This window comes from Phocoena phocoena, chromosome 6 (assembly GCF_963924675.1).
Source record: "Phocoena phocoena chromosome 6, mPhoPho1.1, whole genome shotgun sequence".
Taxonomy (NCBI): domain Eukaryota; kingdom Metazoa; phylum Chordata; class Mammalia; order Artiodactyla; family Phocoenidae; genus Phocoena; species Phocoena phocoena.
In genome coordinates, this window is record NC_089224.1 from 63837818 (window position 1) to 63981996 (window position 144179).

At 45.2% G+C, this 144179-nt stretch overlaps 2 protein-coding genes across 3 annotated transcripts in view; both read right to left on the bottom strand.

Moving 5' to 3' along the window:
• Nucleotides 1–2732, bottom strand: part of DMRT3 (doublesex and mab-3 related transcription factor 3) — a 13551-nt gene extending 10819 nt beyond the window's left edge. Inside the window, exon 1 of the mRNA XM_065879702.1 lies at nt 2273–2732. Coding sequence (XP_065735774.1) covers nt 2273–2732 — 460 coding nt within the window. The remainder of the gene's footprint in view (nt 1–2272) is intronic.
• Nucleotides 2733–11198: 8466 nt separating this feature from the next.
• On the bottom strand, nt 11199–116215 carry DMRT1 (doublesex and mab-3 related transcription factor 1). Of its 2 annotated transcripts, XM_065879377.1 has the most exons (6): nt 115868–116215; nt 112352–112507; nt 107063–107104; nt 71638–71922; nt 52211–52355; nt 11199–11353 (listed from the first exon to the last, which is right to left on the bottom strand). In XM_065879377.1, the coding sequence occupies exons 1-6, from the start codon at nt 116213–116215 to the stop codon at nt 11199–11201; spliced, it is 1131 nt and encodes a 376-aa protein (XP_065735449.1). The 2 variants fall into 2 exon arrangements, with proteins under 2 accessions (XP_065735449.1, XP_065735450.1); XM_065879378.1 differs by lacking the exon at nt 107063–107104 and having other exon boundaries at nt 71638–71924; nt 112318–112507.
• Between the last annotated feature and the right edge of the window lie 27964 nt (nt 116216–144179).

A 144179-nucleotide genomic window follows, 5' to 3' on the forward strand; every position in this document is an offset into this window, starting at 1 on the left:
CCTAATGGAAAACAATTATCTATTCCTTTCCTGCCCTCTCTCGCCATCATCGGATTGGTGACTGGCTTTTTGTTGGTGTTGAATGGAATTATGGGGCCCGAACCAATCGAAAGCAGAAAACAAAAGTTACATAATAAACGTGCAAGGTATGCATTAGGACCTGAGCATTTGATCCCTGATAGTTTAGGCCCCCAAAGCCATCACTCTGACCTTTTCTAGTGGTAAATCCTATTCTCCTTTGCAATTACTTGTTTTCATTTTGAAAGGCTCAGGTCATCCCAGAACACTTAGTTCTGAGTAAAAGAGAGAGCACCAGGTCTGGTTTGTCCAGTTGCCGTCTCCCTCTCCTATTCTCCCCAAGCATGTATCCTTCTGCTACCGAGGCTGCTGCTTGGCCTTTCTGCCTGCCCCTCCCTCCCCGCCTCCCAGGGTTATTTTTGGTTTTGTGACTCTATAGAAAGCATGAACTCTGGCTATCCCAAAGAATGGTTAGAACAGCACACAATGTGAAAGGAATCCCCTCTTGGACAGGGACCCCCAGAACCCAAAGCACTATTACACGGGTGCTGCTTGGGCAGGTGGCCACTGCAAGATGCTACCACTGTCACAAACTCAAAACTCCCGACCTAGTGTTGGGGGAAATGGAGACACAGAAACTGGAAATGGAAAGGTTAAGGAAAGTTACTGGCATGGAGAACTGAGACAAAACTCTCCTAGTTACCTGCTCTAACTTAAAGGAGAAAAACAAAAAGAATGTCCTTTCCCCGCCCCCCTCCTATTCCTCTGTGACAAACCTATAAGTATGAAGAGATCACACTGACAAACGAGAGTCAACTGGGAGTGGGCGGACATTACTCAGAGAAATGCTTATATTCTACCTTGGATTAAACATCCACAAAATCCATGTCCAGTAAACTCACTTCTGTCCTTAAAACACCCAGTTCTGCTCTTCCCATAAGATGTTCTCAGAGCTTCAGGTCTGGAGAGCATAACGGAGCAACAGGGCAGCAGGACTGCACCTGCCAGGCTGCCTACCAGCTCACCCTAAATGTTTCCCTGGCTCCACACAGCAGTACAGTGCTGCTGAAAGCCTCTCTCCAAGAGCCAGAGGTACAGTCTTTTTCGGGGTGGGGGGAGACTGGGGGAAGGCAGAAGCTGTACCATTAGTTCTGCCCACAGAAGGGCTTTGGGCCTTCCAGGGCCTTCCATCTCTGAATTCCAGCATACCCCTCAACCCCCTCCCTGAGAAGATGGGCTTTTTTCCTTTGTACATCTGCCCCAGTGAAAGGGAAAGACCAAACACCTGTCCACAGAATTCTACGAGCTTAAAATCAAAGGAGCACTTGGGCTGGGCAGGATGGTAAACTAGACGTTCTCCAGGAGGAAAGGCTCCACTGGGGTTTGCAAGGCTTTGGAGGCCTGAAGGAGGGAACCGGATGGAGAGGTGAGGGGAGGAATCTGCCCACAGCAGAGGAGGAGAGGGGAGAGGAGAGGAGAGGACAGGATGAGGCGCAGGCCCACCTAGAACTGGGGAAAGGACTCTCCAGGGCTGGCCTTCCTCACTGTAGGTCGTTTTGTTTGTTTCTTTAAGACCACGGTGACTGCTGAGGGCTGCCTGCGGAATGGTGTTAAAGGACCTGAGCAATTCTGCAAAAGGAGTTGGTTGACTCTGGGCGCACTAGATTCTGAGTCCCCGCTATCAGTGCGGGGGCCTTTCTGGGCCTTGTTTACTACTGCTTCTAAATAGGGCTTCTTTCAACAGACTGCAAGAGGCTGGAGGCCACAGTAGGCTACTTGAAAGGCTTCGGGTTCGCTCAAATTCCCCGGGGGCCGAGAAAAACACCCAGAGTCATCCAAGCCTTGGGCCTTGGCTCCTTCCTTGCACCTACCCATCCCAACCTGCAAATGCGAGGCCCTCTAAAGCCTGCGGCAAGAAAGCCTGGCCGCACGATGGTGTGTGCCCACGCGGATTTTAATTTGGTCCTGCCTCGACCTCTTTATTTACCCGTCCCCCTTTAACCTGGGGAAGGCAATTGGCGAGCCCGAGGCGCCTTTCCCGTGGGCGCCTGGGTTCACCTCCTACCTCGCCGGGTCCAGACCGAAGATCGCTTCTGCCGAGAGAGTAAGGACCGGCTCGGCTGGAGTTGGGGCGGAAGGCCGGGCCATCTTCCCAAAAATTCGCCTCCGAGCCTCCCAGCCAAAGCAGCAATAGCCGCTTGGAAGTGTTTTCGCCCACGCGCAGGGCCCAGTCCGGCCCCGCGGCTGCTCTTACCTGGCTTGGCGAGCTGCGCCTGCAGCGCCCCAAGCTGGGGCTCCGCGGCCCAGCGCAGCGCGGCGGCAGCAGCCAACTCCACAGCGGGGCGCGGCGGCGGCGGCGGCGGCGGCTGAGACGGCTGCGAGGCCGGCGGCGGCGGGGCAGAGGTGGCGTCTCCCGGCGGCGGGGGTCCCGGCAGGGAGCGCAGCGAGTCGGGGATGAGGCTCTCGAGGCTCTCGTTGGCCTGCTGCCTGCGCAGCGCCACCTGCGCCGCCATAACCCGCTGCCGCTCGATGATAAGGATGCACTTCTCACAGGTGCAGTCTTTGAAGCGGCAGTAGCGTTTGTGGCCCTTGAGCCAGGACAGCACGCCGTGGTTGCGGCAGCGCGCGCACTTGGGCGTGCGCTGCAAGGGCGCCCGCGACGGCTGCGACACGGGGCCGCCCATGTACAGGTAGGGAGAGCCGTAGCCGTTCATGCCCCGGGCTCCCGGAAGAGCTGGCGGGCTGGCGGCGAGAGCGAGTCAGGGGGCGCTGGACGACGGGTTGGGAGGCCCGCTCAGGGGCGGCCTCCGGGCGGCGCAGTCTTTGGTCCAGCAGTCCCCGCGGCCGCGTGCGCTCCGGGATGGCCGGAGGGGCTGCAGCCGTGTTTACGGCTCCCGCGGCGCTCACAGCCTCAGCCACCGGACTGGCGCCCCACCAATCTCACGCCGGTCGCGTCTCCGCCTGCCGCTGCTTTGGCCAGCACGTCCTCCCTCGCCGAGGCGCTGCGGCGGCTGCCAGGGGCCGGCGAGAGCTCTGATTATGGTCTGAGCCAGCTCGTCTGCAGCTCCCGCGCGCGCAGGCCGGGCCCGGCACTTCCTCCGCCGCCCTCCCCCTACTCCTCCTCCCTCCCACCGCCACCCCCACCCCCACCCTCGAGGTCCAGGTCTCCTTGCACTCCCCACCCCACTCCACGCCTGCCTCCTTCCTTTCCGCTCGGGCCCTTCGAGTCCCTGCACTTCACCTTCCTTGCCATCCGCCGTCGGGCCACTCTCACGGGGGCGCTCAAGGCCCCCTCCTCCAAGCTCTCTGCGCTTTCCCTGCCCGCGGCGGGCGGGACTGCGGCGCTCCGGGACGCGGCGGTGCACGCGGGGCGGGGAAGGGAGGACCAGCGCGGGTGAGGGTGGAGGTGCCCTTCGCTCTCTTCCCTTCCCTCCAGGCCTGATTTGGCGGTACCGAGACCAAGGCCGCTTTCATTCCCACCCTTGGCCACAGAAACACAGCTCCGCGAGAACCGGAGCCTACCAGAGCCCTGCGGGTGCACTTGGTTGCCGGAGTGAGCCGAGAGGGTTTTAAGTTGGGGGGAGCCAGGCCCCGCGGCCACTGGCGGGAGGAGTTGGGGGCAGGGCATTGGAATTGGTTCGAGAAATGGCTTTATTTCCTTTTGCAACATTTTTTTCTTTTGCTGCTATAGAAGAAAATGATTGATTTTGAAAACCTGCTGGCCCAAGGATGACGACCCATTTTGCAGGCTATTTCAAAGGAAAAAACTGTCCTCTCTCTCTGGTGCAGAGTTTATTTCTCTACCCTCCTCCCCACGTTTTAATTTTAAAAAGTCTCTGTCCTGAAAAGCCGGGAAGCGCTCTTATGGGGGATTTGCTTAAGTATTGGGTCTATAAACTTTCAGAGAGCGGACGCAGGAATCACGCTAGCGCCCCCAAAGTTACCGCATATGATCTCCTCCCTGCCCAACGGCATTTGAGCGATAAACGGAGGTCTCGCGTGCCCCAATTCAAATGCCCACGGACTCAGCAATCTAGTTATGGAAAGGGATGGGGCCACACACACACCCCCCCCCAGTGTCTTTGGGTAGGGGTGGGGGAGAGCCCTTGCACAAGATGACAGCATAAAACTTTGTTGAAACAGTTATTTGCGTGTTTCTAGACCCCTAAGAGTACCGATTTGGCCTAAGGCAGACTACCACCACAAATGCACGGAGTCTCTCCTGCAATGCAAGAAAACAAAAATAAAAAGCAGGTGGTTACAGCGACGCAGGGTAGCACAATGGCTCAGTGCGAAGCGGGGTAGAATGCAGTCCCGGAGCCGTCTGCCGGCAAGCTCCAGACAGCGCACTCTGAACTCAGCTCTTGGCGGTCTGGGCGAATCGAATGCGAAACCGGGGCGTATACGAGTTTGCTGCAATGACCAACCGTTTGGCGGCACAGCTGCCCATGTCCTCTCAGCTTTTCTCTGCACTGCCCTGGAAGCAAACAAGCAACCCGAAAACGTCCCACTGTGTTTGCTGTGAATTCAAGTAGCACCAGGCGTTCTAGCAGCCAACCCTCCGTTTAGAAGGGTGATTCCGGGAGGGGAGCAGGTTAAAAAGGGAACCGGCTTGTGTGTGTTTCCCTTGAAGCCCTTGACTGCCCCCCACCTCCCCCGTTTCAGACCTGCGGACCTGGTAGGGCGCGATAAGGAAACCCTAGCCCGAGAGGGCTAACCCTGGGAGGCCTGCCTCCAAAGCTGCTTCGGGAACAGACCCCTTAGTCTTGCCCCTAACCCACCGCCTCATGGATCTCTCCTCCCAAGCGTCAAGAAGAAAACAAGCCTTAAAAACACTACAACTGTGAGGAACTTCATAAACTCTCCAAACTGGAGGCCCAGGTGACCTGCAGCCCCGCGGGCCAGAGGCCCTGAAGTGGGGAGTTGACAGCGAGTCACTTCACTTGAGAGACTTAGAGGGCCTAGAAAGACACTGAATCTGGGAACTTTCGCGCTGAAATCTCCAGGTCTCTTGGGAATGCGGGGACCACAGACTGTTTTCAAAGCCAAATTTCTCCCGATTTTCTCCAAATGGTCAGGGAAACCGGGGAGTATAAGGAACTTGGGAGTAAAGAATTTTTTTAAAGGAAAGCAGCAGAGCTCTGCACCAGGTTTGGGGGATATTTCCACTACCAAGGCGACCCACTCTCCTCCCTCAGTCACCTAGCCACCCTATCCCTTTGCCACTCAAGCAGTCTTGCATTATTTGGTCCCAGGGCCCCGTTTCAGTCCAGTGCACATTGGGGGCTGAGATCTAAATATTCATTTGATATAGCGTAATAATCCTTTTCTCATATTTGATGGGAATGTTTTCCATAACCCAGTATTTGACAACATCTCCCTATAGGGACAGGTTTGTATTTATGTTGGTAAAATGTCCCCTGCCTCAAAGTCTATTGTAACCCAACACCTGACAACCCAGAGTCCCATTTCTGTTTGCAGAAAGGGTTTATTCAAGCACATAATGGGATCCCAGCAGAAAGCCTTTCAGAACAAGGGGCTATGGTAAACTTCACCACATGAACTCCGTTTCCAGGGCTATTAAGCTTTTAATTGGAAAATAGCAGAGGAAATTTCAAGGTGACTATAACGTGTTAGCAGTTAGTGCGGAGAAGAAAAGCCGGAGCGGGGATGAATGTAGAAAGCATATGGTCCGAATCACATTTAGGAGGAACAGCCTGCTTCTACTAAGTCCCAGCGGCTTGTACACTTATGGGAAAAATCATCAAAGAAACTGGAAAGGGAGGGGGGAGGATTACAAGTAAGTGTAACCTCACTAGACCGGATCCACTCTCTCGTTCTGCTCTGGGTGGGGTGTGTGTGTCTGTATGTGCACGTGTGTGTTCAAACCACAATTAACTGGATAGAATTGTGATAGGTATTAACAGCGAAAGGGTGAAAGATAGTGTGCATGTGTGGTTCTCTTTCTCTTGACGCACACACAATCTATATATGTACGTACGTATAAGTCGGAGTGCAGGTGCCGGTGCTGAGAAACCGAAGATGTCCTGACTGGACGCTCATGACCGCAATCAACACTTAATCAAAAGGACAGTTTCATATTGTCCCGGATGTATAATACATCAGGAAAATTTCTGCTTTGCTGGATTCTCATGGAGGGGAGGTCAAGGTTCCTATTCTGCTGTTTAAAACGCGACCACGGTGACATGGGAGGCCGGGGCATGCAGAAAGCCCTTTTATTTTACTTATTTTTTAGAAAGCCCTTTTAAAGCAGGAAAACGAGCTCCCTCTCCCCACGCATGAATTTTTCAGCTGTTACCCTGTCCGTGCCTCTTCGGCATCACTCATTGTCCAACTTCACATCGAAAGGGGGGAACAAATGTCTAGCGAGGCGTTGGGGCCACCAGAAATCGATTTTTTGGGGTGACAATAATGCCCTTCCACATTTGGGAGAGACTCGTGTGCACCCCCATGGCATCCCCGAAGCCGCCCTCTGGGGCTCAGGACAGAGGGTAGAGACCTTGCGACCGGGGAGTTACTGAACCTGCGTCTGGCGGCCGGGGGGACGGTCACGTCCCCACACCATTTTGGCATCGGGGCCGAGGCTTTTCGGAGCAAACGGGACCTAAAACGGCCTTCGACCCCGGCGGCCCCCTGCAGACGCGGCTGCGCGGTCGCTCATATTCTAGAACTCTCGAGACCAGCAACAGCTCACCCTGAAGGTAGGCACTCCCACGGGTGCAGATTACTCAGACCTAGACTAGACACAAGGTCGCGCCCGCCCCCATCCTTTGCTGTGGCTGCACGGGTGTCGCTCCCGCACTGCAACATCTGAGGGGGCCCCTGAACGGCGACCTCCGCCCCGCGCTGTCGAAGGGAGGGACTGGGAAAGGGCGCCCTCGGAGCGCTCCCACTGGGCCAGGGCCGCGGGGCCCGCAAGCGCCCGGGGCTTCCTGGGCCAAGTCGCGCACACCCCGCCGGGCATGGGGGACTGCAGGCGGCGGGCAAGTCCCTACACGGTTTTAGAAGAGGGTCGCCTGGGCGGCCTGCAGACCCCGTCTACCTTCGGTGCCAAAGGAAAAAGTAAAACATGTACCCTCCGAGATGAAATGAGAGCAGCGCTGCCTTTAAAATAGTTTTAACGTAATCTTTCTCCTGTGACTTTAAAAACCAAAAAAGGCCGAGGAAATAATTCCAGGTAATTTAGAGAAACATTCTAGAAACAAGAGTTTCTGTTCCCCAAAGTGTTTGCTCTGGGGGCGCTGGTGCAGTTCGCAGGACAAGCCCCCTTTCCGGAACTCTCTTCCGCCTCCCCGCTCCTCTGCAGTCCCGGAAAAAAGCTCTGCTGGGGAGAATGTGGGCGGAGGTGGGGACTTCCAAGGAAGAAGTCCCTTCTCGATTCGACGGGCCCGGGAATGAAGGCGGGAAACGGCCAGCGCTGCCCACACCCCAGGGAAAGTTGGGTGCGAACTCCTTGTACCGAGACCAGACCGGCAAGACAGTGACGCAACAACGCCAAGGCGCTGCGCGGGCACTCTAAAGCACCCCACCCCGGGGAGCCAGGCCAAGACTCAGCTCACTACGCCCAAGCCAGAGCCTCCCGGGCGGGGCGACTTCCGGAGCAGTTAGGCCGCGCCCACTCTGCGCCCCGCCCCCCAAGCCCTGCTCGCCCCGCCCCTTCGCCCACGACCCGCCCCTTCGCCCACGACCCTCCCCAGCTGTCCCGACCGCAGCTTAGGGCTGCTGAAAAGTTTGCAGGCTCTTTTGCGGAGGGTGGGGGAAGGTACTCAACGAACAACTGGCTGACTAAAGGCCGTTTGCGTTTTTTGAGGGGTACGGGGGAAAGGCGTCTTCTAAAGGCGAGAATCAAGAGTGGCGACTGAACTTACGGGAGTCCGGCGAGCAGCACAGGTCTCAGGCCTCCTCCGCGTGCGTATGCGCGGAGGGAGAAAGGAGGCCGAGGCCCCGTGCAAGTTGCCGGAGCAAACCTCCCAAAGGGGCGGCGGCGGCGCGTAGGCAGGCAGTGGCGGCCCCAGCCGGCGGGACGGACAGGGCCAAGTCCGGGAGCCGAGGAAAATCCCCTGCCTTCCACGGGCTGCCCTCTGTATTTCTTTGTGACACGAAGCGCGTTCTGTAAAGCGCTTTTACCACCACTTGGTGCCAAGTGTCAGGTGCGGTGCAGTTTGTGTGCACGTGAAGCCAGTTCAGCACTGCGGTTACCGTGAAGCGAGGGGCGGGAGCTCGATTTCTACACGTGGGCGAGAGTTTAATTTGCACGAGGTGCCCGGGAGACGGCAGTGCCGGCTCCCGCCCCTGCCCGGAATGGCGGTTCCCTGCGTGGGCTCTGGGGGTAAGCGAGTGTCACCAAGAGCGCCCTGGGCCCCGCAGGCGGCTTTCCCCGAGACCCTAGTTACGCAGCGCAGGGTCTGCAGCACACTAGTGGGGTGAAGGGGACACCCGAGTGAGCGCAGGTCCCGGGAGCTGCGTCCGCTGGAAGCGGGGAAAACTCGCCCTCACCCCCAGCCACTGCGGGAGTCGCAGGCGGTCTTGGGGAGCTTCGTCTGCCCACAGCTCCAAGTCGCGTGGCGGAAGTTTGCCCGGAGTCCGGGAGAAGACCCGGCGAGCCCGCCTCGGTCTCTCGCACGGCGCCCGCAAGAGACGAGCACTGGGCGCCCGACACGCCCACACCTGCACACACTTGTGGTGCGCATTCCACATTACACACACTGCGGGTGCCGCCCGCAGGGGGACGCGGCCTTGTTACAGGTGTCCGTTCAAAGGCGCAGAGCTGAGAAACTTATAGCCCCTCAAACGCGGGTGTTAACATTCAGCAGACAAGACTTGCTGTCTGTGCTCTTCCTTGTGTTCAGAATTTTAAGTTCCTTACGCAGTCCGCTTGGGCCTGGCCTGCCTGGCGCTCTCCTCCCTAGCGGTCAAGAATAAGCCTCCTGTTGGAAACCTGAGCGTCGCAGGGCCACTCCACCCCACCAGGCGCGGCCTCGAGGAAGACCGCAGGTCCCTCTTTAACGGAGCCATTCGGCGGAGAAGAGAGAAGCAGCCGAAGCTTCCCTCAACTCCGCCTGGGCCCGTTGAAGTCCTGGGGTCTGTGTCCTCGCGCTGGGAGTAGCCCTTCTTGGGCAGAATCTTCGATAAGAGTCCCCGCGCGGCGGGCGCCCGAATTCAGAACCAAACTCGGCGTCAGGAGAAGCAGTGGACCCTCGGGGCGTAGGAGGCCCACTAAACAAGCCTGGTTCCCAGGGCTCCGACGGCCCACAGTGGAGCTCCGGGCCGCAGTAGGAGGCCGGGAGGCGCAGGGCCTTCGAAACTGGAGCCCGGGCTCACCAGGGACCCAGGGGGTGCTCGGTCAGGGCTCTGAGAGCACACACGGGCGCTTTTCCGGGCTCCGCCTGGCTTTCCAGAAACGCAGGGGCACTGAAGGGAGCTGTGCTGGGGGAGGGCACACACGCACACACACCCGTTGAAGGGGCGTGCCGAGCTTCTCCATCAAACACACCCGGCAAAATTTGTGTGTTGGGGTCATCTTGGAACAGTAGGAACTGGAAGGCTCCTGGATCCGCAGAAGCCAGGATTATTCAAAGAAATAGAGGGGGCCTGGGCAGTGGGCAGCGAGTGCGCAGGTGAGCAAGGAATCTTCATCTCCAAAAAGCCACCACTGACGCCTTGAAGGTGGCGAGTCTGCGGCCCAGTCCTTCCTGGCGCGCCCGGCAGCCTCCGGAGTCGCCGTCACAATACCTACAGCTACAGCCGCCCCGAAGGGCACACGGCTGCAGTAGCAGCAGCCTGACAAGTGTGATAAAATGATCTTCCTTAACTAAACTCGTAAAGCACTGGGCAATAAAACTCAATCTTCTGTAAAATCCAATTAAGTCATTATCTGACTGATTGTATCTTTAATTGAAAACAGAAGTGACAGTAAATTTCTGTGATATATCAGGATCAATCGATACCGCTATACGATTCAGCCCCAAGAAGTGATTTATAATGTCAAACCTATATAGGTAACTCCACATTATTCTCTCTAAAACCACTGGTGGATGAAATTAAGAGTAAGTGCATTTAATAAAAAACAAGATGGTCAGGTTATTGATTACAACAGATGGGGGTGAAATCAAATAGATGTTTTCAAAGCACAGAGCGAAGAAAATACAAGTAATTTCTTTTTTCCTGTTTAATACCGCTCATCAAATATACACACAAGAAAATTCAGTCATCAATAACATTTTTATTTCAGGTACAGCCGCAACTACACAGAACAATGAATTTTTTTAGACTAGTTTTATTTCAGGATGGCTTCTGTTACATAAGGAGTACAGCACTAGCAATTTTTAACAAAAAATGAACTCAGAAATCTATAGTAACTTTTAAAGATGTACTTATCTTCAAATCAGATTACAACCTAAGGTTACAAAATAATCTAGATTGCATCCATTTTTTTAAATAGTAGAATGTGCATCATAAACTCTTATATTTTTCTAGAAACAACACTCAGGAACTCTGCATTACCAGGGTTACTTTAAATTGTATTGTTTTCAAACTACCCTTTAGAAAAGGTAGCAATTCTTAAAGTCATTAATTTTTTTCTTCTGACTGTTTCAGTCACGTTTTGGATTTGAGGGGATGGGGTCGGGGCTAGGCTTTTCTAACAGCAACACAAACACACACACTATTTCTATTTAACCTTCTGCAGATTTCTAACATAATCACTAACTCTATTCTTCTCACCAGTCAGGAACGTGGCTAAATTTATGGTTTAGCACTTTTATTAAAATACTAAAATTCAAAAAAAGATCTGAGGCACCTAAGATTTCATTTTAAAACTGAAAGTAGTTGACACATTTAGGTGCAAATGTACTGCTTTACTTGAGTGAATTATTGTATTTCTTGAAAACTACATGTAAACCAGTGTCATAAAAAAAATGAGGGACACTAATATTTAACTTTGTGAGCAAAGCACTTAATTGGTGCAGACGGTAGACACAGATAGTAAACTATTCCAAATGTCTTCTAGCCTCTGGGCTAAGCTCTAAGGCGATAAACCAAACATCTTCTCAACAGTTAAGTTGGTGTGAGTCAAGGCAAAATGTTAACAACAAACCCTGTGTATAAACGGAATAAACCTGCCACTCCAGGTGAATGGCCAAAGGCATCAGGGTGCCGGATTATTCGTCGTCCTCGATGACGGGAGTGACCGCAAAACTGCTGGGCTCCGAGGCAGACTCACATTCGAGCACTCCCTTTGAGCTGTCGTTACTAACAGAAGAGCTGGTGGAGAGGGAAACCAAGCCACAATCCTGACTGCTGGGTGGCGAGAATACTGGGAAGTGGGGAGAGACGGAGAAGAGTGCGTTAAAAGTGGCTAGTCTTTCTACATTCACCGTGCAATTAGGTTCCAACAAAGAAAAAGGCGCTCTGCAATTTCTATTCGGAGTTGAAAGTGTTTTCATAGACACTCATTAAAATCCCCAGTGCTTCTTTAGAATAAAAAATAGTATTTCTGCACAGTATTATTTAATTGAAGAGGCAAGTTAAGTAGCAGAGTTTCAATTTTATGTTCATTAAAAACAAAAAACAGTCTTCTCCCCCCTCTTTGGGGATACTATTTCCACCCTTCACTGAGCCCCACCCCTTTATGTAAACGAAGCTAATAGTTTGACGAGTCTTGTCAAATGATCCATCTGACAAATTACCCCAAGCAAGACCCCACCCCTGTATTTCCACCATTTGACAGGTAACCTTAGTTTCTCAGTAGCTAGCAAGTGAAAGCGATAGCTTATCAATTTTCCTGTTAGTTCTCTTGGACAGAGGGAAACAAACACTTGGGGGAAGGTGTACATACCTTTTAAAAAGCATACCTAACTTTTAAAAAGTCAAAAGCAGTAAATGGGAAGGAAACTTTAAAAAATCCAAAAATTAAAAGAAACTGAATTATACAACACTAAAACAGAAGTCAGGTAAAGGTTTTAACAGCAAACCTATAAACATAAAACTCCACTAGGAATCTGACATTAAATATGAAGGATGCAAAAGTAATAATGTGTTGAACAATTTTTGCAAGCTTACAAGCCACAGTAGATACAAAATTTAAGCAAAAGGGTCTCTGACCTTCTTAACCTTAGCTGAGTTTAGATCCACCCCCAGAACTCCCTTCCTGCCTAGTGTGAATGTAATTAAGGGGAAGCTGCAGTGGTAATTTCTCTCCTCATTAACTTCCTGATTGGTTTCAGCCTCAGGATTCCGCAGGGCAGTAGTTTGTCACCAATTCCAAATGGCCAATCGTTAATACTAATGTTTGTGTAACTAACTGCCAGCATCTGCCACGGCTTCTTGTACAACAATAATGGTGAAAGGGTACATTAGTGCCCCTGTGTTAATTCAGCTTGTGTTCATCAATAGGGAAATCTATGATGTAATTAGCAAAATGCATTGGGAGCTGAGTGCTGAAGTCATTTGTAGAGAACTAAATCATAGTAGAAGCTGTACTGGGTCCTGATGTGTTTGCCATCAATACTTATTATGTTTGGAATTTAATAAGGTATATTACCATGCTGAAAAGAGACCTTTTTACAACACAACACTATTTACGCTTGTTATGGGTTTCGAGGTTTGCTGCAGCTAGTGGAACCACACAGAAATAAAAGAACAGAGCTGGGATTTAAGAAGCGGATCTTTAACCACTCCACTGGACCAAATTATCTGAGAAAGCCCCGTTCTTCTAATGTGACATATGGACAGACAGATGGACAGTTTGGGATACCTACCTCAATATCCAATTAGGAAAGGAATGTTCTGAAAACTTAGTAAGTTAAAAAATTTGGAAAACAGTGTAGGTAATTTCCTGACAAGCAATTTACTTTTTTTTTTTTTTGCGGTACGCGGGCCTCTCACTGCTGTGGCCTCTCCTGTTGCGGAGCACAGGCTCCAGACGCGCAGGCTCAGCGGCCATGGCTCACGGGCCCAGCCGCTCCGCGGCATGTGGGATCTTCCCCGACCGGGGCACGAACCCGTGTCCCCTGCATCGGCAGGCGGACGCCCAACCACTGCGCCACCAGGGAAGCCCACAATTTACTTTTGATATTGGCAATATGTGTTTAGATTTACTAAGTTAAACAAAAAGAGTACTAATTTGAACCTAGAAAACCTGAAGCTTTCATTTTCTCACTGTTCATTAAGGCTTCTTACTAAATTTGAGCTGTTATATGGATTTAAATTTCCCTGCAAATCCAAGATAATTTATGAACTGTGTTACATGCCCAAGGATGTTGTATCTACACAGACAGCAGACTCTGCTCTGACATCTTGTGACTATACAAGGATATGGAGAGCCAACTAAGGGCCAACCAGAGTCTGAGTTCATCTGCCCACCCTCATCCCCATCTCAAGCCAGTGACAGAAGGTTCTCTGTACAGAAGAGATGGAGAAGGGAGTGAACATTTACTACTTCTTGTATGTCACCTACTTTAATGCGTATGTAAATTTAACCCTCAAACCATTCACTGAGAGAATTGTTCTCCCGTTTTTTACAAAGGAGGCCCTGTGGAAGCTGCCAAGGGCAGTGCAACATTGGTCAGCCCCACCTCCTGGCTTGTTCTCACCCCTGCACCATCCCCACCCTTGGGTGTCACATTTAGTCACTGGCCACTGAACCGTCCTAATCTCTGTGTTAGTTTGAGGAGGTAAAATAACTGACCCTTGTCAACTTCATGCAGAGGCTATAAAGGAATAGGCAAAGCGTTCTCCAGACATGTTCTGAGCTTCTGCCTACAGTTAACAGCTGACCTAGGGATGCTCCCAGCCCAGCCACAAACACCCTGCCTCCCCCATTCGGCCAGACTTGTGACTGAAAAAGCAAGGGGTGGGAATTCTGCAAAAGAAAGGACTTGGGGAGAGCCCCCCTTCTGCTCTCACTTGCCTTGTGGGTACTTTCTTGGAAAATATTCCTCTGACCTGAGGGTGTGAAGATGTGCAGAGGGTGTCACCTGCATAGACTAGGGAGGCTCCAAGCATACTTAATGCATGACTGCACTCCAGAGAAGATCCAAATAAATGAACTCAACCTGTTTTGCAAAATACCTGTATTTCTTAAAGCTTTTCTCCACTCAAAGTTTAAATCCATGTTCATTTCACTTTTGTTAAAGGCTTAGCATTGTCTCTGAATGTTGAAGTTAGGGACAGTATCTGTTTAACTCATTTTGTGTAGCACCTCATAAAAGTAGTTCCAAGTGCATCAAAGATTTAGTGTTTATCTTAGTGACTAATGTCCAAAATTTATTTTACTATCATCCTTAAAGATGAAGGTACCCTCTTCATTTAAATGCAGTTTCATTAAACTTTACTGGGGGGAAGAATAACAACCGATCATTTTAAATCACTTTATACCAATAAAAATTAAAAAGCCAAAATTCTCTTTTTTTGCGTGTTGATTCTAATGAGCTCTGCAGAAGGGCTAATTTCAACTCAAAAGGTTCCTCTTCATTATTTTGTAAAAATGCTAATGCCTACTGTCCACGGGACTGTGGGGAAAGATACGCTGTTGGTAGCACTAGAAATTGGTTCAATCTTTCTGGACAGCAGCCTAGTGACATGTAATAAGAACCGTAAAACTGTTCATACCCTCTGACCTGGTAATTCCACTCTGGGGAATAAACCCAAAGAAAGAAAGAATAATTGGCCGGGCGATGCTCAGCACACCACTATTTGCATGAGCGAAGACGTGAGTGCTTTGCTCCGGCGCTGGGGGGTGGGGTTTGGGGACGGGGGACAGGAAGCTTTCACAGGCAACAGACAATTCAGGATTATGCTACCCTGTAATCATCACTAGGCTCCCAGCATTTACAGAAATGGAAGAAATGACTCCTGGAGACCGAAGTAGAGATTTAAAAGCAAGAAAATGAAAAAAAAAAAGGAAAAAGTGCCCATCTGATCTTTTTTCTTGTTACAACGAAAGGTGGGTAAACCTCTGAGGCTGACCCTGGTTTGAACCAGCAGACCCTGTTATCTGTTTTCTCTCTACTAGCCTATTTGTCTACAGCAGCTAAACGGTCTTTCATTATTATTTTAAAACAAACAAAGAAACCTTACACATAATCACTCTTACCAGTGCTGAGGGGGAAAAAAAGATGATTTCAGTGATGCCATCTAACCACCAATATTCTTTTTGGAAAATATTATAGACTGCGCCCACCCCCCAAACCCACCTCTCTAAAAAACAAAACAAAGCCCAATCTAACTGCTAAATCTTTTGACACTGCAAAGACCCCTGACTTTTAACTTGAATGATCTGTTGGGAGTCGGTGGACCGGAACGAACAATTCTCTTCCAGTGATGTGAGAAACAGGATATTCGTGCTTGAGAAAAAATTGTTCTTCCTCTAGATGTTAAACACTATTAAGCTCCCACTAAGAAACCATTTTAAAAATAAAAAATGCAAGTGGCATTCTTCAACTGTTAGCAACTCTTCACCTAGACACTGACAGGTCTCTTTGGTTTCCTCGAGTTTGCAAGCCTAAGAGTCTGATGAAAAGCTGATGAAAATGTCTTAAACAATGAATTCTTCCGCTTCATGATAACCATAGTGTTTGGAAATAAAATCATGTCCAATCAATACCACTTAGCAGATATTTGATGTTTCACAATAGGACTCTTTTCCAGAGTAGAACTGCTACTCTTCTCACTAACATTTAAAATAACTAGGATTATCTTAGCTGTCCGAAGCTTGGCAGGTTCAGCTTGTACTTTCAAACAGCATTAATTCTTGGCACTCAGAAGAAGGGATAAAAGGTAAAGATATGAATGGAGATCTTTATTCCACCTGATCTATCAAGGATTAGCTCATTCTTTTCCAGTCCATGCCTGCACGCTAGTGAAGAGGAAGGCTAAGCTGTAACTGATGTAATTAGAAACCACAAGCTGAGAATAAAATAGCCCTTTATTAATCGCCCCCATTTACTATAAATTTACCAAAAATATAATAATCTTTGAAACAATTAAATGTGTTTTTTTCCACCTGTGTGTAATCAAAAGAGTAGTGGCTAGAGAGAGAGTCTGGTTAGGATTACGCTTTCCCTGAAAACATTACCTTAATTGCCAGTCTGAAATCTAACAGCAGTTTTGAGAGGGGCCAGCTCAGCCCTGTGCACAGTGTAGGGAGAAGTGGCCAAGCCATCGTAAAGGAGAGTTCCTGTGGATGGAAAGAGGCGCGTGATCGGTGCTTCCTCCTTGATCCTGCTGCCACAGCCTTGGCAAGCTCTAGGAAAAGCCATCTTACAGACAAGGTGAACCGATAACAGAAAGCACATATTTAACCACTATCAACACTGCCTCATTCTCTCTAAATTTCATGTGTAACACGGATGCAACACAAGATAACACTAGAACTTCTTAATTCTCAAAACAAACAGCAGCCTATCAAGCTTCCTTTGGCAGCCCCTGGGAGACAGTGTGAGGACCGGGGCTCACAGGCTGGCCCTGCTGGCACTGCAGACTGCTACCCTGCTGCTCAAGGAACGAGGGAATAACGCACCCCACCTACCACCTTACCACCTACGGAGTTCAACGGACACACGAAGGGAAGAATGCACACAAAAAGGGAAAAGAGAAGGGACCCCGTTCAGCCTTCCACCTCACCTGGGACGCGGGCAGGATTACCTCGGGTGCAGGCATTCCTCCTCTTCCCCCCACCCCCACCCTCCACGACAGATTCTTCTGGACCACGGCAGGGCAGCTGCTGGGATCCCACACTCCCTGTTTATTCCATGGGGGGCGGGGGCGGGTCCCCAAAACTACTCGAGTCTCAAAGCAAGCACGTGAATAAGTGATGTGCCTGTGACAGCGGCCCTACCCTGGCAGGGACTCACACCCTGAGCATGTCGTCAATCCTCACCTCCCCAGAACCCTCTTGTCTACTGGCAGTGGTAATGCTCCTGGGTGCTCCCTCACGCCCAAAGTGGCACCGTGAGCTGTGGAGCCTTTTCTCACTGATATTTCTTCTTGCACTCCTTCTGAACTGAGCAAGTGCGTATGTGACGGGTAATTCATTATGACCGGCTCAGCTGACGTGTGTCATCCATGAAGGCAGCACTGGATGAAACACACAATCCACAGATTCAAAGATCCTCTAATTCACTGTGTTTTAACCAAAATATACTCAGTAACAAAACCTAAACAGAGTGTGGCCTTTTCTTCGCTTTCATGACAACATTCTGAGATAAATCCTCACACTGACTAATTCTGCTCTATTTTCCTCATCACTGAAATAACCACAACACCGACCTTGAAGAAATCCCCTAAACTACCTGGGCAATGAACTTAAACACCAGTTTCCTCATCTGTAAAATGAGGCTAACAACAGGTCACTGTGATCATCACTGAGTACATAGTAGTTTCTTTACTTCCTTTGTCTTCAATTTCAGTGTCTTCACGTTAGAAGATCCTTGCCTTTGAAGGTGCCAGAATCCAATCGGTATTTAGTACAAGATCTGTTCCCTCCAGGCCACACATAATGTGCCTTGAGAGAGCCAGGAACCAGGGATACACATTTTACTTCACTTGGGGCTTACATGACAGCCAGAGTGTCAAATCTAGGAGGCAAATGACCTGGTCCTCATTTGGACAACAGGTCCCTCGTTACATAAGCTCTGGCTTTTTCATTTTTTGAGAAGAGGTGTCCAATCAAAGTGAAGCAGCAGAATACCTCTGGACATACCAGACCAAAAATAGTGTTGTTATCCAATGATCAAGCCAACCATTCCTTCAGGCAGCAGTATTTGAAAGCAGGAAGAATCTTTCTTTTGAGCCTAAAGTTTGTCCTAAAGGTTGAAAACTCTGGGAAGTACTAGGTACAGGCTTCAATGTCCCCAAAGAAGTAGGGGTCTCATTGTTCCTAATCTACAACTATTGGGTACCTGGAGCCCTGATGGGATGAGGCTTGCTGGGGTACCAGAAGCTGACCTTCAGTCACAAGGCGACAAAGCAGGGCTAGGGCAAGGAGTATGGGTGTTGCCAGAAGACCCTCTCTTACTATCCGAAGACCTTGGGCAAGTGCCTTACCCTCTCCACGCCTCTATCTCCTCAGCTGTACAATGGGGACACAGTACAGCACTTAGGATGGTTCCACACAGAGCTTTGGGGCCCCATTAAGCCCGATGCATCTGAAAAGCCCACACTACCATTGTACACAGCTGTACCATTTGGTCACCCACATGTGTGTCCCACAGACGCAGCACCTCAGCACCGGATGTGGTCCGAATTGAGCTCTATTCCTACCATCACTCCCCTCAGCTGCCCCCATCTATACTCATCCTGCCCTGCTTAGTCTTTCTTGAGTACTTGTCATCTCTGGTCCACCTTCTCCTCTCTGAAGAGGCAGACCATTTTCCCACCACATATGTGTACTGACAAGGGCAGGAAGGCTGAGGGGGTCCTGCTCCCGGGCCCAGCTCCCAACAGTGGCCACCTGAGAACAAGTGTGGAAAGACCATGAGCTCTGCCATCAGACATGGCACCTCAGTAAACATCTCTGAGCATCAATTTCTTTCACTGTAAAAGGAGGTAATAATGATGCATTTCATAAAGTTGCTCCGAGGATAGAAGAGATGATAAATGACAAAATCATTTGTAAACGTGAAGACTCCTCTCCCCTGGCCTGAGTCTGTGCACTTCCCTAAGGAAGGAGTGTGATTTAGTCTCTGTCCTCCACTGCCTAAGACAGGACCAAGAAATTAGTAAGACTTTTATTAAACACTGGTTGGGAAAGAAAAAAAAAAAGAGTTAGTGTCAACACAGCTCAAACCTCCCTGAATGTTTTCAGACAAATTTCAATTTCAGTGTTCAGAGAAAGGTGACTTTTACTTTATCCGTCCTTCTTTACACAGCAGAAGGCTAAAAGTAAAGATGAATTCCAAACTGAAACCCAAGCCTGTTATATTGTGTTTTCTCCCGGGACTTCAGGTACACATGACATTACCTGAGGCCGGGCCAAAGGGGAAGGGACTTGGCTAAACCAGCAGAGCAAGGGGAACCTCCTCGAGAAAGAAACAGAAAGTCTATTAGATAAAACACTAACACCTGGTAAACTGAAATTCGGCCAAGAACATCTACCGTACACTACCAAGCACGGTGCAGTGTACCCAGCAAGTGCTTAATAATGGATAGGGGAGTGAGAAAGCCCATGGAATGTGGTCTTCACAAGACATGCTGCCACCACAAAACAGGGCTAACCCACACACTGGCAAAGAGAGTCTCAAGTCTAAAACCAGTTTTGACGATTTTAAAGTGCAAAGGCTTTGTCTCATTTTGTCTGTGTTTATTGGAAGGACTCTGGGCACCGACACAAGGAGAAAAGCCACATCAAACACACCCTGAGGCGTGACCTCAGCCAGAGAGCCTGGCTCTGGACGAGCCTGCAGGACCACGTTCCTTGGGGACTCTGCAACGCAAACCACATATGGTACCACGGCTGGGTGGTCACAGGTGCAACTGCATTTGAAAACAGAGTTTAAACAGGTGTGTGATCATCTCAGAAACCAAGGCAGACCAGGCTAACAAGAGGCTCCACAAGTCACCTCTGGAAGAGAGTTCCCATTTGATTCTGGGAAAGCGGTTTTCTCAGATACAAAAGAAATCAAACCCACAAAGCCTGCCGCGGCATTCGCCAGCCTAGAAACTAGGTTGGCTCTGTCCAGGTATTTTGCAACAAGAGACATTTTTAAAGTAGCTTTGCTGAGAGCTTCCTTCACACTGAGAAGAAAGAATCACAGATGCTTCAACCTTAAAGGGTAATGTGTGATGAAAATCTCCACCTTCGTGGGACTCTAGTTAAGACTAAGAAAAAAGATTAAAGTTTTGGAGTCAACACCACTGCCAGGAGAGCCAGGCATGAGGAGAGGGAATGCAGCTGCTTTCTCACCTGGGGCCTGAAATGAACTCGGTTTCCGGCTAATCCACCAGCCTGCAGTCAGCCTTTCACTGTGGAATTACATCATCTCTGATAAAACATGCCGCTTAACAAAATATGTAAGATGTGCAGCTTCAGCCGTATGGCTTTGAGGGACTCTTTCATGGAAGCAACCTAACTGTCCATCGACAGATGAATGGATAAAGATGTGGCACACATATACAATGGAATATTACTCAGCCATAAAAAGAAATGAAATTGAGTTATTGGTAGTGAGGTGGATGGACTTAGAGTCTGTCATACAGAGTGAAGTAAGTCAGAAAGAGAAAAACAAATACCGTATGCTAACACATATATATGGAATCTTAAAAAAAAAAAAAGGTTATGAAGAACCTAGAGGCAGGACGGGAATAAAGACACAGACCTACTAGAGCATGGACTTGAGGATATGGGGAGGGGGAAGGGTAAGCTGTGACACAGTGAGAGAGTGGCTTGGACATATATACACTACCAAATGTAAAACAGATAGCTAGTGGGAAGCAGCAGCATAGCACAGGGAGATCAGCTCGGTGCTTTGTGACAGCCTAGAGGGGTGGGATAGGGAGGGTGGGAGGGAGGGAGACGCAAGAAGGAGGAGATATGGGAACATATGTATATGTATAACTGATTCACTTTGTTATAAAGCAGAAACTAACACACCATTGTAAAGCAATTATACTCCAATAAAGATGTTAAAAAAATATTCAGATACTTTGCAATGAAATGAATAAAAGAGAAAGTTCACAAGCCATTTCACAAGTAGAACTTGTGTAAAAGTTGCAGCTTATAATTTGAAAAGAAATACTGTGCCCCAAATGATATGCTATAGTAGCAGGGTAGAAGACTGTGTCCAGTAAATTATTTTACCTTTACTATCAGGAGATGATGCCTTCTTCAAAAAAACAAAAATCAAACGCAAAACTCCACCACTATTGGCTATTAATACTATGCCAACTTTTCCTTCTCTTTCTTTCTAACTAGGGTTACAGGAAATTTAAAATGAGTAATTATTAGTATTTTTCTCTGGTACAGAAGAAGGAAGCAAACACCAGGACACATTTAAATAACATATACCAGATGAAATCAATCAGGATAGAAAATTCCAGGCATTTCCAGACAGGAGAATACATGCTTACTCAGTCACACAGGTTGTTTTACGTCCTAATTACAACACAGCCATCATGGGTGGGTAAGATAGTTCAGATTACAGGCTCAAGAATACGCTCTTTTGGAACGGCCCATGTTAAGGGTGAAGAGAAACAAGAAAGTAGCACAAACTATGTTTTTCCTAAAGAGTATTTACACACTTTGCATAAGACCCCAACTGCTAAAAAAACAAATCATATATGTCTTTCGTAAAACATTTTTCTATTTGTTTAAAATGCCTTCTGTTCAACTGGATCCCAAGAAAGGACTTCAGTGCTAAAGAGGTTTAATCTGGGGGTGATATAAGGCATTCAGGGAATGTGAGTGTGCCCTCCCCTCTCCAGGGGTTTATGATATTTTTTAATTGTTTCAGGAGAGAAGACCTCACGTCTTGGCAAGTATTTTAGTTTGCTTTCAAGAAAAGATTTTCTTTCTTCCCCCCAACTACATCCTGTCTGAAACTAAACTTAACTGTAGCCTTCTTTTAGGGACTTCTCAGAACAACCTATGTTCTCTCTGAGCGAGAAGCTTCTGGGCAGGACCTGCTGGTGCTGGTCAACCAAGCTCAGTTCTGAACTAAATGAAGGAAACCAACACTGGCAGGTATTTATCAAAGTATAAGACAACTTTCATTTAATTCTTCCTCCCAATGGTCAAAAAAATTGGTCTCCTTTCAGGATTTTGTTTTCTGCTTAAGGAAACTTTTTTTTATTGTGGTAAAATACACATCATGTAAAATTTACCATCTGAACCACTGTGAAGTGTACAGTTCAGCAGTATTAAATATATTCACGATGCTGTGCAACCGTAACTACCCAACCATCTCCGGAACTTTGTCACCTTTCCAAACCTATTCAACAATAACTCCCCCCATTCCCTCTGCCCGGCCCCTGGTAACCACCCTTTTACTTTCTGGTTCTATGAAGCTGACTACTCTAGGTACCTCATATAAAGTGGAAGCATACAGTATTTGTCTTTCTGTGTCTGGTTTATTACACTTAGCATAATGTCTCCAAGGTTCATCCATGTTGCAGCATGGGACAAAACTTCACTCCTTCTTCAGGCTGAATAACATTTCATTCTAAGCACAGCCCACATGTTGTTCACTCAGGCATTTATCAGTGGACATGTGGGCTGTGTCTGCGTTTTGGCTCTTGTGGATAATGCTGGTTATGAACCCTGGTGTTCAAATATCTGCTCAAGTCCCTCTTTTCGCTTTTTTTGTGTGTATACCCAGAAGTGGAATTGCTGGATCGTATGTTAATTCTATTTTCAAGTTTTTGAGGAACCACCATACAGTTCTCCACAGCAGGGGCACCATTTTACACTCCCACCAGCAATGTAAAAGGGTTCCGATTCTCCACCTCTTCAGCAACACTGGTTATTTTCTGGGGTTTTTGTTTGTTTGTTTGTTTGTTTTTTAATAACAGCCATCCTAAGGGGTGTGAAGTGTGGGATTTTGTCTTTTGATCCTTTTACACTAATCCTTTCCTGCACTGCGTCGTCCTCTCTTCCCCAACCCTGACCTACCACCCAGTCTCTGTTTTATCATCACCAAACTTAACTGAAGAACTGGCCCACTGCCCACTCCTCACTGGGTTATGGCCGGCAAACTGGTAGCTGTTTCACTCCCAGAAAAGCTTTCTCAAGGTCACCCATAGCCTGCTGCTCCCCAAAGCCAATGGCCTGTTGCAGTCTTTCCCTCTTTGCTCAAAAGCACTGACACCTAACATGTCCTCTCCCCTTCATCCCCCTCAGCTGCCCTCCAGGCTTTCTGCCCCCCTGGACCATCCTTCCCCAACACCAGCCCTAGACACAGACTCTCCAAACTACTCCACTTGGTCCTCTCATCCACATAAGCTTTAAACATCACCTCCTTGCAAATGACTTCACGATTCCTCTCTCTTGCCCCGAGTTCTCACTGAGAACCACTTCTGTATATGAAATATTGGCTGAACATCTCCACCTGGATGAGTTTCCTGCAATGGAACCTCACCTGTTTAGAACTGAACCCACCATCTTCTCCTCTCTTGGGTCCTGAGCGTGCCCACATCACCTGCAGCTCAGGCTCTCTCAGACCCACCCCCCAACCTAAGCCACTGCTCTGTCCCGCTCTCTTGAACTGCACAGAGCCCTCCTGCAAATCCCTCCCTTCTGGTTACCCTCATCTGCTAGCATCTGGTTGCCCTGTCCAGTCTTTTCTACTTCATCTTAATTTATCCCAGTATGGCCAGTTAGTTATTCTTCCAGAAGCATATCTCTAACAAGATGTTTCTTTCTAAATAAACAACTATGGGGCTTCCCTGGTGGCGCAGTGGTTGAGAGTCCGCCTGCCGATGCAGGGGACACGGGTTTGTGCCCCGGTCTGGGAGGATCCCACATGCCGTGGAGCGGCTGGGCCCGTGAGCCATGGCCGCTGAGCCTGCGCGTCCGGAGCCTGTGCTCCGCGACGGGAGGGGCCACAGCAGTGAGAGGCCCGCGTACCGCAAAAAAAATAATAAATAAATTAAATAAATAAATAAACAAACACCTATGGAGACTTCTGAAGAGCTGAGAGTACAAAAATAGATCTCTGTGACAATGAACCTGAACCCTCAAGAAAGGTTCAGCATACAGAAGGCGAGAAAGAAGGGAATCCATTTTGTAAACGTTTGTCATCAGAGAGTGGGAGGCAGAGAACTTTGGCAATCACGGGAGGAATTATGAGTTGTTTGGAAAATTCATTTATGCAAAAGAGATCATTGTTCAGTGATGGCAAGTTAATGTGACCTCATGAATCTATCCTTAAACCCAGTCCTTGGATGGATGTAACTTCACTCTGGACACTAACAGAAATACCAGAAGGACAGAAGCTGGAAGACTGAACAGTATACAGACATTTTTTTCTCCAGAACAAAAGAAGCTTATAAAACTGTGACCTTAAAAAAAAATAGGTAATATGGTGTCGTTGGACAGATTTTTGCATAGATGGCTTTCATTATTGTTGATTGGTTGATGACTGACTGACTGAAGATGTGACAGCATAATAAATAAGGTTGATTCTACAGATGGACATAGAACTCTGGCCCCAACAATGAGCCAATCCACATTCTTCTCAAGCACACCTGAAACATTAATACAAAATGACCATGTACTGATCTACAAAGCCAAGTCTCCACAAATTTCAAAGATGCGTATCTTTCAAACCTTTGAAGTCTTGCAGGTTTAAGTCTGTAGTCTATCAGAGTAACTACTAAGAAAAAAAACCTTTCAGCTTTAAAAAAATGATAAAGAAGAATATAAATTTCACTGACTCTGACTAACCAACAGGCCAGCATTTGGCCACAACATAATTGATTGCACCCTTAGTGCTACTGTTGAAAGCAGTTAAGAGCCCAGGCACTGATTCCAACCCACACACTCCTCCTCGATCCCACATTCCAAGTAGATCAGGTATTTTCACACTTGGTTCATCTTCAGTGAAGACTGTAATTAAATCTTTAATTTGAAAACAAGAGCGAAAGTCCGGCACTCACAGCGTTATTGGCCGCCCTCAAAGCTTAGAGCAAAGGGCAATCAAGTACCAAATGGCGACCTCTGCTCCTTCAAGCTCAAGGAATCTGCTCGTTTCAGAAGGCACCAGCTCATCTCAAAAGTGACAAATTTACATGTGGAAATGCTTTCCACAGTTATCTGCAAGCTTCCTGGGGATCAGAAACATTATTTAAATTACATCAACTGTCAAGTTTATGTGCTGCCTAGCCTTTTGATTACACCGTAATTTTTAAAGCATAAGTTTCAGAACATGCTTTGTTTCATATTCAAGGTGTGGGAAGAGACCTCTTAGGGAGCTGAGTGCCCAGGAACACAGTGACTACCGCTGGTCCACTTTATGTCTTAACGCTCTTCTCAAGCATTAAAGAAGGCAGTGTGGCGCCAACTGGTTACTTAATTCATGGACTATGTCTTGAGCATCTGCTCTGTGCCCAGCGCTATCGTAGATGAAGCGAACACAGCCATGAATAAAACAAGTCTCTGTTCTCATAGGGAAAAAACCAGGGACACCTGTAATCAGAGACACCTGGGAGCAGATTCTTACTGGTGATGTGACTGTGGGCAATAACTGGACACTGTACACCTCAGTTCTGGACATTCGTTCATGGACAACAATAATGTTAAGGGCTGTAGTCATTACAGCTAAAATATATTCAGTCAACACTATGCCTTCCTCTGCTTTTCCCTTTCCATAATAAGGGAGCAGTTAAGTACTTCACAGGTACACCAGGCACCATCTGAACCAAAATCAGGAGGAAGGTGAATTGTTTCTCAGTTACCCTTTTACCTGACCCTTTGCGCCTCCCTCACCTCTGTGCACTTCTTTTCTGTTCTTAGGTATCCGGTGCTCCCTGATCCTCTCCCCTGGTCTCCTCTCTGTCAAATGACACCTTACCCCTCCCCCCAACCCCTCCAGACACAGTTCTAGTCTCTCAGTTTACTGCTTACTCTCTCAAGAGTTTACTCTTGATGAAAGGCATCCGGTTAAACTACTTCACTCAAGAGGTGAACTCAGGCTTCGGGCTCTAACCTCCTGTTGGTATCCTCATTTCAAAGCGGTGGCTTCTAGACATTGCAGAGATGTCACCTTTTGGGGCAGAGCAAATTTCTAAAGTGTTGCCTATACCGCTCAGTATACAGCAAGTACTGCTATTAAGTGGGTGGATCCTAGAGTTTTACTTTTACTATGTCAGGTTTCCATAATTTAGAGAAAAGACGCATCCTTGCTGAGTAAGGTTCTGGTCCCAGCCTGGTCTGCATCCCCACCCTAGAATGGTGTCACAGCCTTTCAAAGTATCTACCAGTATGAGAATCTCAAGCTGATAATCAGCTTCCCCCCCACTTGCTTTCCAGGAGCTTAATTAGAATGTAGTCCTGTGGCTAACCAGAAAACGACTGGTATTTAAAGAACTGACATTATAAGACAGTTATTTTCGGCTAACAGTAAGTCTCATGTTTTCTAGTGCTTCAGTGAGGCTCCAGGATTGTATGTGTCAGAGCAGAGAATAAAATGAACTTCTGATTATTTTCGTTAGGAAATATTGCTATTTGTAACACTGAACCAGATAAAATGGTGAGAAAAAAGACACAAACATTAGCATTAGCTAATGAATGTGGTTGGTAGTTAAGGGGGAAATTTTTTATAGTGCTAAACCAAGGTCATCCATTTATTTAAAAAGTCCTTAGAACCTTTTGTGAAAAAACAGACTATCAGGTATCACAGGTTTTCATTTGCTTTAATAAACATGTACTGTTTTCATAGTAATAAAAAGTGATATAAAAGACAGAAAGCAAGGATAAAAGGAAATCAAAGAAAACAGGCCACCGCCAGGAGCACCGCTCTCTGCTCCTGCACTGTAGGAGTAAACTGTTTTCTTTATTGAGTGCAGGCTGGCAGACCCTGGGGCAATGAAACAGGACTCCTTAGGAAGGATGGACTACCGGCCCCAGCAGGAGCTGCTAAGTGCTGACTTAGGTAAGCAGGCCTGTGAAATGAGGTTCAGCCCACATTATTTATTAGCATAATTATTAATAATCATCGCTATCATTCACTGAGCCCCTATCATGTTCCAGGCATTGTATTTATCATCTCCACAAAAACCCTTTGGGGAGGTGGGCATTAATATCCTCATTTGGCAAATTTAAAAAGTTGAGGCTCAGAGAGGGTGATTCACATCCAAGGTCACACAAGTGCTGAGAGTCAGAGCCAGACTCTGTACTCAGGATTGGAACCTGGGACCATCCACCACAAGGCCGCGGTACATTACGATGGGTTTACCGGTTTGATTTCTCACGCAGCCTACTCTGCTGACACGACCCAGAGAGCCCTCTGCCATGAGCCCCCCACTTCTTCATATTCACAAAGTTGCTGCCCAAGCTCCCCTCCAGAAAGCCATGATTTTGCTGAAGAAGACAGCTTTGACCCAAGCATCACCTGAGCTGCAGGTTTGCCTTTTGAAAATGAATCCAGGAAAGGAAAGGAAAGGACCCAGGGGGTCCCAACTCCCACATCTTTTCAATCTACTTTCCGAGCAAAAGAGATTTCAGGGACCCAACATGTAATTCGGCGGAGTGAAGGGCTGGGGAAAGGTATCCATTTGCTGCCTATCAGGTGTTTCAGAAAGTAAAGTAGGAGACACTAGGGAGAGCCCTGCAGCCTCTTCAAAGGCGACCCCCTGTTGCAGAGCCTTCTGAGCTCCGAAACAGCAGAGCACAGAGGAGGGATGTTCTCTCCTGGGCCAGCAGGGAGGCTGCCAGGGGCCGTGGGGGGATGCTGACTTCTACCAAGACCCCCAGGCCTCTGCTAGGAGAGTCGGAAACAGAACCATAGGATCTGGGAATCTGAGAGCAACCAGAAACCAAGGTATCAAAAAGAGTGATATCAATAAAAGGGGTCTTAGGGACTTCCCTGGTAGTCCAGTGGCTAAGACTCCATGCTCCCAAGGCAGGGGGCCCAGGTTCGGTCCCTGGTCAGGGAACCAGATCCCGCATGCTGCAACTAAAGATCCCGCATGCCACAACTGAAAGATCCCAATGCCGCAATGAAGATCCCATGTGCCGCAACTAAGACCCGACGTGGCCAAATAAATAAATAAATAAACGTTTTTTTAAAAGGGGGTCTTACTTTTCCCAAGTTACATTGGCCTGAGGAGAAGAAAGGGGCACAGAAGACCCCTACTAATATAAAAGTGTTACTTTTCCCTTCATCTGATTTAAGATAATGATGACGAGTTCAGCAAAGTGCACACCTGGAGGAAGGACAGCAGGGTGTAGGTGGGCTCCAAGGTGGATCCTTCCCATAGGCCTCATGTTCACTAAGCACAAAGGGGCACAAGAGGGCTGAATTCTGGGCCGATCCATACAGGAGAGTTTTCAGAGTAGATAAGTAATTACCCAATTCCACCTCCTATGACCTTCCATGAAGGCAGGATAGAGACAGTGAAAAATGAACCAGTCACCCCAGCAAGCTCCAGCACCTCCCGGTCAGCAGTATCAAGGGCTCCTGATACATCTAACAGAAACGCCACAGGGCCTGACTGGGTGGGGCCACCAGCGGGAAAACCTATCCATCAGCAAAGCTAACACAGTCCAGTTCAGGCTCAAATCTAAAACCAGAGCGTCGGGACGGCTAGCAGTCAGTAATACACTCCTGGATTCTACGGAATTTGTAAAACTATACAGTCCCTTGGGCGAGTCATGTTTGGGGCCTCAGTTTCCACATCTATAAAGCGAGGGGGTTGAGCTCAGTGGCTTCAAACTGCTCTCTCAGAACTAAAATTCTTTGTGTTAACGACTTCTGAAATCTCCGTTTCTTTTAAGCTCAAAGGCTTAAGTGCCTACTTAAAGTCAGAATTAATCAAATACAAAACAGAACTAATTCAGTATCAAGTGATTACTCCTGAAGATATGGAGACCTTTCTTCCCTAGTGGAGACATTAACATTCTCTCTGTCAATAATGTACTAAGCTTTTCCCAGTCACTGGGATTCAGCCACTGAACAGGAGGTTCACCTCCTCCGTCTCTGTGCTGATACAGAAGAGGACCTTCCGGTGACATGTGACAGCCTCTGCCTCACATCAATCGCTGAGTTTGTTGGGAGACTTGGCTGAAATCTGATCATTAGCTAACTTTTCACAATGAATTTCCTAACACTATAACTTATTTGATATCTCGATCGGCTCAGTCTATGAATCCAGTCCTTAGAAGAGTGTCAATCACTGCTCTTTTGTGTGAATCTGAACTATTGACCAATACGACCTCGCAGACCTGGACACACACCTATTACAGACAGAGGACACATCTTCAACTTTTCTTACAAAGGAGACAGCAGTGGAAATATAACTGTCCCCCACGCTATGTCAACAAGAAAGCAGGCAGAATTGCCTTCTCCTGTTTTTTGGTCTGTTTTCTCCAAGACGAGATCCTCTAGTAAGAAGAACTCAGCTACAAGAGATGAAAACTGTTAGTCTTTCCAAGCACCTCTGCTCGTGCATATGAGCCGTTGTTTTTATAGGGAGACTGACTGGGATTCAGCCCAAGTTGGCTGTTAGGGAGGATGGACTACACTGGAGGGGCTTGTCTTGCGACCCCTGTGACCTGCTCTTGTACTCTGTTTGTGGGGAGATGAGGGAGAAGTGGTGGACGAAACGGTCCAGCCACTAGGCATCTCAGGCACTGTCCAGATGCTGGCTGAGGGTACCTCCCTTACTGCAAGGCCTCTCAAGAGGTACTCTGGCTTCCTGATGGATATAAGACGCACTGGATGCCACTGTCCACCCACCAGATAGACAACAATGTATATATTCAAATATCACAGTAGCAGAGGTTTGGGAGAAAGTGGTACTTTCATGCACTGCCGCCAGGAACGTAAACCAGTCCAGCCAGTCTTGGGCGATAATTTGGCAGTATTTAACACAATCTAAAACGCAGGCTTCTTTGAAATGTCCCTTCCTAGCATCTCCCCAGAAAAACACCAGCACCTGTGTACAAGGAGACTGCAGCATTTAAAACATGACTGTCAATAAAGAAGGAAATTAACCAATAAACTATGATCCTTCCAAACTTTGAAATAGTACATACCAGTTAAAAAGAATAAAGTAGATCTACATGCACCAACATGAAAGGTCTCTAAGACCAACTGTTGATTGAAAAAAGTAGATTTGAACAACGATCTGTTCACTATGATGACCCCCCCTTACGTTAAAAAGCCAAGCAAACTATGTATTTCTACAAAAACACATATCCTCATAGCAAAAAGTCTGAAATGACATATTAAGAGTTTAGCTCTTGATATAATTGTTAAAATAAGTGAGATAAGGGAAGAGTAGGCCATAGCACAGTTCACACACCAAGATTACAACTGGTGGAAAAATACGCATGTGTATTCAAAAAATAAACCTTGTCAGGAATTACAGAGAAAATCAAAACAGCAATGCTCTATCAAGTTAAGAAAAAAAAAAGTTATTTTAACTGTACATTCAGAATCATGTTCTTAAAAACCAGTTTTCCAAAGTTATTTTTGACCGATCTCTTTTAAATCTCTGACTTAAAGAGTGCTTTTTAGATGAACAAAGTACAAAAGACAGCTGTATAGCAAGTTTCATCTTGATGGGAGTATGAAATGGCTGACTGCAAACTAGAATGAAAGAAAAAACACACATTAACTACAGTAGTTATATTGTTCATATAAACTAATTAAACTATTTTGATTTTTGAAACTTTTACTTTGCAAAAGATCTAACTCACTGATAAAATGTGCAGCGGGTATCATTATTATTCCCAATTTGTTTTAATACAGCAGGTCTTTATCAGAGGACAATTCCTTAGGTTAAGTTAGTCATTTTCGGGTATGTACCTTAGGCCACTAGTTTACTAACTTATCTTGTTAATAAGTAGTCATACACCTTCCAAAGCAAACAACTGACAACTAGAATAAAAATATACTATAATGTCTATGTTTGAAACATTATAAAATAGCAACGTTTTGTGACACATACCACGTTATTATAAGTGTGTGATATTATGAGAGGGTCACAAATATGGTATTTGGAATAAAGCCAAATTTAAAGCACTTCAGTAACAACCAAGGTGCTTGAAGCAGACTTGGTTCCATGTATACAAAAGAGGTGGTTATTTACAAAAGAGTGATTTGAGAATCAGGGGAAAAGAGATCCTGTCCCTAAAATATGCCTGCCACCCAAGGACCAAAATATCTGAAATTCCACCATTAAGATTCATTTCTTCAGAATAAAAACTGATGTCCTTTTAAAATTCAAATACTGAGGAGGACTAAGACATAAAATCAGTATTATTTTACCATGTTATTTATCAAATTGTTTTTTCTCAAAAGAGGCACGGGCAGGGCTTCCCTGGTGGCGCAGTGGTTAAGAGTCCTCCTGTCGATGCAGGGGACACGGATTCGTGCCCCGGTCCGGGAAGATCCCACATGCCGCGGAGCGGCTGGGCCCGTGAGCCATGGCCGCTGAGCCTGCGCGTCCGGAGCCTGTGCTCTGCAACGGGAGAGGCCACAGCAGTGAGAGGCCCGCGTACCGCAAAAAAAAAAAAAAAAAAAAAAAGAGGCACGGGCAAGAAGGGAGTAGGCTACAGAAGTAAGAAAAAGTCCACATGTATATGTGTACTTACTGCGAGGATACTGGAGGAGAAATGACAAAAGTGCAACACTACTGATCATTCCCTTTCACTCCTGGAATTGGTCCTGCCTGGAACACTTTCAACCGTAACCTTTCTAAGAATTCTGGCAGGCTCAAAACCAATCCGGAACATTCAATTAAGAAGACCATGGAATTAATGAAAAACCGATACAAGTTACTACAATTTATTAAGCCCTAACCATGTGCCATATGCAGTGCTATGCCCATTATATACATTACTTAATTCACACTAAAAAGAAACTTCATGAAATGCATACTATCACCTCCAACTTACAGATGGAAAAACTAAGGTTTAGAGAGAGGATGACACCTGCCCAAGGTCATGTGGCACTAAGTGACAGCCCAGGTTTGGGAAACACCAAACTCAATGCTCTGAACCATTATGCAAATATACAAAGGAAAACGAAATAATTTGAACACAAATCAGTGCTTAGGCCCCAAAGCAAACCACATTCTTTCATACCTTTAAATTCACCTTTTCTTTAAATAGATATATTTCAGTTAAGAAAGGTAAAAACAGCTTCTTTCTCATGGTGATTTTTCTGCCTTTCCTAACCAAAATAAATCTTCTCTAGAATGGGGAACTTCATCAGTAAATTGGAATCTGCTGGAAAATCTTCAACACATTAGTTTTAACTAATCCTCCCAGGCCCCCTTTTCCCCTGGTAGATGTTTCAGATGAAAAGGAAGTCCATTTGGAAATGGATCATATAATATCCCACTCTCCCAATGAATTTCAGACTTTAAGGAAATAAAAATAACTCATAGTACCCCAAATCCAAGGTATAAGTGGTAGGTGGCTATGTGTGTTAACATCCATGGAAAACAGAGTTGGGGAAACACACTGTCACGGGTGAGTTCCAATGATATTCCTATAAATAGACTGTAAAAGATGCCTTTTGCGCCCAAGGAACATCCTATTGGCATCCTCCATGTAAGTTTCAACTCACCTCCCTGTGGCGGCACCTTGTACAGAGTGGACCGTGGGCCACTTACTTCCTGCCCCCAGGCTTCTCTGATGCCACAGACACTATGCTCCTTCAAGCACATGTGCAAATCAGAAGTGAGGGGGCTTAATGCCTCAGCCAATGGCAGTGGGAGCCTGTGGATAAATGCCTCTCCTGCTGTAGTATCCTCAGGTAGAGGACTCTGAGAGGCTCTCTAGGAGCTCCCCAGAAGGTCCCAGATCTAACACCTGTTGCTGCTCACCATGACTCCTGTAACACAGCTGGATGTTGGATTTTCCTCCTGCCCTCACTCTTCCTACTTGGAATTACCATTCAATACACTACAGCACACAAGTCCGTCCTGTCTTGAGTTCTGCTTCTAAGCAGACCCCAAGCTAATACACAGACATCCTTTATACCTCAAGAAGCAGCATAATATGGGGGGTGGGAGGAAGTGATAGATCTCAGTGTGAATCCCAGTTCTGCCATTTACTTACTATACTGGGGGAGTAACTTCTTTAAGCCAGTTGGCTCTACTACCACAAATATCCACTTTTTTCAGTGGGTATTGAAAGAAATATGTAGAAATAAAGAATTTCAAAAATCTCTTAAAGAACAGATTAAGTTATGCCAATCAAAATCTATACATGGGGCCTCCCTGGTGGCGCAGTGGTTTAGAGTCCACCTGCCGATGCAGGGGACACGGGTTCGTGCCCCAGTCCGGGAAGATCCCACATGCCGCGGAGCGGCTGGGCCCGTGAGCCATGGCCGCTGAGCCTGCGCATCCGGAGTCTGTGCTCTGCAACGGGAGAGGCCACAACGGTGTGAGGCCCCCGTACCGCAAAAAGAAAAAAAAAAAAAATCTATACATGAACAAACTCATATGATGGTGATATGAAATGACCAATAAAACAAACCAACCTTTGGGAAAATCTAAGGATGAACACAGAAAATAAGCATACAAAGAGAAAAGCATTAAACATGAGAAAGTGGATATAACCACAGGTATAGTGTTCCAACCACAGTTATAGCAATTTTATATCACTGTTTGAAAATAAAAGTGAAATGTATAGTTCTCTCCAAAGAAAGAAAACTGCCAACATTAAGTGAGGAAAAGAGTTCATTAGATACCAATAGATTACCATAAAAGAGAAGAGTTAATCAAGACATTCCCCATTTTGAAAAAGACCCAGGCCTAGATGGTGTTATGAGTAATTTCTTTCAAACACAAAGACATGATTATTCCTATGTCATTTAAACTTCTTCAGAGAATAAAGATGAACAACGTCTGTTTCATCCTATGAGCTTATAACCATGAGACAAAAAACATGATAAAGATACCACAAAATAGGAAAAAAAAGGCCATTACTCACTTATGAGTAAATACAAAAGTCCTAAATAAATACAGGTAAACTGAATCCTGCAATGTATTAAAAAGATAACGCCTCATGACCAAGTAGGATTTATTCCAGGGATATAAGGATGGTTCGACATTAGGAAATCCATTAATGTGACTTACTACATTAAAAAGAGAAAAACCACATGGTTATTTTGATAGATGCCAAAAGAGGCATTTGACAGAAATGTGATAACCATTCTTGTAGGTATTAATGTATATCAGCATAACGTACACTGGGGAGGGAAGGAATACAAAATGTGTAGTATCTATATGAAAGAAATTATAAAACTTTACTATGAAACTTCTGGTTTTAATATATTTCTATCTTATTTGATTTTTCCCCAATGAGCGTATATTGGTTTTTGTAAAAATAATAACAATAACCCTGTATGAAGCACTGAACTAGGAGTTACACAGAGCATACTGCAAAGTCCTCTTCAGCCACCGTGGTGTCTGCTGAGTGCCAATAAAGAAAAAAGTAAAGGTCAAAGGATGAATGAGGAGAAAGAATATGCAACTGAAAATAGAAGTAACTGTTCTCAGTATTTGTGGAGAAGATTCAAATTTCAAAATAGGACCAGGGAAAAATCACCCTGTTCTTGTCATTCATTTTGGAAAACATGGCGATAGAGGAGTTGAGAGCTGGCTGATTACAGAAGAGGACTTGATGAATGAGGGACATTGTGGGGACCAGGCAGGGAGTTAAGATTATTTCTGGAATACTGTTCCACTTGGGAGTAAGCTCAAGAGAACGGGCAGACAGTTAAAAAAGAGGTCCTCAGTGGCCTGGTGAGTGGTCCCTGGAGCAGAAAGGGCTGGGCACCAGGGTCACTTTGGAAAGGAAGACGCTGAACTAGCCAGGTCACACAGAAGATGGGCAGGGGTGAGGTCAGGATCCAGGCATCACGTAAACAAAGAGGATTCTTTGGGGAAAAGATACGTAAGGGATGAACGGGGTGTCACTGGTACCTTGGAGGTAGCCCTAGAATGCTGTGGGTGAGGCAATGGTGAGTGAAGGGGTGGGCGGGTTAGAAGGGCACCCTGGGGTTGGCAACCCTGCCACCCCACCACCTCCTCGACCAGTGACTGCCTTCAACCCTAGAGAAACCTCAGGTGGCTGCATGGCACTGTAAATGTCATTACTGACACTGAATCCTACACTTAGAAGTGGTTAAAATGGCAAGTTTTGCATGTGTTAAGCATAAAGAGAAAGTATAATAAAAATAAAAGATTATTAGTGCGTCACTGAGACACCATTAAGGTGCCCTGGCAAGCCCCGTGGGAAATTAAGTGAAAGAAGACAATGGTCCAACCAAAGGAAAAAAAAAAGAAAATCATGAGATATTTCTTCCAACTAGCACTAAATGTGAAACAGATTTCATGATAATAGAGCCACCAGAGTCACACTCTGTAACGTCTGCCTACCAACCATGGAGGCTCAGACCTCTGGTCACTTTAACTCTCAAAAGGAATGAATACAGCCATGTCCACAGTGTCCTCTCAGCAGTCGAAGTACATAAGAGAGAAATACACGACCCCAAAGTTAGTTTCTTTGCTTAGAAACTTCTTGGGCAAGAAACCATGCTCTTCTCAGAGCTCAGTGCATTTCTGGCACATTTTAAGTAGCGGATGGAGACAAGGTTGACACCCAGAGTTGGTTTACTTCCTGCAATAAAGTGTCTCCAGCCCTGAAAACGACTTTGGAATAACTTCACTTACTGTGTGGGGAGACATTTTTCCTAGCTAAGTATACACATTGTTTCCTCTCTGGTTTAACAGAAGCAAAATGTAATTCACAGGATTACAAGACGAGCAAATCATTTGCCTCCATTTCTTGGAGACAAACATTCGGTTTGATAAGTAAACAGAAAGTCATTTACACTAAAAAGACCACTTGCATGGATATAAGCAATTCTGATTTACTCCAGCGGGTCTGGAGGGGGTGCAATTTATTACAGTCCACTTAGCGCTGTAACAACTGCTTTTCAAAAACCGACACTGATTCATGAAAATGAACATACGGACTCTCTGCAGCATAAACCCTAACAGCCTCAGGCAAGCGCAGAGAGAAATGTAGTACAAGGCATCACTGGACTGGTATGCAGAAGCAAGCAATTACGCCGGTATTTAACCCAATTCATTACTCATCAGAAAAGGGCTCAGCACAGGAGTCAGACCCAGACGAGCAGACAAGGAGCACAGCCACTTAACTGTCCCCTCCAGCGATTACACTCTCTCAACCCAAGAGTGTGTCAAATTAAAACAACTACACATTGACTTTTTGCTTCTGTAAACATTAAGGGGTGATTGACAACTTTGGGCTGCAGCCAGCCAGCCAGGCATCCTTATCCACCGTCTTTGCTTATCTGCTCTCAGCTCTAGACGTGTTGCGTTAGGAATATTCCTACAGGACACAAAAGTATTTCATGGCTCTGCCACTGGGGCTCACCCAAAGAGGTTCTGCCATCTCTCATGGATAAGCAGCTTCAGAAGACCCTTAAAAATGGAGTATTTTAGGGCTTCCCTGGTGGCGCAGTGGTTGAGAATCTGCCTGCCGGTGCAGGGGACACGGGTTCGTGCCCAGATCCGGGAAGATCCCACATGCCGCGGAGCTGCTGGGCCCGTGAGCCGTGGACGCTGAGCCTGCGCGTCCGGAGCCTGTGCTCCGCAATGGGAGAGGCCACGACAGTGAGATGCCCGCGTACCGCAAAAAAAAAAAAAAAATGGAGTATTTTAAAAATTAACATTTGTCCCTTTCTATTAGAAAAACTCTAGTACTTCCAATCAGAAAAATGGAAAATCAGCCAGTCTTTTACATGCACTTCTGCCCTCACAGCTCTACCTACTATGATCTGGACTGTGGAAGGATTCCCTTCCCTTGTTATCCTATTCTCCTTTATCTCAGAACTGTAAGGAGTGGAAAAAGATACAGTTGAAATAGGAGGGAAAGACAAGTAAACAAAGAAACAACCCTAGGAAATCTACTCACCACAGAGATCCAGGTGGACCAACTGCCAACTGTAGGCTTGTGCTACAGATTCAATATTCAATGTCTAGTGTTCTCTGATGATCACAGAAATAAGCCACAGGCAAGTGTCAAACTTTGACTCTTCCACCATTTTCCCCTTCTGGTACCAAGACTATTCAATGGGGAAAGGGCAGCCTTTTCAATAAATGGTGTTGGGAAAACTGGATATCCACATGCAAAAGAATGAAGTTGGACCCTTACCTTACACCACATATAAAAATTAACTCAAAGCGGATCAAAGCCTTCAATGTTAGAGGGAAAACTAGAAAACTCTTAGAAGAAAACACAGGGAAAAAGCTTCATGACACTGGATTTGGCAATGATTTCTTAGATACGACATCAAAAGCACAGATGACGGGAGAAAAAATATACTAACTGGACTTCATCACAATTAAAAATTTGTTCATCAGAGCACACGAGGCACAGAGCGAAAACACAACCCAAAGAATGGGGAAAATATCTGCAAATCCTATATCTGAAGAGGGATCAATGCCACTTTTCCCTCTTGGTTTTAATGTAAGCAATCGTTAGCAAGTGCCCAAGACTGACATGCTGCCCCTTGACCATAAGACAAGTTTTCCACCCTGGGCAAGTACTATCATTCTTGGACTGAGACCAACCAGGTTCTAGTTTACTCACTTCCATCTGCTAGTAAAAAAAAAAAAAAAAAAAAAAAAGCGTGCACCACAGTTAGACCCAAAGATCGACCTAACACTTGCCAGTGTTCAATGAGTCCAAGTCAGTGAGGCCTCCTCAACCTGACAGGCCATTTGAATAAGGGCTGCTGCACCCACAAAAGACTTTTCAAGTGGTGTCTATTGAGCTTGAGGTACTCCTATGTCTCAGGTTTAAACGCTGTGCTACCCACCCCATCACTCGAAAAGTCCACAACAAAACAGCCTTCACCTAACCGTCCAAGACAGTGCTGTCCAACGAACTGCCTGAGAATGGAAACATCCTATTTCTGCTGTACCCAGTACGGTAGTCACCAGCCCCATGTGGCTACTGAGTGCTTGAAATGTGGCCGGTTTAACAGAGGAACTGGATTTTTTATTTTAATTAAACATAAATAGCCCCATGTGCCCAGTCGCTCCTGTACTAGATGGTGCAGGTCTAAGACAGCAGGCTGAAGACAAGGGTTTCAATACCGTGTGACAGTCTGAGGTTGGAGAGTGTCCCAGAGAGACATCGAGTCGGAGAGAGAAGACCGTCCAGCTCCACTCCCAGCTGCCACCTGTTCTCTCTATTCAGTGATTTCCTTTTCCCTAAAATAGGGTCAGGGATTTCTGCTCTACCAACCTGTGGTATCACGGAAAGATATTTGGACTTTGTCCCTGTTCCTGGCACAGAGCTCCTAAAACCCTTGGAATTTCCTGAGTGGGATGATAGGAGCCTCTTTGTTCTAAGCAGGTGACTCTTGGCGGGCTAGATGGTTTCAGGATGGGGGCTAGTCACAGACGCAGGGTAGGGGCTGAGCACCAGAAAGACCCGGCCCTGATTAGAAGCTTGGAACTTCTAGCCTTACCCCCAACCTCCAGGGAGAGGGAAGGGCTGGAGAGTGAGCTCATCACCGATGGCCAATGATTTAATCAGTCATACCTGGTAATGAAACCTCCCTAAAAACCCGTTAGCAATTGGGGTTCTCAGAGCTTCCGGGCTGGTGAGCACATCAAGGTGCCAGGAGGGCGGGGGCCCTGAAGAGGACTTGGAAGCGCTCCACCCTCTCACCATACCCTGCCTTATGCATCCCTTCCATTGGGCTATTCCTTTATAATAAACCCGTAACAGTAATAGTAAGTAAAGTGCTTTCCTGAGTTCTGTGAGTCATTCTAGTGAATTATCAAACCTGAGGAGAGGCTGTGGGAACTCCCAAATTTGTAATGGGCCAGGCAGAAATGTGGGTAACCTGATCACCCCATTTATGGCTGGTGTCTGAGATGGGGGCGGTCTTGTGAGACTGAGACCTTAACCCATGGGGTCTGGGCTAAGTTTGGACAGTCAGTATTAAAACTGAACTGAATTGTAGGACACCCAATTGGTGTCAGAATTGGTGTCAGGAGGAAAAAGGCTCGTTACCTAATAAGACTGTTGTTTGGATTAAACAAGATGATGTATGTCAGAGTGCTTCAAAGTAAGATATTATTTTTCCTGTTTGGTTGATCTGTAAGGGACATTAGCTAGTTCATGAAGGCTAACCGTAAGTTAACCATGAAGTAACCTTTGCATTAGTTCATAGTAACATTGGGAAACAACGCACTGCTTTCTCACTCACTTCCCTGTGGGGGAAGGCCCTAATTCTTACCTGCTTTATTTGCCAGGAAAAGTGGCAAAGATTCTAATTGGTAGCAGTACATCACGGTTTAATTGTTTATGGTTACATGGAGCACTTCGAGGGCAAAGATGGCGAGAAATCGGAAATTCTTCCCCAAAATTCAGAGAGAGAGAGAGAAAAAAAGAAGAATCCAAATTTGGGGGAGGTGGGGGGAGTGGGGATGAGAAAAAGAAAGGCAACAATCTGGAAAAGAAGTGGTCCGGGGAAGTGATGTGCACCTGGCCGTGGAATTTTCCATCTCTAAAAACCTCCGTGTTTTGGGGATCCAGCCTGCAGATGAGGGCCTGCCACAGGCTGGGCTCAGCGTGTCGGAGAGCTTGGGATGTGAGTGAACGGGCAGCAAATGCCAGACAGTTGGCAGTAAGACCAGGCAAGATACTCCATTCATTATATACACACTGGCCCACCCGACCGACCTCAGCATCCTTCTTCTACTTCCCAAGAACCTCAGCAAGAAGAGGGGCCAAACAGAGACACTAAGCTCTTCAACAGTGTCACTGAACTGAACTGTTATACCCCGCCCCACCCCTAATTAATAAGTTGAAGCCCCAGCCTCCAATGTGACTGTACGTAGAGACAGTGCCTTTAGGCAGATAAATGAGGTTACATGAGGTCTTAAGGGTAGGGTCCTAGCCTGGTAGGACTAGTGTTCTTACCATACAGAGGAAAGGCCAAAGAAAAGGGGTCTCACTGGAAACCAAACCTGGCAACACCCTGATCTCAGACTTCTAAACCCCAGAACTGTGAATTTCTGTTTCTTAAGCCTCCCAGCCTGTGCTATTTTGTTATGGAAGCCCTGGCAAACTAATGTAAATAGTCTTAGCATAAAACAGGAAAATCACACACCCTGGCTTGCTGAATGTGGGGAGCCTCGGCACCACAATTATGGGTGTCATTTCATTTCATATAGTAGGTTCTACTTGTTACAGACATTCATGTATGGAAGACTTAATAAAATGAGATAAATCCGTATTTCCCCTGAGAATCTTAGGGTTCTAATCTTAATAGTTTTGCTGGCCCCTGCGATAGTTTTTGAACTCAAAATAAACCAAGCCTGGGCTTCCCTGGTGGCGCAGTGGTTGAGAGTCCGCCTGCCGATGCAGGGGACACGGGTTCGTGCCCTGGTCCGGGAAGATCCCGCGTGCCGCGGAGCGGCTGGGCCCATCTGCAACGGGAGAGGCCGCGGCAGTGAGAGGCCCGCGTACCTCAAAAAAAATAAAAATAAAAAATAAACCAAGCCTTTTCATATAATGAAATCTTATTTGGCCATAAAAAAGAATGAAGCCCTGTTACAAGCCTCAGTTTGAATGAACCTCGAAAACATTATGCTAAGTGAAAGAAGTCACATGTAAAAAGGCTACATATCATATGATTCCATTCATATGAACTGTCCAGAAATAGGCAAATCCATAGAGACAGCAAGGAGAATAGTAGTTTCCAGGGGCTGAGAGGGAGGTGGAAATGAGGAATGACTGCACATGGGGATTCTTTGGGAGATGATGGAAATATTCTGGAACTAGACAATGATAATGGTTGCACAACTTAGTCAACATACTAAAGACAACTGCACTGCATACTTTAAAGTGGTGAACTTTATGGTATGTGAATTATATATCAATAAAGTTGTTATGAACAAACAAACCAAGGCCATCCCACCTCTATAGCCATATAGTAACAGAGGGGAAACATGCCTGACAAGGGCTGCAAATTTGGAACACCTATTCACAGACTCTGGTGATCCTGACTTCTCTAACTGGAGATGGAAACTCTCCCTTAGGTTTATGGAGGAGACTTCAACCAAGTCTGGAATAAGAGCAAGACAGTGGGGCACGTGGCTACTCCCTCACACACACGCTGCAGAGGCTTAGAGGCAAGGCTGTTCTCCTGTGGCAGGAAGGGAAGGGCTTGTGTCCCTAAGATCTGCTAACATTGGGATCACTGCAGCATGTTCTCTGCCATGGTTCATCTCCTGGGCATAATGCTAGGGCCACAGACACATAATTGGCACTCAATGAATTTCTTGTTTATTGACTGAGCCATCAGTTCCTATCCTGGTAGGGGGTGGGGAGGCTTCAGGAAAGAGACAGAGGAGCTGGTCTTGCCCAAGAGCTTCAGGAGTGACTGTAATGCCTGGAGAAGCTACAAGGGAACAACTGAACCAAATGCACGAAAACTGTAAGTTTCCATTTTGAGTCTAAGCAACAGTGGGTTAGCTTTTACATGCTGTTATATTAATGGAGTTAACCTATATGATAAAAGAAATGTTTGCACCTACAAATTACCTAAACAGAGGAAGACACAGTAGAGTTAACATGTGCAAGGAGAAATTATAAGCCAGAAAATTTTCACAGAGAAACCCATGAATAGCTTCAACCAGAACAGGAAACCAATCCAAGCACGATCAGCACTGCCTCTTGTACCATGTTTGTAGAGATATCAATGAAGCAACTCTTAAACTGCCGAATATGCTTAGCGAAAGTACTGCTCTCCTCCACCCACTGTTCATTTCTGCCTTCTACCCCAGTGCCCGAAAATGGTGGTTCAGAGAAGACTTGGATGAAGCCCGAGGCTGCCAGATTTAGCAAATAAAAATACAAGGTGCTGGGGCTTCCCTGGTGACGCAGTGGTTGAGAGTCCGCCTGCCGATGCAGGGGACACGGGTTTGTGCCCCGGTCCGGGAGGATCCCACATGCCGCGGAGCGGCTGGGCCCGTGAGCCATGGCCACTGAGCCTGTGCGTCCAGAGCCTGTGCTCCGCAATGGGAGAGGCCACAACAGTGAGAGGTCCGCGTACCGCAAAAAAAAAAAAAACAACAACAACAAAAAAACCCAAGGTGCTGAATTAAAGTTCAGAAACAAATAATTTTTAATATAATAAAATACCGTGAACATGCTTATTAAACATTAAAATAACGTTTGTGGTTTATGTGACATTTAACTTTAACTGGCCATCCTGTGTTGATCTTACAACACTAAGGAAGTGATCGTGTTGGGCTGACTAACGGCTATTCTCCCTCCTCGGGCACCACGGCCAATGGGAGGCTTCTGGCCCCTGTCCCACCCCCCACCCCCGAGGCCAGCACCGCACACCTGCAACAATGTCCTGTGCCGCTTCCAAAAGCTCAGACGTGGCACGGTCAGTCAACCTCCGGTAAGAAGACACTGTGACTAAGAGGAAACACAGCCAGGAAAAAGAGCAGAGGGCACTGGCGGGAAAGCTATATTCACCTCTGCAGCTAAAGTGGGGGGGAACCCCTACCCTAGACTTGGTGTAAACGGGGGACAGATCCTGGATTCTGTGCAGTGCCAGATGTGTGAAGACCACAAATAACCCTGCTACACTGAAAAGAGAATTTAAAAATACGTGTGTTAAGAAGATGATCATGGGATTGCAGGGCCTGCTGTTATCTCTGAATATTATTTTTTTATGGAGCTCATTTTTAATATCGGTACTTTTAGGGTGAATGTAAATAAACCTGATCATGCAATAAACTCAGTGTGTTCTTTTTTTTTTTGCCGATTTAAGCTAAAACACCATCAATGTTCTCTTAGAAGCAGCATCTTTCAAGATAACAGAGGCAGCACTAGGCTTTTGATACCCACTAAAAAAATAATAAATAAGCAACTGACTTTTGAGCCCTCCCCACAAGGGCATGTATTCAGCTCAACAGGCCAGGTGCTCAAAAGCAGGTGAGGCCAGTCCTGTGGGGTCTCCTCTCTTTGCCCTCCTGCCAAGAGACCATTCCAGTACCACAGTAACCCCAGGAAAGAGGGGCCCTTTCTTTTGTAAGAAAGAATGGTAAATATGACCATGTTACACACAGCAAAATCAAACCCACTTCTATGATGAAATAACCATCTACTCTAGTTGCCCCCAAAGATTCCGTTGACGCCAATTTTAGTGAACGACAGTTGGAAGGGACATAAAAGCTGGCCACCATTCTTGACACAGAAGCCAAATTGGAACCTAACCCCAGCATATATTGTATACCCATGTATATGTGCAGGATGGGAAGTATATGCCTATATATAAATATAAATACATATAAAGCTAACTTTCAGTGCTCGGAAAACAAAAGCTATCCCCATATAACAGCCAAATTCTGACATAACTCAGTTTGGACACCTCATCTGGTGTGTACTGCACTCATTCTCAGCGTAAGCCCCGCTGCGCCGGGCAATGATATACTGTAATGTCACCTCGCAATCTGGATTTACTATAAAGGGCCGCTGACGAGCTTCAGAGCAGTAAACACTGCAGCGAGGTGTATTTCACACTGAGCTGGTTTTTATGAAGAACACTTCACCGCCCAGGCACAGCACCTGGATGATGGATGGTGAAAGATGCATGACAAGCTTCATCCTTGTTTGTAAATCTTAACTGTTCCCGCTCACTAACTCTGAAGGCAATTTTCAAAGACAGCGGCAGACAGAAGGACAGCACAGCTTTCCTGAAGGTTATTCAAGTTGTACTTGGCCTGGGCCGGGCCTCTGAGGAACCAAGGAGGGAACATAAACTCCGGAGTTACTCCGCACCGTGCCTGAGAAAAACTGCTGAGGCCCTGTGGGCTCAAGTCAGAATCAAGCGAGGAAATCTCACGCGTGATCATGTTGGACGCTCTGCCCAGAGCGGCCACTGTCCATCCAAGTTCATGCCCATGTGAGTGCTGCCTCTTCAGGATTTTTAAAGACAAGGGGTCATGGAATGAGTAACAGAATAAGCAGATTTGATGGTGTGTCATGTGTCCACAATAGATGGGGTTCCCTCCACTGAGCAGGCAGGTAGGGGCCTAACGTCACACCTGCATCCCATCAAGATAAAATTAGCCCCGAAAACACAGGCCAGCAGTGTCTAGTCATTGTGTTCAATCTGGTTCTTTCAGGACACTTGGGAGTTCCTAAAAGTGTGCTTTCCAGAGCTCTGCCCTTTCCGTGTCCCCTCCCGATTGCAATCTTTAGCCCAAAGGAAAACCCCAGCAAAGGTGCCCTGTTTTTCAAAACAAGTTAAAGATGTAAAAGCAACCTCATGATAAGCCACTGACAGACTAAGTAGAATGTAAAACACTGTCTCTCTGCCACGAGGAAACCAGGACCCCCTTCTCTTCCCTACTTCACAGGCATTGTCTCCATACCTCAGTGTCCTCGTGTGCAAAATGCGGATGATACTATGATGACAAGACTCAAACGAGCTATCCCCACAATGTGCACAGGGCATTGTCTTACAGTGTGAGAAGTACATGTTTGTGAGAAAAGGAAAAGGAAAGGGAGGGAAGAAGAAACCACAGGATTTACCAGCAGAAAGAACACCAGGGAAGCAGTTCAGAGACCTGAGCTCCTACACTGGCCCCTCTTCCTCAACTCTAGAAACAGGCTCAGAGATGGCACGGCATCCTGCCTGCAACTCCACCTGGTCTCTCTTAGCGTGAACAGTGATCAAGCTTCTCCTGACTTCTCATGCAGGGCTGTGTTATCAATCAAAAACCCGTCACAGGCAAAGATTTAAGTCTTTAAAATTCGAGCTTTTCAAAGGGAAGATTCTACATGATATAAATCCAGGATACGTTGCAGCCTGGGGGTTGCATCCCACGTTTTTCCATGACCGATTTATTTCATCAAGTGCTTTATCGTAATGCCTAACTCTGGGCCAGGGAGGCACCAGCAGAAAGAATCCAGAGGCCAGTTTCTTATTCATACAAGAAACCATGAAACATCCCAGGAGTCCCCTGAGAACATAGTGTCACGCTAGGCACCTGGAAGACTACAGAGATGAATGAATGAGATCCCTGCCCTTCATGTGTGAGAATACACCCTGGAAATTCTTGCTGAAATGCTGCAGTGAGTGAACTTCTTCCTTCCATGAGTGAGTCTGACATCCTTCAGGTAGGCCCTGGGAAGTGCCTGCTATTTCTAGACTGATGGTGGCCTTGTCAAAAGGCAGTATGTTACACAGAGTACATGTTAGAGTCCCATCAGCTCTCTCTGTTTTCGTGGAGGGAGAAAAAAAGTTTGAAAAGAAGACAGAAGCCTGTGTGTCCTCATCCAACAGCATTTCAGCTTGCCTTCTATACTATTCTTTAGGTATAAAGGGACCTGCTGGTGTCCTTATATATTCCTCTTCCCTGGTTGTTTCTTTGGAAACATATTGTATATGTGATATATTAAAAATAAGTCTTCAAAGCTGCCATTTCTCCATGTTTATCATATGCTTAAAATTAGTTGTGTACTTCATGTTCCTCACTCAGCAGGCCATCACGTCTAGCCAGTTTCGAGAATCACAATACACATATGGTTCATTTCAAGCAGGGTCCCTGCAGGGCTAAAAACACAGCCTCCTTGATGACTGTGATCACCCTCATTTGTACGGCCCAGTGCCAGGCACTTGCTGAAATCAAAAGATATATAAGACATGGTGATGGGTCTTCACGTGAGATTAAGGGAATTGATAGCTGCTGCCATGCTTTCACATAAGTTTTTTGTGATCCATATATAAAAATAGATAAAGCTCTTATTACCCTTTTCAACCTTCCAGACGAGGGATCTAAAGCTCTAAGAGATTAAACAAGCATCTTACAATCCAGCTCAGAGCTGGGGATCTGAGCCAGATCTTCCCTCCTGGGGGGTCCATTCCTTTGCACGCATCAGCCTCCACAGTCACTGCCAATGAATGGTGCACTTACCTCTCTGTTCAAAGCTAAAGCTGAGAATAAGAAGGTCACATAAGGAAAAGCGGTTTCTTTGAAATTCAGCAAAAGATAAGTCATTTCCTAAAGCGCCAAAGCTTAAACTCAACACTTTCTAACTGATGCATAAAACCCATTCAGATTTCTTTAAAAAGCAGGGAAAGCAAGGGGTCAATGTTCTTCTCTCCTACAGGCTTGCCATACAATTCAAAGCAGAACATACACACCAGAAGCAGCCCTCAGATTCCTTGGCCTGCTCTCCCACCTGTCTGAGGAAGACTAAAACATTTCCAGAAGAGCTTTCTCCCTGACAAGAAGAACTGCCTGAAACATCAACACAGCCCTTGCAGAAAGGAATGGTGGAAGGAAGATCACCCTGCCCCTCTTGCTGCATGTGTGATTTAAAGAGCTTGTCTACACCCGGGACGCGAGCTCATCCTCACAACACCTGTGTGGGCTCGACAGGGCCAAGCTTCTCCCGCTTCTTTAACAGTTGCTAAGACTCAGGCTCCCAGAGAAGAGCCTGAAACCCCCAGGGCTACAGCTGCTCAGTCATGTCTCCCATTCAGGTGCTGAGCACAGAGCTACCCCTTTCCTACCCCTGCCCCCCGCAGCTGCTCAGGACAGCTATCACATCACCTCACATTAAAGGCAGCTTTGGGGTCCTGGATCATGAGTGAGGAGACCTGAGGGTGCTTCCAACAGGCAGCACTACCTCACTGTTCTCGCCTGCAAAACTGGGAGGTCCGACCTCATCATCTTTTGCTAAAATCCAACTCTAACGCCCAGCATTAAGCAACTCCATTCCACGGGTGAAAGCTCAACCACTTTGCATTTAGTTGTGACAACCGTGGGGAAGGTAGCATATGCCATCAGTGAAATCAGCCACTTCTAGATTCATCGGCTTACAAAATTGCCAATGCTGAATGCATTCATAAAATCCTATTTGGGAACGCAGAGGCCTCTACAAGCTGCCCAGACATTACAGAGAAACATGAGGGCTTCAACTCAGGGAGACCCTTCTGCTGACCTTGCCATCTGACCTTTGGGTAAAATGTAAACACTCTGCACCTGGCCTCAGAGCTGCTCACATCCTAGTGTGTCAGATGACTAATACGTAAATAGCTCGTGATAGGTAATAGGCATCCAGATGTGTGTTTCTGTCTCCTAAAAACAGCAGAGTTTGAATGTAAAGGAAGGGTGAGTTTGCACAGGAGCCTGCCATTTATCTGAGCTGGAAGCGGCGAAAGATCCAGAAGAAACAGGAGGCACCATTTCTAACTTTCAAACTGAGATCACAAAATGTTATAAAGAGACAAAAAGATCGAAGCATGTTCACCTTTACCATTTTAAATCTAAACCTCTTTGCAAGTGTTGTCCAGCTATATACACTGAGAACTTATTCAAGAATTCACCTGTAGAGAAAATGCCTGTTTACAGGCATGAAATGCCACCTCCCTGTAGACATGTGTGCATCTACTGACACAGAGGTGTTGCTGTGCAGTCTGCCTGCTTATCCCAAGTTGAGGAAGCATCATTTCCAGAATGCTCCTACCACCACTTCCTGAAACGCCTGCACCTGTTACTATGACCTGGCCACACTCACACATAAACCAGCCTTCCACTTGGGCACTAGGTCAGTGTTTCTCAAACTATCTGCAAGGAAGGGCCTGTTTTGTTTAAATTTTTTTTTCAGTTTTCAGTCCACCACAGTCTGATGCTTTTATAAAATACAATAAAAATGAATTACTAGAATCATAATCCAAAAAATGGAAAATAACAAGTGTTGGCTAGAGAAATTGGAACGCTCATACACTGTAGTGGAATGTAAAGTGGTACAGCCACTGTGGGTAACAGTTTGGAGGCTCTTCAAAAAGTTAAACACAGAATTACCACATGATCCAGCAATTCCACTCCTAAGTATGCCCCAGAAGAACTAAAAACAGGTATTCAAACAAAGACTAGTACATTAATATTCATAGTAGTACAACTAACAATGTCAAAAAAGGGTGGAAAGAACCCAAATGTCCATCAACTAATGAACAGATAAACAAAATGTATATCCATACATGCAATCTTATTAGGCTATAATAAGGAATGAAGCACTGATTACATGCTACAACTTGTATGAACCTTGAAAATATTATGCTAACTGAAAGAAGACAGTCCAAAAGGCCACATATTATATGATCCCATTTACACAAAACATCTACACTAGGCAAATCCATCGAAACAAGAAAGCAGATTAGTGGTTACCAGGGGCTGGTGGAAGGGAGAACGGAAAGTGACTGCTTCACGGGTATGGGGTTTCCTTGTGGCGCGATGGAAATGACTTGGAACTAGATAGAGGTGATGGCTGCCGAACACTGTGACCTACTAAATGCCACTGAATTGTACACTTTAAAGTAGTTAATGGTTAATCTTATGTCAGGTGGATTTTACTTCAATAGAAAAATGAATTGCTAGGAAAGTGAAAGACAAAAACTACGAGCCCCAAGTTTTTATTGATTCAACAGAGAATTGCTCTGTCAAACTGCTGTTTACTCTGAATTCCTCTGCTTATCTCCTCTTAGACCAGTAACAAAGCATGCACAGCCCCACTCTGGGGACCACTGCCCTATAACGGGTGCCCTAGGGGATCCCACCCCACCTCGCTTACTCAGAGACATGCTATCGTCCCTGACAATTATGCTCCCACACATACCTCGCATTAGCTAATCTTTATAATAACCTATTATGATAACCTCTTCTTTAAAGAAGAGAAAAGGAGCTTCCTTGAACTCACCCCCTCCTCCAGGTACTGCCCCATTTCATTACTCCCCTTACAGCAAAACCCCTTCAAGAGCTGTCTACACTCACTGCCCCAACGCTTCTCTCCCACATGCTCCTGGACACACAGTCAGGGTATGGCCCCCACGTCCCCACCACAGGGGCCGCTCGTCAAGCCGCTGATCACTTCTACCTTTCAACAGCCCATGGTCAATTCCAGTCCTCAGCTCCTCTGACCTCTCAGCATTATTTGGCTTAGTTCATTGAAATGCTTTCTGTACTTCCCTTCCTTAGTTTTCTTCCTGCCTCACAGGTAGGAGAAGGTACCTACCTGACTCTCCCCTGCTGGTCTTCCTCATCTACCAAACTTCTAAACATTAGAAGGCCTCAGAGCTCAATCCTTGGTCCTTTATTCTTCTCCGTCTATACTCACCTCTCCAGGTGATCCCACCACATTAACTTCAAATGACATCTACACACTGAACGCTCAAGTTTCTATTTCCAGCAGGGAAATCGCCCCTCAACTTCAGACTTCGTACATCCAACTCCTACTTGACGATCCACTTGGATGGCTCACGTACATCTCACACTTAACACGTGCAAAATTAAACTCCCAATTCCTGCAAACCTGTTTTTCTCATGGTCTTCTTTATCTGAATAAGTGGAAACTCCATGTTTCTACTTGATCAGATCAAAAATGATGGAGTCATCCTTCACTCCTCCCTTTCCATCCCATCCCAAATTCATCACCAAATCTTGTTGGTTCTATCTTCAAAATGTATCTAGAATCCAACCCTCCCACACTGCCATCACTCCCACACTCCCACCCCGACTAAGCCACTGCCATCTTTTGCAAGCATTATGGCCACAGCCTTCTAACTGGTCTCCCTGCCCCCGCCTTGCACCCCTACAGTCTGTTCCTAAACAGCAGCCAGAGTGATCTTTAAAAACCACAAGCAGACATGTCACCCCTTTGCTGGAAACCCTCCAGTGGCTTCCCACCTACTTGAGATAAGAGCCAAAGTGCTTGCAGTGGCTCACAAAGTCTTACACAACCAGACCCCACCATCTCTGATCTATGTCCTAACACTTTTCAAGACATAAAAAAAAGTGAGAGAAAGGCTCCTAGCCTTTTTACAAAGAAACACATTAAACAGTAGCAACACAGCAAAAGGAAAACTTTCCCTGTAATTCTTTTTCCCCCTAGATTCTATTTTCATGTTGTAATCTTCAGCAAAACCAGAGGAAAACCTTGAACTTGGACTCATTTCTTTGGATGGTAAAGAATGGTTTATCTTTAAAGAAACTGAAGAAAAATGAACTTAATAGACAAATTTATACTTAAGTAAGACTTTAACGAAAACATTAAACCTACTGAAAAAACTATTTTTCAACTTACTTACAAATCCCCACCTAAAATAACTGATATACTACTTACAAATTGTAATTTATTTATTAATGCAACCAACCAAAGGACCTCAACTCAAACTTGATAGAACTGATAAATGTAACTGGTTATCAGCCAGCCTCTACCACCTTCTCACAAATGACTAAACAGATGCCCCCATCCCCATCGCCGCATCCTGCCACTAGCCTCAGCCCCATTTACCAGAGGGCCTAAATGGCCCCCACTTGTGTCGATGCTGATGATAAAGATGAGGATCCAATGCCCCAGGAGGTGACCCTGAGGTGTTCCTATTGACCCCCAACTTTCTCTTTCCCCACCCCTTCCCACCTGCTCCGTAAAAATGTCATGCAGTGTAGGAGCCCAAGACACCATATATCTGGAAGCTGTAAAGCCGCATTTCTTTAAAAAATAAGCTAAGGTTTGGATTTCCTATTAATCCATATCCTCCTTCTCCATGGCAATTCCAAAGTAGATATTACTGAGATTCCACTATGTTTCTTCCTAGCTCACTCCCTCATGTCTGAAGTGAGCTAGAGAAGGATCAGAAGGTTAAGCCTGAGGTCTCCTCACACCACACTTTCAAACACACTCTTTCAAACATACATATCACCAGAAAAGTTTTAGGAAATCCTAGGTGTTATTCACCCCGTCTCTCACCATGGACACTGGGGTGGCTGGTCTTTCTTTTCCTGGACTGTAACGTCTCTCCTTCTGAAAAGTTGATCTTTCCTTTTCTGCCATAAATTCAAATGCCTATTGGTCCTCTCCAAATTCCTTCCTCTCTGCTCTAGTAAATTTCCTCTTACCTTTTTGTCGCACTGCCTTGCTCTGAATTTACACCTCTGTCTCAAGAATGCCAATGCTTCTAAAAATATTCCACTATTCCTAGAGCAAGGAGCTCAGACAATTTCTTCCTGAAAGTAAGTTTCAGTCCTAATTTTCTGTATGAGCAAATGTTTTTTTTAACTGCTCCATCCCTAAACTGTGGCTCCATGAGACAATGAGTTAGGAGTGTGACCTTCCGGGATTGTGTTTTCTCATAGAGCAAGTTTACTTAAAAATCATACCTGACTCATTTATTCCTTTGTTCATTCACTCCTTCATTCATCCACTCAGCTGATGAAAAACAAATAGGCATCACAGCAGCTAAAAAGGTACATAAAATGTGTTCTCTGTCCTTAAGGAGCTTATAATTCACATAAATATATAGAATCAAAGGCAGTATGAAAGAAGGACCACGTGGGCAAACATTATATGGTATGAATATTTACATAAAGAATTGTGTTTGTCCGTTCCTGGCAAAAAGTGATTATGAATGGGTCAAAGTGCAATCAATAATGTGTACGTCAGTCTCTCCATAGTTCAAACTGGTCAGGTTCCCTCGACCTATGTATTCCATATTAACAAAATCCTTTAGTTTATTTTAGTATGGTAAATAAAGCTTTTTTAGACTTCACTGTTCTGAATTTGGAAATCAAAGCATGGTTCTGATTCTCACTCTCTAAGCACTCGTTTTACCAAGAGGCCAGTTCTTTATAGAGAATCACGTTATTGAGAAAACCAGCTTCTTTTGTCTAGTGGAGTCAGTTCTAGTAGTCGATTTCTCTACCAACTCACTCACTATTGCCCTGATTTTCACTCAATTGTGTATGCTTCTCACTTTCCTAGATCAAAAGATGATGCTTAAACACAAAGAACTTAAAAACAGGGCCTGGAAACACAGCAGCCATAAAAGACCAGCCTATCATCGCAGTGTAAACATTGGGGAGAAAGTTAAAATTGAAGTTGAGGAATTGTGTATTTCAAAGTGCTCTGGTTCATTAAACAGTCATTTTTTATTTTAAAGCCATTATATCAGAGTTATTTGCATTGCTACTGCATAAACTCTGAGATCTATTATATTCAAAAATGTTTTATTGTGTTATTCTATTTCCTCCCGCAAAAGATGAATACACCTTCAATTTTAAATTGGAGAAGTTTTGGAAAACGATTCTTCAATAGACAGAGATTCATTTCACCAAAAATATCAGGACTTGAACCACAGTTAAAGTGCCCCTGATATTACATATTGATCCTCCAGAAAATACATCTTTGGCTTCTGATGGTAGTCTCTATCTTATTCTTATCACTCCGGGTGTCCAGAAAAGAGAAACATGATATTAAGAATCTAGCAAAGCAAAATCATTCCATAACTGAATACTTTAAAGGATACTATACAACCTTTCCAACAGCTGCTATCTGGTAAGCTATTAGAGAGGACCAGAGACCCAGTGCTGGGCAGGTAGCCTCTCTCCACCTCAAATCCAGGCTGTGTAACCAGGAACCTACCACTCGCTTTGGCTTCCGAGTAAGAGAGGCCGTCCTCAAAGGTGAAGATCTGGGACATGCTCTGGCCCAGGTAGGAGGAAGGCGGGTAGTAAGAATGCATCCTGTACTGGGAACTCACTGCGTGGAGGCTCTCCGAGTTTTTCATCTGCTTAAGAAAAAAGAAGGAATATGTTGAAACCAAAGTTGCCTATTATAAGAATTACCTAATTCTTTAAATTAAGGGAATAGCTTATTAAAGTTGGAAGTATCCTCACCCACGAATATGCCCCTCCAGTGCACAGACCCTGGAAATACTAGAACTGTGCAGCCTGAGGTGCCTTTTCGATGCTGGAGGCCCCTCTAAAGTACCCCTCTAATTCCATCTGGTCACAGGATGCTTGACTAGTAAGTACAAAAGAGAAAAGGGCAGTAAAGACCAGAGAGCGCTGCTTAGGAGCCAACACAATCCCCTGAAACACTGACCAGCACATTTGACCAGGAGCAAGTTATTTAACTTCCTCACCTTTCCTCCTGGGTAAAACGAGCATCTTACACCTTGGTTACCTTACAGCGTTCACATCAAGAGAATATTTTTAAAAAAAAAACACGCAAGCCTTGTGTGAGGGTCGTTGTTGTCGTCAGCATGAGGCCGAGCTGGATACTGTCACTCAGAGCCCGTTCCCACCCCCTCCTATGCTTTTCCCTGTAGCAAGGAACGGAAATCTGGGATCTGCTTCTTCCAGATGCCCCTGTCACCAGGCTTCTGGAGGCGATTTGGATTCTGCTAACAGGACATAGAATGAGATCTGGTAGGCAGGAGGGAGGCACACGCTGCTTCTCCAGCAGTAGTGGCAGCTGACATTTGGCAGTCATGCCTTTTTCTGGCAATCAGACCGTGGCTTTGGGACCATCAGGCAGCTTTTAGGTAAGGAGCAGTTCCCGCAGCTTCCCGACCTCTCATTCAAGGCTAAGGAGACGGAAACTCCAGGCTTGAAAGGGGTCCCCACTCTTGCTTTCCTGGCTCTTCCTGGCCACTTCCACGAACATGAGAATTGTTCTGAGTCCTGCACGGACCCTGGTACAACAGTGAGCACTAAACACATGATCAGGTAGATCTCCACAGCAAGAACAGCTCAACTAACAGCTAGACTTCAAGTACGTATACTGCCTTTTAAAAACTAAATTCAGGTGGCATTAACTTTATTTAAAAAGTCAACATTGGGGCTTCCCTGGTGGCGCAGTGGTTGGGAGTCCGCCTGCCGATGCAGGGGACACGGGTTCGTGCCCCGGTCTGGGAGGATCCCACGTGCCGCGGAGCGGCTGGGCCCGTGAGCCATGGCCGCTGAGCCTGCGCGTCCGGAGCCTCTCCTCCGCAGCGGGAGAGGCCACAACAGTGAGAGGCCCGCGTAACGCATAAAAAAAAAAAAAAAAAAAAAAAAAAAAAAAAGTCAACATAAGGGAATGTTCAAGGATAAACCAACTCTGTTTAAGAATTAAGGCATAAAAAAAAAAAAAAAAAAAAAAAAAAAGAATTAAGGCATAATTTCAAAATCACGTTTTTCAATCAAATCTTTAGAATACTACTTGATAAAGAAAATAGTAGCAACTTGACAGATCCTGGCAGGATAAAAGTAGGTACTGGGCTTCCTCGAGATTTACTATGAACATCTAAATTCTGGACAATTTCCCAAGTGATATAGGCCTAAGTAATAAGGCTTTGCTTGGTGGAAAGGCCTAACTCCCTGATTTCTCTGTGCTAATCTGAGAAGCTCAAGGGATTCCTTTTTGACCCTCCCAACTGCTCCCCAGCACAGATGTCTGTTCTAATGGGTGGATTATTTCTTCTTGCAGAAGCAAAGAAGACTCCATTCCACTTATTTCCTTACAAGTTAAGTTTATCTGGCAAGTTCCCTTTATCCTTTCTAGTTTGTTTTTCTGACGCATATAAAATGTTATCCCTTCTAACTCAATCACCCCGCTTTCATTTTCTACCACTATATAAATCTTTACTAAATAAGAGGGCAGGCAAGCTGTACTTGGAAATAGCCAAAGGGGAAAAACCGTCTGCCTTTAATGAGTGAGCCCAAGTCAGAAGCCATTAAGGAGCCGTGAAATCATTTAAAGTGAGGATCAATGGTCAGTTTACTGCACAGACCCAGTTATCAATTAGCCCAGTGCTTCCCAGGGCTCTCTTAATGTGTATTCAAATAGCCAGGGGATCCTGTTAAAAAGTAGACCCTGATTCAGCAAGTCTGGGGTGGGGACCTCACAGTGTGACATGCTCTCAATCAGCATCTCAATCAGGAGATGCTGATTCTGCTCAAGGGACTAGAATAAATGATCCTTTCTCCCATACTTGGAGCCTTTAAGGGCCATGACCAAAGGAGGACCTTCTAAAAAAACTCTTTTGAACAACTGTTTTACAACCATCAACTTTCCACCGGAACTGAGGGAAGGTGGAAATGGTGTAAAAAACATTTGAATTTTTTTCATTCTTTTTCTTTCTATATATGAGATTCCCCCGAGCGAAAGGATTTCCTCCAGGGGTCTGCTGCCATCTAACATGGCTGCAGCGGGACTAACAAACTCAGCCACACTTGGCATTAAAGAGCCACTTCTGCCTCTATAGACCTCTGTCAAGTCAAACACACAGTCTAAGTAATGAACGCTGAACTAGAGGCTAAGTGTCGACTTTTAAGTACAAAGCGCCGTGATGTAACCCAAGGAGCCTCCCTGCTCTAGGTGGTGAGTTGGGCCCTTCTCCTTTCAGTTTGACAGTATCTTCCAGTAAGTTCTTCAGGAAAAATGCTTTTCCGTTTTGCCCACGTACGAGAAAACTGACAGGACTGACCCTGCAAGCCTCTGCAAAATACTGGATTTTTTTCTTTTACTATAAATTTTATGTAAAACCTCTTTTTAAAAGTTTTCACTGTGAGTCTAGAGTAGGAATTGGCAAACATGTTTTGGTAAATGGCCAAAGAATAATTATCTTAGGCTTTACAAGCCGCAGGGTCTCTAGACAAATCAGAAAATGAATGGACATAGCTATGTCCCAATAAAACTTTATTTATAAAAATGCACCCTAGTGGTTGAGAATCTGCCTGCCAATGCAGGGGACACGGGTTCGAGTCCTGGTCTGGGAGGGTCCCACATGCCGCGGAGCACCTAGGCCTGTGAGCCACAACTACTGAGCCTGCGCGTCTGGAGCCTGTGCTCCGCACCAAGAGAGGCCGCGATAGTGAGGCCCGCGCACCGCGATGAAGAGTGGCACCCACTTGCCGCAACGAGAGAAAGCCCTCGCACAGAAACGAAGACCCAACACAGCCATAAATAAATAAATAAATACATAAATAAAACATGGCAATATTTAAAAAAAAAAAAACAATGCACCCTGGTCCTCAACCTTCACTCTCACTAGAATACAGGGAGGTGGGGACCCAGCACTGATGCCTGGGCTCCACCCCTAGAGCATCAGACTTCACTGCTCAGGGATGTGGCCTGGGCCCTGGGTTTTTTCAAAGCTCCCCAGGTAATTCCAGTGTCACACCAAGATTAAGAACCAGTGTTCTAGGATTACCTACATATTTCCCATACCCGGAGAAGTGTGAAATCCCCAGTATCAACTAAAAAATGCAAAAGGTTACGTCTGAGAAACAGACTAGTCAACTGCTGCTAATCCCAATATGTATAATACTTAAAAAGAGATTCAGATAAACTGTAGAGTTCTTTTTTGTCTTTCAACTAAAGCTTACCGGAAAATAAGCACAATTTCAAATCCATGTATACGTTTGTTTTTCCTTAATTCCTTTTCTGTTTTCAGAAAGCATCAAATAACAAGGATTATTTGGAAACAGATACTGAGTTAACTGAACTCAGACTTTCGATTTCTCTAATGAATCCCTAGATGACTGAGCTATAGCAAAAGAAGACCTCCAGCAAAAGAAGAAAAAGATATAAAGGGTCAGACTCCACCTGAGATTATTAAAACGTGAATTTACTGAGGCCCCCAATCGCTTCACCGGCTCCCAACTAGAAGAATAATCTACAAATAACCATCTGCACAACGACTTGGAAATAAGAAAGAAGGCCGGTTTGATGCATTTCAAAGTGCACGTGTAAACCTCTGAAACATGAAGTTAAAACTGAATCGTGCGCTTCCCTGGTGGCGCAGTGGTTGAGAGTCCGCCTGCCAACGCAGGGGACACGGGTTTATGCCCTGGTCCGGGAAGATCCCACATGCCGCGGAGCAGCTGAGCCCGTGAGCCATGGCCGCTGGGCCTGCGTGTCCGGAGCCTGTGCTCCGCGACAGGAGAGGCCACAGCAGTGAGAGGCCCGCGTACCGCAAAAAAAACAAAAAACAAAAAACAAAACTCAATCGTGATTCACCCAGAAAGAGGTGTGGAAAAATGCGATTTAAAACTCTAGATCACTTCTTACTCCCTTCTAACTTAAAAAAAAAAATCACAGCCTGTGACATTGGGCTGAGACAAAAACGGGTAAATAAGGAAACCTTTGAAATGTCCTGTTGTATGATATTTTAAACCAGTAGTACTCAGCTTGGGGTAATTTGTCCCCTGGGGACATTTAGCAAAGTCTGCAGACACTTTTAGTTGTCACACTAGGTGTGTATGGTGGGCGCTACTGGCATCTGGTGAGCAGAGACCAGGGACACTGCTAAGCATCCTTCAATGCGCAGGGCGGCCCCACACGGAACTGTCCAGCCCAACGTTCTGATGGCGCCAAGCTTGAGGAAACCTGCTATAAACCAACCGAATACTAACCACCCCCTTGTGCTCAGCTCCTCACTTCCAGCTAAAACAGCAAAGCTCTACTGAAGGATAAAAGGTGCTCCCAAATGGAGGGGACTGTTCAGTTCTGCTGAAAGGATACAACTTCTCTCTCCTTTATGCAATGCTGCCTTGCTTCTTCTCAAGATTTTATTTTTTATTCCTTTAAATTAAACAAACCAAGTAAAACCTAAAAGCCCAGGATTCCAGTGCATTACGGCTACTATTATTATTAGCATGTGGTAGCTGGCAAGCAAGGGGCATGCTTTATACCTTATTACCCACCCCAAGTCTCTGAACCAGAGTATGACCTACGTGGGAGATGGGCTGGCGGAGAACATGCGCGGTGTCAGTATTAACCCTGGAGGAAAACCTAAGAGCTCTGGGTTTTATTTTATTAAACTGTTGAGAACATACAGCGCAATGAATCTGAACCACAGGTTTCCTTCTTATATACCACAGTCACCCTTTTTTATAATAACGAGGAAACCCCAACAGAATGTAAAAATGTTAGACCCCACTTCCTTTAAAGAAAAATTCCTAAACACTACTCACTGGTGGTCTATTAACAGTTCAGATAGGAAGAGTCTGGTCTCACACTGAATCAGACACTCCATCCGGGGAACAGCTAAAAGACATTCCTGAAAACCAAGTCCTGGTCTCGTTTATACCAAGCGGAGCTCAGCTCCACAGAATTAGAGTCGGCGAAGAAAGGGGATGGTCTTCATAAGAAGGCTGACTGTATAGGCTAAAATTCCTAATTGCAAACTCTGATGTTTAAACAAACAGCATGAAGATCCCGCTGGCACTGACATGTGACTTACGGGCTTTTAACTGCAAAAGCCACATGTGGGATAAAACTTTGGTTTTAAGGGCAGAAACTTTTTTTTTTTTTTTTGCGGTACGCGGGCCTCTCACTGTTGTGGCCTCTGCCGTGGCAGAGCACAGGCTCCAGACGCGCAGGCTCAGCGGCCATGGCTCACGGGCCCAGCCGCTCTGCGGCCCGGACCGGGGCACGAACCCACGTCCCCCGCATCGGCAGGCGGACTCCCAACCACTGCGCCACCAGGGAAGCCCAGAAACCTTTTTATAAAACAAAGCAGGGCTCTTCGCATGCTGTGGAATTCTAGATCTTCTGGTGAGCTTAAGAGTGGAGGTTAGAGCTGACTTTTTAAAACTCCTATTAAAGAATTTCTTTAGTTTTAAAAGAAGCTTCTTTTCAAACTATTTGAATGGGATGCCTGTTCCCACGCTCACCTGATGGCACACTGAGAATGCTCCTAGCCCAGGGACCTTAGACCTGGGCAAGGTGCTTTCCCTAAAAGGCAAGTGCCAATCCCCCCTCCTTAAATAGGCACCTCATTCATCCTCTGGGATTCCACACATCGCAGCTGGAAGGAGTTATTTTTAATGACTGCTGTTATACACACATTTCAGAGATTACTGAAACATCAACAGACCCAATGCTGAGTCATGTGCCACAAGCAGGCTCCCGACAGCTACAATCCATCCCTCCCTTCTTCCTTCCCTGTCCCTCTGTTCCCCTGGAGGTTATTTTTTTCTCCCCTAACTTCGTTAGGAGTTAACTTCCTCCGCTGGGCCCACCTTACTTTCTCTTAGGTGCTATATTATGGAATGTCTTCCACTCCCCTCCCTAGAGCCAGAAAAAGGAAACAGAGGGAGACTGGCCTGTGAGGACTCAGGCCCTTGGAAGGGATTCCTGAAGAGCCAGGGGGACTCCTTCAATGGGGGAAAGAACTGTGTTTGAGGGTCAGCACTTAGATGCTGGAGAACATAGGAGCTGTTTGTCCAGAAATGCAAGAGGTGCTCTTCCTCCTGAGAGGAAGTGGGAGGGGGAAAAAGGAGACAGAAAGACGATGTGCATGCAGTATGGCAGAGAGGACAAACAATTTAAGAAATGATACATCGAAGATGTTTAAAATTACAAGCCCCGTGTTTCCCAGAGCTTCAGAGCCTGTGACACAAGTGAAAGCAAAACAAAACTTGTGTGGGTGAGCTTTTCCAAAATGACAGAAGAAAAGCAGCTCAATTCCAGGCTGGACTAATACCAGAGTAGATTTTTAAAACATAAAATACACCGTAAGATGAACCATGGGAAAAAACATAGACCCTGGAGAAGGCATAATACAGGAATTCACATCACTTTATAAACTTTAAAATATGGAAATGGCATATGATACCAGGATTGCACTTGCATTTATTAGTGGTCCATTTCGCTTGTCCTTAGTAAAAATTAAGATGCAAATAGGGACTTCCCTGGTGGTCCAGTGGTTAAGAATCTGCCTTCCAGGGCAGAGGACGCAGGTTCCATCCCTGGTCGGGGAACTAAGATCCTACATGCCACTGGGCAACCAAGCCCGCGCACCACAACTACTGAGCCCACGCACCTCAACTAGAGAGTCTGCGTGCCACAAACTACAGAGCCCATGCACTCTGGAGCCCGTGCGCCACAACTAAGACCCAACGCAGCCAAAAGTAAACAAATAAAATGTTAAAAAAAAAAAAAGATGCAAATAGCCCCACATTTTGTTTTTTTTTTTTTTTTTTTTTTGCGGTACACGGGCCTCTCACTGCTGTGGCCTCTCCCGTCGCGGAGCACAGGCCCCGGACGCACAGGCCCAGCGGCCATGGCTCACGGGCCCAGCCGCTCCGCAGCACGTGGGATCCTCCCGGACCGGGGCACGAACCCGCGTCCCCTGCATCGGCAGGCGGGCTCCCAACCACTGCGCCACCAGGGAAGCCCTAGCCCCACATTTTAAAAAACCCAAACTAACTTCCTAAAACTTCTGTCACTTGGTTGTTCTCTTGCCATCGGCATCACTGGCACAGACAGAACAGCTTACTCCTCTAGCCAGTGTTTTACAATATGCAGCACTGTGACCCTTTAGTGGGCCCCAAAGTAATTCAGTGGCTGCAATCAGCAAATATATATACCTTTAAGAACAGTATGGAAATGAATGAAATGAAACTGAATAGAGTTCAAGAGAAATATGAGAATTCACTGTATACAATACGGTAAGAGCGGTTTTATGAAACTTTAATTTTGTGTTTATGTGTAGGTATAAAATATACTGGATCACAATATAAAATATTTCTCATTGTGGGTCTTGGTCTAAAATGTCTGAAAGACACTGGTGTAAGGATCAAGTGAAGGGAAGTAAGGACCTTCAAAACTAGGTACGCAGGGGGCTTCCCTGGTGGTGCAGTGGTTGAGAGTCCGCCTGCCAACGCAGGGGACGCAGGTTCGTGCCCCGGTCCGGGAAGATCCCACATGCTGCGGAGTGGCTGGGCCCGTGAGCCATGGCCACTAAGCCTGCGTGTCTGGAGCCTGTGCTCCGCGACGGGAGAGGCCACAGCAGTGAGAGGCCCACGTACCTCAAAAAAAAAAAGGTACACAGTAAGAAAAAGCCAAACTCTGAAAATGGTTCCTTTTCCCGGAACCTGGGAGGGTTTTATGCATTTTCCGGGTTCACAAAAGAAAGGGGGGCAGTTCATGTGGAAACAGCCTCTGGGACTAGCCCACTGTCTCATTCACAAATCTGAAACGCAAACCCAACTGTGTGACTGACTTCCCACCTGAAGTCACACAGAGCCAGGCAGAAATACAAGCATGATTCACGTAAAAGCCAACAGGAAACAGCTTTGGTGAAAGAGCTGGTTTGTATTGTTAAAATTGGGTTAATAACTATCAAGACATAGTACTCTCCACTCTAGCGTGCAAGTCTCTAAGAGCATGACATTACACCTCTGCAGAAAGGTGGAGGGAGCTTTGGGAATGGTGACATTCTTAAGGTCACTTTCCAGAGAAAATGTACCTTGCACATCTCACATCTAAGGGGGGTCGGGGGGCGGGAGGTGGACAGGAAACTGTAGATACTTGAGTCCTCATAATGTAATCATCATGAACATAGGAAAAACCTGCTGCAAGACATCAAAACCTTGGTTCAGCTCACAAGGGATTAAGCAGAGAAGACAGGATGCCAAGGCAAGTCAGCCTCAGAAGCTTCTCTCTACTAAACAAGGCCACCTTTCCCATTTTAAGTTAAGGCACCTGCCTATTATAAAGACCTAGTCATTGCTTTTGGATTTTTTTTTTTTTTTTTTTTTTGCGGTACGTGGGCCTCCCACTGCTGCGGCCTCTCCCGTTGCGGAGCACAGGCTCTGGACACGCAGGCTCAGCGGCCATGGCTCACGGGCCCAGCCGCTCCGGGCACGTGGGATCTTCCCGGACCGGGGCACGAACCCGCGTCCCCTGCATCGGCAGGCGGACTCTCAACCACTGCGCCACCAGGGAAGCCCTGCTTTTGGATTTTAACAACTCTTCACGTTTTCACTGTTCCAAGATCAAATTGGGGGTCTGAAAATGAGAAGAAAAGATGCCTGCAACCACACATTCAGGAACTTTGATTTTAGAACCAGAAGTATCAGAGGCATCCACTTTTGTTCCCATCTTGATGGACAAATTTAATTAACCTTTGCTACGCTGTTCCAACCTACTGTTTTAGACAAAACTAGTGACCCACAAACAATATGTTACCATCAGAATCTCAATGGCGGAGACACCAAGAGATATAGCTCTATCAGCAGTATCAGGAAATAAGCCACTTGGATTAGCCGCTCGAAGAAATATGGATTATATTCATGTCACACATGAGCTGTCAGAAACATTAGGATACTTTTAGCATAAATCAGCAGTGTGAAGGGTATCTTATGAGTACTGAACATGACAGACTGCTTGGAGGGCAAGGTGAGCCTGTCTGGGGCCACCTGCTAAGTGTAAGCACATGCGCACATGTACTTTACCCAAACTGGCATCAAAAACTGGAATGCAGCCTGGGGACCGTTGATGGGCACATCACACTCAATTCACGGTGTGTTAGTAGCATGGAAAGGTGCTTCCCACTCCAAAACCATGATGGAGAGCCCACCTCAAAGTAACCAAATGACACAAGAATGACAAAAATCTGTTGCCTTAAAGCACACAGGAGTGCATGGGTGTGTGACTTAAACGTGGTTAATGCTATCAGGACTAGGGCTCTCCTCCTATCTAATATGTCAAGTCTCTGAAAACATTTTGTAAGATGTCATATCTTACAATATCATAAGATGTAAGAAAACACTATATAACACCTCTCAGGGCTTCAGACCAGGAAAACCAAGAAATGTGCGCTGCCCCACGAGGAGGGCAGAGAGACGGGGGCAAACGTGCCCCCTCTGTAGTCAGCCAAGTAAACCCGGGCTCCAGCTCCAGCCCCCCACTTGCCGGCCTGTGATATGGCAGGTTACTTCACCTCCCTGAGCCTCAGTTTCCTCACCCGCAGAAGTGGATACCAATCCCCGACACGGCCGTGTTTCAGGGCTGAGCGGAGCAGCTGGTATGAAAGGCCCAGCACCAGGCTGTCCAGTAACTGTCCTGACACACCCCTCCCTCCCCTACGGGTTTCCCGCTGTGTGGCCTCAGTGCAGGGCGGTGGTCACACCCAAGGAACCCTCTTTTGGGTTTGTTACCACATGACTCTGAGCCCTTTTACAGGTATGTCAGGGACCTAGTAATAGAGAGGGAGACAGAAAAATCTGTCCGTTATATACTTCAAAAATTATTTTAAGTATATAAATGTTTGATATTTGAAAGAAAAATCCATTGTCTGAATTGTTTCTACTTTTCACATTTAAATAAGTTGAAAAACCAACTCAAGAAACTACATTGACACCATCAAACAGAGACAGACAGAGACAGAGACAGAGAAAACGCTCCTCCCCCTTTTTGGTTGCATACCACTACCCAATATATAGAATTTTTATGTCTGCCCTCCTTCTCTCAGTATTGGCTAAGAACTGCCAAAAAGAGTGTTTGTGAAAAGGAATGAAAAATGAAATGAGGAAATAATCCCCCTTTTCCCTGTTCCTCAATCTTCTTACGAACTCCCCCCACCAGGAGGTTGTGCATCTCAAGGAGATGCCCTCGGGATCAGGGGTCTCCCAAGAAGGGAGCACTGACAGCAACCTGTCCTGGGTGTGCAGGCCGTAAGGGAGTAGAGAGAGCACTTTTTAAAATAATAAAACTCACCAAGTCAACCTGCTTCTAATTGTCACAAGCAGTGGCAATTGTAAACGACAGTAATGATAAAATACTTGTCCTCACCCCGCCTCGCCTCCAGACTCTGACCACAGGAGCGATCAGAGAATTACATGTGTCCTTTCTCTCATCCACCCACTGTGAGCTGGCACTGGAGGGGACAGTCTAGCGCAGGGCTAGGCACAGAGCTGGCACTCGAGGTATGAATGATAAATACACGAAGAGTTTCTTATGCACACTCTGTAATATGGAAAATTTTCATAACCCTATTCTTTTTGTTTTTCTACTACCATATTCCTAATATATCTCCAAATATAGGGCAAATCCGCCTCTATTATGCATTCCCTTGATTTTGGTCTTTATCCAACTAATGAGGGCCACTTACCAGGCCACACAAATATGGACGTCCAAGAAATCTGAGACTCACTCATACACACATATAAGCATTCTGAAAAGCAATGAATTTTATATCATATTCACATCTACTTAGGAAAAAAAGTAAACTAAAAAGGCAAATGGAAATAGATCAGATTTTGGCCAGCAGCCTAACTAAATCAAATCTGAAAGCTTTTAAAAACTGTGACCTAATTATCTAATTTTCAAGCAGATTACAGAATCCCCAAATGACTGTATCATTTACTAACCTGATGCTACTGTGTCAGAGATCGGATTGTGTAACGACCTCACAGGAGACTGATAATGTCCTTCCTTCTGCCTTCAGCTGAATCATGGAGTAGTCCCTGGAGTAGACCAGCCCTTTCCAGGGTTTCCCAACTCAGTCCAGATTAAACTGAACTCATGCAAGAATAGAAATGACCCCGCAGGACGGCCCAGGAATCACTGGAGTCTCCCAAAGGGTCCTAAGACCCGAGGTTACCCTCCATCTGGATTTCCTGGGATGCTACTGGACTGCTTCAGTTGGGCTGAGAATCCCTTAGGAGGGCCAGGGCCCAACCCCTCCCCGAGATCCTCTCTGAGTCAGAGCTGCCTCTGCCAGTGCCCAGGTTTCCAGAGGCCAGTTCCATTTTCTTCTGTAATCCACACATTTTTAACCAAAATCCTCTGCAAAAATGACTCTCGTGTGCACTGCTGCAGTGAAGGAGCATTCCTCAGCCCCACCTCTTACCATCTGTGTTCAGCATCTAAAATACCCACCACTTCCCTTAGTTTTAGTTCCAGACCAAGAGTCACCAAGAATATTGTTATCGCTGGCACCAGTTCTTGCAAACAACAGCCCTCTTGCAGGATCAAAGCATGCAAATCGTTCCGCTTTCATAATCTGTGCAAGAAAACCACCATTCCTTCCAGGAAAGGTGTAATAAAAACCACATGATGCCTGTGGTGCCCATGGCTTGTACTCATCTAGAACGTGACAAAATAGCAATTCCTCTGTGACAGTGCGTGTCAACAAGGAGGTCGTTTAGAAACAGAAAGAGAGGACTGCATTCCTGTGCTACACAGCTCCAGGGGCTTCCCAGGATGCCCAGGCCCACTGGTGCCCTGGCCAACAAAGCTTGTCTCCTGCAGGTGTAGGAATATGATGTAAAGGCCCAAGAGAACTGGGTTTATTATCTCTTCTTAAACGAGACGAACCTAATGAGGAATTATGTTTCAGAAGAGAAAATTACAGATGTGGCTAAGACTTGACAGGCCGTTTAAGGGAAAGTTTATAGTAGAGGCAACGCAATCCCAAACTTTGGGAAGCCTGACACCTTCACTTCACTGTCTTTAAACTTCCCGTAGTCTGTAATGACTTTTACATTTAAATGGAAGATTCTCCAAGACTGGTCTTCTGAGCTGGGAAGCCCAATCCCTGTATCCTCACTGTCCCAGAAAGCAGGATCTACTTGGGGTGCATGTGAGGGAGCCCCACAAAATGCTGAACTAGCATAAAGGTGTTAACAGGGCTGAGATTAAAAGATAGGAAAAGACCACAACACCCTGTCTGTAAAGAGTGAGGTTGAGACAGCTGCTAAAGACAGCACACTGAAGACCCCAGAGAATTCTGCTGTTGTCATGGTGACACAATGCCAGTGCCTTGGTTTGCAGACTCTCTCTGGTCTTCGAACTAGTACAACTTTTTTTTTTTTTTTTTTTTGGCCGTACACGGACCTCTCACTGGTGTGGCCTTTCCCGTTGCGGAGCACAGGCTACGGATGCGCAGGCTCAGCGGCCATGGCTCACGGGCCCAGCCACTCCACGGCATGTGGGCTCTTCCCGGACCGGGGCACGAACCCATGTCCCCTGCATCAGCAGGCAGACTCTCAACCACTGTGCCACCAGGGAAGCCCACTAGTACAACTTTTTAAAAAGGAGGCAGGGGAGACAGGAACAGAGTCGCCAACTTTTTATATTGCCAAGTAAGGGCATTTATGAAAAAAAAATCCTCGGTTCATTAAAAAAGTGTTGGAAAGGGACACGTCCAATAAAAAAATTTTTTGAATTGAATAATTTAGCTGTAAGAAAAAAACCCTTGTCCTTTTTTTCCTCATTTCTCTGTAAACCAGCACAGGTAACAGCCTGCATTCAGGACAGTGAAGTGCAAAACACATTCCCAATAAAATAAGAAACAAGATGACACCAGCTGTCCACCACTGGTATCTAAACTGAATAATTCACTAAGAACATAAATTAGAACTTGGAGGTATTTAGGCGGAAGAAAAATGTCAGTATCAATATTTTTCTATGAAATGACCATCTAATCTAGAAACCCTAAAATAAGCACCTATAAAATTATTAGAATTAACAGAGTTCACAAAAGTAGACGGATACAAAATAAATACACCACATTATAGCAACATCAAAAGAAATGTATGTCTCTGTAATTCCCTTTTAAAAAACAAATTGCGGGGGGAGGGTTAGCCTTAATAGCCCAAGGCAAATACCACATCTAATTTAATTTCCTTTTCCTGAGGGAAGAGATTCCTTTACATGCTTTAAACTGAATGCAGCCTTACAAATTCCTCTTCTACATGCTTGAAAACTTTTTCTTTCCAGAGGAAAAAGCCTGTCAGTGTCTGTTCACCAACAAATAGTGGCCAACAACCAGTTTGCTCTAAGAAGGGAAGCCAGGGCTAGTTTATTCAGCCGACAAAGAGGGCGATGGGATTGGAGGGGCAGCCTGGTGGATCACCTGAGTGTTTGTAGAGAGAGCACCTCACCCAGAGAAGAAAGGCCCCAGGTCCTCAAGGAGTCACTTGTTCTTTCTCAGCCAGCATCACCCAGTAGTCTGAGGTGACCATATGCACATTACCCCGGGGGCCTGGTGGTACAGCTTACGGGCCTGAGGTGAGCACAAAATTTATCTGAAGTCCCCTACTTCATCATCAAAATTGGTGTGGATTTTGCATTCTACTACCTTCTCCCTGACGTACCGTTTTTTAAAATTTAGAAATATTAAAAACTAATGGACGAACTAATTAATAGTTGGCTATTATAATTGTGTCCCTGGGAGTGGGAGCCCGGTTTAAGCCTTGGCTTCCTATCCCCCCACCCCACCTCTGGACTCTCCTGAGAGAACCTAGGGCACAGACGTGGAGGCGCTGCAGCTGGGCCCACACTGCACACGCGCCAGAAGTCACTTCTTAGCTCTTCGAGCTAACAGGCTCGACTGAACCATGCTCATAAAAAGAGGAGGCAGTGTGAAAACCAGGGCTCCCGCAGGCTGCTCGTACAGGATGGAGAACAACAGTGGGCAGGCAGCACAGTCAACAGGGGCGGCGTTTCCAAGTGCCCTGACGGGCCGCATCCCAGTAATGCCCACAAGGGGCGCCGTTCTCTGGGCTCCAAGGCCTAGGTCAGATTCTGACTTCCTGCCTGCCTGTGTCTCAGTTTCAAAGCCAGGGCACTTAGATGATCCCCAACCTCCTTCTCATGTACCAGGTGATAACAGCCTTCCCCCAACACCTACTTTTTGCATTTTTGTCCATTTGGTTCAGTGGTAGATCCCTAGCACATGGTGGGACCTGGATGCATGTTTATCTAACAATCGAATGCATTCCAGTGAGGTGCATAATCATAAATGGGCCACTGTATCTTGAGACACTTCAGACTGAGCCCCAAAGAATGACCAGAAGGAAGGAATCACCTCTGCTGCCATGTGACCACACCCCAACTGTGGCTGGAACGGCTGTCTCCACCTCTGGTGGCACAAGCTTCAGAAAAGCCAATCAAGGGGGTGCCCACCAGGGGGACTGAAAGGAGATCCCAGATACAGCTCGGAGTCCTCCCATATTTATTTCTGCTCACTTGATATGTACCTCTCCCTTGTCAACCTGGTACAACATGTTTATTTAAGAGATAATGTTGCCTTGAAGGAGTGCACCAGGCAATAAACAGCTTTTGCAGGCAATTAAATGCAGAAGTGAAATTGAGCTGCTGGTCAGTGGAACCAGCCATTCGTCGTGAGTTTGTTCCAGTGTCACAAATGTTATTCCTGTTTCACAACATGACAGGCATCTGTGATTGGGCCACAAATCTCCAGAGGCTGGAGATAGACCCAAAGCAATTAAAGCAGCTCTCAGCATGCACGCAGGGCATAAACACGAAAGAGCCTTGGGATTCTGGGATGCTGGCCCAGTTGACTGCTCTAGCTGTTTCTTTTTCTTTAACTAGGTTTTGTACTTAGTAGGTGCTCAATAATTATCTGTGGCTTGCATGACTTTATGGGGAGACTTACAGGAAATCTCAACTCGACAATAAAAAGTCAATGATTTCTTTTTGTAAATAATTCAGTACCCTCCCCGCTAATCTCTAAGAAGTCTGGCTTTAAAAAATTATAACAATCTCCACTAGAGTCGATTTTTTTGTTTGTTTGTTTTTTTGCGGTACGCGGCTGCGGCCTCCCCCGCTGCGGAGCACAGGCTCCGGACGTGCAGGCTCAGTGGCCATGGCTCACGGGCCCAGCCGCTCCACGGCATGTGGGATCTTCCCGGACCGGGGCACGAACCCGTGTCCCCTGCATCGGCAGGCGGACTCTCAACCACTGTACCACCAGGGAAGCCCCAAGAGTCGATTTTTTCTAGGAATCACAAAGGAGCTCTTTGTTCTGAAAACTTTTCACGCTGCTCCCCCCAAACACACTGTTACCCAGAGCACCAAGGGAAGGAGGATAACATGAAAGTTATCGCTCTGGTGAAGAGTTAGAAGGGAAGTCGGGTCCTAGCAACAGAGTCAAGACAGTAGATGGAGGAGATGTTGCCTAAGATTCAGGCCCTTCAGGTAGAGCTGGGGTCAGACCGGGTTGCGGGGAAGGTCCAGTGAGAGAGACCAGCTCAGTGCCCTCCAGGCGCACTATGGGGCACCTTCCAAAAGGAGACAGGAAAGCATGGCTACAGCCAAGAGGGGATTCCTCCCCTGCCCTCCCCAGGAGGCTTCCACCAGAAGGAGGCAAGGCACTGTCTGAAGAGCAGAGCCAGGGTGTCCTCCTGAAACAATAGGAGTAGCAAGGTCACGGGGAGGCCCTGCCCCAGATCACTGTTCCCTATACCTCTGCCATAGTGACTTGGTGAAAAAGTGAGCTGTACAGTTCCTATCCCTTAAACATTGGTTATAAGTATTATTTGTAGGTGTTTTCTATTTAATACTTCTTTATAATACATACACCTTAATAAACATATTTTATGCCATAATCTTTGTCTATGCTTCCAGTTTTCAATTTCCTAAGTAGATCAAATTCTTCCCCATCCCTGATAAAAATTATTCCCTATACATTCATACTTGGTCCATATTCACACGTCATGGTCTTTCAACAGTAACAAAAATGTGCATTATGTATACCCCATCTTATTACAAAGGGAATCGGAGGTAGCTAACTAAAATACATATGAACAAAAGGCTGAGAATTAAACAGATTTCAGAAAAGAGTAGGGCCAAGAGAAAATAATGGTTAATGAAATAAATTCACAAGAAGTTAATATCAGCATAGCATTTGCTGGTACACACAGAAACTTCCACATACACTTCAGTCATTCTGCTGCCTTATATATTCATGCAACAGTTCTGTGAAGGCGGTACTATGCCCACTTGACAGACAAAACAACTGAGTTTCAGAGGGTTAAGTATTTTCCTCAAGGCTACACAACAGTTAATCACAAGTTAGACTTGAATATAGAACTCCAAGCGCCAGACTCCATGTGTCTCAAAACACACAGTGCTGTTTCCCTAAATCTACAGGCCTGGTTTCTGGACAAGGCTCTGTCATAAACTAGCTGTGGGTGCTCTGGGTGCTGAGCAGATACCCCAGCTCCAGATCTCAGTGAAAGGGACCTCTGTTAAGATCCATTTCGGCTCTGACCATCACTGGACTGACTGACCATCACTGGACTGACTTTCACCTGTCCTTTTGCAAAATGATGGCTTATATGGATGTTGGCTCTTCTATTTTTAACGTTAGAGTTTATTTCCAAGAGAAATAATTTTTGTGGGTGTGGCTATAAGGTTGTAAGTCAAGCTCGGGATCAGGTCTGGTTACAAGATTAATCCACAGACTCGTAAAATGTCTGCAAAATAATCTGTTAAGATGGGAATACATTACCAATGGTGAAAACTGGCTAGGAAATAGATTGAGCCCAGACCTCTTTGAAAACAAGCTCTTATGTTAAATGAGGCCTTGGCTTCTCTCCTGGGCCTCTCTCTAACCAGAGGCCCCTCTCTCCAATCTAGTAAGTGGTGGTTCTAGAGAAGGCGCCAACAGCATCAAAACTGCAGGCCCCCCACATGACTAAGAAAGTCTGGGTAACATCTTTCCTCTCACCCTTGGCAGCAGGGGTACAAGAACTTGCCCTTAGGGGGATCTCTCCTTGTACACAGCGGCTGAGGCAGCGCTCCAAAACCAGGCAATGCTGCTGCCCAAGAGAATGTCTCCTCTTGGCTATCCCTGGTCCCCCAGAGGGTGGACCTTGGCAAGAGACCTCCAAGGAAATCCAAGACTTCTGCTACACCCTCCCCACGTCTTCCAGGTGGAGTTAAGAACAAACATTAGTGTGTCAGCCATCTTACGCCATTGGAAAGACCTTGACAGAGTGGGGGGTAAATTAACTTAGAAGATTTCTGATGCTTCTGATCGTGAGCTCTTTTTCTTTCGGAAGACACTTAAGAATTTTCTTTCTCATCCTTTTCCTCATAAGCCAACAGGTTCAGAGACCTTCCCTAATTTCTCCTTAAAGCCTGGAAGTAGCCAGAAAACCAGGATACTCCAGCAGTAGTCCCTGGCTCATGGGAGTCTGTAGGATGAGCTGGTTTTTAAGAACTATAAGCTACTTCTTTCTCCTTTTTTAGAGGACAGTCTCTAACAGAAATCAACCTAAAACCTGCCCCAAATCATAAAATCCAACTGGCACTCTGAAAGGCCTGTAGGGGTCCAGCCGGAAGATCCATAAATCATCGCATTTCCTTTATACTCATATCACCTCTCAATTCCAACGCCTTTTTTAAAAGTCTGATTCTAAAATTAAAATGTACAGAAAACTTATGAAGATGATTAGCCCAGGGAATTAAAGCTGACACGTTAACACGCCGAGGAAGTCAGATCCCTAAGGCTAGTGTGAGAGTCCAAAAAAATGGGGCGATGTGAATATCCACAACTTCCCCACATCTACAAATGCAAAATGGAATAGAATTGCTCTGAAGAAAACGTCAATGCACATTTTTTAAAAGTGAGTATAAGAAGGTCAATTACCCTAAACTCCCACATACATACGTTGCATTGTGCTGGAATCAAAGCCTAGCTGGGAAAGCCCAAGCACAGTAAATGCATCCGAAATGAGAACAGTTCTCTCAGAATTGGTATCTTACAGCTGGAGGGGTGCTTGGAGGAGCAGAGTCTAGGTGCTCATGCATGCACACTCCCACAACATGGTAATCCAGCCTGTGAATGCTTTCCAGGCCTTGAATCTGCTGCTGATACATTGGCATGATAGAAACGGTGAAAACTGAGGAAGCAGAACAGTGCTGAATAAACATTCCCTGATAATGCAAAATGCTTTGTTTTATCCCAAATATTAAAAGCTCTTGATGGCACACTATTTCAGAAGCACATACTTAGCATATGAAAGACTGACCTCCATTCCCAGCTGAAAATGCTCTCAAGTTGGCCCAGCACAGCAGTGACCTAGTTCTTCTCTCACCTTCCTTCCATGCAAACATACAGATCAGAACACATCTCCCTTCCAGGGTCAAAATTCATCACTGGGATTACTGCCACCCAGAAGACCACAGCCAGCATTTTCTAAGCGGCTCTAAAGAGTGGGGATAAGCCTAGAAGAGATGTGGCCTATTACATAAGCCACTTGTGAAGCTGATTCTGGCCAACTGGGTATTTATGCAAAATGACATCGAAGGATGAGAAAGGTAAAATTTGAAAACAGAAACAAATATATCCAGATTTCTTTACAATTCCTTGCGGTCAACCTCTGGGGTTAAATGATGTTATGGGTAGAGTGAAAACTTTCTACACGTTTTGCATAATGGCACACATGTGTGCTGAGTTGGGCGTGTGCGTCTGTGAGCGTGTGCTTACGTGTGTGTTTTTCACATACCCAGTTCACGCTCTGCTAACATCTTACCTGCCACTGGTTTCCTGTCGCTTGACCGGGCATATAAGGGGCTGGGAGGCTCCGAAGGCTGTTCTTCACAGGGGAGCCCCCGAGAGGGTTTCCCATGTCCCCGGAGGGGGAGTCAGCGGCTAAGGCCATGGAGTACTGCGGGTAGTTGTACAGGTTGTTGTAGTAAGGGAACAGAGACGGCTGGTAAAAGCTGCTGTAGTAGGTGGAGTCGGAAACGAGGTCAGGTGTGTTCTCCACGTGCCCTCTGCTGGTGGCAGCAGGGATATCCTGAACGGCCACCCGGCCCTCTACTAAGAAAAAACAGAAAGAAAGAAAAAGACAACATGGTATTAATATGGGGGCCTACAGAACTTTACCTCTAAACCTTGCCAGCGTATGGCCTTCCTCCTCAAGATCTGCAGAGCTTTAGACCAAGGCACCTGGGCACGCTACTGCTCCTGGGGTCGGAATACAGCAGGGTTCCTGAGGCTGGCGTAACTCTGGGCACAGCTGGCAGACCCTTGGTGATTATTTTTACTGAGAATACCAAAAACATTTTAGGCAGGGGTCATTTTAATCCCATAAAGCCTGACCAGGTGTAACTTCTACCTAGACATTCCTACCCTAATGTCAAGAAATTAGAGATCAAATCTAGTTAATTTGGCTGCCTGCAACAGTCTTACAACAAAATTAACTGTATTTCACTTTAAATAAAGTAATAAAAAATCCTAGTGCCCTTTCTATGTGTATGTCCACACAGATATATCCGAGAGCCAAAGCAAGAGGCTAAGAGTTTAAGAAAACATCGTTTCCTTCACTTCCTTCTAACTGCTGATACCGAATCCTGAAGTCTGGACAATGGTATAGACCCCAGGAGACAAACTTCTGTAAAAGGTAGTAACTCTTTTAGGCTTTGTGGCCATTCCTCTGCAGAATGTACAGGCTGCTGCGTGGTTGTGTTGCAATAAAACTTTATTCACAAACACAGGCAGTGGGCCAAAGTGATCCGCAGGCTGAAGTTTGCCGACCCAGGGTCTAGATGTTAAGCTGTCAATTCCAATAAACAACTGAATGGACTCCTAAGTCATCTCTCCAACAGACATTTATTAAACAATGTTCTAAGAGTTGGCCAAGCGCCTAAAATGGCTGCAAGGTATCAGGTTGCCCCTGCCCACTGGGAGTCTACAGTACAGGATGGACGATGGGATTACACATTATAACAAGGACTCTCATACAGGAATACCCATAAACTTTTATGGAAACTCAAAGGCTGGAAAGATGACATGCAACCTAGAAAGGAATTACAGAGACCGTCATAGAAAAAAACTGCACCTGCATTGTACTTTAAAAGAGGAGCAGGAAACAGGTGAAAATGAGAAAAAGAGAGTACTGAGGACAGGGCAGCAAAGACAAAGGGATGGAAGCAGGAACGTGGGAGGGGACCTTGGGAGTGATGGACAGGGCTGTCGGGTTAAGAATTGCGAAAAGGGCAAAAGAGGGCCAGTCTGACAGGCGGACTGCAGCCAGGCGAGGGGAAGCCTCAGACCAGCTCTCTGAACTCTTTCCAGGCTGTGGTGGGAACCACTGAGGATATCTGAGCAAGGAGCACAGAGGATCAGAGCTGTGTTTTGGAGTGATTCAACTGATGGCAATTCTTAAGACAAGCAAAGGGAAGAGAGCCCAGAGGCAGGGAGACCCACCAGGCAGCCACTGAAGCCGTCAGGGAGAGACAGCAGACTGCAAATACCAGAGACACGGGGGAGATGAGCTCAAGAGAACTGCAGGACTGAGGGGCATCAGGACTCCAGATGCAGGAAAAGGCAAAGAGGAAGAGCAGGAGGCCTGGGGTGGCAGCAGAGATGCAGGTGGTAAGTCGGCTTCATCACGCAAGGGGCCAGAGGGGCACGGACAAGGGGGAGAGGAGCCAGGCCGAGAAAGTCGACACCTGCACTCATGGGAGAGGCTGAGGTTGGAAGCTGAGATTCAGAAGTCACCTCAGGGAGATGCTGGCTGCATCCGGGAAGAGGAGGGAGCTGTTACGGAAGAGTATGTTCTGAAAGGAGAAAAGAGCGCCAAGGCCAGAACCCTGGAGGATAGAGGAGAGAATGCAAGGCCACAGGGGACAAATTCGACAGGGATGGCAGAGGGGCAGGCTGCAGTGTCGACCCTGCTAAGAGATCAAGCAAAATTCGTTCTGGAAAAGACCCATAGAGGGCTGGGTCTTTAGGGCCCTGTGCTTCTAGCACAGTGTTGGAGAAGCAGAAGCCTTCACAAGATAAAGGAGCAAGTGAGCTATGAGGAAACAGATGAATACAATGAAGAGCCTGCTCTCTGGTCAGAAGGGATGACCCAGCGAGCAGCGCCACCATGCGCCCCCCCCCCGGCTGAGCACACTGCCGGACACCTGGGGGTAAATATTTGCAGAAGGGATCAATGAACAGTGTTTTTTCAAGTAGCCTGTCCTCAAAATAAATACAAGGAAAAACTAGAAGCTCCAGGGAGTAATAAGATATTGTTATTTCATTTTTAAAACACAGAGAAGGGGCTTCCCTGGTGGCACAGTGGTTGGGAGTCCGCCTGCCGATGCAGGGGACATGGGTTCGTGCCCCGGTCCGAGAAGATCCCACATGCCACGGAGTGGCTGGGCCCGTGAGCCATGGCCGCTGAGCCTGCGCGTCCAGAGCCTGTGCTCCGCAACGGGAGAGGCCACAACAGTGAGAGGCCTGCGTACCGCAAAAAAAAAAAAAAAAAACGAAACACAGAGAAGGGCTGAACACACGTAGGCAGGGAGAAGCCTGTGGAGAGAAATTCCCAGGACTAGCAACACGTGACCCAGAGCAGGTGCTCAGGAAGTGTCCTCTGACTGAATGCGGGGAAGGCATGACTAAACGTGCATGCTCTGGAAGGTTTGGGAGAGATCTACAACAAAATGTGTTTCTACAGCCTCATTTTACAGTCAGCACTGAAGTCCCTTTTCTCTGACAGGATAGCAAGTCCATCCACCTCAGGCTCCTGGCGATGCATTGTCAGGGCCACTCTCTTATTATACATCTCTTTCCTTTCTTCTCTCCTCCTCTTCCCAGCTAACGAGATGAGAAGTTCCAATTCCATCACTCTACCTGTGTCTGGAGAAGGCACCTGCAATTCTTTCCTCCTGAACTTTCCCACTGGTCTATCTCTTATTTTAAACACCAATGTAGTGGCAAAATAGATGGTTTTCTGTATCTAACTCTTTTGTTTTCAATGTCATGTCTGTATGTTAACCTGATTACAAAAGCAATACGAGTTTCACAAAAAATGATAAATTATATAGTTATTTAAATCAGAAAAGGAATGAATGACATACTCTTACCACCCAGTCATAAGCATTAGTGGGACATCCGTATACAATCTCATAGGCATTTAGGAAGGCATTTTAGACGTTCATCCCCATCCCTGCTGTTGAAAAACACTGGATACCCCTAGGGCCTGCCCTTCAAAAGCAAGCTTCTTGATAAAGAAAACAAAATACAGTAGGAGGCAAAGAATTAAACAGAAACCCAAAGACACGAGCATTCTCAGATCAGGGTACAGGTTCATGAATTTCTACATCATAACTTTAGTTAGGACCATTAATCAGGCCTCAGTTTACCCAGAAAAAAAATGTTGTCAGTGATAATCCTCAAAGTACCAAGAGCATGGCTTCAATACATTTCGGAGTAAACCTCAAATAAAATGCTACATCAGGTCAAAGCAAGGATTTGTTTTGCTACAGATGACTGTAATTAATTAAAATGCGATCACTTTTCTACTTACCCATATTTTACTCCCTCTTTCAAATAATAATGACCTTTAAGAATAAATTAAGATATATGCTGGGAAAGTTTCGATCCACACTAGCATTTAAATAAACAATAAAAATCATGTGAGCTTTATGAGAGTAAATGCCTAAATATTTTAGACTCTTAAAATGTTTAAGCACTCTCAGTGACATTTTAAAAAGCACTAGGAGAGGGCATCCATTCCAGGGACATGAGGAACTACCAAATTCTTATTTTATAAACCACCAAACCGTATTTTAAAGTTCCAAATTAAAGGGCTTCCCCGGTGGCGCAGTGGTTGCGAGTCCGCCTGCCGATGCAGGGGACATGGGTTCGTGCCCCGGTCCGGGAAGATCCCACATGCCGCGGAGCGGCTGGGCCCGTGAGCCATGGCCGCTGAGCCTGCGCGTCCAGAGCCTGTGCTCCGCAACGGGAGAGGCCACAACAGTGAGAGGCCCGCATACCGCAGAAAAAAAAAAAAAGTTCCAAATTAAAATGCCCGGTCAATGTTCAAAACATCTTTATGCCTCCCAGACTTTATGTGTGTGCTACATAAGTGGAAATTTCCCAAGGCTGAGATAAACATGCATCAAATTATGTGTCTAATCCAGCGGTGCTCAGAGTGTGGTCCCTGAATCAGCAGCATTGGCATCACCTGGGAATTTGTAGCAATGGGCATTCTCGGCCCCACCGCAGACCCACTGAATCAGAAACCCTGAGGGCTGGCCCAGCAACCTGAGTTACAACAAAGCCTTCGGTAGGTTCTGATGCGCTCAAAAGATGGAGAACCACTAGTTTAATGATTCAAAGCAACTGCTCTATAAATTATCCCTAAAAATATGTGACTCCTGGCTGCATTATTGTGAACAGCCCTGACTGGCTACCAAGTAAGAGCACACAAATGGATTCCACTGAATAAAGACGTCGGGCTTCTACAGAAATCACTGCAGAGCTTAGATCACAAGCTGTGGGTACTGTGTGTATACTGCTGCCAGATGGTTCTGATTTTCACGGCTCACACCCAGGCTTTCTTCATTTATTCTAACCACAAAAGCTTAAGTCACCCTTTCAAGTGCTAGTATAGTGACAAACTATACTATTCCTCATAAGGCTTCTGGACTATCAAGAGGAGCAGGTAATGCACAAATCATTTACTCTTGATCTTAGGGTGTTTTTTTGTTTGGTGTGGCCGATTTTTAAAAAAATTTTTTGTTTATGTGGACCATTTTTTTTTAAGTCTTTATTGAATTCGTTACAGTATTGCTCCTGTTTTAAATATGTTTTGGTTTTTTTTTGGCCTCGAGGCATGTGAGATCTTAGCTCCCCAACCAGGGATCGAACCTGCACCCCCTGCATTGGAAGGCCTGGACCGCCAGGGAAATCCCCTTAAGGTGTACTTTGGTACTTATATTTCATTAATTCATTAGTTATCATGTAACAACTGTCCAAAGCTTTGCTCTAGACATTGTAAAAGGCACAAAGAAATATTCAAAATGTTTCATTTCTTCTTAAGAGGGTCCCATCTACTCGGGAAAATTAGGTGTAGACCGAGAATCCTACAAGTAATGATCCAATGGCCACGATGACAGTATAGGCAGATGTCACCATCAGCAAAGGCAGTGGAGACGTGAGTCAGGATGGAGGTGATTCAGAGATGGTGAGGGTGGCAAGGCAATCAAGAGAGGAGAATAATATCAACAGGATAATGCAGGAGGCAAAGGACAAGATGTGTTCCAGGGACAGTGACCAGATGAGCCTGGCTGGAGTGTAGAGGTCACGTCAGGGGACAGCGGATGCTGAGACTGGAAACTTACTTTTGGGACAAACTGTGGAATGTCTTGCATGTGAATCCCAGCCAAGGGCTTCTGGTTGCCCCTCAAGCTCTAGGGGGTCGATGAGTTTTCAGGGCAAGGGAGTAACATAAAAAATGTTTTAGGAAAATCGGTCTGATGCAAGCACAAAAGAAGGATCTAGAATAAGGAGGCAGAAGAACAGACTAGGCTAGAACAGTCTCTTCTAGATATGTATGGGGTCTATAGACTACAATGGAAAGGCTCTTTAAATTCTCCAGGCCAGATGAGGTAACTATAAGCTCGCACAGGGAGGCTGCAGTAAAGAGAAAAAAGGAACTACATGAAAATTACTGGCGTGTCTGGTTTTCCGGGAATTCCCTTCAAACAACCACATTACACCACTAACACCTGTCATCCAGGGACCAGGGATGCCGCCCAGCTCCCCTTCCAGGTCCTTGCTCCACTGCTGAGTGATCATGCTTTACTCACTCCAGTTTGAGAAGGAACATGTAGCCCTCGCCCAGAGTAAGAATACAAGCAGGATGTGCCATCTCTCCAACCTCTGCTACAGCAGAATTCCCCAAAGAGTAACTGGAGACAGTCTCTTCACCACTGAGCTGGTAAGTCACGCTAAGTGTCACTATTAACTGACTATAAACCTGAAAGATTTCCAACTCACAAGCCACAAAATATATAAAGCATGCAAAATTTGAAATAGGATGTGTGTGTGTGTGCTTTAAACCACAAGGCCAGTATGACTAACTACAAAGACCAGAGCAGTATACTGAAAAGCAAACACCTTAATGAGTCTGCTGAAAATTCTCAAGCTGGATCTCACTCTTTATTTTTTTAGAATAAAAACTGGTCTGGGCTTCCCTGGTGGTGCAGTGGTTGAGAGTCTGCCTGCCGATGCAGGGGACACGGGTTCGTACCTCGGTCCGGGAAGATCCCACATGCCGCGGAGCGGCTGGGCCCGTGAGCCATGGCCGCTGGGCCTGCGCATCCAGAGCCTGTGCTCCGCAAGGGGAGAGGCCAGAACAGTGAGAGGCCCGCGTACCGGAAAAAAAAAAACTGGTCAAGGTGACTTAACAATGATATTCATAATAAGAGAAAGTACAGTGGAACTTTTCCAAGAAAATGGGGTTGCTCCTTAATAGGAATTATCAACCCGTAAGTCCTCTGCCAAGATGCAAATGAAAGCACGAAGCCAGCTGTTTTAAGTGTTGTTACTTATGACTGGAATAGTCCTAATGTCTGCTGTAAGGAAGAAAGATCAGCAGGTCTGGATTCAACAGCTAAGAAAGGAAGCAGTGCCCAGAGAAGTATGTTATCTGGAAAAATGACCAGCAGCAATCATCCAACAGAGACGTTTGCAGAGACGTTGCCTATAGAATCGATGTCTTCTTATTGCAATGGTCTGATTTGTGGCTCTGTACATTTATTTACCTTCAACACGTCCCATTCTTTGATAAGGCTTCCCAATCCCTCTGCTACTTTTTTTTTGCGCTAACATATGCAGCGTGAAATATGATTCACTCTTTCCTGAGAGATCAATACCCACACATGATAAATACCCTTATTGATCCTGCAGTGTTATATGCTGGTCTCCGGGCCCATGGCATATTAATAGTAGTTAACCAGTAATTCATTTTAAGGCATGTGAAGGTTTTTTCTCCCACTCTTGTCTGGTGTCAAGATTCCCAGAGTTGTTGCACTTTGTGTCCTTTATGTGCAAACCTGAAGCCATACTCCCTTTTCAACGACAAAACCAAACCCCACAGTTTTCTATATGAAAGATCACATAGGAAACCAAAATTTATGATTCACAGCCATCTCAAGTAAGTGGTAGATTTATGTGTACCGGATTTTAGTTTTCTTCATAACCCCATCCCTTGCGTGGTGCCTGTCCTACTTAGCTTCTAGTTTTAAGTGTTAACCAGGCAGAATGTTAACCAAGATCTCAAAATTACCCGCCATCTACTAACATGTTGTGCTGAGTGGTAGGAAGGTACAGCAAAAGTACAAGTCACTGTCTCCATTCTTTTTTTTTTTTTTTAAGGAAAATTAAGGTCTTAAGAAAAGACAATGTTGTTTGATGACATGTCATGGAATCTGGAGGAGGCAGTGGGGTGCCGCTCGCTGGAACAAGCTGGAACAAGGCGGCTTCCTCAGCTCCCTTTTTTTAAGCAGTCTTCACCAAAGGGCAACCCTGTGTCCAGACTAACCAGCTCCTGACATTTCCTAGATTTAGGGAAAACTGAGAAATCAGCCTCAGGACTCTTCCCCTACAAGGGAAAGAACCCAAAGGGAGACGTTGATACATGGGGAGAAAAGTCGGTCTGTGAGCTGATGCCTGGCCCCTCGGAGCATTCGTCCAACTCCAAGAAGAAAAGCTCACCATCCTGACCGAGGGATTGGGTGGGTTTTCCGAGCTAAAACAGAGCTAGCGCAGGAGAGGCCTGATGACTGAAGTGACAGAGTGCCTACTGTTCACACCACTAAGTGTCGACCGTGATGGTGGACGAGGGGCATCATCACAGCTGCCACCTTCCCCTGATTCCGGAGAAACAACTCACGCTCAGAGCACTAAACTTAGTGCCTATGTGTGCGAGGCAACCTGCCGTACTTTGGGGGACAAAGACATACTCCTTGATGCTGCAAGGCCCAGCAGTAAGAGGGGATTCTGAAACACACACACAGAAGGAGACTGACATAGACTGAGAAAGGCTATGGGAAAACACAAAAATTGTGTGGCCAGGAGGGCGAAATTAAGTCCAGCCTTCAAAGTACAAGTTCTGCTGATGCTGGCTCATTAACATCACTCTCCACTCTCAACCACAAGGTGGGAATATGTTACAGCCCATTTCTCTTCTTTCCCAAGGAATATTTTTTTTAATGGAATTTGGTCCTGGAGGAATGCGTCAATGTCACTTTTCTTTGTAGGGTGAAGGCTTTGCATAACAAAGTGAACCTGAGGTTGGCCTTTAAAACTCAGAGAGGCTTGTTTCAAAGGCGTGTGAAAGTCAGTGTGGGATGCAGAGGGATCTGGGGGAGACCAAAAGGGGGTGGGGAGGGAGAGAGACAAAGAGAGATGAGCATGACCAGATCAAAGAAAACAAGCAAGAGATACTGAGGACGATGGAGAAAGTGAAACAATTCAGGCCTCCCAAGGGAGCTGCTGAGATTTGAAACATGCTGCCCCGCGGCCACTGAGAAGCTCGGTGAGTAACAAGCACATCTATTGTGTGCAGCAGCTCCCAAAGTGCTGGGTAGGGAATGCCCAGAATATAAGCAAAAGCCTGACCCTGCCCTCAATTAGCTTCCTCTCTGTGTTGATGAGCAAGGGAGAATTTAAGGGATCAGAGAAGGTTTTCCTGGCAGAAGGCTTTTAAACCAAGGAGGAGAGAGCGAAGGAGAGAGAAAGGAATTCCAAGCAACGAAAGGAGACAGAAAAAAGTTTCTGGGAAGTCAGAGCAGCCTGCAGACCAGAGAAGGAGCTGAGGGTCCCAACAGGATGAAAATGAGGGTGCTGCTGGCACAGTACTTATGGAATTTAGACTCTCCTCCAAGGAAAGATCTTAACTGGATCTGAAGATTGCCACGTAAAGCGCAGGCTTCGCTGTGCGGTCCCTGGGAGCAGCTGATGGCATCCCGGCAGCTCCCACCTCGCACACGTGGCACCTGCCATTGTTCCTGGTCACAGTTTCTGCTCCCAGTTCCCTGCCTCCCCCACTGTGTGCCGCAGAATTCCCCCAACACCCGGGAGGGAAAGGGTTCGCCAGATATGGAGAAAATGCAACATCTCTGACTTTACCAGAAAATGTCTCATGGCCATGAAGGCTGATCTCGTGGCCAAGAAAGAGGTTTTCTCTCTGCAGGCCAGTTCAGAATTTCCTGTCATTGGCAAGATGCCAGAGTCACTCGGAGGCTCTGTCCACACTGCCTGGCACTCTGGAGGGGTGGGCAGGGCCACACAGGCCAGCGGCAGAGCTCCTGCTGGGAGTGGATGAGGGAAGAAGAGACATGATGCCCAATGAGTTTCCTCTCCACCCAGTGTTCTATTCTAAGAGATCTTACGGGGAATCCCTTCTCCAATCTTCTTAGTATTTTTCACACTGAGAAAATTTTACTTTAGGAGCATTTCTGATAGACTGTGTCCATATACTTAGGTCTCCACAGAAAAGCTCTGCTCTGTTCACTGTGCTGTACAGCAGAAAGTAACACAACTTTGTAAATCAACTATACTCCAATAAAACATAAAAAAAAAGAAGTCTGGTCTGAACTGTATTACAACAACATAAAAGGTAGGGGCTTCCCTTATCACGGTCTTTTTCTTGGCAGGAAGGGTGCTGAACAGAGGGGTGTCAGTTTTTAAGTGTGCTCAAGGCCAGCCCCCTTTAGATTTGGGACTTAGATTCTGCTTTTATAACTTTCTTTTAAAAATAAGATTGTAGAAGATACGGCTTCAAGATGGCAGAAGAGTAAGACATGGAGATCACCTTCCTCCCGAGAAATAGATCAGAAATACATCTACATCTGGAACAACCACTACAGAACACCTACTGAACGCTAGCAGAAGACCTCAGACCTCTCAAAAGGCAAGAAACTCCCCACGAACCTGGATAGGGCAAAAGAAAAAAGATAAAACAGAGACAAAAGAATATGGACAGGACCTGCACCAGTGGGAGGGAGCTGTGAAGGAGGAAAGGTTTCCACACACTAGGAAGCCCCTTCGCGGGCGGAGACTGCGGGTGGCGGAGGCAGGAGGCTTCGGAGTCGCGGAGGAGAGCACAGCAACAGGGCTGCGGAGGACAAAGCGGAGAGATTCCCGCACAGAGGATCAGGGCCGACCGGCACTCACCAGCCCGAGAAGCTTGTCTTCTCACCCGCCGGGGCGGGAGGGGCTGGGAGCTGAGGCTAAGGCTTCGGAGGTCAGATCCCAGGGAGAGGACTGGGGTTGGCTGCGTGAACACAGACTGAAGGGGGTTAGTGTGCCACCGCTAGCCAGGAGGGAGTCCGGGAAAAAGTCTGGACCTGCCGAAGAGGCAAGAGACTTTTTCTTGCCTCTTTGTTTCCTGGTGCGCGAAGAGAGGGGATTAAGAGCGCTGCTTAAAGGAGCTCCAGAGACGGGCATGGGCCGCGGCTATCAGCGCAGACCCCAGAGACGGGCATGAGACGCTAAGGCTGCTGCTGCCGCCACCAAGAAGCCTGTGTGCGAGCACAGGTCACTCTCCACACCTCCCCTCCTGGGAGCCTGTGCAGCCCGCCACTGCCAGGGTCCTGTGATCCAGGGACAACTCACCCAGGAGAACGCACGGCGCACCTCAGGCTGGTGCAACGTCATACTGGCCTCTGCCGCCGCAGGCTCACCCCGCATCCGTAACCCTCCCTCCCCCTGGCCTGAGTGAGCCAGAGCCCCCGAATCACCTGCTCCTTTAACCCCGTCCTGTCTGAGCAAAGAACAGACACCCTCAAGTGACCTACACACAGAGGCGGGGCCAAATCCAAAGCTGAACCCCAGGAGCTGTGCGAACAAAGAAGAAAAATTCTCCAGGCAGCCTCAGGAGCAGCGGATTAAAGCTCCACAGTCAACTTGATGTACCCTGCATCTGTGGAATACCTGAATAGACAACCAATCGTCCCAAATTGAGGAGACGGACTTTGGGAGCAACGATATATAGATATTTTTCCCTTTTCCTCTTTTTGTGAGTGTGTATGTGTATGCCTCTGTGTGAGATCTTGTCTGTACGGCTTTGCATTTAGGATTTGTCCTAGGGTCTGTCTGTCTGTTTCTGTTTTGTTTGTTTTAGTACAGTTCTTAGCACTTGTTATCATTGGTGGATTTGTTTTTTGGTTTGGTTGCTCTCTTCTTTCTTTTTTCTTTATTACTTAAATAATTTGTTTCATAATCATTTTTAATTTTAATAACATTATTTTATTTTATTTCATTTTATCTTCTTCTTTCTTTCTTTCCTTCTCTTCTCCCTTTTATTCTGAGCCGTGTGGATGACAGGCTCTTGGTGCTCCAGCCAGGCGTCAGGGCTGTGCCTCTGAGGTAGGAGAGCCAAGTTCAAGACACTGGTCCACAAGAGACCTCCCAGCTCCACATAATATTAAACGGCGATAATCTCCCAGAGATCCCCAGCTCAATGGCAAGACCCAGCTCCACTCAGCAACCAGCAAGCTACAGTGCTGGACACCCCATGCCAAACAACTAGCAAAACAGGAACACAAACCCACCCATTAGCAAAGAGGCTGCATAAAATCATAATAAGGCCATAGACACGCCAAAACACACGACCGGATGCAGTCCTGTCCACCAGAAAAACAAGATCCAGCCTCATCCACCAGAGCACAGGCACCAGTCCCCTCCACCAGAAAGCCTACACAACCCACTGAACCAACCTTACCCACTGGAGGCAGACACCAAAAACAACGGGAACTACAAACTTGCAGCCTGCAAAAAGGAGACCCCAAACACAGTAAGTTAAGCAAAATTAGAAGACAGAACAACACACAGCAGATGAAGGAGCAAGATAAAAACCCACCAGACCTAACAAATGAAGAGGAAATAGGCAATCTACCTGAAAAAGAATTCAGAATAATGATAGTAAAGATGATCCAAAATCTTGGAAATAGAATGGAGAAAATACAAGAAACGTTTAACAAGGACCTAGAAGAACTCAAGAGCAAACAAACACTGATGAACAACACAATAAATGAAACTAAAAACTCTCTGGAAGGGATCAATAGCAGAATAACTGAGGCAGAACAACAGATAAGTGACCTGGAAGATAAAATAGTGGAAATAACTACTGCAGAGCAGAATAAAGAAAAAAGAATGAAAAGAACTGAGGACAGTTGCAGAGACCTCTGGGACAACATTAAACGCACCAATATTCGAATTTTAGGGGTCCCAGAAGAAGAAGAGAAAAAGAAAGGGACTGATAAAATATTTGAAGAGATTATAGTTGAAAACTTCCCTAATATGCGAAAGGAAATAATCAAGTCCAGGAAGCACAAAGAGTCCCATATAGGATAAATCCAAGGAGAAACACGCCAAGACACATACTAATCGAACTATCAAAAATTAAGTACAAAGAAAAAATATTAAAAGCAGCAAGGGAAAACAACAAATAACACACAAGGGAATGCCCATATGGTTAACAGCTGATCTTTCAGCAGAAACTCTGCAAGCCAGAAGGGAGTGGCAGGACATATTTAAAGTGATGACAGAGAAAAACCTGCAACCAAGATTACTCTACTCAGAAAGGATCTCATTCAGATTTGACGGAGAAATTAAAACCTTTACAGACAAGCAAAAGCTAAGAGAATTCAACACAACCAAATCAGCTTTATAACAAATGCTAAAGGAACTTCTTTAGGCAGGAAACACAAGAGAAGGAAAAGACCTACAATAACAAACCCAAAACAATTAAGAAAATGGTAATAGGAACATACATATCAATAACTACCTTAAATGGAAATGGATTAAATGCTCCAACCAAAAGACACAGACTGGGTAAATGGATACAAAAGCAAGACCCGTACAGATGCTGTCTACAAGAGACCCACTTCAGACCTAGGGACACATACAAACTGAAAGTGAGGGGATGGAAAAAGATAGTCCATGCAAATGGAAATCAGAACAAAGCTGGGGGCTTCCCTGGTGAAGCAGTGGTTGAGAGTCCACCTGCCGATGCAGGGCACATGGGTTCGTGCCCCGGTCCAGGAAGATCCCACATGCCGCGGAGCGGCTGGGCTCATGAGTCATGGCCACTGAGCCTGCGCGTCCAGAGCCTGTGCTCCGCAACAGGAGAGGCCACAGCAGTGAGAGGCCCGCGTACTGCAAAAAAAAAAAAAAAAAACCAAAGCTAGAGTGGTAATTCTCATATCAGACAAAATAGACTTTAAAACAAAGACTATTACAGGAGACAAAGAAGGACACTACTTAATGATCAAGGGATCAATCCAAGAAGAAGATACAACAATTTTACATATTTATGCACCCAACATAGGAGCACCTCAATACATAAGGCAAATACCAACAGCCATAAAAGGGGAAATCGACAGTAACACAATCACAGTAGGGGACTTTAACACCCCACTTTCACCAATGGACAGATCATCCAAAATGAAAATAAATAAGGAAACACAAGCTTTAATTGATACATTAAACAAGATGGACTTAATTGATATATACAGGACATTCCATCCAAAAACAACAGAACACACATTCTTCTCAAGTGCTCACAGAATATTCTCCAGGATAGATCATATGTGGGTCACAAATCAAGCCTTGGTAAATTTAAGAAAACTGAAATCGTATCAAATATCTTTTCCGACCACAACGCTATGAGACTAGATATCAATTACAGGAAAAATTCTGTAAAAAATACAAACACATGGAGGTTAAACAATACACTACTTAATAACCAAGAGATCACTGAAGAAATCAAAGAGGAAATCAAAAAGTACCTAGAAACAAATGACAATGAAAACATGACGACCCAAAACCTATGGGATGCAGCAAAAGCAGTTCTAAGGGGGAAGTTTATAGCAATACAACCCTACCTTAAGAAACAAGAAATATCTCAAATAAACAACCTAAACTTACACCCAAAGCAATTAGAGAAAGAAGAACAAAAAACCCCCAAAGTTAGAAGTAAAGAAATCATAAAGATCAGATCAGAAATAAGTGAAAAAGAAATGAAGGAAACGATAGCAAAGATCAATAAAACTAAAAGGTGGTTCTTTGAGAAGATAAACAAAATTGAAAAACCATTAGCCAGACTCATCAAGAAAAAACGGGAGAAGACTCAAATCAATAGAATTAGAAATGAAAAAGGAGAAGTAACAACTGACACTGCAGAAATACAAAGGATCATGAGAGATTACTACAAGCAACTCTATGCCAATAAAATGGACAACCTGGAAGAAATGGACAAATCCTTAAAAATGCACAACCCTCCAAGACTGAACCAGGAAGAAACAGAAAATATGAACAGACCAATCACAAGCACTGAAATTGAAACTGTGATTAAAAATCTTCCAACAAACAGAAGCCCAGGACCAGATGGCTTCACAGGCAAATTCTATCGAACATTTAGAGAAGTGCTAACACGTATCCTTCTCAAACTCTTTCAAAATGTAGCAGAGGGAGGAACACTCCCAACTCATTCTACGAGGCCACCATCACCCTGATACCAAAACCAGACAAAGATGTCACAAAGAAAACTACAGGCCAATATCACTGATGAACATAGATGCAAAAATCCTTCACAAAATACTAGCAAACAGAATCCTATAGCACATTAAAAAGATCATACACCATGATCAAGTGGGCTTTGGCCCAGGAATGCAAGGATTCTTCAATATACGCAAATCAATCAATGTGATACACCATATTAACAAATTGAGGGAGAAAAACCATATGATCATCTCAATAGATGCAGAGAAAGCTTTTGAAAAAATTCAACACCCATTTATGATAAAAACCCTCCAGAAAGTAGGCATAGAGGGAACGTTCCTCAACATAATACAGGTCATATATGACAAACCCACAGTAAACATCATCCTCAATGGTGAAAAACTGAAACCATTTCCACTAAGATCAGGAACAAGACAAGGTTGTCCACTCTCACCACTCTTATTCAACATCATTTTGGAAGTTTTAGCCACAGCAATCAGAGAAGAAAAAGAAATAAAAGGAATCCAAATCAGAAAAGAAGAAGTAAAGCTGTTACTCTAGGCAGATGATATGATACTATACATAGAGAATCCTAAAGATGCTACAGAAAACTACTAAAGCTAATCAATGAATTTGGTAAAGTAGCAGGATACAAAATTAATGCACAGAAATCTCTTGCATTCCTATACACTAATGATGAAAAATCTGAAAGTGAAATTAAGATAACACTCCCATTTACCATTGTAACAGAAAGAATAAAATATCTAGGAATAAACCTACCTAAGGAGACAAAAGACCTGTATGCAGAAAACTATAAGACACTGATGAAAGAAATTAAAGATGATACAAATAGATGGTGAGATAATACCATGTTCTTGGATTGGAAGAATCAACATTGTGAAAATGACTATACTACCCAAAGCAATCTACAGATTCAATGCAATCCCTATCAAACTACCAATGGCGTTTTTCACAGAAGTAGAACAAAAAATTTCACAGTTTGTATGGAAACACAAAAGACCCCGAATAGCAAAAGCAATATTGAAAAAGAAAAACGGAGGTGGAGGAATCAGGCTCCCTGACTTCAGACTATACTACAAAGCTACAGTAATCAAAGACAGTATGGTACTGGCACAAAAACAGAAAGATAGATCAATGGAACAGGATAGGAAGACCAGAGATAAACCCACGCACATATGGTCACCTTATCTTTGATAAAGGAGGCAAGAATATACAGTGGAGAAAAGACAGCCTCTTCAATAAGTGGTGCTGGGAAAACTGGACATCCACATGTAAAAGAATGAAATTAAAACACTCCCTAACACCATACACAAAAATAAATCCAAATGGATTAAAGAGACCCAGATGTAAGGCCAGACACTATCAAACTCTTAGAAGAAAACATAGGCAGAACACTCTATGACATAAATCACAGCAAGATCCTTTTTGACCCACCTCCTAGAGAAATGGAAATAAAAATAAACAAATGGGACCTAATGAAACTTAAAAGCTTTAGCACAGCAAAGGAAACCATAAGCGAGACGAAAAGAGAACCCTCAGAATGGGAGAAAATGTTTGCAAATGAAGCAACTGACAAAGGATTAATCTCCAAAAGTTACAAGCAGCTCATTCAGCTCAATATCAAAACAAACAACCCAATCCAAAAATGGGCTGAAGACCTAAATAGACATTTCTCCAAAGAAGATATACAGATTGCCAACAAACACATGAAAGAATGCTCAACATCATTAATCATTAGAGAAATGCAAATCAAAACTACAGTGAGTATCATCTCACACCAGTTCGAATGGCTATCATCAAAACATCTACAAACACATTGTAAAGAAATTATACTCCAATAAACATGTTAAAAAATTTTTTTTAAAAATCTACGAACAATAAATGCTGGAGAGGGTGTGGAGAAAAAGGAAGCCTCTTGCACTGTTGGTGGGAATGTAAATTGATACAGCCACTATGGAGAACAGTATGGAGGTTCCTTAAAAAACTAAAAATAGAACTACCATACGACCCAGCAATCCCACTACTGTGCATATACCCTGAGAAAACCATAATTCAAAAAGAGTCATGGACCACAATGTTCACTGCAGCTCTATTTACAATAGCCAGGACATGGAAACAACCTAAGTGCCCATCGATAGATGAATGGATAAAGAAGATGTGGCACATATATACAATGGAATATTACTCAGCCATAAAAAGAAACAAAATTGAGTTATTTCTAGTGAGATGGATGGACCTAGAGTCTGTCATACAGAGTGAAGTAAGTCAAGAAGAGAAAGACAAATACCGTATGCTAACACATATGTATGGAATCTAAAAAAAACAAAACAAAAAATGGTTCTGAAGAATCTAGAGGCAGGACAGGAATAAAGACACAGACGTAGAGAATGGACTTGAGGACATGGGGTGTGGGGAGGAAGGGTAAGCTGGGATGAAGTGAGAGAGTGGCGTGGACATATATACACTACCAAATGTAAAACAGATAGCTAGTGGGAAGCAGCCGCATAGCACAGGGAGATCAGCTCGGTGCTTTGTGACCACCTAGGGGGGTGGGATAGGGAGGGTGGGAGGGAGGGAGACGCAAGAGGGAGGCTATATGGGTATATATGTATATGTATAACTGATTCACTGTGTTATAAAGCAGAAAGTAACACACCATTGTAAAGCAATTATACTCCAATAAAGATGTTAAAAATAAATAAATAAATAAAATAAAAATAAGATTGTTGATGTTTGTCTTTGCTTCTGCAGGTCCCCAGTGGTGATCTGAAGAGAAGGACTAGACCCTTAAGTAAATGTGAAGAGATAAAAAGCGCCACATTGTGTCTGGTATTATTTCACATGGCTTTTGTTCAAGCCAAGATTATATACCCAGATCAGTTTAACACCCCTGGTTTTCAGTTGGGTATTTGTCCTATAAAATGTTTCAAGTCATCAAGAACAGTACCTTAACCAACTGCTGAGAAGGACTGGGTCCCCCAGGAACAGAACCTGCCTCCAAAACAGCAGCTCACACCCTGGTCTGCACGGGGTAGCGTGGAGGGTAAAATCCCTCAGGACCAGGCCACCCCCCAGACCCTTTACATTAGAGCCTCTGGCTGTGGGGACCCAGGCATCAGAAGTCTTCAGAGCCTCCAGGGTGACTCCACCAGCAGGGTGACAACTGCTTTAAACCCACCAGAGGTTGGTGTTTCAGCACCAGGAACTCCCACTCTTATACCCTACGGCAGCAGCTCCGAAAATGTGATTGAGGCCCCCTGCCCACACCGCCTTTTCGAGGGTCCATGAGGTCAAAAGTATTTCCACAATACCGTAAAGCTGCTCTTGGCCTTTCTCTCTGTGTTGACAGTTGCACAGACGATGCAGAAGCAATGGTGGGGAAAACGTGGTTTCTTAGCAGGAATCAAGGCAGTCCCACCAAACTGTACTGAGAGTCACTGTATTCCCTACTGCTATGAAGTAAAACAGTTTTAAATTTTTACGTCAATTTTGCTTAAGATGCCCTTGATGAAGCAGGAAAAAAAACTGATTAAATCTTTGCCTTTGACTGCATCTTATTATCATGGTGACCAAGTGGGAAGGACTCACAAAGCACTTCTGCTGCTTTGTGCTGAGGTTTTCCTTGGAGGAGGCGCTTGTGTAAATGTTTGAATGAAGAGCCAGGCTCACTGCTTTTTTTTTTTTTTTTAAATGGAACACCATTTACTTGAAAGAATGACTGATAACAAACTACAGTTACTGAGGCAGACATTTTCTTTAAAATGAAAAAAGTGAGCCTATCACTTCAAGGAAAACAACTGAAAGTATTTACTGCCAAAACGTTCAGCTTTAGAGTAAAAACCAGAATTTTGGAAAACTTACATCCACCATCATGTGCTTGACAGCTTTCCAAACTTAAAGAGCATTCTGACAAAATCATCAGTGATATTAATGAGTGGGATTCTCTGATATTTTGTAATGAAATGTCAACATTTGGAAGACCTGCACAATTCAGTGAACAAATATTTTCCAAATGACCCATGCATGACATTACAAAATAATGAATGGTTGACAGATCCATTTAAAGTGCAAGATGGATTTTAATTTAACTGAGTACAAAAACCTCATTAGCATGGCTTCAGATCCACACTGCAACTAATCTTTAAGAAATTATCACTTGTCAAGTTTTGGTCTAGTATCAAAGAATAGTCACAGTGATCTCAAAAGACTCTTCAAGCACTTATCTTCCTTTTCCAACTATTTATCTATGTGAAGCTGAACTGTCTTCATGTATTTCAGTCAAAACAACAGACTGGGGACTTCCCTGGCGGTCCAGTGGTTGAGAGTCTGCCTGCCGATGCAGGGGATGCGGGTTCGTGCCCCGGTCCAGGAAGATCCCACATGCCGCGGAGCAGCTGGGCCTGTGAGCCATGGCCGCTGAGCCTGCGCGTCCGGAGTCTGTACTCCGCAACAGGAGAGGCCACAACAGTGAGAGGCCCGCGTACCGCGAAAAAAAAAAAAAAAAAAAGACTGAATGAAGTACACATGGGAACTCAGCTGTGTTCTATTAATAAGGCAGACATATAAAAGATATTTGTAAAAATGTGAAACAATTCCACCCTCCCTCACTAATCTGTTTTGGAAAATATAGTTATTTTTCATTAAAATATGTTACTTAGGTTAACAAATAATAGATTTATTATTTTCAAGGAATTAACAAATGTATTCTTAATTTCTCAGTTTTAGTTTCTAATTCAATAAATACTGATAGATGTAATTCACACAAACAAAAGCTCTTTGAGGTCCTCAAGAATTTTTTTAAGAGTGTAAGAAATTTGAGAACCTCCGTATCGCAGGCTCTTCTCTTTCCAGGAGGGCGGATTTCAGAGCAATTGGTGTCAGTGTCTCATCCTGAGCTGGCACACTGAGCTGCTTAGTTAGCAGTCAGCAGGAAAGGCCCAACTGGACGCCTCTGGCTTCACCCCTAAGCCAGGGACATTTCTTTCAGTACAACAGGCATTCACCACTACACGATGCGGCCAGGCAACAGAGCCCTGGGTTGAGAGCACCACCTCGGGCTCCCCGGTCAAATTCTTGATCAGATCTGGAATCCACAGCCCTGGGACCTTGGATCCGTTAATACTTAAGTCTCCGTTGCCCCAGAGTCTATATATAACATGGGGTTAATACTGCTACTTACACCACAGAGGGCGAAAGAGGCTCTGACAGGGTCAGTGTTCGAGAAATGTTAGCTGTTGTCGTTATCACTGTCACAACACAGCGAGAGCATTCTCTGCCATCGAGCAAGAGAGCCACCAAATTATCTGCCCAAAAAAGGTATCCTTGCTCTCAGTGCTCATCTTTGAGGGACCGCAGGAGGCCTGGGCTGCACCTGGCAGGGCTTCCTGAGTACAAGTGAACTTGGAAAGGAGCGGAATCCTCCGCTCCTGGCCTTCTCTGAGGTCAGACAGTAGCCTTGAATGCAGTCGGTGTGATATCACTCCCCAGAGTCATAATCAGGAAATGCGGGAACAATCTGTTTCTCCCACAAGGCAATCATGACAGGCTATTTTAAACGTCAAACACAAACCTGGCGCCCGGAAAGCAAACAACCCCTTCACTCGCGTACCTGCCTTGAGCCCCGAGCCATCTCTACTTGTGAGACAAAGCCAGCAGGTGGAGAAGAACTGACCTTCCTTTCCGACCGCAAACCCCCGCCTCCTCGTGTATTCAATTCTGCTGTTGATAAGTGTAGCTGCTACAGTGCTTCCCTTAAGTGAGACGGGGATTTTATTTATTTGTGGGGGGGGGCGGCAGGAGTGCTGCAGTTCCAGGGCTGAACTTTTAGCTCGCTATAAAGTTAATGTGCTCTTCAGTGTTCATTCCAGGCAAGACTGTGGGGCTATGTATTTTCTGCCACCCGCAAAAGGCCATTATCTGTAATTGCCCATTACCATGCATAATTATTTCTCCTAGCTTGGTCTATGACCTCCAGGGCTGCACACTGTTACAGCTAACTGCTCCCTCTTTCTAAATTTGTGAAGGAAGCTTTACTGACCTTTAGTACTTCGCATGGTATATTCCAAAGCCGACATTAGAACGGTTTACAGGCAAACTTATCTCGAATCAGGAGTATTTCAGATCTCCTTCAGATGTACCTTTCCCATCTCTATGGAGTTTTCCCTCCCCTCAAATAACAAGAAAATAAAGCACAATCAACTCTCCATTATGTGAGGGCTGATAACCCAAACTGGGAATTATCTGGAGCCCTTTATCCTCCCTTTTCTTGGATTTGGCCGTTTAACTATATCATGCTTTTTAAAGACTGCTACTGGGAGAAGGTGGAGATAGGAGAGGGAAGAGAGAGAAAGGGTAAAACTTACAAAAATTTAAAACTTTTAAATTCAATATATATGCTCCCACTTTTAGTGTTTTTTGAGTGGGAAGAGGAACTGTGTTCAAATCAGTTATTAAGATGAGATTTCGGGATTCCAGGTGCATTGGAAATACTAATTCTAGAACTGACATGTGGTGACATAGCCCAAAGTGTCCCCCTACATTTACCTCACTTTTCAACATTAGCAGGGAAAGAGGAGAGGGGCCGGGGATTGCTAGCTATACACGCAGATCGCTGAAATGTTTAGCCAGCTGGGGGCACTTCTGTGTCTTCTCTGCTGTGCCACTCAGGTGTGAGGGTGGGAGATGTGCCTCTAAGCTGTTATCATGTCCACACACAAAAAGCTGGGAATGAAACCAACCCACTTTTGTGTAGTCACTAACTACCACTGCACCCAAGACCGCCCACCAGAATCTCCTCGATGGGTGACACCTTTCACGTGTGCCATCTTGATTTCCCTCCTGCCTCGCTTCCTTTTGAGCAAAGCTCCTCTGAAACGAAAAGAAGTCGATTCTAAAACTAATCACTTGTCCAACCTTTCAATCATTTTTACCAAAGTCAGGTAGGGGAAACGACAGAGAAGCAAACCTAGCAGTTTTCACCAAATCCGACAACAGGGAAGGCCTAAGAAGTAACGTTATCCATTGTTCCGATACCTGGAGAAGTTCAGGTGGTAAATCTAAGGATGTGTGTGCAACTGGCAGCAGAACCCCATCAGGGACCTCACACGGCACTGCCAAGCTGTGTCATTAAGGGTAAAGGAAGCAGCTTAAATGTGGCCAATGAACAGCTTAAGTTAAAAGACATCTGTTCCTACTGATGGTTTCCTGGAGAAGAATATAAACGACTACTAACTATGCATATGCTGGCGTGGAGGTGAATCAAACACCAAGGTCAAGACAGTTCTCAGACTCCAACGACAGAGACCGGGACGGGAGGTGACATTTCCATTGGGAGATGTCAGGCAGGGCAGGGGCTGTGAGTTGTGATTTGGTCCAAAGGCACACCATACTGTCCCAAAGCCCCTAACTTGTGGCTCTTCTGACTCATCCTTGAAGCAGCTCGCTCCAACCCTGGGTCCTGGTTTAGCTCTGCAACTGTGGTCTCGTTGCTAGCTGCTGCCGTGCTGTTCTCAAAGTGTGTACACAAGTCACTACATACCAGGTGAGGGGATCGCCTCCAAGCTTTGTCTTCTATTCACAGCTAACTGCTCCACCAAACATGTCACTAACCACAGGGACAGGAAGGCATAGCAAAATATGTCATACTCGCGATGATTCCTGCCTCCCAATGTAGGGCCAGAACCCGAATTCCCAGCCTCTGTGCAGTCAAGGCCTAGGCATGTGAAAAAAGTGCTGCCAATGAGGTCTCCCAAGTGAGATTCCAACTGCAACAATGCCCTTTCCTTCTGGCGGGGGCTAGAGCCAGAAACCTGTGGCTTTTTTAAAAAAAGATGGATTGACTGATTGATTATTTATTTATTTTGGCTGCACCGGGTCTTAGTTGCAGCACACAGGATCTTCGTTGCGGCATATGGGGTCTTTTAGTTGCAGCATGCAGACTTCTTCTTAGTTGTGGCATGCTTGCGGGATCTAGTTCCCTGACCAGGGATCGAACCCAGGCCCCCTGCACTGGGAGTGCAGAGTCTTACCCACTGGACCACCAGGGAAGTCCCAAGAAACCTGTGGCTTTTGAGAGTGGCAGAAGCAACAGGTAAGGCCCTGAAGGCTCTGACAACTTGGGATACACACGTGTATGTGCAGACACACATGCATATACATACATACACATACACACACACAGATATATCTGTATCTACATATCAATCAACACCCTAACCACAAAGAAAGCTGTATCTTAACTGAAAGAAATGATTACCAAGAGCCAATCTGGGCCTGTCAACCAAAATGTTATCATGGTGACTAAGAAAGAGCATGACAGAAGCTATATGAGTGGCCAGCTTCCTACAACTACAATCACAGCTGCACCACGTGCATCTTTATTTTCCTCATCCAGTGGCCTGTGTCATGAAGATATTGTCCATCGGGTCTCTGGAAATCTAACATGCTCTCAGAAACTCCATTTCACAGAAAGGTCACCAGTATTAAGAACTGTTTGGCAATTCTCCAAGTAAACACAGAACCCAGGAACATCTCTGCGTGGGTACAGCCTGTGGCACACAGGGGGGACTACATAAACTCTAAAACACGGGGCCTCTGTCTGTGACAAAGGAGCCGGCCCACTCTGTGGGAAACACTGGGTATCATCTGTGGCTGCATCAACCACCAGCCTCACCCGTGCTTCTCAAGGTTTCTTCCATCACAGAAACAATACTGTATTGACAAGTCAGAGAATAAAGATTTTTTTTAATCAACAATAAAGCAAGAGTAATTATCTGAACACCACCAACAAAAAAGCATATACTCCCATGAACGCACAAGTTTTAAGATAAAGTTGTCTGTCCCCACCCCGCACACCCAGAAGGGAAACAACAACATAGGCAGAGCCTGGAGACTCACCTGGGGGTTCTCTTCCATCTCTGGACGAGACCCAGCCCAAAAGTGGTAGTAAAGTTGACCTTCTGAGCAGAGACTACAGTGCTGTGACTAAAAGGATTTCAGAGCTGAAGAACTGAGCTTACTGAAAAGATAACTGCAGATGCTGTCACAGGAAGGACTCACCAAAGAGTCAACCACGGAGCAGGTGACAGAGCTGTTCTTTCATACATGTTGAGCAGTCACAGCCATTTGTCCTAGGAGGCCAATTTGTGAGGGAAAGCTCTCAAAAACTCGACAAATTCATTCATTCATTCATTCATTCTATATTAACTGGGTGCTCAACTGTTTAATTCCAAAGTAGGAAGAGTCATCTTTTCATGACATTACCATACAGAGGTGCCTTCAGGTTTAGCTGAGTCTGAAACCAGGAAGCCAACCAACGCCCCAGAATGTGTAGGACTTTATTTATTGCAAGTCAAAATACAGACAGCCTGCAGACTTGCATTACTAGCTAAAATCAAACAAATATGTAGACACGGGGAAAAGACAATTAAACAGTACAACTGGAAATACGACACCCTAAGAAAAACTAAGAAAATAATAAGCAACAGATTATTAAATTCTCGGGGACTGAAAACACCAAAATAGGGAGGAGAAACAAAGTCACCGCAGATTAAATATGGAGAGTTTTAAGCCAATTATAAAAGATCAAAGGGAACAAGAGAGGGGAGGAGTAGCCTTACAAGTAACCGAGATAGGAGACCTTGGGAGAAATATGACCAGGGTAAAATCATTACAGTTTACAGTGAAAGTAATCTAGGGATGACTCCAGAGAAAAATTCACTAGGGACCACTCCTGGGAGAACAGCATGGGCACAGAGAGCAAAAAGCTCTTTATTTCCAGAAGGCACACAACTCCGGAGGGAAGGTGCTTGCTGCAGAGAACAAGGGCTAGGACGGGCAAGGCGAAGAGTACAAACGAAAAATGCTAGTGGCTTGAGCCACATTTTGAATCCCATACTGTCCACCTCTGGCTAGGAACCTCGGTGTGGTCTCCATTCCATGGCACCGTGGGCAAAAGGGAGAGGCAACCGTTGTGGAATTAGCAGAAACTCACTTGACACTTTCTGTTTCACCCTCCAAAAAAATCTGAGATTGCCCCCTTTAAATAAGGTCAACCTCCTGAAAAGTCCTAACTGTTACCAACTGTCCTAGATTTTAACCAAGAGGAGCAGAGCCAAGAAAAGAGCTGTGAATGCAAATGATGTTCACTTTTCACTGTAATATCTCATGTATTCCGCAGTTTACATAGACTTTTCAGTGGCTACCGATAATAACTCTACAAGGCTGAGACCCAGAAAGAGGAGCCGGCTGTGGCTTAGAAAGGTGCCCTGCACACCGAGGAACACGGTAGGAGCTGGAGTCCCGAGTAAACCCAGGTCTTCTCAGTCCAGGTCTGGTGTCTTCTTGCAAATGACAGGAAGAACCCAGACACCTAGCTCTTCACCTAGATTCCGAGTAGCTAATTCTGTGTATTTTGTTTTGTTTTTTAGTAATCATCAATACACTGGACGCTATAAAGTATCAGAGTCAGAAAGCCAAGGGAAGTGCACCACACTGCCAAGGAAACCCCGCTACAACCAGCATTTAAGATCAAGCGTAATGCCTGACTTACCAAATTTTCTTTCTTACAAGAGATTCAACAGATCACTATATAACTGTGAGGCTGGTTAAAGCCTACGGTATAACTGAAAGTACAGAATGACCAAATGCAGTATATTAATAACATAGCACTTACTGACACTGAGAAAATATATCTCAAGGAAAGAAAAAAAAGAGGAACTCTGGACATCAACTATTTCACTTACCTCTGTAACTGGATACAAACTGCTCACCTAGCTTAGTAACCTGGCTACCTAGTGGGTCCCAACTTATTATCATGACCAGAGTAATGGAGCCCAATACAGGACATGAGCATGGGCTGTGAGTCACAGACTCGAGTTGGAATCCCAACTCCACCACTTAAAATACGTGTGATCTTAAGCATGTTATTAAACCTGCTTCCTTATAAGTGGAAAAATAGTTCCTATTTTACAGAGTTGTTGTAGAGATTAAATGAGAATATAAATAACAAAGCAGCTAAGGCAATACCTGGCATGAGGCAGACACTCAGTAAATGAGAGCTAGCAGTACTGCAATCATTACCTCCTCTGAAAACATAATGCCAAAGAACTGGGAATTAAACAAACTACACACACAGATGGCAAAGGATAAAGCACTGCCTGCTCTCTCCCTTCACACACAGGAATTAGAAAATATTATTCACCATCGTGCGTGGATCCTCAGTTTGAGAAACATCCCTTACTCCTGCCACACTAGCTCCTGGCAACGCAAACTAACGTGAGAATTACATTTCTTTACTTAATCACCCTTACTATATGCCCTGTTTCTTCCCAATTCTCCCCTGCTCCTAGATGCAAGCTTTTGTTCCCTGTCAAACTCCTCTCCATTGCTGTAAATAATCTCTCTCCCTCTTTGTATATTACCTTTCAAATATTTATAGACTGTTATTCTCCTTCTCTCCAAGCCATACATCATTTTTGTTGCCCTTCCCCTAGATTCTCTCTAGTTTATCTACGTCTTTTAGAGAAAAACAAACCCCAGGTGCTTCATGATGAAAACAGCACACCCAAAGCTAACAGCCCTAAAGCGAATAAGGCCCCTTATTCAAAAGCCACCAGAAAATTCTTTGATGTGCTTCTTCCTCCTCTTCCCCTCTAACTCAGTAATTCCATCTCTCAGATAAAAACAAGGGAGAGAGGGATAAGGGAGGTGACCACCAGCCTCTCCCAGTGCAGGCCGGGGCTCCACGAGGCAGCAGCTCCTGGGGTAGGATACCATGGGACAGCCACTGACACGCTCCAACTCGCTAATGAGGAATTCTGCACCATGCACATTGCTCCTGCTTGTTAATTCCTTCCCCATCCACTGCATTCGATATGAAGGTATTAGAACCGTGTCCTTGGGACTCCCCTCCCCTCCCCCACCAGGTCTGGGCTGACGCACCTGCTTCTTCATCCGACACGCAGGGCCCAAGGTCTCTAAATCGTGTGCCTTCTGTCCAAACTGTGAGGGGCAACAAGATACAGACAGTGTGTTACCTGTTTTGCTGAAGGTAACTTCCTCATCTTGGAGTCCTGGGTAACTGTGTGGTTATCCAACACTCCCTACTCCCTTTAGAAAGGATAAGAGATGGCTAACACTAAAGACACATGTCAGTACAATTAATAAAACAAAAAGAAAAGCAAGGCTGAGAAAAGAAGGGGAAAGCTTACTCATACTCTGACGTGTCAGTGCTAAGATGTGTCTTGGAGATTCCTGGCTGCTAGAGTGTGGCCTGGGGTAGGGGAACTGTGATGGGTTATGTACTCCTTACCCAGAGACACAATTCTTACGTCAGGTAGCTTGATTTTTGAGGTGAAAAAAAAAAAGGAAAGAAACAACAAAAAAAACACCTAGTTTATGGCTATAGGGTAGATCACATCCAGACTCATTCCTCTGTTCCTCATTTTAGTATCTGAAACTTGAGTTTCATGGCATGTTTCTGTTCTTCGTCATGGTTTACAAAGAATTTTCACGTTAAAATCTTAGTTGAGGGCTTCCCTGTTGGAGCAGTGATTGAGAGTCTGCCTGCCGATGCAGGGGACATGGGTTTGTGCCCCGGTCCGTGAGCCATGGCTGCTGAGCCTGCGCGTCTGGAGCCTGTGCTCCGCAACGGGAGATGCCACAACAGTGATAGGCCCACGTATCGAAAAAAAAAAAAAAAAAACTTAGTTGAGCACCACACTGATTCTGCAAGATAAACTGAGCAGGCAATATTATTTTATCCATTTCACAAATGAGGAAACAGACACAGAAATTAAGTGAACTGCTCAAAATCGGAGAGGTGATGAGTAACAGGCAGGTATTTGGACTCTAGATTTTAGGTTCTTTCAGTGACATGGAGCTTCCTCCCCAGGCATAAAGTTAACCAGATAAAAGCAAAACTGTTTCCAGGTGTCTTCGATCTTCAAGATCTTTGATCAAGCTTCTACTATTACATACCATTCTCTCAGGGGGAAATTTGGCACTAATAAGACTGGTTGATCTGTTAACTAATCTGGCACCAATCTGGAAATCGGTACTAACAACTAACCCTCACCCTGGTGGAAGCACAACCCTGAATGTGTTCAACATCTACCAAAGAAGCACTAAAATCATTTTGAAAGAGTTGATGGGTAATGTGCATTCTATCGATAATTTCATGTAACACTGGTAAGAATAAGATTAGTCTCTAGTAACCAGAATATCTGAATGGAGAGTGTATCCCATTCCTCACGGGGCTTATCATATACCAAACAGTAATACTGGAACCTCTAGACCACAGCACCAGACATGAGTGTGAAATGGTTCAATCATTGAGGCCATTAGCTTAACCTGAGCTCTGCCCACGGTTATACTGGAATGAGGACAGAGGTTGGAAGAGTGTGAAGAACACATCAGGTCCACTTGGCTCCGGTCTGCTGATGGGGGACCAGACAAGCCACAGGCTCCTCCGCCTGTCCACAGAGGACAGTGACCAGGGCCAGTCCTCGGGCTCCTGGTCTCTGCAGCCTGTCTCCAGCTAGTCTCAGCTAGTCTCCTGGCTTGAAATACCAAATAGTGAGGGGGGGAACTGCAGCTCATATCACAAAGGGCCAATCTCCACAGTAAATAAGGAACTTCAAGATAGGGGGAGGGGATTGAATAAAAAAAATGAGCAAAGGACAAACACAGAAGGCTCACAGAAAAAAAAAAATGGTCCTTTAACGTATGAAAAGATTTCAGTCTCACTAACAAAGGAAAAGGGGATTATAAACTATATCAACCATATTTGTTTTCTATTGCTGTATGACAAATTGCCATAAATCCAGCGGCTTAAAACAAGGCAAATTTATTATCTTACAGTTTTGTTGGCCCATCGTCTGACCCAGGTCTCTCCAGGCTAAAATCAAGGTGCTTAACTGGGCGGAGGGCTGTTCTAAGCTTCTAGAGAACTCCTGAAATCTTTGCCTCAGCGCCCCCTTCCTCCATCTTCGAAGCCAGCAACAGTGATCAGGTCTTTCCAGCTTTGAAACTTCCCAGCATCTTCTGCTGTGACATCTCTGGGGCAGCTGGGAAAGGTTCTCCACGTCCAAGGATTCAGGCCATTAGAATGGGCCCACGTGGAATCCAGGATCACCTCCCCACCTCCAGATGCCTGACTTCACCACATCTGCAGAGTCCCTTTTGCCACGAAAGTAACACCTTCACAGGCCCCAGGAGCCAGGGTGTAGCCCTCTCTGGGGGCCATTGTTCTGCTGACCGCACCCACATACAGCGCTTTACCTTTCAGACTGGTAAAGTCCCCATGGCAACCCCCATAGCACTGGCAATGCCGTGGCAGCAGCTCTCTGGAGAAAGTGCCATGGACACCATCTACCCAAATTACCTTAAGATAGACCTCCTGTCCTACCAGTTCTTTCCATCTCTACTGTCACCACCCCAGTGCAAGCAGCACCCCTCTGCCTGGGCAAATGCATGGTCTTTGCTTTGTTCCCCCTTGAAACTACACTCCACATAGCAGCAGAGACATTTGAAGAGAGTAAATCAGATCACAGCATTCACTGCTTCAATACTCCAATGACTTCCCCTCGCACTCACCATAAAATTCCAACTCCTTCCCTGGCCTGCAAGGCAGCAAGTCGCAGCCCCCAGTGATGTCACCCTTGCTCACAGCACCGATCACACTGGTCTGCTTCCTGCTCTAAGCACTGTCTCACCTTGCTGCGCCTCCTGCCTGGAAGGCTCTTCCCCCAGACCTTGACTGCAATGGCTCACTGTCCCTTGGGACTAGCTCGGATTTAATCTCCTTAGAGAGGCCCTCTTTCCCTAACCTCCATGTCAACAGCCGTGACCCCTCCAGAACATGTATCTTATCACTCTGTCTCCACAGTGCTCATCACTTTCTGAAAGCATCTTACTCACTGGTGTACCTGATTATCCACTGTCTCCCCTGTTGGACATATAAGATCCATGAGACAGATGTTTTAGGCACTGCTGTATACCTCATGCCTGGAAAAGGGTCTGACCCAATGCAGTCACACAATGAATATTTGTTGAATAAACAAAAAATAAAATAGAAACACAGATGGAAGAAAGGGAAAAAGGGAGGGAGGGACTCTGGCCCAGATAGCAGACTCACCAGCAAAGATGAATTCAACTCAGTTCAGCAAACAGTTATTAGTGTTTGATGAATCCAATCTGCTTCCCTAAATTAATGTATATACTGCATTTCAGATAAACTCCCCAACCTCAGGATCAGAGTTAAAGGGTGCTGTAAAAATAGGGAGTAGTTTTATAAGTGCTGAGATCAGTACCGAAGAGTCAGCTGTTAGTATACACTGGACTGAGCTGACATTGGGTGGCTGAATTCTCACTGCCAATAAACATCAGAAAATGTGCTATTACTAGAATACGGAATCAGTATCTTCTTCTGACTACAAACCAGCTGTTTATAGTCTACTTTAAGAGTTTCTTGTGCATTTTTTCTGAAACGCATGCTCAGTGGTACTGTACACTAAGACTGGGTTAGTGATTGTGAAGTCTACTAACAGATGTAAGAGACCAGAGGAAACTGGGTTTGCAATGTAATCTGGTTCAGCAACAGGGAGCAATATTTATGTGAATTTTCTTAGGGGGAATTTTTTTATCAGTTGAAAAGTAAGACACCTTGAGGCTGAGACAGAAGTTCAGACCTGCACTTACAGAGTTGCTTGTGACCAAGGCGAAAGGAACCCTGACAAGTCAAGAACCAGTGAGACTGCAGTCAGAGCCCCAGGGGGCCCAGAGGTACCCTCACTCCACTCCCTTGGCTTCATGGCACAACACAGAGCACTCCTAGGCCCAGAGTCCAGATCACCTGGCAGAGGTACAGAATTCACAGTATCCCACATCAGGTGGCAGCTGGCCTTACCCTGGGCCCCCTTCCCTACTAACCTCAGCCCTTTAAGCAACTTCAGAGTCCTCAGAGGCACAAATTAGACCAGCCTATAGAACAAAGAGAGAAGTCAGCAATGAAGCAAAAATTGCGGCCCTGGGGGAAGAAGAGGAAAAAAACAAGATGTTGACGAGATAAAAGGAATCATCTCATGTGAGTCTACAGGTGATTCCGAAGGCCAAGAAAGGCGGGTTAGCAGAAGAGGCTGTCCTTAGCCAAAAGTTAATGAGAGGGAGAGAACGGGGAGTTATCACTCAGTGGGTTTAGTGTTTCAGTTTGGGAAGATGAAACAAGTCCCGGAGATGGAAGGTGGTGATGGCTGCACAAAACTGTAAAGGTACTTAATGCCACTGAGCTGTACACTTAAAAACGGTTAAAATGGTCCATTTGACGTTAGGCATATTTTACCACAATAAAATCTTTTAAAAATAAGATAGCTAATAAAACAACAGATAGGACAGAAGGGCATCCACGAGATCCAAAGAGTAGTGGGTGGCTGAGGAGGTCGTCAATGGACAGGATCCCTGAACCAGCAGATAACCAGGAACCCAAGGGTCAAGGACTCCAGGGGGACACGGTGCGGCAGGCAGGAGAAACTGGCGACACAGATGAGCCTTCTGACATTCCAAAAGTCTCCTACAGCAGCAAACACAAGGCCGAACAGCACTACAATGATACCTAGTGTCCCCCACCACCTATAAAAGTTTTCCAACGCTATGAATAACTATGGCAGTAAATTCTGAGACAGTCTATGAACTACCCTCTTCCAACTGGCAACGTGAAGAACAGCTGTCTAGTCTCATCAGCTCGCGGGTGTTCTCTTCTACTTTCCACAGGAGTGACGGCGGTTTTCCATTTTCAGAAATCCAAAGATAAAAACTATTCTTGCCAAGTTTCTAGGGCAAGAGAATTCCTTCTCCCTTGTTCTGAGGAAATGCTTGTCACCCGAGGTCTAAAAAGTTGCTTAAGCCCTTGAGAAACAAACCAACGTTTCTACGGACCAAAAACACAACAAAGAAAATCTGTCACCGGTTCCCTCTATGGTTTAATTCCTCAAACACTATTCCTTTCATTACAAAGTGTATGTGATAATGAGGGAAAAGAGGAAATTTTTAAAAGACTGAATATTAACATATTTCTAGTGATAATAAAATGCAAACCTAGAAAACCCTCCATGATCTAAACTTCTGATCATCAAAGAGACACTGACTGGGTTTTATATCTTTAGTGTTTGCCAGCGTGAAGGCATCTTACTGTTCAATTTTTAAAAACTTCACAGGATGAAGGCATCTTACCTTTTTTTTTTTTAATGTATTTATTTATTTATGGCTGTGTTGGGTCTTCGTTTCTGTGCATGGGCTTTCTCTAGTTGTGGCAAGCGGGGGCCACTCTTCATCGCTGTGCGTGGGCGTCTCACTATCGTGGCCTCTGTTGTTGTGGAGCACAGGCTTCAGACGCGCAGGCTCAGTAATTGTGGCTCGCGGGCCCAGCTGCTCCGCGGCATGTGGGATCTTCTGAGACCAGGGCTCAAACCTGTGTCCCTCGCACTGGCAGGCAGACTCTGAACCACTGCGCCACCAGGGAAGCCCACATCTTACCTTTTAATTCTAAAAAATTTCAGTACGAATCTTCTGGAGCCGTCACACACTGCTGGTGGGAATGTAGTAAAATAGTGCAGCCTCTTTGGAAAATACTGTGACAGTTCCTCAAAAGGTTAAACATAGTGTTACTGTATGACTCAGCAATTCCACTCTTTAATATATACCCAAGAGAATAAAACATATATCCATATAAAAACTGGTATAAAAATGTGATGGAAGCATTACTCCAAAACTCCATCCAAAAAGCATAAGCAACCCAAAACTCCATCATCTGAGAAAAACCAAAATACGATTTATCCATAGAGTGGAATATTATTTAGTTTTAAAAAAGGACTAATAAATACATACTACAACAGGTTTACACCTTGCAAACCTGAGGCTAAGTTAAAGAGGTCGCCTATGACCCCAGTGTGGGAGCAGACGGAGAGTGACTACTAATGGTACAGAGTTTCTTTTAGGAGGAGATAAAAATGTTCCACAGCTAGATTCCAGGGACGGTGGCACAGCTCTGTGAACTTACCAGAAAACACTGAATCATACACTTTAAGTAGATGAAGTGTATAGCATGTGAATTTCACCTTAGGCTGTTAAACTACATTTGAAATTTTAGTCATTTAAAAAATTCAGATACATTTTTAAAATGTCACAAAAAATGCAGATTGAACATCAATGATTTTACTCTGATATCTGCAAGTGGGTTCATGATCACTAACAGAGTGTTTTAAAACACAACTTCAAATTTAACCATCACTATTCATTTATTCAGCAAAGGTTTACAGACCACATGCTACAAAGCCAGGTACTGTACTATGCACATGAGAACATGATGAATAAAAAATGCAATCCCTGCCCTTAAGATTACACTTTCACCAAGCAGACAGCAGTGTAAACCAAGCAAATGTTTCTTTGTCCTTTACATATGCTGTTATAAAACTAACTTGTTATTGTACAGCACAGGAAAATATAGCCATTATTTTGTAATGACTTTAAATGGAGTATAATCTATAAAAATATGTTGTACACCTGAAATTAATAATATTGTAAGTCAAGGGCTTCCCTGGTGGCGCAGTGGTTAGGAAACCGCCTGCCAATGCAGGGGACACAGGTTCAAGACCTGGTCCGGGAAGATCCCACATGCCGCGGAGCAACTGGGCCCATGCACCACAACTACTGAGCCTGTGCTCTGGAGCCTGTAAGCCACAACTACTGAGCCTGCGTGCCGCAACTACTGAAGCCCGTGCACTTAGAGCCCGTGCTTCACAACAAGAGAAGCCACTGCAATGAGAAGCCTGTGCACTGCAACGAAGAGTAGCCCCCACTCGCCGCAACTAGAGAAAGCCATGCACAGCAACGAAGACCCAAAGCAGCCAAAAATAAATAAATAAATAAATACATACATACACACATATATACATTGTAAGTCAACAATACTTCAATTAAAAAAACTAATTTGTGACTTTAAACCCTGTATTTACCTTTTTTTGTGGGTCTAGATGTTTTCCAAATTTCCTTTCTAGCCAAGGTAGACCAGTCGGCTACTTCCTACGTACTTTGTCATTTTAACTTCTGAATACTGTCTACAGAGAATTTCTATCAGGTCGGTTAACTGTTATATTTGACACATAAGCAGAGACTTCCCTTGGAATAAATAAAATTGACTGAGACGCCATTTAAAAGACTAGGCTATCGGGCTTCCCTGGTGGCGCAGTGGTTGAGAGTCCGCCTGCCGATGCAGGGGACACGGGTTCGTGCCCTGGTGCGGGAAGATCCCACATGCTGCTGAGCGGCTGGGCCCGTGAGCCATGGCCACTGAGCCTGCGCATCCAGAGCCTGTGCTCCGCGATGGGAGAGGCTGCAACAGTTAGAGGCCCACGTACGACAAAAAAAAAAAAAAAAAACTAGGCTATCAAAATGGTCAGTACTATCAATCTTAAGTGTTTCCTTTCATTTAAGCCTCCAACTCTTGCTTCAGTTTAAGATTTGTTTTGTTAAACACCCTGGAAATTTCTTTGACTCTGAATGTAAAATTGGGGAATGCTTTTATCTGAATGCCTTTTTAAACCTAATCTCCACATCCTCTATTCTACTTGAAATTGAGAGCTCTGTCTAAAATCAAATGGAGCTCATCTCATGTAAGTAGCTAGGATCCTCCAAATATCAACTCTCAAACTAACCTGGATAAAATGTTTTGGTGTTTCATTTGAAATGCTTCTTTCTGTACAACATGGAAAACTGCAAAGATAAAAATTGAAATATTTCACATTTAAATAACTCCACAGAAGATTCCAGGGCAGCAAAACTACTCTGTATGCTACTATAACGATGGACACACGTCATCATTAATTTCTCTAAACTCACAGAATGTACAACGCCAACAGTGAACCCTAATGTAAACTATGGACTCTGGGTGATTACGCTGTGTCCATGTGGGTCATCAATTGTAACAAATGTACCTCTGGCGGGGGATGCTGATAATGGGGGAGGTGTGCATGTGTGCGGGCAGGGGTGTATGGGAAATCTCCGTACCTTCCTCTCAATTTTGCTGTAAATCTGTAACTTCTCCAATGAATAAAGTTTATTTATTTATTTATTTATTTTAAATTTTTTTTGTGGTATGCGGGCCTCTCACTGTTGTGGCCTCTCCCGTTGCGGAGCACAGGCCCCGGACACGCAGGCTCAGCGGCCATGGCTCACGGGCCCAGCCGATCCACAGCATGTGGGATCCTCCCGGACCGGGGCACGAACCCACGTCCACTGCATCGGCAGGCAGACTCTCAACCACTGCGCCACCAGGGAAGCCCTAAAGTTTATTTTTAAGAAACTTAAGTCAACATCTTCAATTGTTAGCTCCTCAGTCACATTTCTTACTGGTAAAAACTGCATGGGGACATTATTCCATTTTCAAATTACCACACTGCATGTTTGTAAAGCACTTAAGCCCTTCGAAGGCACATAACCAGGATGGCGTGTGTGCCCTACCGGCATGAGCTCTCTCTCTGTGCTGAAGTGGAATTACTGATAAAGAAGAGAAGTGAAGGAGGGGGTCCCGCCATTATCAGATGCAGACCTGGCCGACCCTTCCAACGGGGGAAAGGTGAGTGAAAGCAGGCCGTGGGCGCTGGAGTGGGGAGGCCTGAGATGGCAGGAGGCGGCTTGATGTGGAGGAGTGCGAAAGTGCGTGTGTGTGGAAGCCCAGGGTGCTCCAGAAGGGAGGCCCCAGGAGATAACATTCAGGTCCTTACTTACAAAGGACACGTATGCAGAACCGAATTCTCTACAATGCAGCCCTTCATCTGACAGCCCTGCACAGAAAAGGAGAGGCAGAGAACTATGCGGACCTCGGCGTGAGCTCTGGATAAAATGGCATTCTACTTGCTGCATAGGAGGCTGAAGGAAAAGCAGAATATAAAATAAAACGAGGAGCCCACATTTCAAAGAGGAGGAATGCCTATGAGATTTTTTAAGTCAGTTGATAACTTTCAAAATAAAAAATATATATCTAGGAAGCTAAAATTTTAAAAGTAAAACCACGGAAATAATGCTGAAGCTGCTATTAATTCACCGTCATTTATAACCGGAAGTGCTCACCCTTTTTTCGAGGTGACCCAAAATGGCTGGGAAGAAACCATCTGCTAATCGATAGAGCACCTGATTAGCGTATCTGATCCTACCAGTGTAACAGACAGCAATGAATAGGGCATTTCTTCAAAAGAAATAGATCATAGATGATCATAGTGATCATAGATGAAAATAACAACAAAAATATTTTATACCTATGGTGGGAGGAATCGTCAGGCAGTGTTTTGATCCATCTTGGCCAATCTTTGGCTAAGGATCGTAGAGACTTTCTTCTAAGGTGTTATCCTACTCAGAGGGATCAGCTCTCCAAGAGATCAAACAACAGCTTGGTAAACCCAATTTCCTTCGCAGAGGCTTTAGAACTCAGCCAGTAATCTCAGCAATAATTCTCGGGCATTTCTCACTCTCCCCTTTGGCACTTTCAGGAGCCAAAAGGAGATAACGAAGAAGCCTCAAGGACATAAACATCTGCTGGATTTCACTAAACCACTGCCCTTGCAGACACTCAACATCAGGTATGTGAAAGAGAAGGTGAGCAACCCGCCCCCGTGGAAGCCAGGTTGGTGGGCTGCTCTATCCCATGACAACTGCTACAACTTCCACTTCTCACGAGGTAACTGCAAATCCAAGCCTTCCACGTCGATATAATGGAATACTAGGCCACTAAAAAATTCCAGTTTTAAATGAAAGAAATAAAAACTACACACGGGTGGGAACAATACACACTCCCATTATGTTAAATATATAAATTATATATACACATACACACGTATGAAAACGATAAACAGACACGCAAGCTTGCACATGCAGCTTGTAATCAACCCTGGGATAACAAAAAGAAGACCCTACAGGTTGGGATTGGAATATATTCGTTGAATATGTTTTGTCCTCTATAAATGTTTACCGTTTACCTGCATAAAGGTCAATGTTATTTTATTTTATTTTATTTTATTTTATTTTTTTGTGGTACGCGGGCCTCTCACTGTTGTGGCCTCTCTCGTTGCGGAGCACAGGCTCCGGATGTGTAGGCTCAGCGGCCATGGCTCACAGGCCCAGCCGCTCCGCTGCATGTGGGATCTTCCCGGACCGGGGCACGAACCCGTGTCCCCTGCATCGGCAGGCAGACTCTCAACCACTGCGCCACCAGGGAAGCCCGGTCAATGTTATTTTAAAGAAATCCTTATCTCTGGAAACGTAATACAAGCTACATATTTGTTAGCAACGCACTATGCAGGAAGTTGGGCCCACTGCGCTGCATACAACGTGAGGAACACTCTTCAGTCAATCTGTCTTGTCACTGCTTCTCTCTCTCTCCCCCTCTCTTCCCCCCTCCCTCCCTCCCCTTCACTGCCCTTTCTGTCTTTCTCCCTCTTTACCTTACACAGTTTAATTCTACTGGCATTTCTGGTTTTCTCCTGTTCAAGTCCCAGCCCAGTCCGGAAGTTAATGATCCCAACTCAAGAGCTTTGGTGGAAGTCCTGAGTAATGATGATGGATGAGGCTCCTGCCCCACCAAGATGAGCTGGCCCATCTTTCTTGGGCAGGCATAGCCTCCCCGCCCATACGTGAGCACAGGAGCGATACATACTGCTGGCTTCCACACTCCGCGCTCCCTTGGACTGTTGGTTCAAGACTCCAAAAGGACTCCAAGGTCTATCAGCTCCAGAAGCAAAGAAGGGAATCTGGTCACATCCTCCTTGACCCTGAACTTTCTATCATGCTTCCCTGCTGCTTCTATTTGTAACTTTCCCTATCACCACTCTGAAATGCCCTGCGAGAACTTCTTTGTCATTCTGAACTCCATCTAGCCTGAAATCCTTCTCTAAGGCTTCGCTATCTTGGGGTATGCTATCAAACTCGGACACCCCTTCCACTGAGGTGCAATGCGGGACAGCAGGCTACACCAAGTTCACCTGTGGTTCCCTACCAAATGCCCAGCATTGACATTTATCCATCACGGGCCTGTCCCTGTATTTCTCCCCGTGAAGACCAGTGGCTGCAACCTTCCATGCCAGCCAAGAATGGCGCTGCCCCTAACAGTGTTCCTATTTGCCCATCAGCCCTAAATCCCTTCTGAGGATTAAACCATAACCTCTAATTGTAACTGTCCATTTTCCAAGGAAACACGGCAACTATTCCCACAGCCTCACTTCACAGGCAGGTGAAGAAATTCATGGGCTTTGGGACCAGACAGACCTAGGCTGAATCCCAGCTTAATTGAGCTTTATTCTGGGGCAGTTTCCTTACCACTGGCTTCCTTATCTGTAAATAGGAATAATAATTCCTACTTTATAAGATGTGTGTGAACATCAAATGAGTTACTCCCCTCTTTACTCCTCTGGAACGTCCCCTATCAGTCCCTCCAGCTGAATCCACCAGGTCTGCCCTGACCTGGTAGTGTTTGGTAATTAACCTTACACAGCTTAAAATCCCAAAGTGCAGGAATCATATTTCTGACAGATATACTCCTTCCTTCTTAAGAAAAGGAAAGTTTAGAAACTGCTGTAAATATATATTATGAGCAACTGAGCTAAAGAAAATAATACCATTCCCTTTGTTAGCTACAGAATCTGTAGCCCCAGTAACACACACAGGGACAGATACACAGACACACCGACCTGCAGCAGAGATTACAAGTCTATCTCTCACCTGCCTTCTTTGATGCCCGCTAACCTTCTTCTTTATAATGGTCAAGGCTCCTAGAATCTACAAAAGCCTCAAAGACCTCATCCCTCATTTTTGAGAAGAGGAAGCAATAGGACCAGAGAGCTAAAGTGACTTGTCTAACGTTGCACAGCTCGTTAAATGACAACTAGGCAGCTGACAACTTTACCCTGGTGGTTAAGCGCAGCAGACTGAGTAACTCATGAAAAGCTTACTTAAGAGGAACCGCACTGCAAGGCTCCATTTCATGGAGGCTTAGAAGGCTCAAAAGGTTCTGTGAACCTCGGCACATGTGTTTAACATGAAATATATGCCTGCATTTGCCAACAGGATGTCACAGATCTTTGTCTGGTGGATTTCTTAGAGCCCCTGCGTTCTAGACCAGTGCCATTAAATAGAGCTTTGTGAGAAAGGGAAACGCACACTTGCCAGCAGGGCAGGCCTCCGCTATATATGTGCCTGTTGAGCATCTGAAATACGGTTAGTGCAACTGAGGAATTAAATGTTTACTTTTTTTAATTTTATGTTTTATTGTGGTTAAACTACACGCAACATGAAATTGACCATCTTAACCGTCTTTAAGTGCACAGCTCAGTGGCATTAACTACATTCATAATGCTGTGCCACCACCACCACCATCCGTCTCCATAGCTCTTTCCCTCTTGGAAAACTGAAACCCTGTACTCATTAAACGATAACTCTCTATTCCCCCCTGCCCCCAGCCCCTGACAACCACCATCCTACCTTCTGTCTCTCTGATTCTGACTACTCTAAGTATGAGTGGAATCATACAGTATTTGTGTGTCTGTGACTGACTTGTTTCACTTAGCATAATGTCCTCAAGGTTCATCCACATTGTAGCATGTGTCAAAATTTCCGTCCTTTTCAAGGCTAAGTAATGTTTTTTACCACATTTTGCTTACCACTCATCTGTCAGTGGACACTTGATTGCTTCCACATTTTAGCTATTGTGAATAATGCTGCTATGAACATGGATATACAAATATCTCTTTAAGACGCTGTTTGCAATTCTTTTGGGTATGTACTCAGAAGTGGAATGGCTGGATCACGTGATAATTCTATTTTCAATTTTTGAGAAACCACCATACTGTTTTCCACAGCAGCTGCAGCATTTTACATTCCTACCAACTGTGCACAAAGGTTCCAATTTCTCCACATCCCCACCAATATTGTTATTTTCTGTTTTTTTGATAGTAGTCACCCTCATGGGTGTGAGGTGATATCTCATTATAGTTTTGATTTGCACTTCTCTAATGACTAATGATATCCAGCATCTTTCCTTGGGCTTTTGACCATTTGTATATCTTCTTTCGATGAATATTTTAATTTTATTTCACTGTAATCAAATTAAATAGCAAAATGTGGCTAAGGGTTTCCATACTGGACAGTGCAGCTCTAGAATACCATAATTCTTGAGGTAATTTGGAGACCCAGTGCAGTAGGCATAGTGAGCTTTGAAGACAGATGGACCAATTCAGATACTTTCTAGTTCTTCAGATGTAGCCAGTCACTTAAAATTTTTATATCTCAATTTTCCCATGGTGTAAAATAGGATTAATACTTCCTTCTTCTAAGAATGAAATGAAATGAATCAGCATACATGCAGCCACTGGTATAATCTTAGTACCTGGGAGAGAATTGAAGCCAATGGACACGCCTTGCCTCAATTCCAGTATCCACTGATAGCTGACACATAGGATTTGGCTTTTTTAGACAGTCTCCCCAGATGGACTTCAGTCCTTTCCAGAGAAATGGACTTTCATTCTAGGAAACAAGGATCTTTAGCTCCCACCAAGAGGACCCACAAATGGAAGGGGCTGACTGAGATGAAATCTGGACTCTCACTTCTCGGGGATTCTGTGATGCTGACCCTGCCCAGATTCAGCCTTGACAAATAACCAACAGAAAAGTGAAGCCGTCAAACTTCTGGTTTTAGAATTCAGGCCCACCTCCTTTGTGAGGCCGTCAAAAACAGACCTTCAGGAGGGAGGATCTTTTAAGAAACCTCTAAGCTCTGAATGTGCTCTGGGGCTCAGGACCTTCCCGAGACTCTGTTTCTGTGGCCACGCCTTTCATCCCTCCATCCCAGCCACAGGCTTACCTGCCGCTGCCGCGGGCGGGGTCGGGGTGCTGGCCGGCGGGGGCTGCGAGGGGCTGCTGCCCTCAGTCATCAGGCATGGGGTGCTGCTGTCGTTCTCCCTCTTGACGAGCAGCTCGGCCGCGCTGGGCAGTGGGATGGGGTGGCTGATGCCCAATTCCTCCTCCTGGGCCTGCTGCCGTCTCAGGGCCACCTGGAAGCACAGGGCAGTGGGTCACCCTCCAGCACCCCAGAGTCACTCAGTACAGCTTTGCCAAAGCCACGGAAGCCCCACCCACCCCAGGGTGAGGCCTGAGAATCCCTCCTTGCTTTTTAAAGCTACCCAGGTAACTCTGAGATGCAGCCAAAGCAGAGAAATGGTTTCCAGCCAGAGACCCTGGCCCACAGTAAAAGCACTCCTAAAATGTCCCTTAAACAAGTGAGTATGTAGAGCAGCGGGAAAGGCTGGATGAGAAGCTGCGGAGTTAGCAGAGGCATTCAGCGTGAGGAGAAGCCAGCACGGAGAGACTAGGAAGGAAGGAGAATGGGGTCACTCACTCTTTCCTTCCACAGATGTGTCAAAGGCTGCTGTACCGGGAACAGCGACCAGCAAGATACAGCAAGGTTAGATTAGTTCCCAAGGTACTCACTGTTTAAAAGGAGAAGCAGGAAACGGGCAAACATGCAACTGCAACTCAAGACAAAACGTGGTAAACACCACAGGACAGGCATACACAGATCCTCCCGAAGAAACTGGGGCAAAAACGGCTTTAAGTTTAAGTATAAGCTGCAGGTGGTACTGGAACAGGGCCTTGAAGAATAGGATGAGTGGGGCTTGACGGGCAAGGATGAAGGGGCAGAACGACCCGGAATAAGGGAGCAGGGTAGGCAGGGAAGGCAGGGGCTGCTCAGGAAACCTTGCAGAGCCCTGTTCTCTGTGGGGGAGGGAGCACATACAGAAGTAATGGGGAAAAGGGGGCTGGCATACAGCGCTGAAGTCTCAGGAGAGAGAGGCTGGAGGTAGAGAGAAAGGGAGAGGACATGTGCCGTATTCCAGGCAGGAGGGAAGGAGATTCAAGTGGGGGCTGGAAAGGACGCAGCGTACCTAAGACACTCCTCATCGTCCCTCTTCTTTTTTTTAAATAACATTGTTTAAGGTTGAAAAAAGAGGTGTCAAGAAAATAAATTGTACTGTGGCTTACTACAGATAACAAAACTGGAGACTTTCTGTTGAAACTGACCATTGGTAATAATGAAATGAGAAAGGGAAGCACCTGTACCTCAGAGGCCCAAATACAAGCTGAAAGTTGAAATCAAAACGGTAAACCAGAAACACAACTACAATGTACACATTGTCTTAGGAATACCGTAGTCCAAATTTAGAAAAATGATTAATTTGGAAGTAATTTTACTCATAACAAGAGGAGTCTTCAACTTTAAAAATATCTTTGAATAATCCATTAAGATTAAATAATTAAGCTTAATTCTTGAATTTTCTCTTATTAACCAAGAAGTTTAGGAACAGAATATTAAAGATTTGACCACAAATTTTTTAAAAGAATACCCATGAACTTGTGAAGTATGTCAGTGCAAACTTAGACCCTGGTTTACACGGATCCCATGCATGCACAAAACGTACAGGGTATTACATAGTCCACAAACTGAAAACACTTTTACAAAGACCTCTCAAGCATTCTTAGGAAATGTTATTTAAATGGGGAAGGTGGGGCAATTGATTTAAAATGCAATTGTTTTAGAGTCAGATCTAAGATCAATTTCAAACTATTTTAGAATGACTAAAAATGCCTGTTACATGAATGTCAAAGGATTTCATTCAGCACAGCACAAGCCTTCTGGTGTGGAAAATAGTGACGTTTCATACTATAAAAGTAATCTTGAGTTGCTTTTGTTTTTAACAAAGCAAACATCCTCCTTCCAAGTTACTACGCCTATTAATACAGCTTATTCAAAATTAATGGCCCTACTTGGATATATCTTTTTATTATTTTGAGGACAATTCCCCTCCCAAGCATACTCTCCATATTAAATATTAAAGCCAACAGGTAAATGTTCAGAAAACTTTTCTACCTACAAATACAATTTAAATGTTCATAAGGTTTTTTTTTTTTTTTTCAGTAAACTCATTGTGATGCATTTTAATGCTACCCTCAGTATATTCTTTTCATCCATTACAGATTAAGATAAAAGTCTATAAAGAAACTCAGTAAAACAACCTGTATTTCCATGAGTGCGCTCGCAATCTCTGAAGCCAAAATATATCTAGTTTAAAACATTTCAAAATTGGATGTACATAAAAAGTATAATCTCTAAGCATTTGTGCACTCCTGTTCAAGGATCCTAAATCATTTTCAATGGGGGCTATTTACCCATTCCTAACCAAAAGTAGCACATAGTAAGCATTTCTTTGGTATCTTTTCATTTTAAATAACCTGTTTTAAAAGGATGAAACAACTTTCAGCGGGAAAGAATGTATATTATTCTCTTCTAAAAATCATTTTAGGATACCAACGACTTTAACCATTTCCGTGAAGGTGCTAAATTACTGCCCAGCTTAGGATGCTTTAAAAAACTAACACACTCCATGAACGGTAGACAAAACCTCAACCTCTTGCATCTACTCCTCTGCGTAGATTTTTAAAAATTCTTAGGTGTGTTTTAAAACACACTCAAAGTAATTTGTACTTTAATAACTTCGGTGGAGACAGCAAATTTTAAAAGGCTAATGAAATTTCCGTAGTGCTCAAAATGGCTGAGACACTCAACCTGGATCCACCCGGGCGAATACGAAAAGTGCGCCAAGAGCACAACGAGGACCACGCCACCCTGGCGTCCGTTACAGCGCCTTTTCCAGAAAAACAAAGCCTCTCGACGCGTTTTGCGGATAAGCAGCAGCCAGCCGGGTCTCCGCTTCGCCCTAACCAGTAGCCAGAGCGGGCACCCTCCTTAATATAAGCGCACCTCCCTGCTCGAGGCGGAGTCAGGGATCCCATTGAACCACGAGGGGGCAAACCCCCCAACTCTGCTCAGAGAGCGAGGCCAGAGATCCCGGGGGCCCCCGAAGGCGCAAACCCCGAAACTCTCTGCCCGAAGCGGGGTCGAAGATCCCGGGGAGCCTTCCCCAGCAGTGCGAACCCCGCAACTCCCAGCTCTGAAAGGGAAATCAGACATCCTGGGGATCCTCGGGACCCCCGGGACCGCCGAGACCCACGAGGGGGAGATCCCCACAACTCCTATTGGAGGGAGGGGTCAAGGATCCGGAGCCGCCGGAGCAGAGTAAACCCCGCACCTCCCTGCTCCATCGGCCCTCCGAGAGCGGCCCTCCGAGAGCGGCCCTCCGAGAGCGGCCCTCCGAGAGCGGCCCTCCGAGAGCGGCCCTCCGAGAGCGGCCCTCCGAGAGCGGCGTCGGCGCGTGGCTGGGAGCCCGGGCCCCGAGCGCGCCGCGGCTGTCGGGAAGCACCGCCGAACCCGCGCCCCGCATGGCGCCCGCCTGGTCCGAGGGGCTTTACCCAAAAAGTTAAGGGCTGAACCCCGGTTCCGGGGCGCCCGCACTCACCTGCGCGGCCATCACGCGCTGTCTCTCTGCGATCAGGTTGCATTTCTTGCACTGGCATTCCCGCCACATGCAGAAGCGTTTGTGGCCCTTGAGCGCCGACGCGTAGCCGTGGTTCCTGCACCGCGCGCACTTGGGCAGCCGCGGGGACTTCTTGCTCGCGGCGGCGTCCATGCCCGACGCCCCCGAGCCTGAGCCGCCGCTGCCCCCGGCGCCCGCGCCGCCCGTGGTCCCGAGCAGCGCCCCGGCCGCTTTGCCGAAGCCCCCGGCCTTGCCCTGCGGTGGTGACCCAGGGGCGTGCGGGTCCTCCGACGGTGGCGAAGCCTTGCTGTATGCGTCGTCGTTGGGCATGGTGCCCCAAGGGGATGCGCAGGGACTCTCCGGTGGCTGCAAGGGGAGCACCCAGCCGACGGCAAGGCTCCCGAGAAGGAGGCGCTGGAGGCGTACGCGCTGCAGCCGGAGGTGCAGCTGGAATGGCGAGGTCGGGACTCGCAACTCCCAGAGTGGTGGGGGGTTGTGCCCGTTGCTTTTTTTTTCCTTTTTGCGCGCGCGCGGCGCAGAACTTTTGGATACTTTTCAGAACGTTCCCGGGATTGCCTGCGCGGGAGAAGGCGCGAGGAAGCGCGGCCACGCCCACCGCCCCCCAATTCTAGGCACCGAGCTCCCGCTGCGTGCAAGCTTGCACAGGCTGCAAACACCGAGGGCATTGCTGCAGAGCCACTGCAAACGCACACCCGGAGCAGAGGTGCTCGGGGATTGTGTGATCCCCGTACGCTCAGCGTGCCCAGGCCGGGCTGCCCTAGCACGCTGCACGGAGGAAGCTGGGCTTCCCAGCTCAAGAAGGTTGCTGTGCATCTTAGTCGTGAAGGCTGCTTGGAGGAGGGGCAGACCACCCTGTGGGATCCTCCAGCTCCCTTCCCCCCAGTGACGCCATTTTCCAAGCTCGATAGGGCAGACTTTGAAAGAAGCCAGCCAGAAAGTGGTTTCTTTCTCATTTAAGAGAATTAAGTATGAGGTGGAAGGCCTGAGAAAAGTCTCTGCGCTTGTAACAGCAAATAAGCTCCTCAGTGTGCGGGGGTTAAGCGCGCCCCACATTGGGCCTTTCTGTTCTCCAGTTACCTCTTCCTGCACCTGTGCTCGTTTGCTCACAAGATTGCCACCCGCTGGCTCCAGATAACTTTCAAATCTGGAGTTCCAGTCCTTCTTGCTTCTTACTTCAGGGACATGCAGCTTCTTGCCTTTGAGGCAACTTCGCTTAGGACCTGCAGGCACTGGAAACTCGGTCTTCTAAAAACCTCTGTTGGGGTGGGGGTGGGGGTGGGATATAGACATTTATCAGAAATTCATTCCATACTTAAGATCTGTGGGGGTTTTTTTGTTTTTGTTTTTTGTGCTACGCGAGACTCTCACTGTTGTGGCCTCTCCCGTTGCGGAGCACAGGCTCCGGACGCGCAGGCTCAGCGGCCACGGCTCACGGGCCCAGCCGCTCCGCGGCATGTGGGGTCTTCCCGGACCGGAGCACGAACCCGCCTGCCGCGACTCTCAACCACTGCGCCATCAGGGAAGCCCAAGATCTGTGCATTTTAATTATTCCTCCAAAAACCCAAATCCTCTTACAGCCTTCCCTGCACCTCTACCCCCAACCATGTTTGTCTTCTGTCTTTGCACTCGCACGGCCAATCCAGCCCTAAGGCCTGCTGATCATTTCTTCCTACACACCCAAGTGTGCCTCTAAGGCCAACCCGTCTCACATCTGAATCTCTGCAGTAGCGTCCAGCTGGTCTCACTGATTCTTAGTCTTCCAGTATATTCCATATTCCATGCACACAGCAGCTGGCGCCCTGCAGTGGCTTGGTATTGTTTTCCATGTGAAAAACAAAAGTTAAGGACCTGAGGGTGCATCTTAAAAGGACTTTGAATGATCTCCCTCTGCATTTCTCAGCCTCATATCGTTATTTACTAGCTTGGAGGAGCTCTTTGTTGACCTTTTACATACCTCTTTGCTCGGTGCCACGTCCCTAACCTTGCAATGGCCACTGTCCAGCCAAGGGGGCTGCCCTCACATCTCTCCCTCACTCTCCTTGCTTTTCCCCAGTGTACTCTGGTTCCAAATTCTTGGCCCCAACCCTAGGGGTTAGGTCCCCAAAGGATCCTGGCCACCCCACTCGGCTTCTCAGCAAAACGGTTGCCCATTGACCCTCTCTTTCCGCAGATTAGCATTTTCAGCACTGAAAATCTTCTAACCTGCCTTTCCCATTCTTATTCTGAGGCCCCTCTCACAGGCTCTTTCCCTCAGCCTGGATTTTCTCCATTAGTGTTCTCAGTCTGAAAATTATTTACTAAAGAAGCTTCTAGCTTTTCACGGTACCTCATATCCTACCCATCAAGCCAGCGAAGCTTTACCTAGGACAGAGGCCAGGATGCAACGATTCATCTCAATCTGGAGCTTGTTAAATGAGAACCACTATTTTGTTCAGGAATATCCATAAGACTTTCATGAAAACACACATACCAATCAATTGCTGTTATCTACTATTGACTTTTCTTTTTCCATATTTACATTTTAATACATTAACTAAATCTGCATCATTCCCAAAGCCAAGTCCAGTTTCAGAGAATGAAGTCAATGCCAGAAGCAGCAGCTGTCAAATCCCAAATTACAGGGGAACACGTGTTTCTTATGAGCATCCCCTCACTAGAATCTGTGATGGAGGGACTTAAGCCTACAGAAAATGTGAGGCTAGGAAACTGTGTGACCAACATATCAAAACATAAAATGTTGTAATTAAGTTAATAGCCTAACCAACTTTTTATTCACAAACCACAGAGGAAGTACCAGACACGAGACAATCGAAAAGGAAAAGTGGGAAGACCTCCAGGGTGAACAGAGTGGTCCCGGATATTTTGAGTAGTTTGGCTCTGTTGTCTCCTTTCTTCCCTCCCTTCTTTCCAAAACAAAGCTATGAAGGATGATGATGCAGATCTGTATTTACTGAGGGAGAAAGATGTTCAGTGCATACTGATAAGGGAGGAGGAAGGGAGTCCAGTTCTAGAACACAGCGGGGTTAGGCAAAGACTTCTTCGATATGACACCAAAAGCACAAGCAATGAAAGAAAAAAATTGATAAACTGACTTCATCAAAATTCAAAACCTTTGTGCTTCTAAAGACACCATTAAGAAAGTGAAAATACAAGACATATATCTGATAAAGGATTTTTATCTGGAATACATAAAGAACTTTTGTGATACAATAATAAAAAGACAAATAACCCAACTGAAAAATGGGCAAATTTTTTAATGGTCGTGCACCAAAGAAAATGTTCGAATGGCCAGAAAGCACATGCAAAGATGCTTGATATCATTAGTCATCAGGAAAATGCAAATCAAAACAATTAGCTATCACTTCACACTCACTAGGATGGCTATACTCAAAAACAAAGACAGTAGCAAGTATTGGCTAGGATGTGCAAAAACTAGAATTCTCATGTATTGGTGGTAGGAACGCAAAATGGCACAGCCATTTTGGAAAACTTTACCATCTGACCAAACAATTTCATTCCTAGATACCTACCACAGAGAAATGAAAACTTTTATGTCCACACGAAGACTTGTATGCGAATGTCATAGCAGCATTTTCCGTTTGAAACAATGCAAATGTCCACTAATGGTTGAATGAATAAACAAAAATGGTATATTCATAAAATGGAGTATTATTCAGTCATTAAAGGGATGATGTACTGACACATGCTACAGTAAGGATGAAACTTGAAAACATTATACAAAGTAAAAGAAGTCAGATTCTTTCCTATGTTCCCATTCATATGAAATGTTCAGAATAGGCAAATTAATATAGAGAGAAAACAGCAGGTGCCAGGGTTGGGGTGGGAATAGAGAGTAAGTACAAATGTGTTTAAGGGATCTTTGGAAGGGGTGATGCAATGGTCTAAAATTGGATCGTGGTAATGGTTGCAAAACTCTGTAAATTTACTAAAATTATTGGTATGATTAAAACAAGAGAATGTTATAGTTTATATATTATACCTCAATGAAGCTACTTAAAATTTTGAACTAAAAGGAAAAAAAAACTCAGGATGTACAACATGGTTCCATTTCTGAAATAGGAACTGATGTGTATTAATATCTGCTTGAGTAGGTTATTTAATTCTCTATGAGTTATAGGATTATGGGTGATCTTCTCCTTATTTTTTTTTTTTTTTTTTTTTTTTTTTGCGGTACACGGGCCTCTCACTGTTGTGGCCTCTCCCACTGCGGAGCACAGGCTCCAGACGTGCAGGCTCAGCGGCCATGGCTCACAGGCCCAGCCGCTCCGCGGCATGTGGGATCTTCCCGGACCGGGGCACGAACCCGTGTCCCCTGCATCGGCAGGCGGACTCTCAACCACTGCGCCACCAGGGAAGCCCTTCTCCTTATACTTTGTATGTGTGCTTGGGAGCAGGCCCATGTTCTGGTGTCCTCCCTCCTGTTTCGTCCCCTGTAGCTGGGTGGTAAGAAATGACATCTGAGTTTGGGCCTAGCAGACTCAGTGTCAGCCCTGTGATCAACCCCAGACCACCAGCATTCTTGGCATTAGAATTGGAACCCAAGCTGGTTTCACAACAAATTATTATGTGCTTTGCTTTCCAGGTACCATAGCTCTGTGGTGCATATACACTTGGTTTATTATCTGAGTTTTTAAAAACACTTGGGCATTACTGTCACCAGAAATAAAGAGTACATTATTTTCTTGGTGAGGTAGTATAGCACCATAATTAAATGCCTGGCTTTGAACGCCAGCTGTGTGATCTTAGGCAATTTTCTTAACCTCTCTGTGACTCAGTTCATCTGTAAAAGGAGGGTAATAATAATAACCACGTCAAAGGATTGTTGGGGAAACTAACTTAGTTAATACTCATGATGTGCTTAGAAAAGTATCTAGCACACAGTAGTATGTATGCCATTTTCATTATTTACATATTTGAAATTTTAAGAGTAGTGAGAAAGCAGGGTACATCTACATATAACCTTCCACCTACTAGAATACTAGAAGAACTTACAGGGAGGGAGACCTATACTAGAAAACACCAAGGATAAATTTCATCTAGTTTGCATTTTGTCCATGCAAAGCAGTTTTTGCCCCAGTTCTTGGTACAACAGGTCACGGGGAAAATTCCCCGTGGGGCTTCTAACTGTATATACGAAGCGAGACACTATAGAGTCAAAATATTTAGCTCAGGTGCCTGCCAAGTGTGCAGCCCGAGAGTCAGCTGGCCTGGATGAATGATCTGCCGCCCCTCCCGGGGGTGCTGGTCTGAACAGCAGGAATCAGGGAGAAGTGAGACTCGTAGGGCCTGAAGCATTTCATGATAGGAGGACCCTCAGTGAGAGGGAAGACTGAACAGGACTTGAGTAGGCACAAAGGAGAAAATAAGACATTCTAAGTTGTGGGAACAAAGGATGGATGACGGGGGTATGGGGAGTGAGGTTGTGAGTTGGGGGAGAGGGCACAGACATGCCAGTCTGGAACAGAGGAGTCAAGCCGGAGCCCAGTGGGAGATAAGGTTGGAAAGATAGCATGGCACCTTGCCTGCCAGTGAGGAATTTGGCTTCTATCCTATAGGCAAATGGAGAATGATGGAGGCTTTTGTCCTTGAGGTGCTGGAAGAATGAAAGTGGCAGGCGCGCCAATCACTGTGGGACTTGAACAAGCCGCTTAAGGTCTCTGAGCCTTCCATCTTTGTGAGGAGCTGACAATACCACAGCGATCAGAGCTGTTTGTAAGATGCCTAGAACCATGCCTGCCACACAGAAAATACTGGATCATTGTTCGCAGCTGATTCTAACTACAGTTTGGATAGGCAGAGAGGGAGAAATCTGAAAGCAGATAATGCTGGCAAGGACCTAGTTGTTCAGGAAGATGGCTGTGCCTGAGGCTGTGGCAGTGAAACCTCATTACAAGACAACCTTCCTCTACACATTCCAGTTCCCACCAACATCCACACAGACAGACGAAGGCAGTCAGAATCCTGGAAAGTGTGTTATAAAGGAATGCAGGCCTCGCAGTCAGGCTGCCTGGATAGAGTCCTAGCTTGGTCACTTACCAGCTGTGTGCCGTGGGCAAGTCACTTACCCTCTCTGTGCCTCCCTTTCTTCATCTGGAAATTGCAAATAACCTGAGAAGTGTTGTAAAGATGCAATGATTGATATACGTAAAGGGCTTAGGTGAGTGCCTGCAAGAGAATAAGCACCATCTAAGAGTGAACTATTGTTGATTTGGAATTCTATCAGAGGAATTTTGAAGCACAGATAGAAGATGAGGGGAACAAAGAGGCAGGTTTGAGAATCTGGGCAGTTTGCTAGTTCCTCCCAAGTAAACTGTTCCCAACAACAGTAATTAGGAGCCCAGTCTGGAGCCTGGAAATAAGTGACAGAACCTCTGAGTAGCAAACATCTGTCACAAAGCATATGATCCTCGCACTATTTGAGTATCTGGAGCCAGTCTCAGGCTCTTAGGAAGACCAAAGGACACAATAAGGGGGCACATCACAAGCAGCACGTGGGCAGAACAGCAATGGTTAGAGCTGATGGGAGGGAGGAGACAGCACAGACATAGGCAGGGAAGGCTGGTCTGTGTTACTCAGGGCACAGGTCTGCTGCCTACAGCTGGCCTTGGGAGCGTCACTGTTTTACGACTACACAATGATTGATTTTCACAAGTAATGCTCAGTGAGTTATCAGCAAAAGATTAAATCATGTTCAGCTCCTTACTCTCTGTTTAAGAAGAGTATACATATGCTAGAATTTTTCCCAATAAAAATGGTTAAAATGTAAGTTCTGACATTTAAAGAGGAAAGCTTAAGTTATTTAGAAAAATCATTGAACATGATACCGGTGAAATGAAGTGATCTAGAGAAAATGCACTCATAATCCAGAAAAATTTTAAATGTATTTTGAAGATAATTGTAGATGACTTTTCAGTATTAACTGCTGTTCAGAAATTATCAGCAGCATACTGACCCTTTTCCATTACCCTAAAAAAAAAAAAAAAAAAAATGACTTACCATCATGAGTTTTTCTTGTAGGCTCAACTGCTTAAAATTTCAACGATAAATCTGGTTAAAAAATGTTTGTTTTACAAAGTTTAATTTGATGGGGAAAAAGTAACAACATACATTTACTGTTTGATATTTGTAAAGAGCCAACAAGTGTCAGCTTGCTATTTCAGATTATAATTTACAAATACCTTATTTTAACTGGCCATTTAAAAGCAAAGATGATTACTTTTTAAATTTAACAATTCACCCAAATTACCATCTATTTATTTAAGTACTTATACAATTGATGCTCTTGTAAACTGAGGCTCTTGCCAGAGTTTCCCCGTGACTTGTGCTGTAATAGATAAAAAAGGACAGAGGAAAGAGTGAAAACAAATTCTGAAACAAAATTTCATTCAAAAGTTTCAAATTAATTGGAAGCTAAACTGTATGTCAACAAAGGAGCTCAGATACATCTCCCATTGGGTTCAACAGCCACTAACTTGCTGATTTCTCGGTTGGTCAACAAAACAAACACAAGACAAACAGATAGTTTAGCAGTGTTAATACTCCTGGGATAAATAACAACGTAAGTAGGCTTGTATATTTACCATAGGCCATCTACATGAGGTAGAGAGTTGGGAATAGTAAAATGAACATTCTGTGGCTGATTCAAAGTTAAAGAAGCCCTTGTCAGGTTACTACCAAGGTAAGGAAGAAAACTACACTGGGTTTTAGAGATCTATTATGAAAACAAAAATTCATCTAATTCCAGAAGAAAGAATGATGAGTCAAGAAGCAAACAGTGAGGATGACTATGGTATTTGATGCCAAGAATTAGACTAACTGTAATCATAGCCATTTCTGACACAAGTTATTGAAAAACCACCCGCAAGCATAAAATGACAAAACAATTACATTCATTTATATATTTCTGTACTACTGTTGATAAATATTGCTTCAAGTTGATAATACGGTTATTGCTAGGGCCGGCTGATGTGAAGTGAAGGGCTACAATACCCTTAACCAAACATGACTTCAGGAACACTACAAAGCATATGCTCCTAGTGCTGGGAAAACAAGACAAAGGAGTTACCTATTTCGCCAGAGAAAGCATCAGTAACAGTTCAGTTCAACCGATGTCTCGAGTTCAGGATTCATTGCCCATTGAAAGGTGACATTAAGAGTGAGATCAAGAGTTTAGAAGAGAGTGGGGAGGGAAGCTTCCTGGAAGAAGCACGCTTTCAGGAAAGCAGTATTTGGAATAATGAACCAAATCATGAAGGGGCGATAAACTGATACAAACTAGAATTAAATCTCCCAAGGGGGGACTGGGACCGTCTCATTAAGGGGACACTCTAATGCAGCCTCGATTCTGTCCTTAAATGTTCATCCCTGGGGTGCCCATTTCCTCCATCCCCATCATTGCTTGCTGCCCTACACTGTCCTTAGTGGAAGCGTTCCTCCTGCTTTCATGGGCTCAGGAGGAATACGAAGCCCTTTCTTGCTTCCAGGAACCTTAATGAGACAAGGGTATTTTTATTATTGTTTACAAACACTAATAAAAGCTGGGGAAACCAACAAGGAAATAATCAGACTGCCACGAATCTACATACTGGCTTGCCAAGTATAATCACCTATTCCTCTTCCTAGACACCTCAAGGAAAAGGGTGCTGGGGCCCTCCCATCCCACAGACAGGCTTGCCCCACCACCGTAGACGCCATCCTTACCCACTGCCTCCCCTTCCCGGCCAGCCAGTAAGTTTGCCCCACGGTGACTGGCGCCATCCTACCCTTTTGCGCCGGTGGGAGGGGCCCTGGGCCGGGTAAGGAGTCTTCTCCCTTCCCCCTTTCAAGGCCCATTTCCTACCCGGAAAACCCGCCCCCTTCCTCTGATTGACAGGCAGTGTCTGCGCTCTCCAACGCATTCGGCGAGCTCAAAGGCATCTCCAGGCGGGAATATGCGTACTCTTACGGCTGGCTTCCGTAGGCTGGAGGGGGCGGGGCTAGAGGGTGAGATTGGTATTCTTACACCTGGAAAGTATAGTCGGGCCCCTGTACCTGTGGGTTTGGCATCCAGGTATTCGGAGGGCCTCCTGTATTCACTGGACTGCACCATTTTATGGAAGGGACTTGAGCATCCTGGGATTTCGGTATCCACGGGGGCTCCAGGAACCAGTTCCCTGGGGATACCAGGGGACAACTGTACTATGCTCTTTGAAGTAGGAGTGCCAGATAAAATACACACAGAACATACATTTAAAAAGATTATTCCTTATTTATCTGAAATTCAAATTTAACTAGGTGTTTTGTACTTTTACTTGCTAAAAAGGGTTACCCTAATTTTATGGGTCCTTAGAAACACCATTTCCCCAAGTCCCCTTAGAAGCAGGAAGAAAACCCTTTGCACCAGAAGTCCTTCAGCTACAGGCCTGTAGGTCAAACTCAGCCGACCATATGTTTTTGTATGGCCTGTGAGCTAAGAATGGGTTTTACATTTTTAAATGGTTGAAAGTGAATCAAAAGTCAAAAGCAGACTTTTGGTGACGTATGAAATTTTCATGAAATGCAAATTTCGGTGTCCATAAATGAAGTTTTAATGGAGTACATCTACCCCCAGTTGTTGTGATGTGATATTATGATTCCTGCTCGTAGAGTTTAGAATAGAATGTATGACCTGTTAGAAATAGGAAAGGCAAGACGGAGTCACAGTGGCCCACGTGGCGCCCGTCTGGATTGTTTCTAAATGTCTGTAACTTAAGGTAATGGGTGTGAAATTAGGTAGGTAAGTTGGTTTGAAAGGTCCGTGGAAAGACTCAGGGTTCAGATGGTGCACCTGGCCGGTGAGGCACGTTCTTGGGCTGTAACCGCTACCCCGTAGGGACTGTACCTCATCAGAGATGGGGTCAGAGCGCACTTGCTCGAGAGGGGTCTCTTCGGAGCGCACCCTGCGCTGCAGACTCTGCTGGTGTTGGAAGCTTCCCTGGGGGCTGGCAGAGCAGAAGGCGATTGCCGAGAGAGCCGGCCCCACGATCCTTGCTGAATCCAAGGTCCAGAACCGGTGCCTGCCGCCTGCCTGGAGGACACCTACCTTCCTGCGTCTCTCCTCGGAGCTGTTCGTGAAGTCCTTTCTTCCCTTTAGTATTGTGTGTGATTAATCGGAGCGCACTGAGTGCAGTAACCCGAGGGATTTGATCTTCTACAATTGGCCCGGTCGCCGTTTGTGCCTTCACAGTCCCCTGATTCCTACCTGGCCTCGCGCTTTGGCTGGAGACACCAGTCCTTTACGCACTGTTTGTAGCTGCGTTGGAGATACAAGGGCAGAGTTCAGGAGCTGCAACAGAGGCCATAAGGCCCACACAGTCTAAAATAGTTACTATATGGTCCTTTACCTAAAAAGTATGTAGAAAACAAACTTATGGATACCAAAGGGGAAGGGGGTAGGAGGAATAAATTAGGAGTATGGGATTAACAGATACACACCACTATATATAAAATAAACCACAAGGATTTCCTGTATAGCACAGGGAAATAATATCTTGTGATAAACTCTAGTGGAAAAGAATCTGAAAAAAAAAATATGTACAACTGACTCACTTTACTGTACATCTGAAACTAACACAATATTATAAAGCAACTATACTTCAGTTTTTTTTAAAAGTATGTGGATCCCTGCTGTAGACTTCCATTTTTTTGAGGCCCCCAGTATATATATATATTTTTAAACGAAGATATGTCAGAATGGGATAATGCACTTGGAGGTATGTCCAAGGTCATTTGTGAATGGCAGGCTTGTTCTAAAATGGTGGTCCCGACTACCCTGGTGGTGCAGTGGTTAAGAATCCGCCTGCCAATGCAGGGCACATGGGCACGAGCCCTGTTCCAGGAAGATCCCACATGCCTTGGAGCAACTAAGGCCCTGCACCACAACTGAGCCTGCACTCTAGAGCCCGTGAGCCACAACTACTGAGCCCACATGCTGCAACTACTGAAGCCTGCATGCCTAGAGCCCGTGCAATGAGAAGCCCACACACTGCAACGAAGGTAGCCCCCACTCGCCACAACTAGAGAAAGCCCATGCACAGCAACGAAGACCCAACAGAGCCAGAATATAATTAATTAATTAAAAAAATAAATTAAATGGTGGCCCTGTCTCTCCCCTTCAGACTCCCCCTCCCTCCGGCTGATGGGTTAAAGAATGAAGGTGACATAGGCCCTCTCTTGGCAGAGCTCATGATTACCAGGGGAGACAGCCATGTAAATAAAGTGTTTTGCTGGAAGTGTATTAAGCCTGGGGAGGACAGGAGAGTTATGTGGACAGCCCAGCCTTACCAAGCAGGCAGGAAAGGCAAGAGCATCTATTTCAGACCAGCCTGAGGATAAAGGTACAGATGCTTGTGAGTATATGATGTATTCCAGAAATGAAGGACTTAAGTTTGGCTGAACCTGAGGGGCAGGGGATGGCAGGTGGGGAAGGAATGACTCAAGATAATAGCAACATTTAACAAAATTCAGCAGAGCTTTCTATGTGCCTAACACTGTTAGAAGTGCTTTCTATACTAATTCATTTAATTATCACAACTGCCCTTGACATAGTCCTGTCATTTCCCCACTTTACAGATGAGAAATTTGAGGTACACACCCAAGTTAAGTGATTTGCCCAATCTGAAAAATAAAAAAAGAACAGCAGGAGGTAGACCCAGGCTCATTTTCTTAACCAGCTAAGACAGGTAGGGTTGCGTTTCTCTTGTCCCCCAGATAGTGGCAGTGGGGACAAGTGGGTGATGGGAATGGAGAGGTGGGATATTTCTTGGGTTCCAGGACTATCTTGGATAATTATGTGAATGGTGATAGCAACTGAATTAGGGTGATCAACGTTGAGCACTCCTGAAGCAACAGCAAGCAAAACAAAGGGGCAGGTAATTCATTGTGAAGTGTGATGCAGGCTATAAATGCTGAAGAAAATCAGAGCAAGGAGAGGAAGATTCCTGTTCACAAAGTAGTTATGACTGGTGTCAGAGAAGCTGGCCTTTGCACTGGTCCTTTAGACACTCAGAAACAAGGGGGTGTGAATCTACAAGAGCCTTTTCCATTATTTTGTTTGGTCTTGTTCATAGCTGTATTCCAGCACCTAGACCAGCACCTGCCATGCCTAGTGGCTCAATAATACTTGTTGAATGCAGGAGTGGGTTTTAAAATATACAGGTGTGTTTGAATAGGTAATACGGTTACATGGTTCAAAAGTTAAAAGATTCAAAAAGATGAAGAAGGAAGTTTCTTCCCACGACTGGCCTCAGTCACACAATTCCCCTCCACACAGGCAACCAGGTTGTATGATTTTTTGAGATTTCTGGCAAATATGTGTGTGTGTGTGTGTGTGTGTGTGTGTGTGTGTGTTTATTCTCCACTCCCTCCCCACACACCTACTTTTCATACAAATGGTAGCATAGCATACACACTGTCCTGTTCATGGTTTTTGTTCACTGCATGTATCTTGAGATTACTCCCTGATAGTTTATTTTCCAGCCGTAGCTGAGGCATCGACGTGCCACACTTTATCCAGTCCCCTACACTGGACACGTAGGTCTTTTTCTTCCTTTGCTCTTACAGGTAGCAGTGCAGTGAGGAATGTATGGGTGTTGAATGCGGAAGCTCAGGGATAAGGAAGTGAAATGACTTAAGAGCACGTTTTTAATGACTTTAGAAAGTGACCACCACCTTTTAAAGATTGGCCAGAAGCCATCCACCACAATGGTTGTAAAATCCCCACCTTCAGAATATGACAGCTCCAGATGGGATCTGGTGGAATGAAAGACAATGGTCTGGTTCTGCCCCTTATGACTTGCATTCCCTTGGAAAAGCTACTGAAATCCTCTTCAGTTTTCACATCTGAGCTGGGGATGGTGATGCTCCCAGGCTATGAAGGTTAAATGAGATGAAGTAATGAGCAGATGCAGCCTGCCTGGGTGTGTGGTACATGGGAGGGATTCTCACCTTCATTTCATTGTGCTGCTGTGCTGTGACCCTGCAAATTCTCTTTCCCATTCTTCCTTCTGCCTCTTTTTTTCCACCTACTGTGACCAGAACAGCTCAGTGAACTCTAGGGCTAGAACATGGATGGGCCTTGAAAACATTATGCTAAGTGAAAGAAGCCAGTCACAAAGGGCCACCTATTGTATGATTCCATTTATATGAAATATGCAGAAAAAGCAGATCTAGGCTGATGGTTTCCTAGGGCTGGGGGATTGGGGGGAAATGGGGAATGGCTGCTACTGGGTACAGGGTTTCTTTTTGGGGTGATGAAATTGTTCTGAAGTTGCTGTAGTTGCACAACTCAGTATACCAAAAACGTTCTATACTTTAAATGGGCAAATGTTTTGATATGTGAATTATACCTCAATAAAATTGTTATTTAAAAATGCCTTGGCGGGAAGGCGAGGTAAAGGAGGAAGAAGGGACAGAAGGGCTCCCGAGCAGCAGATAGAGAGCTGCATTCTAGGCGCAGGTCTAGTACAGCAATGGGCACCAAAGGGCCTCAACTTTAGTCCTGGCACAGCCTCCAACCTGCTGTGTGACCTTAGAGAAGCCCCTTCACCTCTCTGTGCTTTGTTTCATTAAAAATTAAAATAAAATGAATAAAAATAAGGAGGTGGAACTTGATGACCTAGGGTCTCTTTCCCATCTAAGTCTACAGTTGGACTCTTGCCTCGGGCTGGGGGAGGAGAGGTGAGGGGAAGCCAGAGTTATGAAGACAGCAGAGATACTGGCAGGCTCCTCCCTTGTCTCTTCGCCCTGCTCTGTACCCTGCTCTCCCCTTGAACCCGAGGCCTTTGTTCAGCTTCCCCCACCCTGGAAGTTCATGCATGCAGGGGAGAGTATGAGGGTGGGGTCGGGTCAGGGTCATGAGGAGGCCCGGACAGGAGCCTCACACTCACAGATATCACCCCATTTTCTACTTGAGATTATACTCCTTGGGAAGGAAGCAATTTGGAAAGATGAACATAGAGCCAAAGCAAATTCTCCAAGCAGAGAGGTGGTTTTCCAGCTACTTACAAGGATAACTTGGCCATCACTAAGGTTAATTATCATCCTTTAAGATACAATGGTGAGCTGCACTGAAGTAAATATGTGGGTTTTTTTTGTTTGTTTGTTTTTCTGGTATGCGGGCCTCTCACTATTGTGGGCCCTGCCGTTGCGGAGCACAGGCTCCGGACGCGCAGGCTCAGCAGCCATGGCTCACGGGCCCAGCTGCTCCACGGCATGTGGGATCTTCCCAGACCGGGGCACGAACCCGTGTCCTCTGCATCGGCAGGCAGACTCTCAATCACTGCGCCACCAGGGAAGCCCCAATATGTGCATTTTTAATTGTGGTAAAATGTACATAAAATGGACCATTTTAACCGTTTTTAAGTGTACAGCTCAGTGGCATTAAGTACCTTCACAGTGTTGTTCAACCATCACCACCACCCACCTCTATTTTTAAATGTTTATATTGAAGTATAAAAAATAGAAAGTGCAAGAATCCTAAGCGCTCCCCTCCGTGAATTTTGTAAGTTTGTCTAGACCCTTATAACTGCCATCCAGATCAAGATACAGACCATTTATAGAGCTCCACAGGGCTCCCTCTTGCCCCCTCCCATCAACTGTATTTTAAATTTGTTTTTGCTAAATTTATCTCTTTGCTTGGGGAAAAGAAAAAAAAAAAAAGGTCTTTTGCAAACAACTTAGGTGGTTTTGCATACTGCATAGTCTGTATCTCAATGTTTCATTTCTAGACGTTCAAGTCCCAGTGTACTGGGCTGGGAAGGCACTGTGCTAAGACCGTGAACATGTTGCTCCACAAAAGGTCCCCTCTCCTCCAGCGGCCGGAATCCCTTTGTCGCACAGCCCAGGGCCCGTTCATGGATTGAAAAGTTCTCATTGGTACGTGCTCTAAATTCTCACTGCAGATGGGACAAAGGTGACCACCTTTCTGTTAAACATAATGAGGAGATATTTTCTACTTGCTGCCAGGTAATTTGTTGGTTAAAGCATCCAAACGTATGTCCCATCAGTGACGTCAAGTTTGCTGGTTCTGTAGCTGAACTAAAAGTGACATAGCCTAGCCCACTTTTTCATTCTGTAGATTAGCCTATGATTTTTTCCTTCGGATTTAAAAACTAATTTAATTTAAATTTTTTGAGATATAATTAACAAATAACATTATATTAGTTTCAGGTGTACAACATAATGATCTGTTATACGTATTGTATATTGCAAAATGATCACTATAATAAGTCTAGCTAACATTCATCGCCACAATTTTTTTTTCTTGTGATGAGAACTTTCAGGATCTACTCTCTTGGCAACTTTCAAATATACGATATAGTATTGTTAACTATAGTCCCCATGCTGTATATTACATACCCAGGACTTATTTATTTCCTAAGTGGAAGCCTGTCTCTTTTGACCACCTTCACACATTTTTTTTTTCAGTATTTAAATCTGGACTGGTGTGGGTGACGTAAGAAGCAGGAAATTAGAATATAATTTATCAGACTAAGAACTAAGAAAGAAGCCAATAGGAAACTAAGGAAAATAGATAATGAAGGAAACTTGAAGAAGGAAGAATTGGAAAAGGATCAAATCAACCCCAGAGAGAGAAAAAGATTTCACAGTTCTGATCAGGAAATCCAGAAGAAGGCAAAAACAAACAAAAAACCCCTGCTTATCTTCAACTCCAACATTATTACCTGCAAATTTGGTTCTCTGTAATTTTTACCTTAACCGAAGCCCTGAGAAAGCCCACGTGTTTTGTTCACCACCGTCTCTCCAAAGCTCAACACAGATGCCTGGCATGTGGCAAAGAGTCAAGAACCAGGAAGCAAAGGACAGAGGAACCAGCTAGAAAGGCCCTTTTCTAACTGGAGAAGATGGTCACGGCAGGGAGAGTGGGAGGCAAGGAGGAAGGGTCACGAGGGAAATGATCACCTATTCAGAGTGACACGTACTAGTGCTGGCGCGTCCCAGGGTAGGTGTGTGGGAAAAGAAGGAAATAAACCTTAAGGAAAATTTTCATTTTAATAAAACACACACACACACAAGCGTGTAACCATGTGTAGTGATGGATATTAACTAGACCTAATGTGATTATTTTGCAATATATACATATATTGGATCATTGTATTGTATACATGAAACTAATGTTATATGTCAATTATGTGCCTATTAAAAATAAAAGAAAGCAAGGTAAGTAAACAATTAGAAGGAATGGGACAGGATTGCCCAGGGAATACAAAAAAGCCTTTCCTTTAAATCAACACTAGTGGGTGTGAAGTGTATCTCATTGCGATTTTAATTTGCATTTCCCTATGACTAATGATGTTAAGCATCTTTTAATGTGTTTATTAATGATGCCTAACCATCTTTGATGAAATATCTATTCAAATAATCTGATGAGAAATCATTTAGATTTGGTAATCAGTTTATAATGAGAATAATAGCAGCTAACGTTAATTGAACACTCAATGCCAGGCACTTGGCTAAATTCTTTCAATGAATGAATCTCACTTAATCCTCACATCACACCTGTGAAGTCAGCCCTGTTACTCTCATGGTTTTTAAAATGGGGAAACTGAGGCACTGAGTGGATAAGTGAAATGGTAAAGCAGGGGTTGTAACCCTGGTAGTCTGGTTGAGAGCCCACACTCAATCGCTCCATGGTGGGCAATACTTAAACATCTGGTTCTGGAATTCCAGCAAGCCTTGTCTGATTGTGCAAGTACAAGCCTCTTGGTTCTCAGGTGCTTGCTGGGAGCTAGCGGTGGGATCTACAAGTTCTAAGTGATTTTTAGGGGCATAGAAAACGTCTTGCCAATACAAAAGTTTTCTTCTCTAGCCTCTATGGTATCTGAGAGTTTTGCCTTTGAGAAATTCTGAAGCAACAGCTCTGCAAAGTCCATGGTGAAACTGATCTCAGCATAATATTTTGTTGAATGTGTGCCTTGTCTTTCTAAATGATTGTAAACTCCAAGATGGCTGAAATCGTGTTTCGTTTTTGCATGTGTTTTAGAATTTGGGTTTCTGGGCTCAAGGTTTGTGGGGCTCTCTCTGTGGGAAAGGCAACCTGGGTTGAGAATATGTTCTTCCAGAAATGCTTGCCTTTGCTTCTGCCAGACACCCCCAAGGGTGTTACCAGCCCAGAACCACTTTTGATATTAATAACTCTGCAGAGGGGTTCCCAGCCCTCACAGGTAGTGTAAACTCTGAGACTCTGTGAGGACAGGCTTGTGGTTAGAAATTCTCATGGATGATCTCCTCCCTACACTCTACCCCTGCACCCAGAACTAAGGCCCAGGCAGACAAGCTTCTTTGTCAAATTGGACAAGGTGTGTGACTTTCTAGTCCACTCTTTCATTCAAGGTGTATCCCCTTGGAAAGCCCCAGCTTTGTATTGGGGTATCAATTCCAATTCAGTTTTAGGGGGAGCCATAGGTCTTGTCTCCTGGCCCTGTGAGGGTCTTAAAAGCCAAGCCTCTCAGCACTAAAAATACATGAAGCCCACACCAGAGTACCCACAGAGTCTGTTCTCTTCCTCTCAGTTTTTTAGCTTCTTCTTTTTGACCTTTGGGGATTTCCCATATTTTCTTGTCACCTATTAATTTATAAGACATTCATATTATTTTAATCCAGAATTTGTTAAGTCTTTTGTTGTGGGAAGTTGTTCAAAGTATCTATCCCGCCATATTTTTTGGAAGTGGGAGTCAGCCAAGAACCATGTTTTTAATCAGCCCCTGCATTTTCCTCAATACCCAACACAGTACTGTACAGAGACTGGAGGCTTAATCATAGGTAATGGTTGTGTGATTGTCCACGCTATTCCCAAGGGAAAATATATCATCCCATGAAAATGGATTTGTGTATCATATTTTAGTTTTGAACTGATGCCAAATTCATTCTCCTAAGGGATCAATGCCTGACAGGGGAGTTGTAATAGGGAATAGGGAAGAAAAGGAGGAACAGCAAGACTCACGAACAAGGGGAGATGCTCAGGAAAACTACACCCTGCCCTGGGTAAGGGATACCGTTGTCAGGAGACAGGTCACCAAGTGCAAGGTCACTGTAGTTTAAGAGAGGGGCTTCTGTCAACCCTTCCCCAACTTTTGCAAATTATTATATGGAGGGTAGTTCCTTGAGTATTACTTTTCCACTGATGAAGTCTCTAAAGGTTTGATAAGAAGATTTAACAATGCCTGAATACAAGTTAAGCTCTCTTTCCTCTATTTTTTTTTTTTTTTAAGAAAAAACAGTTCTTTGGGGAAAGTGAGGAAGAGAAAATAAACCCCAGCTTTTCCCTTCAAATTTTTTCTTCAAATTTTGAGAAAGAGAGCCTTCAGAGGGATAGCCATGCTTATTCACTTTTAATAAATATTTGTGGAATGCCCACTGAGGGCCGGGCCCTGTGCAGAACACTAGAGCGATGGCTGTGAACACGGCAGATGAAGACCTTGCTCTCAGAAACTTTTGTTCCAGGAGCGGAGACAGACATTTTACACGTAATCACAGAAATAAATGTATATATACAGATGGTGAGGAGTGTTATAAATGGAAGTGCATTGAAAGGTGCTGTGACAGATGATAACCAGGGGCTGATCTGGCTGGGGATCAAGGAGGATTTCTCTGAGGAGGTAACTTTCTGCAGAGATCTGAAGGATGGGCCCAAGTAGTCAGGCTGAGAGTGTGCAGAAGAACAGACAACTGGAGGGAACAGCTTGTGTGCAGTTTCTCATTAGTAATAAACCTATTTATAAAAAATACTGGAGGTTTTGCTTCATCACGATAAGACCTGACATTTGGTAGCACTTTGTCATTGACTATTTCCTGGAGTGGGGCAGGCTGGCATCATTATTTCCACATTCAAGATGAAGGAACCATGGAAGCAACCTGAGTGTCCATCAATACATGAATGGATAAGGAAAATGTGGTACATACATTCAGGGGAATATTAAGCCATAAAAAAGAAGGAAACCTTGCTAACTGCAACAACATGGATGGACCTTGAGGACATTATGCTAAGTGAAATACGTCAGACAGAGAAAGACAAATACCACATGATCTCACTTATATGTGGAATCTAAACAACAACAAACTAACCAACCAACCAAGCAAACAAAAAAACCCAAGCTCGTGGATGCCAGAGGCAGCGGGTAGCAGGGTGGGAAAAAGAGGAGAAGGGGGTTGAAAAGTACAAGCTACCAACTATAAATAAGTAAGTCGTGGGGAGGTAATGTACAGCATGGAGACTATAGTTAACAATACTGTATTGTTTATTTGAAAGTTGCTAAGAGTTTTCATCACATCTTAAAAGTTTTCATCACAAGAAAAAAATTGTGTGAATATGTTTGGTGATGGATGTTAACTAGACTTATTGTACTGATCGTTTTGCAACATATAGAAATATACATTGCTATAAATAGAAATATTAAATCATTGTTATATACCTGAAACTAATACAATGCTATATATCAACTATATATACACACACTATATTTACATTATATAGATACATATATACAAGTATATATGAAACAATGAAGGAACCAAGTCTCTGAGTTGTCAAGTTACCTGCCCAAGTCACACAGTTTAAAGAGGAATGGAGCTGCACGCTGTGCTCTGGTTATTTAAGTAGCTCACATTTAAAGGAAACTTTGAAAGGTCCCCAGAAACAAGCAGTTCTATTTTAGGCAGCAGCCTGGCAGCTCATCTGATACTCAACAGAAATAACTAGTGGTTTCTCAAAATAAATGGCGTTTTGAAGAGGACAGAAGCTCAGGAGGAAGAGGTCCTGGCTGTAGATTTAACTGTAAGTCATCATCATAAATATAACTTGTTTCATGAGACCTGTAATAAGGTTCTTCTGTGCGACGTAAACGAAGGCACCGCTGTGGAATGTGCAGGTTCTGCTGTCAGAAATTGAGTAATGCTGCCTTAGTGCCCCAGCTATTGACAACAGGACAAATTTCTATGGAAATTACTTTTAATATTGAGTTACTACAACTGAATGGCCACATTTTTTTAAAGATTGGCTAAATCAAAGAACACGAACTCCTCTTATCACTCATAAAATTAAAGATGGAACAGCAACAAAAAGCACCGTTCTTATGCCCTTCCTTTCCTTGCTAGAGTTGTTTAAACATGTTCTGCCAGTGTTCACCTTTTTTGTTCATTATCACCCACTCAGGAAAATATTTTAATATATTTAAACCAGTTAATTAAGCCTAAATGAAGTTAAATTCTATAATATGAAATGTATAATACATAATTTCATTTCATTTCTTCCTAATGAAAGAAATTAAATCCTAAGGAATAAGATTTTGTCAGATAGGGTTTGACTTTGGAGGGCCACAGACCATTGTAATATCTATGATTTTTTTGTCCCCCAAGGACCAATTTTCATCTCTCCTCCTATTGAGAATTCATTATCTAAATGAGAAGCAGAGAAAACACACACACACACACACACACACACACACACACACACATCATAGAGATATGTCATCCTATGGTCTTTAAAGGCTTGTACTGAATGGAACTGAAATGGTCACTGTGCTGGTTAATTTTGTGTCAACTTGGCTAGGCTATGGTGCCCAGTTGCTTGGTCAAACACTAGTCTATATGTTGCTATGAAAGTATTTTGTAGCTGTGATTAATTATAATCACAACTGATTGTAAATTTCAGACTGCTCTCCTTAACGTAGATGGGACTCATCCAGTCAGTTGAGGGCCATAAAAGCAAACAGGTTTCCCTCAGAAGGCATTCTGGGACTTCTCTTGTGGTCCAGTGGTTAAGACTCCATCGTCCCAATGCAGGGGACCGGGGTTCAATCCCTGGTAAGGGAACTAGAGCCCGCGTGCTGCAACTAAAGATTCCCAGTATTGCAACTGAGACCCGGCACAGCCAAATAAATAAAATAATTAAATAAATATTAAAGGGACTTCCCTGGTGGTGCGGGGGTTAAGAATCTGACTGCCAATGCAGGGGACATGGGTTCTAGCCCTGGTCCGGGAAGATCCCACATGCCATGGAGCAACTAAGCCCGTGTGCCACAACTACTGAGCCCCTGTGCCACAACTACTAAAGCCCACGTGTCCTAGAGCCCGTGCACCACAACTACTGAGCCCACATGCCACAACTACTCAAGCCCACAAACTCTAGGGCCTGCGTGCCGCAACTACTGAGCCCATGTGCTGCAACTACTGAGCACGCATGCTGCAACTACTGAAGCCCACACACCTAGAGCCCATGCTCCGCAACAAGAGAAGCCACCACAATGAGAAGCCCGCGCACTGCAACGAAGAGTAGCCCACGTTTGCCACAGCTAGAGAAAGCCCACGCACAGCAACAAAGACCCAACGCAGCCAAAAAAAATTAATTAAAAATAAATAAATATTAAAAAAAAAGAAGGCATTCTGCCTAAAGTCTGTAACATAGAAATCCTGTGGGGGCTTCCCTGGTGGCGCAGTGGTTGAGAAGCTGCCTGCCAATGCAGGGGATACAGGTTCGAGCCCTGGTATGGGAAGATCCCACATGCCGCGGAGCAACTGGGCCTGTGAGCCACAACTACTGACTGAGCCTGTGCGTCTGGAGCCTGTGCTCTGCAACAAGAAAGGCCACGACAGTGAGAGGCCCGTGCACTGCAGTGAAGAGTGGCCCCCGCTCGCCGCAACTAGAGAAAGCCCTCACACAGAAACGAAGACCCAACACAGCCAAAAATAAAAATTAATTAAAAAAAAAAAATCCTGTGGAAGTGCCAGTCTGCTGGCCTGCCCTACAGATTTCAGACTCACCAACCCCCATAGTTGCCTTAGCCACTTCCTTAAAGTAAATCTATTTCTCCTGGAATTACCCAGGGGTCCAGTGGTTATGACTCTGCTTTCACTGCTGAGGGCCCGAGTTCAATCCCTGGTTGGGGAACTAAGATCCCACAAGTTGTGTGGCCAAAAACAAAACAAATCTATTTCTTTCTCCCTCTCCCTCTCCCTCTCTCTCTCTCTCTCTCTCTCTCTCTCTCTCTCAGTGACATCTATATTTAAATCTCCAAAATCATCTTGCTGTAAAAGGAGGAAAACGAAATTGAGTATCTCATGTGATAGTCATTCTGCTATCATTTAACCCTCATAGTAACGCTGTGAGGTAGGTATAATCACCTCCATTTCACGGATGAGGAAACTTGAGACACAAAGTTTAAGTAAAACTTGCCCAAGGTCAGGGAACTGTGAATTGACAAGATCAACATTTGAATCCAGGACTTCCTGACTTCAGAGCTCTCTGCTTTCCAGACAGCACTTACCTCCCCTCAGTGGACTTCCCGGAGCTCACTGATCACTAAGTAAATGGTTTCAGCTAAGCCTCACAAACCACTGGGAACACCAAATGCTTCCGTAATAGAGTCCATAACTGCTAATGTTTACAGAACGCTGGGCTGATGCTGCATCAGTTTGCAGCCAGTTTTCCTTGAATTATTCATCTAATCCTCAGAACAACCTTATGAAGCATATACTACTACTACTCACCTTTTTATAAATAAAGAGGCTTCCCTGGTGGCGCAGTGGTTGAGAGTCCGCCTGCCGATGCAGGGGACGCGGGTTCGTGCCCCGGTCCGGGAAGATCCCACATGCTGTGGAGCGACTGGGACCGTGAGCCATGGCCGCTGAGCCTACGCGTCTGGAGCCTGCGCTCCGCAACGGGAGAGGCCACAACAGTGAGAGGCCCGCGTATCGCAAAAAAAAAAAAAAAAAAAAAAATGAGGCTCTGGAAGGTTAAGTCTCCTAGCTTTTAAGTAGAGAGCTGTGACTCCTACCCATCTTCGTCTCCTCCAGGGCCTGGCTGTAACCACTGCAGTGGACAGCCTTCTCTGAATTTGTCCTTAGGACCTGGGCAGAGCTTGTCTTGGGACCATGTCATCTCCCTTTCCCTTTCTCTCCCCCTGCTCTTCCCAGCTCCCTTGTTCCTCTTCCTCACTTCAAAACTTATTTATCACGGGTCAGGGCTGGGAAGCAATCCGATAAACCGTCATTATTGGTTGGGATTCCTAGCATTTGCCCGTTAACAAGGACACCTGGAGACATAAAGCCTTAACTCACAAGACTGAATGGTGGATTCTGCGGGTGGGAAGAATTTCAGTGGGTGGAGAAGGTGATGGAGGCTGAATTAGTCAGGGTACCAACAGGAAATGGATGGCACCCTCAGGTGGGGAATGGAGGAGAACTGAAGAAAAGGACAGTTTACAGATGTGTGAGGAGGGTTAAGAGAAGCCAGTATGGGATGGTGCAGCACCGCAGGGCTGGCATAAGCAGGGAGCCATTGCCACCCTGGCCTGAAGGGGCACAGAGAGGAATGGTCCTGGGAACCAAAGAGATTTGCTGCAGCTTTGGAGAGGGCCTCCTGGCAGACACCCAAAGCCAGCACCTCCACCCAACAGGGCGCAAACCAAGGGAAGAAATACTCCTCACCCTTCTGCTCTCCCAGGTTGTGTGAGTGCTTCCCATTGACCACACCCAAACTGGAGGCAGATGGTAGAAGAGGCACCTTCTACTGAGGAGGCCAGCAGGAGACAATCAAACTACATACATGAGATAATTTCAGGAAGTCATGTTAAGAAGAAAACGAAAGGAGGGAAAAATCTAGAAAATGGAGCTGTGATATTTTGCACAAGGTGTTTGGGGAAAGCTACTCTGGGGCAATGTCATCTCTGAAGAGATGTAGAGGAAAGTCCATAGAGGCCAGAATCCCAGGCACAGAGTGGAGTGAGGAAGAGAAGACGGGGGCCTGGAGGGCAGTGCTAACCCCAGCACAGGTCAACACAGGGCCAGTTTCACAAATGAAGCAGACAAGACACCTCAGTGTCCATGGAGTGGCTGACAGAATAGCAAAGACGGGCACAGGCCATGGAGCTGATTGCCTGCCACTTCTTCCCTTGGTGGCCTTGGACAAGTTACTTAACCTTTCTGCGCCTTAGTTTCCTCGTCTATGAAATAGAGATAATAGTATCTACTCCCAGGGTTGTCGCGAGGATTACATGAGCATATCACTGAACAAACTCTGCTTCAATAAGCACTATGCTTATCGCACTCCAGGTGGGAAGAAACAGTGTGCCCCAGGGACCACACGCTAGGGGGAGACAGACACACCTGCCCTTACAACACAAGGTGAAGTGAGCTGTCTTGCTGGCAAGGACTCAGCAGGATGGGTTGCACCTGCGATGCTTCCCATACGGCTTTGCAGAGCAGGAGCCTTGAGCAAGTTCTTTCAGAAGAGTCCATTTTCAGAAGGTCCTTTTCACTAATAGAGCCAGAACTCATATCCAGTGAACATCAGTTGACGGTCTCAGGCCTTTAAAGAAGTAAGGAAGTCTAACTGGGGATTTAAAAGATTAAAGAATTCATAGATGGTCGGAGGACAAGACTCAACGGGCCTTGAAATCAGGACATGACTAAGCAGTGCACCAAGAATCCAGTAGGTGGCATAAACAGGCCATTCATTAGGAGGAACTTCTATTCGTCATTGTTTTTGAGATCTGAGGAGTCCTTTCTTTCCTTAAACCCTCCCCCTATTATTTAACTACAGAACCAGGAAAATCCTTAATAGAAGACCTACTGAACAATTCAAATACGTTATTTTTTTCTCCCTCAAAAATTTCTGGTCAAAATTCATGGTTTCCAGACATTTCTATGTGCACCTACCATCCATTTTACCAAATATATGCTGCCCATTTCACCAGTATAGTGATTGGAAGTTTTATATGATCTTTATTTAATGAGGTTAGATTCTTTTTTTTTAATTAAGACAAGCTACGTATGACTGATGTAATAACTAAGCACTTTCCAGAAAGCTGAATGCAAGTATGAGCCTACAGCATATACAGAAAGGTTGATTTATGTTGAGGCAAACTTTCGAAACACAATTTTCATTATACAGTTTTCCAGAAGAAAGATAAAAAATAGAATGCTCTTGAATGATTTCATGTGATCAGTTTCTCTGTGAGTTAGATCTAAATTTTCCAAAAGCAGATGCAAGTGTTCTTACTTTCTTTGGGATCTATGGAGTTGGTTTACTAAGGGAACAAATTATGAATTTATCATAGTTTGGAGTATACAATGGACGGTCCTTTTTACATTCACGTGGGCATTTTGGAAGGCAAATAATTTTTTTCTTTTTTTCATTATAAAATAGAATAACATTAGAGAAAACATTAAAAATGTAAAAAAGTAGGGGAAAAAAATCACCCTTAACCCCAGTACTTTTTTTGAAAGTGCTGGCAATCTGATGTATTGCCTTCCTTTTTCTTATGCATATTTTTATTCATTCATAGAATAGACATTACCTGACAAACTTCTATCCTGGGATCTGGGGAACTAATTGTAAACAGTAAGCAGAACTCCTGATATCATAGAGTAAAAAGAAAAATAATTAATGAATAACTAAGGATAACTTCAGTCCATCACCTGCACTATGGAGAAAATGGAACAAGATGATAAGGAGACATGAGGTCTCTTCATTAGATTAAGTGTTCAGGAAAAGCCTCACAAGAAGGTGATGTTGAGCCATGACTTGAATTGCCAGGAAGGAGCTAGCATGTAAAGAGACAGAAAGGAGCATTCCAGGAAAAGAGCATGTGCAAAGGCCCTGTGGTGCAAACAAACTGAGGTATGAGGAACCAAAAGAGGTGCTGGGTGACTGTAGCACACAGCACAGGACCAGGGCAGAAAGAGGAGATGTGGTCAGAGAGCCAGGCTGGGGGCCAGATCATGCAGGCCTGGGCAAGCACATGGGACTTTATTCTCTTAATCATTGTATATACATTTATAAGAACACATTTATCATCCTGATTTTTCCCTGTGACGTTATTAATATACTTTTCCTCGTGTCATTACATAGACTTCAAAACCATAATTTAAAATCAATACTAAAATTCCATCAAGTTGATCTTTAATAATTTACTTAACTCTTTTCCCTATGAAAGGCATCCTCTTAATAAATATCCCCAGGTGGCAATACGTACTTAAGGCAAAAGAATCTTCTTTTAAACAAGTTGCTTGATTGTTATTGGTGCCAGTTCTTATTGATTTGAATTCGTTAAGATAGACTTTCTCGCTTCTCTTAAGGAAGTTCATTTGCAGACAGTATGTTTACATTTTAATGAGGTAAAAGAGAAGCAAGCTTAGACAATTCTGTCATTTTAAGACCAAGACTAGTGATGAGGGAGCTAAGCAAGACATTCATAGTAATCTAGTCTCTCAACTTCTCCCCATCTGGGATTATATTTATTCAAAAAAGGCTAAAATCAGGAACCCTATTACCACAGAATCAGGAAGAATAACATTTTGAAGCTAGTGAGCTTTGATCTGTACTGAGCATCAGAAACCAAGGAAATCTAGCAGTGCTTTGCTTAAAAATAGAAGAAAAGAGTAAAGAGCTCTTTTTCTCGTCTGCCCATGTTTTGTTATATGATTTAAAATAATGCTGCTACAGATGCCGCTATTTTTATGGTCCTGTGGACATGACTGTTTTAGAGAACCATTTTATTAGAGAGCTTACTATGTGACCTGTAAGAAAGAACCTGATTTTTAGCAATCATCTAAGTATTTGCACCCTGTGAGAGAGCTGACCCCCATCTCCAGAGGTGACCTGCACATTTATTATTAGCTTTGATATATTTGTTACTCCTGACCATGGTCACCATGGGGCTGCTTGGTTGACACAGTAGCTATGCCTAAGGGCCCAGGGGAACAAGTGTGTCCATCACGGGAGCCAGAATTTTTTGCATACTTAGGATCACTCACTGAATAATTGTGTGCACACAACACTTGCAGAAGCAGGTCTGCTTGTATTAGCAGCTGCATAGCACCTATTTTAAATTTTTTGGACATACCTTTATTATCTGACCATAAGCCCATTGTAAAACTATATTTTGCATTTTACTGTTAATACAAATTATAAATTCTCCTCTGTGCTGTTTGGGCTTGGATTTCTAATACTGGATTTCTAATACTTTAAAGCTTATCCCAAACTCCTCATTTTTAAAGATAAGGAAGCAGAATCCAAAGAGATTAAAGGATTCACCCAAGGTCACTCAGCTAGTTAGTATTTAGAGTTTTTTTTTTAAAAAAACAAATCCAACATTATTTTTCTTTATTTATAAGTCAGCTTTGTGTTGAACAAAGACCGGGTTCATAATGACAGATTTCAATGAGCTATCCAGCCACATGTCCTCAAAATAGAGCAAAGATATCTACTCTAAGTTGAATTGTATCCCTCCAGAATTCATGTGTTGAATTCCTAACCCTCACTGCTTCTAAATGTGGCCTTCTGTGGAAGTGGGGTCATTGCAGGTGTAATTAGTTAAGATGAGATCACACTGGAGTAGGGTGGGCCCCTAGTCCAATATGACTGGTGTCTTTATCAAAAAGGGAAATTAGGATACAGATGCACACAAGGAGAATGCTGTATGAAGATGAAAGCAGAGATCAGGTGGTACTTCTATAAACCAAAGTACAGCAAGGATCTCCAGAAAACCACCAGAAGGTAAGTAAATGGGACAGCCCCTTCCCTCACAGCCCTCAGGAGAAGCCAAGCCTGCCTCTGTGTGTCCTCTCTTGATCTTGGACTTCCAACCTCCAGAACCATGAGACAATGCGGTTCTGCTGTTTAAGCCACCCACTTTGTTGTACTTTATATGCAGCTCTGCAAAGTAATACAAATACCCATGACTGCTGATTAACTAATGAGTTTAGGAGTCCAAAAATAATGTAATTGTGCCTTTCGGAAATGTATAAGAACCCTTACTAAGCCCACAAATACATAATATTAATATGAAACCAATTTGTGGCTGTGGACCTGAGTGTTACAAATTGCCAAACAAAAAAATTACAGATTTCCTAAAATCCAACTCTTAAAGCCCGGGGGGGGTTTCTGAGACCTCAAATGGTCTGACCTGATCCAACCATGGTGTATTATAGACAAGTCACGCCACCCCGTCTAATGCTGTTGGATGAAGCCAGAGACTGAATTTAAGCTCCTGGTTAATTCTTTGTATTTTGATAGGTTTTTCATGCTCTCACTTGACTTCTATGTGGTACAGTGCATGATAATGATTTTGAATTTTTGTTCCTTTTCTTTCTTGAGTTATTCCTTTCTTTAATGGGAAAAGTCATATTCCTGTTCTATTTTATTTATTTATTTATTTATTCATTCATTCATTCATTCATTTATCTGGCCGCACTGTGTGGTATGTGGGATCTTAGT

Coding starts and splice junctions, on each gene's coding strand:
- DMRT1 (XM_065879377.1), bottom strand. CDS start 116,215: ATGCCCAACGACGACGCATACAGCAAGGCTTCGCCACCGTCGGAGGAC. Junction 112,508..115,867: donor AGCGCGTGATGGCCGCGCAG/GTGAGTGCGGGC, acceptor CTGTGCTTCCAG/GTGGCCCTGAGACGGCAGCA. Junction 52,356..71,637: donor CGACAGGAAACCAGTGGCAG/GTAAGATGTTAG, acceptor TTTCTTAAGCAG/ATGAAAAACTCGGAGAGCCT.